Raw genomic sequence first — 144,179 nt, forward strand, 5'->3', positions numbered from 1 at the left:
CTCTGTGGCAGAGAGTTCCAGAGATTCATCACTCTCTGCGTGAAAAAAGTTCTTCTCATCTCAGTTTTAAAGGATTTCCCCTTTATCCTTTATCCCTTACTGGGTTCACAGAACGTAACCCCTACGGAAGTCGGGATGTGTCTGTATTTTCAAAGATCTGTAACTAGTTTCCAACTTTACATGTAAGATTGTAGGCACCCAATAACGAGCCAGATCATTTAAAAACATTTGAAATGTTAACATGTTTATTGGTAAGTACTGGTTCAAGGAATATATATCAAATCTCAAAATCACAATATGAAGTGTTTTTCTACCCCACCCCCTGGCTAGAATTGTTTTAGACACTGATACAGACATAATTGCCACATACAAATAATCTAGTTATAATGTCTGACTAAAATACCAAAAGTGGCATATTCAATAATAACAAATGTATTTTCTTTACATGATGTATTCTGTTTGGCTAGAAGTGCTTGTTTTCTGTGCATTTTGAAATGCTAATACAGATATCACTGAACACTAATGTAGGTAACAATGGTACATAATCATCCTCAAAAACCATTAGTAGTCAAACCATTCAAAATATAAGAATGCACACTTAACCTCACAAAAGCCCATTAACTTGCTCTTTTTCTAATTTTTGTTTTTTTTTTCAAAATAGCGACATTATAAAATCAAGGTAAAGAGAGATATACTCACCACAGAATTACTTTAAAATCAGTTATAATTTTCAGTGCTATTACGTTTTCAAAAACCAAGCAATATGGACCAGGCACAGATAATATTGATTTGTAGAGGCAGTGTGTAGCTGGGCTTCTTTGTGACTGACAAAACTCCCCATCATTTCCCTTCCACTGTCTTGAGGTAGTTTAAAAATAAATGTAATTCTAGCTTCAGACCATCTTACACTTTTGATGCTGAGCTTTTTGGACTACATTATGGAGAAAACTACCTTAGATGTTACCAGACAGCCATTATGAAAACGCTATACTTTAATTATGTACTGTGTAATAACTGAGTGTTAAAGATGATCCACGGTGAAACATTAGTTGATCTAGAATGAGCTCAGGATGTTTACTGTCAGGCCTATTGGTCCTTTACTGTTTTATTTGTTTTTTTTTAATTCCTCCCCCTGTAAAAACCTGTGCAGATGGGAGACAGTTTACACCAATGAATGTCATCGTCCTTTGCTATATCCTGGGAAGAACTGGTCCAGTATCGACTGAAGAATCTTATTGGGAACCATGTTGTAATCCTTTCCAAGTTCATGGCGGCAAGCAGGACAAGTGTAGACCTGGGCGCGGAATGATCGCTGCAGACAACTCTGAGGACGGAGAAAATTAATCAATAAATGCATCCAAGTGCATGCAAAGATTCAAAATATCATGAATGACATTCGTGCCTTCAGGCCAGTCCCAAAGAGACCTCACACTACCCTACAATCAGGGCGGCACAGTGGCACAGTGGTTCAGCTGCTGCCTTTCAACGCCAGAGACCCGAGTTCAATCCTGACTTATCTGTACTGAGTTTGTATGTTCTCCCTGTGACCTCGTGGGTTTTCGCTGGGTGTTCCAGTTTCCTCCCACACTGCAAAGACATGCAGGCTTGTAGGTTAAATGGCTTTTGTAAGTTGTCCCTAGTGTGTAGGATGGAACTATGGGTCATTGTTGATCAGTGCGGACTTGGTGGGCCAAAGGGCCTGTTTCCACTCTATCACTAAAACTGAAAACCTATCCAAGGACACCGACGGGGGCAAATTTTAGAAGTCGGGACATTTGGAAGTATTAGAGAGATCCGTCTCCCCATTCTTTTCCAGATATCTCTATCGCCCTGCCCTATCCCCGCATCATCCTCCCCTCAGCTTCTCCCCTCCCCCAGCCCTACAATTATACTCCCTCTCTCTCCTGCATTACACCTACTGCAACCTAGAGCTCTGGCTCCAGATAAATCCAAGCCCCCAAATTAAAGATTTACAAGGACAAAGAGATGGGAATTAGAGTTGGACGACACATTGAAGAGACGACACATGCACTTCTCCGAATGATCATAGTTTAATGATGCTATTTGCAATCAGTTGTTAGACAGCACGGAAACATTGTGGTATCAGCATCATTTCAGAGAATGACATTTTTAGGAGCATTAATCTGGTCCTCTAAGGCCTGACTAAATTCCAACTGGGCAAGTGATTATTTGGGAATCATTAGCGACAAACATCTACTTAAATTCACACAGCCTAAAAAAAAATAATGAAATAATAAGTGTAAAAAGCTACAGTATGAAGTCCCCACCATTGTTGAAAATATAAACATGGGCTGCCTGTAGCTTGTTTCATTCACAAAAAATAGCTAATGTATTACGTGAGAGAATTTAAAAGCATTATCACACCAAACAAAAACTTCAAGGCCAACTTCCTTCTAAATATCTCCTCCAAGCCAGCAATTTGGACGCCATAACATTTAAAAATGCAGCTTAGCTTACAATGAGTCATCGCAATAGACTTGGAGTGAGATATTTCAATTAAAGTACAATAATATCCAATTCTATTTATTGAAATTGAAACGGTTTTAATGATTGTAATGTGAATAACCGCAAGACATTCAGTACAAAACATTACAGGCAATGCTAATTCTAAACGCATGAAAAGCCTACTTCTAACAGGGAAATCGGAGTTATAAAACTCAGCTAATTCCAGATGTAATAAACTGAACCATGGGGCGTTCTTGAATTGGTTCAACTATTAAACTGAACTCATTGATGGGATAGAGTTTTAAACTACTCGATCACTGGAATTATTTACTCTAAAACTGCTAAGCAATAGATAACCATTCGGCTAACTATACCTTCAATGGACCACTAACAACAAATTCCTAACATTAAGGCAGGTGATGTGATCTAGGCGTACCTTTTCATGAACAGAACCCAACAATTCATTTTGCAGTCAAAACTTGCAAAAATGATGTTGACTACAGACTCTCCTTAATTACTTTTGCAGCATAGCTAGATAACAATGTTTTTGGAGAACTTAAAACAAGTGAAAAATATCCATTCATTGTGACATATATAGTGTGAAAACAGGCCCTTCGGCCCAACTTGCCCACGCCGACCAACGTTCCATCTACACTAATCCCGCTTGCCTGCGTTTGGCACATATCCCTCTAAACCTGTCCTATCCATATACCTGTCTAATATATTCTTAAACGTCACGATAATCTCTGCCTCAACCACCTCCTCCAGCAGTTTGTTCCATACACCCATCATCCTTTGTGAAAACAGTTACCCCTCAGATTCCAAAAAAATCTTTGCCCTTTCACCTTAAACCTATGCCCTCTGGTTCTCAATTCTCCTACTCTGGGCAAGAGACTGTGCATCTATCCAATCTATTCCCCTCATACACCTCTATAAGATCACCCCTCATCCTCCTGCGCTGCAGGGAATACTCAGGCTACCCTATAGCTCTGACCCTCAAGTCCTGACAACATCCTTGTAAATCTTCTCTGCACCCTTTTCAATTCGGCAACATATTTACATGAACACATTTTAAATATCCTTATAACTATAAAACTCTGATCTTGGATGTGTGAGCGTGTGTGTGTGTGTGTTTTATTTGTTTATGTGTTTTCACATCTTCTCGAAAAAATGACGTGCGAACGGGAACATTTTTACATATTCTGGTAGAGATTTACCCCCTGGAGTCAAAAATCGGCTTACCTGTAAATGTTGTGCTTTATTTCTTGGATTATTAATAAAAAACTTCATAAATCCGATCCAACTTTGAATTCAAAACACCTGTTTATTTTCGCTGATGACGTGAAGATGGATCTGCCTGCCATCTGCTCGCACTGCAACTGATGTCACCTCCCACCCCTCCCCACTCCCCCCGTTGTTCAAAGGTCACCCTGTCGACTGATGAAGTTCGCCCGCTCGCGCCTCGGCTCGGCTCCCGAGAGCTCCCAAGATCTCTGGTCGTCGCACGCTCGCGGCAGCAGAAGTCACAGAAAGAACAAACCAGTCAGGCCCTGTAACCGAGAGATCTCAACCTCCCCTCTCTCTCTCTCTCTCTCCCCCCTCCCTCTCTTCCCCGCCCCTCTCTCCCCTCCCTCTCTGACTCTGCCCCCTCTCTCTGTCTCTGCCCCTCTCTCTGTCTCTGCCCGCTCTCCCTCTGCCCTCTCTCTCTACCCCCCCTCCCTCTCTGGACGCGCCTGCGAGTTGGGGGCTATGCGTGAGTGGATAGGGGTAAAAGGGGCGAATGAGTAATATTAATATAATATCAAGGGGGTGGTTAGTGTGTGTGTGGGGGGTGGTTAGTGTGTGTGTGGGGGATGGTTAGTGTGTATGTGACGCCGTAGGCCGCCCCCCCCCAAAACTATGCGTTGAGGGGATGGGACCCAACGGGTCTCACTTGGTCAAGTAATATATAAAGTTCTTTACTTCAGTTTTTTTCCTTCCATTCATTTGGTGCAACAAATAGAATATTGAACACTCACCTTGCAAACATTGTGCTGGCATTCTGTTGTAATTGGCTGAAAGACCAATTCTTGGCAGCAAATGCACATGAAGATCTGTTCAGTTTTTCTTAAGAATTTCTATGAAAATAAGACAAAAAAATGTTGGACTTTTTGCAAAATGTTAGAACAGGCACAATACTTTGGGGAGGAAAAAATCATTCTCAGGTTGGCGTATGCTGAGAGAATGGGGCGGCTGGGCTTGTATACTCTGGCATTTAGAAGGATGAGAGGGCATCTTATTGAAACATATAAGATTATTAAGGGTTTGGACACGCTAGAGGCAGGAAACATGTTCCCGATGTTGGGAGAGTCCAGAACCAGGGGCCACAGTTTAAGAATAAGGGGTAAGCCATTTAGAACAGAGATGAGGATACACTTTTTTCACACAGAAGGTTGTGTCTGTGGAATTCTCTGCCTCAGCGCGGAGGAGGCTGGTTCTCTGGATACTTTCAAGAGAGAGCTAGTTAGGGCTCTTGAAGATAGCGGAGTCAGAGGATATGGGGAGAAGGCAGGAACAGGGTACTGATGATCAGCTATGATCACATTGAATGGCGGTGCTGGCTTGAAGGGCTGAATTGCCTACTCCTGCACCTATTGTCTATCATATGGGCAAACATACCGGTCCTTCCATAATAGAGGCAAGTGCCTCATCCCAAAGTTTCTTGTTTAAACAGTCCTCTCTGATCAGCCACTGTTGGTGTGGAGTCAGCTGGTATGTTTCTCCCTCAGCGTCGTCCTGGGTAAGTTTCAGAGTCTTTGCTTGTGGTGCAGTCACAGTAGCGGAAGCAGAGGCAGCTGTAAGGAATTAAAAATAAAAGGCAGATCCTTTCAAAACACCATTGCAACCTACACTCCAGCATCCTCCCCCACCCTCAGCCACACCACTACATTCATCACTTGCCATTAGCAACATACAGGTTCTCCCCAACTTACGAACCCACAACTTACCTGCAGCCCAGATTTGCCGAGGGGCCACAGGGGCCACAGGATTCCATGGTGAGGAAACAGTCTTTGACGCCGCATTCCGACTTGCAAACATTCCGTGTTAGTGAACAGTTTCGTTTAGATTAGAGATACAGCACGGAAACAGGCCCTTCGGCCCACCGAGTCCATGCCAACCAGCGAACCCTACACACTAACACTATTAACACTGGTTTAAATCGGAGGTAGACACAAAAAGCTGCAGTAACTCAGCGGGACAGGCAGCATCTCTGGAGAGAAGGAATGGGTGATGTTAGAAGGGTCTCAACCCAAAACGTCACCCATTCCTTCTCTCCAGAGATGCTGCCTGTCCCACTGAGTCACTCCAGCATTTTGTGTCTACCTTGAACAATAATACATTTTCAACTGTTAAAAAGATCCCTGTATTTGAAAACAACATGTTGTTTCACTCAGTGACCACTAGGCGGTTGGAGCAAATCCCTAACTTGGTTATGGCGGACAATCGTCAATAATGCCCCCCCCCCCCCCCCCCCCCCCCCCCCCCACCGCCCCTTCTTCTTATGGTCCTTTATAAAGGGGGGTTCACTGTAATTTGTTCTTTGCTCTTGGTGCAACAATATGGTTTTATCTGGTCATCATAGTGAATCGCAAGAGGTACAAATACATTAGTAACTTTTTTAACAGCCACCATCAAGTATTGTGAAACGCACCTGTCTTTTGTTGTCTCTTCAGAGATGTTCTACTACCACAGTTGGTCACCACTGTATTTGCTTCCTGTTTCTGGCCCTTTTTTTCCTTGTTTGCCATGGCTTCCAGGTATCCTTCAGGATACTATCATCAATGACAATACAGAATTAAAATAGTGGCTGTACCGTTTCATTAATGGTGGAAACAAAAGAAAAGTAAGCTCCAACCTGTATTTTCAAGGCCAGTTTCTTTGTCCTGTCCTTTCCTTCTGGGGTCCATGGCGCTGGTTCTACATCATCACGTCTCAGGAGGTAGCGCCAGACCAAGAAACCAGATTTTCCTATTTCAGGCCAGTATTTTACCACCTGCATTATTGCAAAGGGTTAAAATTAGAATTTTCTGCTTCGACTGTGGCTCCCACCCCTGTCTGTATTTCCCATGTTCTTCAAAACCTAGGTGCAAGGATTCATGGCACAGGATACTTAGTTGGCGGATCACCAACGGTGCAAGTGGGTGATCCGCTCAACTCCTTGATCGACTTCAGACACTGTTGGCACAGCTAATGGTGACGGCATTTAATGCCAGCCACTTCCCTTGTTGGAGGTGGCCATGTCTAGCACTTGAGTAGTGTTAATGTTGCAACCTTCTTAATTGCATAGACCTGAATATTCTCCAGGTTATGCTGCAGATGTGCACTTTTCTATATCTTAGGAGCTGTGAATTCAGCACCCTAACTTCCTGACTTGGGATGACGGAAAGGCCGCTGATTATGCAGCTGAAAATTATTGGGTCTGGGACACTGAACTACACCAGTAGTTTGTTTGATAACAACATTTTCTCGTGCATGCTCAGACAAATGTTCTCATTTTATTGTCGATCATTATTATTGAAAACCACCCAGCGTTTAACAGAGGCATGACTTTATTGCTTTTGTTTAAAAACTTTGTTGTTAGAAATAAATAATTTCTATTTAATCAAGGGGTGGGATGATTCCAAAGCAAACTCAGATGCACCAGTAATGACCAACCACTGATAGTTCAGCCGAACATCCAGCAATAAAATGCAATCACAGTGCTCTGCCCCACTGCTATCCGGGCCTACTGGGACGTTTTGACTTCCAGTGAACGAGAACCTTGTAAATCCCGTCATATCTGTTGCCTTCCTCTGGTGCATATTTGCTGACTTTCCGTCCTTTTGAACTACGGACCACTCGGACCGACTTCCCAGCCTTCCAGTCTTTCGCTTCTGCTCCAATCTCATCATTCAGCACCGCGTCACAGTTAAGAGCCAATGCCCTAACATAAAGCACAGAAGATTGTTGCTGGAAACCAATAACTATTTTAGCATTCAAGTTCAGGACACAGTGACAACTGGTTAAGGGTCTGTCCCACTTGCCGATTTTTTCAGCGACTGCCAGCATCATTGACTGACATGTCAGGTCACTGAAAAATTTGCGGTGTGATGCGGCGGTGACGCAGTGTGATGATGTATGGCGCGCGATGTTTTTTCAAGTGTCACAACATTTTTTTTGTGGCCGGCAGTCGCCGAAAAAAATCGGCAAATGGGACACGCCCTTTAAAATTCAAGAGTTATGAACTTAAACACATCCTGTACTTAACTGTCCCGGCGTGAATTTATATTCACAATTCTTCAAAATAAAATGCAACAGAATTGCAATAGAGACATAGTCACAGAGCACAGAAACAGGCCCGTCAGCCCAGCTTGCCCATGCCATCCAAGATGCCCCATCTACACTAGTCCCACTTGCCTGTTTGGCCCCATATCCCTTTAAACCTTTCCTATCTATGTACCTGTCCATATGTCTTAATGGTGTTATAGTGCCTGCCTCAACTATCTCCTCTGGCAGCTCAATCCATTTACCCACCTGTGTGAAAAAGTTGCCCCTCAGGTTCCTATTAAATCTTTCAATGAAGTATAACAGATGGCACTACTAATTGGCTTCTGGATTCTTGTCACACAAAATAATGTGTTGGTATAATTGCAAGTCAGAAAATGATAGGCACTATAGAAGGGTTATAAATATTCAAAGATTTATCATTGGAAGAGGCAGTAAAAGGTTTATATTCCAACATCCAAAATCTCAAAAGGATCGCAAGTATAAGATGGTAGCTCGACAACTGCAGAAAGCTAATTTATTTTAATGCAACTGATACAATCATTGAAAGTCAGAATTCAAGAGCAGCACAAATATATATATAGCAACCCAGTGACTCCTGAACCAGCATTCCAGATGTGACATACTAATCTCAGCAGGACAAATTGTGAAATTGAATTCAATCAATCTGGTAATTATGTACAAGGCATAAAAAATATGTAATATTCTGAAAAGCCATAAAATCCACATGAAGATGCTCGCTTAAATTTGTATTCAAGAGAAGATTTCTCGTGCCCTGGGTAATAAACTAATCCCTAGGATGCAAAGCTTTTCTTATGAGTAAGTAGAATGCCTCTATAATATCTTGTGTTATAAAAAAAGTGAACTGGTTGATATGTATACAAACAATAGTGGGTTTGACGGAATCAATGCCATAAACATGATTTCACATGGCTGAAGAGAGTAGGAACAAGAGTGGAGTTTCTCAAGAAAAGGAACCATTCAGAATTGAGTTATCGAGAAACTATTTCACTCAGAAGGTTACATATTAAAACTAAATTCTCTATCTCAAACATATGTCGAAACACAGTCCACAACTGAGATTGATAAATTCTTGACAGTGAGAAATATAGGGGATGAGTCAGACAATAAGCACAAATTTAATTAATGGTACGGCAAGTTTAATGGACCTTGTGGCCTAAACCTGGTAGGGCTCAACTGTAATTCACACAAATAAAAATTCACACAAATACTTGTTGCATTAACATACATCTGGAAAAGAATGACACCCATAAATGGAAAACATTACCTATTCATGTTGGTGAGAGTCTGATCATATGACAGCTCCCCAATTCTCTTGTTTCCAGAAAGGTCTCGGCCACCACTCCCAGTATAAGTAAATTCATTGCCTCGATCCTATTACAAATAAAGTAAACCTATCAGCAACAGAGCTCTTCTCAGTGTTAGTTTAAATCAGCATGTTAAAGATAATATTATGAACTGACATTATTTTAATTCAAGGTTATGGTCGGGTTCTGAAGTGAAGCTCGGCTACCTGATGGAGCCTGACAGATCTCAACTACCTGCGGCAGGTTCAAGTTGCATCAGGCACACATTCTGATCAAACATTTGTGTTTGATTCAGGCAGAGCTCTGCTAACCCAGACTGCTGAGAACAAAGAGCGACCTGGCATGAGACAGGGCACTGAGAGAACAAAGAGTGACTCAGCAGTGGGGGGAAGGGGGAGGGGGGGGAAAGAAAGAAGAAAGAGCAACCATCGGGTCTATATTGAATACTTTTGTAACTTTCAGCGACTCTTAGTATACGTTTTTAGTTTGCAAAACAAAGAATTTCACAGTACAAAATACATGTGACAATAGAATATCAATCGATCAATCAGCCAACTATTTTATCAGGATGATTTGCTTTGAATCACACGGTTTTGAGATTGTTATTATCTCCAGAGACGGTCAGGTCAGATATGCAGCATGTTCTCAAGCTCAAGTCAAATTTGGATTGGCTGTGGACATAGGGGTCTAAACAGTATAAGGGAGAAGGTTACTCATCAGAAATCTTTACAAACCAGCATTTCAATAACAATTATCAGCCATTCAGTTCGAAGGGCCGAATGGCCTACTCCTGCACCTAATTTCTATGTTTCTATGTTTCTGATTATTTAACTTAAACATTATTGGAAAAGGAAGAACCAACAGAGAGAATAAAGAGGAGATCATAAATATAGTTTTGGTATATTTTTTGAATGGGCCCCAATATTTCAAGCCTTCCCCAATTACAACGTGCATCATTGCTTTCTTTTCTTGGCCACGTTTCTTGTGCTGTAGAAATAATTGTGCGAGAACCATTTTATCATATACTCTAATGCATAACATGCCTTTTTTTATATTTGTTTCAATTCTACCCCTTTCATACAATGACTAATTATGACCTGAAGAGCTGTAATTTTCAAATGTGTACTGTTGATTAATATAATTAATTCTGCTACTGTATAATTTGTAAATGTTACATCCCTACTGATGGCTAGCACTTACCTTGATGAAACACTGCTGCACTGCCTCAAGAACGCAAGGTGCAGGTTCAAAAGGGCAGTGAAAATATTTTCAGAGTTAGAAAAATAGAATTCTGCTATTAGTACTGTGTAGGTTTTAATCCCTGTTCTGCGTGAACTTGCTCGGACAAAGATACACGATGATTTCCTCACAACATCTAACCAAGGAGGGCAGGAGGTGGAATACATTCAGTTAAAGATCACTCTTCATCACGGTTCAACAACCTCTACCAGAGAGGAAAACACCGTCAGCTGGATATGCAAAGTTCACAAATTGGAGCAATGAATTGCTGATGCCGGAAATCCAAAAATATTGGAAAAAACTCCATGAGCCAGGCTGCTTCCATGGTGAGAGAAACTGAATCAATGTTTTGGTTCAGTGACCCTTCTGCCTGACCTGTCGAGTTACCTCCTGCTTTCGTTTATAATGGACTGACATCCAACTGTGGAAGAATATGCACATTCATGGTTGAATGAGACTTTCTAATTAAATATGTCTTAAGGAGATTTTTGGAATCATGCACACATTTGGGTAAATGACGTACACAAATAATAGATTTGAAAAATTCTCTCTTTTAAGGGGCCTCTACTCTCTACCATCTATTTTTCCACTTTTTCCCCTTTCTATTGTTTTCTTTTTCTTGTCCTGCTTACGCTGGAGAAAATGGATTACGGTATAGCACCTAAAATTAGGTGCACTGTACTGCAGCATCTTCTGGAGAGAAAACGCTGGAGAAACTTAGCGAAACAGGCAGCATCTCTGGAGAGAAGGAATGGGTGACGTTTCAGGTCGAGACCCTTCTTCAGACTGAATAGCTAATGTATCTTCAGTAAGGATCAAATCAAATGAGAAAGGAAAAGCAACTTTGGCCAAAATTTGGGGAAAAACTGTGGACACACCAAATAACACAACGTATACCCTCAAACAGATTACCATAGCCTCTGCAGGTCAATAGGTTACTGGACCAAAAGTCAGACTCATGGAAACAAAAGTAAACAAAAATAAAAGCCGATGCGGAAATTTGAAGCAGAAGCATAAAATGCTGGAAACACTGTCAAAGACACTTCATCAAACGTAATAAAAATAGGATCAAAATCTGCATTATTTTTAAAAACAGAAAAAAGGGTCAGGCAGCATCTCTGGAGAACATGGATAAGTGACATTTCGGGTCAAGACCTTTCTTCAGACTGATTATTGGGGGGGGGGGGGTAAGAATGCTGGGAGAGAGGAAAAGCAGGAAGGTAACAGGTGAACATAGGCGAGGGAGGATTTTGATAGGCAGATGGTTGAAATAAAGGCCAGAGATTTCAGCAGAAGGTGTGAGACACGATAATAGTTGCAAATTGTGATGCCAGAGAAAGGAATGAAGGAGGAGGGGAGTAATTGTTGCATTCAAGAGGGACACAGGAGAGAATGGGAGAAGGGGGTGCATTAACTCTGCAGACCAACAAACTCTGCAATTTGTCGACCAAAAAGAGTAAAGTTGAAGTTCAACGGCCAGAAAGAATAACTCTACAGCTCATCAATCAGAAACATCATTATTTCTCTTTGCATAGATGCTGCCTAACCTACAGAGTATTTCCAGCACATGTAGGAATGAACTGCAGATGTTTTAACTGGAGATATGCACAAAAGATATATCCGAGGACATAGCGGGATCTAGAGAGGAAATTGCGGGAGCCCTGGTTGAAATTTACGTTGTCCTTAAATACAGGAGAGATGCCGGAAGACTGGAGGGTGGCAAATGTTGTGCCTCTTTTCAAGAAGTGCTGCAGGGAAAATGCTGGGAACTATAGGCCGGTGAGCTTAACATATGCAGCTGGAAAGTTACTATAGAGCATTCTGAGGGATAGGTTCTATAGGCATTTGGATGGCAAGGGCAGATTAGGGACAGTCAGCATGGTTTTGTACATGGGAGGTCGCGTTTCGCAAATCTGATTGATTGTTTTGAAGACATGACCATAAAAGTCGATGAGGGCAGAGCTGTAGATGTTGTGTGCGTGGATTTCTGTAAGGCATTCGACAAGGTGCCGCATGGTAGGCTGCTCTGGAAGGTTAGATCGCATGGGATCCAAGGAGAGAAAGCTGAATGGATAGCAAATTGGCTCCATGGAAGGAAGCAGAAGGTGGTGGTGGAAGGTTGCTTCTCAGACTGGAGGCCTGTGACTAGTGATGTGCCACAGGGTTCGGTGCTGGGCCCATTACTGTTTGTCATCTACATCAATGTTTGTCATCTACATCAATGGGCAAGATTAGCAATTTTGCTGATGATACAAAAGTGAGTGGTTTTGCTGATAGTGAAGATAGTTGTGAAAGATTGCAGCAGGATCTGGGCACAGGAATGGTTGATGGAATTTAATACAGAGTAGTGTGAGATGTTGCATTTTGGGATGTCGAACAAATGCTGGAGTAACTCAGTGGGACAAGCAGCATCTTTGGAGAGAACGAATGGGTAACGTTTCGGGTCGAGACCTTTCTTCAGACTATTCTTCAGAGTCTGAAGAAGGGTCTCGACCCTAAACGTCACCCCATTCCTTCTCTCAAGAAATGCTGCCTTGGAGAGTATTTTGCGTCTATCTTCAAGTATTGCCAGTGTTTTCTATTTTCATTTCCATATAGGGGTAGCCATTGTAAGTAACATACCACTTCGTCCTCGAAGCCTCCAGCGAGCACCAGGGAGTAAGCTCCATCATTGCTCCTTCCGTGAATCCCTCCAACATGTGGCCTGTGAACACCTGCTTCACTCACCTTGCAGTGACAAAGCATTCAAATTTAAACAGCTCAGAAAGATGGCAATCAAATTAGCCAAAGACACATGATTAGTAATTATGCTGCAATTGTCATTTTTGTATTAACCTAACCAGAAACAGAAACAGAGGGTTTCTAGATCAGTTCAAAAAAAGGTTGTCTGAGATTACAAAGATAATCTGATTAGTTCACTGTTCTTCAAAATTCCCAAATCTGTCTGTATACTCATCCAAATGCTAGAATCAATAATCAGCTTATAGTCACATACTTAAAATCAATGGGAAAAATCTGAAACATTTTGTAGTTTGAATCACTCGAAACAAACAAAAAGGAATAAGCATGTGGGCCATTTGGAGGACAGTTAGAAAACAGATTACCTCTCTGGCAGTGCTATGAAAAGACAGAAACGAGTAGGTTGGGTGGTTGTAATTACCGGGGAAGTACTGAGGTTGGTGCTTGGGCCCCACCTGTTCACACAATATTTCAACTATATAGATGTGGATAATTCAGGTAATATAGCATTACTGAGCATCATATTACTGATGATGCAAAGTTGGGCAGTGGGTTGAAGAAGATGCTGAGCTTCAATACAGGCAAAGTCAACAGGTGAGGAGAATGGAGAAATATGGAGTCACCACTTTGGTGCAAAAATGATGATAGGTAGCATATGACTGTGAACAGAGGTGTTTGAAGCACTTTTAAAGTGGTTTATAGGGAAACGCCTTAAAAGGGTGTTTGAAACATCTCTGAAGTGCTTCATGTAAGTTTTAATTTTCCAAATTCACACAATGAAATGCAGTAGTTTATTTAATACTTGCAACAAAAAATGACATTGCTACTCAACAGCCGCATCTGTGTACTCCCTCATACTTTGACATTTTCAGTATTATACTATCCCCATGATTATTAGGAAATCACCATCCTGCGATTGGACAGAATTCCCTCCAGGAACTGGAACTCTCTCCTTTTACCAATCACAGTAAGTTGACATCCATTCACTTGCGGGAGATGACGGTGTTAGTAAAAAAGAATAGCAGATTATGTTTGAAATGTTGATGTAGCACAGGTAGCTACCAGTAGACTCACTACCTCACATCTCCAACAACTAAGGGGCAATCCTCAACTGGTGCAGTAGTGTGCAGTTTGCACCTTCTCCCTGTCATACGTGGCATGGGTATCCTCTGGGTGCTCCAAGAATTGGTGAGGATTTAGAGGGGATTTGTTGGGAATGTAGGGACAATAAAACAATGTCAGTGTGAGATTAGTGAAAATTGGCATTTGATCACAGTGAGGAAATGTTAATTCAAATTACTCCTACACTGCAAGGAACAAAAATGAATGGGTACTGGTGGTAAAGGAATGCTGAGAACTACTTAATATAAAAATCATTAAGGAATCTTTCATATTCAACAGTTATTGGGGAAACTGCTGCATAACTGCCCCACACCTGGAGTATTGCGTGCAGTTTTGGTCTCCAAATCTGAGGAAGGACATTATTGCCATAGAGGGAGTGCAGAGAAGGTTCACCAGACTGATTCCTGGGATGTCAGGACTGTCTTATGAAGAAAGACTGGATAGACTTGGTTTATACTCTCTAGAATTTAGGAGATTGAGAGGGGATCTTATAGAAACTTACAACATTCTTAAGGGGTTGGACAGGCTAGATGCAGGAAGATTGTTCCCGATGTTGGGGAAGTCCAGGACTAGGGGTCACAGCTTAAGGATAAGGGGGAAGTCCTTTAAAACCGAGATGAGGAGAACTTTTTTCACACAGAGAGTGGTGAATCTCTGGAACTCTCTGCCACAGAGGGTAGTTGAGGCCAGTTAATTGGCTATATTTAAGAGGGAGTTAGATGTGGCCCTTTGTGGCTAAGGGGATCAGAGGGTATGGAGAGAAGGCAGGTACGGGATACTGAGTTGGATGATCAGCCATGATCATATTGAATGGCGGTGCAGGCTCGAAGGGCCGAATGGCCTACTCCTGCACCTAATTTCTATGTTTCTATGTTTCTATGACATTAAAAAGAATGCAACATATTTGTCCCAATATTTGCTATCATTTTTAGTGATTCAACTTTTATATATATATATATATATAGTAACTTCATGTATATTCAAAGCCAAATAAATTTTATGTTGACTCTTAAAAATACCCATATAGCACTTTATTTTAAAATGTGTTTCTTGATTCATGGAATTTAACAGCAAAATAAATATAGAGAATAAAATCACCAAAATACGTTACTTTGAAAAATGGAAGAAATTAAAGAATACATACCTGAACTCTGAACTTCCACATTGTGCCAACAGGAGTCCCAGGTATGGGCCCATAATGGTTAGAAGGAACTATTGTGCATTCCTTAGTGCGACCAACACAGGCCATTCCCTACAGATGTGCAAGAGGTTACAGAAAGTAAACTAATAATAATCCAACTGATACCTTTAAACTAACACTCAAATAAGCATACAAGCATGCAATGAAATGGATGGACAGCTGCACGCACCTTGCCCCAGTCTCTCTGACTTGCAGTGCTGGCAGAAGGCATCTTGGCCTTCTTTTTACTCTCTTTAAGCTTCTCTCCTGCTCGCACAACTTCGCTCGTATCATTTTTACAGGAAGGGCAATACCTGCAGATATACAACATTCAAATAACAAAAAGGACATGACTATATGTGCAGTTGTGCTCAGTTTCAGTCACCCTGCGATAGGAAGGGTGTTGTTACGCTAGAAAGAGTGCAGAGAAGATTTACGTGGTTGTTGTCAGGACTCGAGATCCTAAGCTACATGGAGAGGTTGGGTAGGCTAGAACTTTATTCCTCGAGGTGTATAAGATCACGAGGGGAGTAGATAGGGTGCATGCACTGTCTTTTAACCAGAGATGGGGAATCAAGAACCAGAGGACATAATTAAGGTTCAGCTTAGTTTAGTTTAGTTTTTAGTTTAGTTTAGAGATACAGTGAGGAAACAGGCCCTTCATCCCACTGAGTTAGTGCCAACCAACAATCCCCACACACTAGCACTATCCTACACACTGGGAACAATTTACAAACTTTACCGCAGCCGATTAACCTGCAAAACTTTACCTTCTTTGGAGTATGGGAGGAAACCGGAGCACCTGGGGAAAATCCACGCTGGTCACAGGGAGAATGTACAAACTCCGTACAGACAGCACCCGTGGTCAGGATCAGACATGGTCTCTGGCGCTGCAAGGCAGCAACTCTACCGCCGTGTTACTGTGCCGCCCCGAATAGGAACGCCCCGAATTTAATAGGAACCAGAGGTGCAACTTTTTCCACACAGAGGGTGGGGGTTATATAGAACGAGCTACCAGAGGAAGTACACGACGCAGATACTATAACAACAATTAAAAGACATTTGGACACGTATATGGATATGAAAGATTTAGAAGGATATGGACCAAACACGGCAGGTGGGACTAGTGTAAATGGGGCATTTTGGTCGGCATGGGCAAGTTGGGCCGAAGGGCCAGTTTCCATGCTTTGTATGGAACCTAATGAAAGACCAATGTTTTCCAAAACCTCAATCATGAAGCATGACATAACATAGCGACATTACTGATAAACAAACACAACAATGCTGCTAACTCAGTAACAAAGATGGCCCACAACAAATCCTAAAAACAATGAATTTTAATATATATAAATATTCATTGATAATTAATAATCCACAAAACATATTGGAATAGTGCATCAGTTTAATCAAGTAATTGTTTCATCCAATTAATTTCAATGTTGTCAGCCTACCCAACTCAACGATGAAGCAAATACTGTAATATATTTGCTAATGGTTTATTTGGAACCTGTTGCCAATATCATTATCGATATGATTCTTAATATTCACTTAAAAATTGGAGAGGCAAAGAGACTTTGTAATTTTGTTTGGCTCTACCCAATTGCTTTGCAGATGGGCTAAAAATGCTGTGTCTTCCACAGAAGTTGTAGCAGATGTATGAAATGCAAAACAGAAAATTCTACAAGCACAGGCAAGAAAATAAAATCATCCAGGTGGTCATTTGTGGCAAATATCTGAGGGCACAGAAAACATGGACAGAGTGGAAGAAAGAGAATATCCACTCATAATAAAATGGAGACCACTGTGAAACAAAAATCTGAAATTGTCCAACTGGCAAATAGCATTGCGGATATTTCAGATGTATATATGATTTAGGGTAAAAAAATATGACCATATCATTGTCCACTGGTTCACCATTCACCAATGCAATAAATTCAAAATTCTCCTTCCTTAATTTATAATCTTACTCCCATCAACATCCTCAACAGATACAATCCATGATGTACACCCTTCTCTTTGCTCCATCAGTAGTTGGGGTTATCTCTCATATTTCTGTATTCCAAAAAAATCTTTCTACTTCCATTCCCATCTAGTTGCTCCTTTCTCCACCTTAACTAATGCTGAATATCATCCAAAGTACAATTTAAGGTATAATTCACTTGTGGTCTTTCAATACAGAGGAAGATTAAAGTGACTTTTTGGAAGCGCAGGTTTACCACCGATCTTCTGATGGTTCCAGACCATTTCTGGATTATGTGTTTAGTCGGACCAACAGAGATCATGGTCTCTGAGACTGGATTGGTACTGCCTAGGCCGCCGAGGGACCGAGATACCAGCCCGCAATGTCGGCCTTGGAAGTCAGCTATGGGAACGGATCTGCCAGCTTCAGCTGGGCCAGAGTTCCGGAGTCCTGGCCACAAGGGGCAAATTCGACCCGCTAATCGGCACAGAAGTCCAGATGAGGTTGAGATTGGCCTTCTCACCCATCTAGGTGCCACATTTTTGGAGGCACTTCCAGGGGGGACTTCAAGTGCACTCTCATAATTATGTCCGGATTAAAGGAGGTGCAGGACTACCAGTTGCCTGAAACATCGGTGGTGGACTTGTATTTATATCTATAACATTGCCAACCTTTAATGGAAGGTGACTTTGGCTAAATTAAGAACCCAAGACCCAAAGTATAGAGGAATAGAGATTTCCCACTTCTTTCTCCTGTCCCAGCATTTAACCAAAATAATATTCATCAGGACAATATTTACCAGTCTTCATCTTCTGGTATCTGGCTGAGAGGTGGATTCAAGCAGTATGTGTGATATGCCATATTACACTCATCACACAACAGCTGCCGATCTGGATCCTGCTTCCCACCACATAATCGACAGGCACAGTATCGGCATTCTTTGTCAGGGTCTGCCTTACAGTATTTACACTCAGGACCACTCTTCCCTGGAGAAATAATGAAAGGTGGGGGAAGGGGGTGGGGGCACAAAAGTAAAAAACAGATCAAAACAATTGCTTGACTTAAATTTGTCTGCAGAGTAAACAAACGGTTTAGAAAAGTCATTGCATGTAAACAGCTTCATACTTCTAAACAGGCCATCAGCTAGTGTAATTGGCTCAGCTCCAGATTCTTCAATCTTGTATATTTCATCCAAACATGCTATCTTGCAATCGCCTATCATATCTAATGGGCCACTGTAAAATATAAAAAGGGTAAAGGTTTGCTTGCACAGTTAGCCAATTTCACAAACATTTAAAACAGAAACATCTACAAAAGAAATCCTTCAACATCACCAAAAAGGCAACATCTTACCAATGCACACACTGAACTTCCATTGCAATTTTCACAGCCACAACCATTCTCCCCCCCCCGCAAAGCAAAGATCATTTAGAGATAAATATTCATTTTCAGGACAAGGTTCATGCATACAGATACAAGCCATTTCCATGTGAAATAATTCCTTAAAAAAAAAAGAAAATTCTAATGCACAGTTCAACAGTTTCTGAATGAGTTGGATATTGCTTCAAATTACATTCACCAATGCAGCGTTTAATCAGAACCCAGAAGGTACGTGCATGTAATACCAGCCCACTGCACACAAATAAGGTCACTCATAATCAAACATTATTTGAAACACAGATATTCTCCCTACAATGCAACAAAAAGGATTGTGCACCATCTAGTCCAAGTAATCAAGTGGTAGATTTCCAAGTATGCAAATGGTTAATGAAAGTTCAATTTCTTAATTTGTAAAATAACTTTAAAATGGCAGAATGAAATAGAGCATCATTTTAAATTTACAAGTTACATCAAATTCTCCAATTTCAAGTAATTGACGGCAACAACCTCCCCCGATGGGCACACATTTCTCCCACTATCTCCTACCATCCATCTCCCTGCTTTTTTTTCCCCTCCTCCATTCACTCAGCTCCCATCCCTGAGCCCCATTTTTCCTTTATACCCCCTGACTTTCCCCTCTCACCCAGATCATTCCCTCCGGCATTCCATTTAACTCCTCTCTTTCCTTATCTTCTGTCTCCTTTTAGTCTTTAGCCATTGTCCCTTACTTCACCCATCTGCCATTCAAACACCATCTCCCATCACCTGCACCCACCTGTCACTTGCAGGCTTTGTTGAAACCCCATCTCTCTTTCCCAGGGTCTCCCACACCATCACTGATGAAGGGTTTTGGCCTGAAACATTGCCTATTTCCTTCGCTCCATAGATGCTGCCTCACCCGCTGAGTTTCTCCAGCATTTTTGTCTACCATCAGTTTGAAGACATGTCCATTCTCTCTACAGATGCTGCCTAACCCGTTGAGTTCCTCCAGCACTTGGCTTTTTACTCAAGATTCCAGCAGCTGCAGTTTCTTGCATCTCTCTTGTCTTTCACTCCACCAGGAACATGCCGTTCCAGAACATTCTCAATTTCACCTCGAGAAGCTTTTAATTAAATTAGGCTGTGGGCCGAGGGGCTTAGAATAGAATAGTTTCTTTATTGTCATTGTAACATGAACCATGTACAACGAAATTTTAAAATGTCAGCCAGTCAGTGCACCATTCAAAGTTCGTTTTTCGTTCAAGTTCATGACCCAACTCATGGAACTACCTGAATTTTTAACATATTGAGTAAAAATAATATATAATCAATATATATACAAATCAAAATAGGACGTACATGGTAAATGGTAGGGAATTGAAGAATACAGTTGAACAGAGGGATCTGGGAATAACCGTGCATAGTTCCTTGAAGGTGGAATCTCATATAGATAGGGTGGTAAAGAAAGCTTTTGGTATGATAGCCTTTATAAATCAGAGCATTGAGTATAGAAGCTGGGATGTAATGTTAAAATTGTACAAGGCATTGGTGAGACCAAATCTGGAGTATGGTGTACAATTTTGGTCGCCCAATTATAGGAAGGATGTCAACAAAATAGAGAGAGTACAGAAGAGATTTACTAGAATGTTGCCTGGGTTTCAACAACTAAGTAACAGAGAAAGGTTGAATAAGTTAGGTCTTTATTCTCTGGAGCGCAGAAGGTTAAGGGGGGACTTGATAGAGGTCTTTAAAATAATGAGAGGGATAGACAGAGTTGATGTGGATCAGTTTTTCCCTTTGAGAATAGGGAAGATTCAAACAAGAGGACATGACTTCAGAATTAAGGGACAGAAGTTTAGGGGTAACATGAGGGGGAACTTCTTTACTCAGAGAGTGGTAGCGGTGGGGAATGAGCTTCCAGTGGAAGTGGTGGAGGCAGGTTTGTTGGTATCTTTTAAAAATAAATTGGATAGGCATATGGATGAGAAGGGAATGGAGGGTTATGGTATGAGTGCAGGCAGGTGGGACGAAGGGAAAAAAGTTGTTCGTCACGAACTTGTAGGGCCGAGATGGCCTGTTTCCGTGCTGTAATTGTTATATGGTTATAAATCATACCTGAAACTCGTCAAGGCCAAAACCTGCACATATTTTTGAAATATGAGAAAAACCTCAAATTTTTCCGAGTTGTAATTGTCCAATCAATGCACGTTTGACACTGAGGTCGGACGAAAATTGACCAATCGTCGTTTTATGGTCGCTATGCAGCGAGGACCCTGGGATTATGGCTGCCTCCTAATTAGATCAAAACAATGGCAAGGTTTCGAAGAAAAAAAGGTAATGCTAGCCTTGCTGATAATTTTGTTTTACAATTGATTTATCTTTATAAAGTTATGATGTGAAATGTTAAATAAAAATGATAAATAACAAATGTAGAGCTTGGGTTAGGATTAGGATCGGTCAGTCAGTCGGTCTGTCGGTCGGGCTATCGGTAGGCCGATGGATGCTGTGGAGGATCAGTCGGGCTGTCGGGCCGCTGGTGGGTGCTGTGAGTGGTCGGATGGCCGGTGGGTGCTGCGAGGGGTCGGTCGGGCTGTCGGTGGGCCGGTGTTGCAGCGAGCAAGCGGGCGGTCTGACGGTGCCGGCACTATGGGGGTACTGAAGGCGGGCCGGGCAGCGTGCAGGGCAGTGCTGCTCCGCACCATCATCACCACGATGATCCAGAAAGACATGCTGGCTGAGCTGGACGCGCTGAGGGGCCACACGTACGGAGCCCGCAGCCGGTCTCAAAGCGGCTCCAGCACCAGCTGAGGGCAGCTCTGGAAGGGGGGTGGGTTAGGGTTAGGCATTTTCCTGGCCTTCCCTCAGCCTGGCACTGCCCCAGTCCCACTATGGCCGTGACCCCCACTCTGCACACTGGCAGTCAGTGGGGTTCAGTAAACGGGGAACCCACAGGAACTGCCCTCACCCATTAATTAGGCTGGTTCAGGAGCCAGACCTCTGCGGCAGTCTCATTCAAAATACACACTCACAATTATATTATACATAATCATACATGATTACGGTCATATTCACGTCATATATATGGTATGATAATATATGGTTTAAATAGACTGCAGCACGGAATTAGGATCCCATGGTGTAATGCGGGCATTGGACACTAGATGGCGCTTACTTTCTAATTTTCTAATTATTTATATGAATTAATGTGCAACTTTTGGCACTGACGAGTTATGACTTCCTTCTCAATTATATTTTATATAAATCTGTGCAAAATTTCATGTAGATCCGAGACATGGGTCACAAAAGTTAAATTCTAGGCACATTTTCGATGCTCAGCCCACAGCCAAAATTAAATAGAAAGTATTCTATAGGGATACAAACCAGTTGGTTTGGCAACTGCTATGCTCAAGTTATGGATGCAGCCCAGTTCATTATGCAAACCAGCCTCCCCTACCATCCACTCAATCTACACTTCACGATGCCTCAGGAAAGCAACCAAAAATAATCATGGACTACTCACTAATTCCCTCTGCTCCCTCCTGAAGCGACAAGGGTTTGAAGGCATCTACCACCAGATTCAAGAACAGATTTCCCTCCGCAGTTATCAGACTCCCGAACAAGACCTCATAAACTAAGGATATATTCCTGATCTCTCAATCTACCCACTGTATGGATTGATTGCTGGTTGGCAGACTTGGTGGACCAACGGGCCTGTTTCCGCGCTGTACGTCTAAAGTCTAAATGCAATCATTTAAAAAAGTGAAAATGAATTAACCAATTGCCCATACTAGCATGAAATGATGGGCTGATCATTCTGTACCAAGTTTAACCTGAAACATCCACAAGCAGATTCTACAGCAAACTGATGGGGAATGACATTTGGTTTACACTCTACCACTGAACTCCATGAGGAGTTCAAAGTCAGTGCTGTTAATTCAATGAACCTAACATTTACGTCAACAGTAAGATGTTATCTGTTGGCAATCCACATCAAATTCCAGCTTAAGATAAAAGGACTGCTCCAAACTGCATTTTGTTTGTGTGCTTAAGAGCATCAATGCATATTGACAATGACAAATAGTTATAAATGAATGGACATCTGACTTGTAATGAAGAGCAAAACATCCAGAAGCCTGCCACAAACAAACAGTGCAGTTATAAATAAACTGAGCATAATTGTCTTTTCCACTCTGTTGATTTATCAACCTGGAAAAAACACCACTCACTAAAAAGTCTCCTGATATCTGACTAGGTGTTTTGATTAATCTTAAACTTAAATCATATTTGTGTTTTGGCATTTGATTAAGTCTCTGAGCAATAGCCCTACTCTCCACAGCAATTAATATATGTTCTGTTTTCTAACCTATCAAGTGGAAATACTCTGGTAGCACAGCAACAAAACCATGCACAATAATTATGGTAACTGATCAAAGAACTATTGAAGAAAAAAAAAGCACAAGCATTTGCATCTGTCAATATTACTACTTCTACCAAAAACAAATACGACAGTGTTTAGACTATTTATAAGCAGAGTAATACATTACATGTAAATAATGTCCAATTTATTATAATGTTCTCGTAAATGATTGCAGGTTATTTACCCATAATCTTTTACGGATTACATGGCATGTCATGTAAGGATGTCTGCAGGAAGATTGTTCCCGATGTTAGGGAAGTCCAGGACAAGGGGTCACAGCTTAAGGATAAGGGGGAAATCCTTTAAAACCGAGATGAGAAGAACTTTTTTCACACAGAGTGGTGAATCTCTGGAACTCTCTGCCACAGAGGGTAGTTGAGGCCATAGTTCATTGGCTATATTTAAGAGGGAGTTAGATGTGGCACCTTGTGGCTAAGGGGATCAGGGGGTATGGAGAGAAGGCAGGTACAGGATACTGAGTTGGATGATCAGCCATGATCATATTGAATTGCGGTGCAGGCTCGAAGGGCCGATTGGCCTACTCCTGCACCTAATTTCTATGTTTCTATGTTTCTATCCTATATTAATTAAAGAGTTTATTATCCTGATCTACCCATTTCATTGTGAAATATGTCCGTACATATAAAATGTTCAGCTCTCTCGCTCTTTCCACATATCCCACTATTTAAAATGTGCAGTCAAACTTACCTACAGGGAATATAGACACAAGGAACTGTAGATGTTGGATTACAAAGAAAGACACAAAGTGCTGGAGTAACTCAGTCTGTCAGGCTGCTGACCCGCTGAGTAATTCCTGCACTGAGTGTCTTATTTCATTCATGGGAAAAATGCCATGGACTGTGGTTGTTAACTACAGTCTTGGTGGCAAGCTGGCTCCCAACTTTTCCCATTCCTTTATACTCCAAGGAAGCATTTAACAAGGTGTGCATTCAGAAGGAGAAAAGGGCAGTGGTTCTTTGCAACAAATTTGGATATAGAAACACTATAGGTTGCCAATCTGATTGAATGGTGCCAGGACAACAATTTGCCTCTAAATTGTTGACTTAAGATGGGGAAAGCTGAGGCTCCACGAACCCGTCTTCATCGATTGGTTCATGATGGAGAGTCAACAACTTCAAGTTCCAGGGCATGCATATCTCTGAAGATCTGTTCAGGGCACAGTACATGAATGCAATCATAAGGAAAGGCCATCAATGCCTCTACTTCCTTAAGTATGTGGAGATTCAACACATCATTGAATATTCTATTCAACTTCTACAGGCATATAGTAAAGAGTATATTGACCAGTTTAATCACGTCCTGTTTCTACAAACCGAATGCCCAGGAACGAATGAGATTGGAAAAAGTGGTGGACACTTGTCCATCATGGGTATTGATCTCCCCCACCATCGAAAGGATCTATAGAAGGCGCTGCCTTAAAATGAAAGCCAATATCATCAGAGATCCACACCACCCTGGCCATGATCTCATTTTGCACCTACCATTGGGAAGAATGGATAGCAGTCTGAAAATTGTGAGCACCAGTTTCAAGAATAGCTGCAAAATAATTAATTTGTTCTATTTTCGGTATATCTGACAATTAAATGCTCTTGACTTGACTCTCGACTCTGCTGTTCAAAAAAGATTAATAGATACCCAAACTACAAACTTAAAGAATGGCCACACATATCTAGCCTTAAATACGGAATTAAATTGTGAATTAAATTATTATTGTGATAGAAATACAATCTATTCAGGTCAGCTATCGCGGATCTGCAAGAGTAAATCTATGATCATTAATTATAATTAATGTCTTTAACACATTACTTCAGTGCATTCATTGCCTCCTCCACTAAGATCAGTGGTTCTTAACCTGGGGGTCGGGACCCCCATGCGGGGTCGTTTGGGGCTTTATCGGGGGTCATAAATAACATATCCATTTGTTGAGCCCATGTTTAGGAAAGCTAACAAAGCTACATACCACATCCAGTAATTTGTTCACGTATTGCCAAAAGGTTAAGAACCATTGACTTAGAAATAGAAACGTGTAAAATTCTACGCAGCTTTGAAACATCATCCATGTCATAGATAGAGTTAGCTAGAATCTGTTGCTATGTAGATTTATGCAACAGTGTTCAATGATGTACTGCATAAACTTTCAATGGGTTTTGGGAAAGATGCCATAACAGCACAAAGTGGATTGCAAACCCATGCAAAACCCAACTAAAACTAGAGACCGAGGCAACAAGGAGGCAACACACCATCCTGGAATACAGTTTGCAACCACAGATTCTCCTGTCTGTCCCACACCCCCAACTAACGATTCTCCTACCACAATCGCTCTGCCTGGCTTCAGCCTCCCCTGCTGTGCCTCAGAACCAGTCTCAATGCCACAGACCTGACTGCTGCTGCTTTCTCCTTGTTTTCCCCTGCAGAACATGTGTTTGAAGGGAATGATCAATAGGGAATGACCCTGCACTCTCTGCCTATTCCCTTTATCGGCAGTCAAACATCTACATTCCACCTGCAACATCGATGAGAGACCTTCAACCTGGATAATCTTCAGTGTTCCTTCATATGATCTGTCAGGAGCTAAAATAATTAATCCCAAAGTCTATTCATGAAGAATTAGGTGAGTGGTACTTTAGAACTCCGGGAAATCCAACACATGATCCATGAGTCAAAAGGCCTCTGGGTGAGCTGTACATTGCACAAAATTAGACTTTACTTTAGACTTTAGAGATACAGCGTGGAATCAGGTCCTTCAGCCGACTCCAACCAGCGATCATCCCCGTGCACTAACACTATCCTACACGCTAGGGACAATTTACAGATGCAAATCAACCGACAAATCTGTACATCGTTTGGAGTGTGAGAGGAAGCCGGAGCACCTGGAGAAAACCCATGCGGTCACAGGGAGAACGTACAAACTCAGAGAGTGGGAGGTGCCTGAATACGTACATGGATAGGCACATGAATACACAATGGAGGAATATTCAGATTCAATTTAATTTCAATTTTAATTGTCATTGTCAGTGTACAGTACAGAGACAACGAAATGCATTAAAAAAAATGGAACGCTTCACGAATTTGCGTGTCATCCTTGCGCAGGGGCCATGCTAATCTTCTCTGTATCGTTCCAATTTTAGTATATGTGCTGCCGAAGCGAGGCGATATGGATAATGTGGGGATTGTTCTAAGTACACATCATGTTCAGCAGAGACATCAAGGGCCTGTTCCTGCGCTGCCCTGTTCCATGTAACATTTGTCAACAGCATTTGAATCTTGGACAGCTACAGTATCACCACAAATAAGCCACAGAATATGCAATGTCACACAAACGTCCACAGCATAACAATATAGAAATACAACAGTTGGTGCCTTTAGTTGAAAAACGTCACACTCCCCAGCTGAAAATAATCCGCACAAAACTTAAAAACAAATAAAGATGATTTGGTATTTTCCAGTTATAAGGCTCAACGGTTTCTTGAATATTTCAGGCAAAAAAATGGAAGGATATGCTCTGATTCTGATGTAGTATCAGTGATCTGGAGTAGAATCTCATCACAGAATGCCACCTCAAGTGCAGAGCACTGATAGCACCATTTGCTTTTACACTGGAAGTATTTGGCTCAGAATGAACTCAAAACAGGTCCAGATACAGGTCTAATCTGATTTGAAAGGACAGTTCAACAATTTCCAGTCCTTTCATTCCCATTTTGGAGCCATCCTCCTGCAAAACAGAGAGACGTACAGATATATCTTGGGGTCCAAGTCCATAACTCCCTAAAAGAGCCTACACAGGTAGATAGAGTGGTAAAGAAGTCATATTGTGTGCTTGCTTTCATATGTCGGGGCATTGAATATACGAGTCCGAAAGTCATGATGCACCTTCATCAGACTTTGGTTAGGCCATATTTGGAGTATTGCGTGCAGTTCTGGTCGTTGTATTCCAATGACATTAAAGTTCAATTGAATTGAAAATTGAACATTAAGGATGCAGGCTTTGTGAAGGGTGCAGAGGAGGTTTACCAGATAATATCTGAATTAGGGCTATTAGGTACATGGAGAGGTTGGACAGACTTGTACCAGTGCGAGAGACAGAAGCCTGAAGTCCCAACCCTCTAGGTTCAGGAACAGCTACTTTCCTACGACGACATGGCTCTTCAACCCATCTGCATACCTGTAATCTTAACTCGGCAACTGAACACGTTGGCACAACCATGGATTTCATGACTATTGGCATGATAAATTTTTTATCATTGCAATATATCAGCCAATCTCAAAGATTTTATTAGAGTTGATTAGGGTTCTATGTGGTGTGATCAAATGACAATTGAAATTCCTGATACACTGACTATCCTAGTAATCATAACCTATATTTAATTTGTCAAACAAAACTTTCCTATCTTAAAATCATGTTGATTCTGGCCAAACATGTTAAAATTTTCTAAGTGTCATATTGCTACATTTCTAATAATGGCTTCAAGCATTTTCCTGTCAACCACTCTCAAGCTAATGTTCAAAAAATGTGGTACTCTGTAGCACCATCTCATGGCAGCAAATTTGCAAGCACTGAAGTAATTTGCCCAGATGTAAGCCAATCACCCGATTCCAAAATCACTTTATATCGACACTCATCTAAGAGCCCATAGAAAGTGACAGTGAATATTTTAGAAGAACAAAGTCACGCAGTGGCTTTAACACGTGTTCAGAAAATGATCTGAGGGTGTTAAATCAATTTCAAGTGTGATTTTGCTTGGAACAGTCTTACTATTGAGAAGTTCTGCATGGAAAGAAGGTGAATAGCATGGCTTGAAAGAGGTAGATCTTGGATTTCACCCGCTTGAATGGGCTGTCAGTGACTCTGGATATTTTTCTATTTTCTCTCCTCAGCTTAGTTTCTGAGTAAATACCAGATGTGTTATATTATGCAAACACATGTTCGCTTAAAATCTATTTCACTTTAAAAACCCGTTGGCTTTCATTCCATCAATTAAATTCAGAGCACGTCTTAGATACAAACTGTACCACCTTGTTCGCTTGCCATTTGTTTACCATGCCACTTCCAAGCATCAAGATTCACCTTTGCCCCTGTTTGGTCACTGACATGCAAGATGAAAAGAGGAACACAATTTCTAACACAAAATTCTTCAAACATTAAACTAACGCCTGTGAGGAACGATTAACATTGATGTTTTCACAGATTTTTGCTCCTTACTTTTGAACTGCAAGCTGATTTTTCACCAACGAATTAAGTCATGGAATTGGAATTATGGAGCAAGAATTCCATTTATTTTTGTAAAAGCACGATTTATTGCTTTCATCCAATTTCATTTAGACAACTGAACCAGGGTTGACAAAATATAATTATGCCTATGTTTAATAGCATCCTTCTATTTATTTCATGATATAAGAGTCATACATATGTAATGCATACCACAAAGGAAAAATGATTGTGTTTTAATATAGTAAACTGCACTGAATATTGCTTTAGAGATCAACACCTAAAACAATAGAAACACTTGTTGAGTAAGTCAAATCAAACTGAAGCACAACAAGTGTTAAGATGATAAAAGATTATTGGAGATAAGCAGAATTGAATATTGTCAAGTGTTTGGTAGATGGGTTAAGTGCCAACATTACAAAGTCACTTGAACAATTTCAAAATCTGAGAAACATTTTTAGAACATTGTAAAATAAAGCAAAACAGCTTATAAAGTAGATAGACACAAAGTGCTGGAGTAACTCAGTGGGTCAGGCAGCATCTCTGGAGAAAATGGATGGGTGACGATTCGGGTCGGAATCCTTCTTCAGACTGGAGTCACAGCACTTTGTGTCTCTCTTCGGCATAAACCAGCATTTGCAGTTCCCGCCTACGCAGATTATAAAGTCAATGTGTTCCTATGTAAGTGACAATTCAAAGCAACGCCATCCTAAAATTGTTGGCATTTTGGGATAAAATAAATTATTATGTCACTTACCTCTGCCTTTACTGAGGAAATAAAATAAACAATATTATCTTTTCTCACAAATACTGTGTTGCTGGTGGTGTGGTGCTCACAGTGGATATCGGTTACAATTTTACAACGCGGGGTTGAGCAGAGGTGGTGAAGCTCTCCAGTGTGACACCTGCCTTTTTAACTGGATGCAGAATAGCCAGGGTTTGTGTGTCAGAACTGCAGCTCGTCATTGCACTCTATGATTCCAGAGGCAGGCTGCTTGTACACTCAGAATTTAAAAGTCAGAGTTTAGGATCATAGAACCATACAGTTCACACACATACAGGCCCTTTCAGCCCAGCTCATCCATGCAACCAAAATGCCTATCAACGCTAGTCTAATTTGCTTGTGTTTGTCCCATATCACTCCAAATCTTTCCTATCCGTGTCCCTGTAATTTGTGGGTCATTAAACTTGGAAGGCAAACTGAATAAATACCCCATAGTTCACATCTGAAAATCATCAACTGGTTAAAACTCTCCTGAGCCCAGAAGGAGCAGGCACGGAATATAGACTAGTAGTTTGCTTGGATCTGACACTGCTCCAAGATATCTTCTGCACCAATTAAAGTCTAAAGCCAGGTTTGCCATCTGTGACAGACATGGAAATCCAATGTGTAAACTAGAAAAATCTGCAGAACTCCAAATCACGTCATGAAGTCACATAGCGTGAAAACAGGCCCTTCAGCCCAACTTGTCCATGCAGACCAAGATACCCCATCTCCATTGATCCCATCTGCCTGTGTTCAGCCCATATCCCACCAAACTTTTTCTATCTATGTACTTGTCCAAATGTCTCCTAAATGTTATCGTACCCAAATGTGGATATGGTACGACAGACTGTTGTATGATATGTCGTCAGGGCTCATTAATACAACCAAGGATAGAAACATAGAAAATAGCAGGCCATTCAGTCCTTTGAGCTAGCACCGCCAGTCAATATGATCATGACTGATCATCCAAAATCAGTAGCCTGTTCCTTCTTTTTCCCCCATATCACTTGATTCCTTTAGCCCTAAGAGCTAAATCTAACTCTCTCGCTTTTTGCATTTTGCTTGAGAATCAGCATCAGGCCCACACCCTACATCTGTAAGTGCACATACAACTGGAATCGGGAGACCACAAAGATAAGCTATATTTCTAATACACAAATCCAGGCAATTCTGCGTCCAGTGAGAAGACAGGATTTGCAAGAGCCACGTTTCAACCTGGAGTGCTTCATCTCCTCGGCTCATGCACGAGTTGCCAAGTTGTAAGTAGCATCTGCGGCTACCACCACAATGTATACCACTTACTCGGTGTCGTTTAGGAAAGGTTGCCAGGACAACAGTTCACTTCCCAAACACCAAAAATCCATCTACATTGGGAAAATATGAGCTTACAAGTGTACTACAATCAAGCCGTCTACAGTGTACAAGTATCTAGCTTACAGTGACTTCAAAGGAACAGCACATGCTTGAATCTTGCTGCTGGGCATGCCATTCATCTGTAGTTAATTATTTGCTCCACAAAACAAGTGTTTTTTTCTGAAAAAGGAACAAGTGCATATTCTGATAAGTAAAGGCTTTCTGTAGATGTAACTGCAACTATATGATAACAAGAAGGAAAATTACTATTTCCTATTTATAAATTGCTTGTGAGGTGCAAAAGATTTCAATGAAGAGGTAATGCAAAATTTCTCCAGCAAGCAGGAAAATACAAATATTTGCGTTTATTATTGTTGTCAGGTGTATCTAGGTAGAGTGAAAAGCTTTTATGTTGCGTGCCCTCCAGTCGACAAAAACACTGTACATGATTATAATCACGCCCTCCACAGTGTACAGATACTGGATAAAGGGTATATCATTTACTGCAAGATAAAGTCTAATATAGTCTAATTAAAGATAGTACAAAGGTCTCCAATGAGATAGATGGGAGGCCATGACCACACTCTAGATGGTGAGAATCTGGCCTTTAAAATTCTTCAATGAGTTATACTCATCTTAAAGTTGAAGCTACAATGTTATATTTTTATATCAATGTGTTTTAGCCGTGAGATTTTAAAAAAAAATATGCAGGGGATCGCTATCTCTGCCACCTTTCTCCCCTTTTTTGATCTCCCTGTCTGCATCACAGGGGAGACTATCGACTGATGTCTGCTACAAATCTACCGACTCCCAGTTATCTGGACTACACTTACTCCCACCCACCCTCTTACAATGCCACAGTCCACTATTCTCAATTTCAGTCCTTGCCGCATCTCCTCCAAAAATGAGAATTTCCATTCTAGGACATCCAAGATGCCCTCGTTCCTTAGGGAACATGTATTCCCCCCGCTGTCATAAATGGATCTTGCATCCATGTCTCCTCTGTGTACCACCCCCCTCTCCACCCCAAGATGAAAAAAGGATATTCCCCAGGTCCTCACCTTTCATCCCATGAGCCTCCGCATCCAACACCACTAGTCACATCTTCCCATCACCTCCACTTTCTGCCTTCCGCAGAGACCGCTCCCTTTGCAACTCCTTGATTCACTCATCCCTTCCCACCTAAACCATTCATTCCTCAGGTACTTTCCCCTGCAACCACAGGAGATGTAACACCCATCCCCATACCTCCTCCCTCGCTTCCATTCAGGATCCCCAATAGTCCTCCTCATCTACGTGTTCCCGTTGTGGCTTCCTGTACATTGTCGAGACCAAGCATAGACTTGGTTTTGCCGAACATTTGCTATTATTTTGGCTGCACTTGCAGTGTATTTTTCATAGATGTTCAAATCGCCAACAAATTGCACTGTAATAAGCCCACAACTACATCTGGTTCGTTGTAATTGTTAGCGATGATATACAGATTAATACTCGGCGCTTCATATTGCTGTTTTTCATCGAACACTTCAGATTCAGATTCAGATTCAACTTTAATTGTCATTGTCAGTGTACAGTACAGAGACAACGAAATGCACTAACACTTACGGTTGATCCGCCGAGGCCTTCTGGATTTCCTAGTTGCTACCCATTTTAACTCCTCTTCCCATTTACAAACTGACCTTTCTGTCCTTGGCCTTCTCCATTGCCAGAATGATTCCACTCACAAACTGGAGGAACAGCTTCTCAGATTCCGCTTGGGTAGCTGATCGGCATGATCAATGAATTCTTCAATTTTAGGTAACCAAAACCCTTCTTCTCCCTCTTCTCCCCCCCCCCCCCCACCACTCGTGTCCTTCCTACACTCGCACCCATTTCTTTCCCCTACCTCCACCTACATTTGTCCTCCAGTTTCACATCTCTTTAATCCTTCTGTCTCACACTTTTTGTCTTTTCACCTCTGGCCATTGTCCAACCTCCCGCCTATCAAACCCCTCTGCCCCTCAACTGTATTTCCTATTACCTACCAAACTTTGTCCTGCCCTTCTGTCTTCCAGGTTTCTTCTCTTCCCCCTCCCCCCCACTTCTTTCCTACAATCAGGCTGAAGACCCAAAACATTACCCATCCATGTTCTCAAGAGATGCTGTATCTAAGAAGATCAGTTCTCTACACAAGCCGTATGAAGCACCAGGCGCTAGTCTGTATATCATCACTAACAATTACACACACCATACAATATGTTGTATAAACCAGCTGAGTTGCGAACATCTTATGGTTCGATTTGTTGGCCATTTTAACACCTGTGACAAAAACACTGCAAGTGCAGCCAAAAGAACAGCAAGCTAATCACTCTCTCTGAAACGCTTTTGGATAGGACATGAAAGCAGTAGGAATGATTTATATTATAATAATCCAGGTACAAGATAAACATTCCACACAGTTGATGCGCACAACACTTTTTTTAAATTTTGCAGTTCTCAATCATATGCTGGAGTCTGATTTTATACCTTGCTGGACCAAGTGCAGACCCATTCGGTCTGCTCCACCAACGCAGCTGTCCTCTACCTGGAGCCCCCACGGGAGGTGTGGGGGTAGAGAGGGAGTGGGAGGGGGACAGAGAGGGAGCGGGGGGGGAGGGCAGAGAGGGAGGAGGGTAGAGTTTGAGGGGTGGGGGCGCGTCGTCATAGGGGTGGGCTGGTTCCCGAATGCAATACTCCCTCGCTCCGGCTGATGGCTGCCCCCAACGCACCCATCCCTTACCCGTAGCCCCCACGGGAGGCCGGCTACAGGCTCCAGGCAGGGCCCGTGTTCGAGGGGGGGGGGGGGGGGGGGGTGACGTCACTTGCAGTGCGAGCAAGAAGACAGTGGGTTTTTGTCAAAGTCTTTTCAGATTCTTGAACATTTTCATTAATAATTGGAGAAATAAAGCATTAATTTTTCAGATAAGGCGATTTCGGACTCCAGGTGGGGAAAATCTCTAGCGGAATATGTAAACGTTACCGTTAGCGCATCGATTTTTCGAGCTGATGTGATTATACACGAACAAACACACACGCACAAATACACACACATCCAAGATCAGAGTTTTAATAGATACTAGACCAAGTGCAGACCCGTTGGGTCTGCTCCCCCAATGGTGTGATCCCCCAACACAATATTCCACCATGCACCCGTCTCCTCCAATGGAACTGAAGCCATTCTCAAAAGTAAGATTCCAGCACTGCCCTGCCTCCCTCAGCAGTGGATTTAAAAAAAAATCCAATGGCACCTCCCTGCCTGCTGCAGCAGTGAAAAGTTCAGTGTTCCTGTCTTGCAACTTTGTTTCGAAGTGTGTTGGAAGCTGACATGTAAATGGAGAAGCCAGTTTATTTTTGAAATACTTGGGGGTGGGGGAGGGGGGAAGGATTTGATTAAAAACGTGTACTTCAACACGACGAAATGTAATGAGGAGCGGATACTTAGAAAGAAAAGCGAAATCTCTACCGAAATGGAAAAGATCTCGGAGATTGAGCGTCTGGATTGGGCGTGGCAATGAATCAAAGGAAGAAATGCAGCCGGCAGCCGTACATGCAAATGGATCCATTCCGATTGGACATCTGCGAGCATCGGCCATTCCGATTGGACATCTGCGAGTATCGGGCACGAATCAAAAGGCAGAAAGGGATCCGGACGGCAGCCGGACGGATAGCCCCAGAGTTTTATAGATATATAGATAGATATGATGTCATCACCGGCGAGAAGGAGGATTCCGCACTGGCATTTCATGGACAGCAATGAAGACTAGCAATGGGCCAATCAAGGTCCATAATATCACAACATAAATAGCAAAGTGACACCCAAAGCAGAATTTGGGCTATCATACACTATGTGGAGCAGCACGGGAATCACAAAATAAAGACAAATAGCTCACTAACAACCAACCAATCCTGTTTGATCATTAAACCAATTTAATAAGAGCCCCTCACCTAAAATATGAACTGGTTCTCTTTTTGCAAATGTTACCTAGCTTCCAGGGTACTTCCAGCGTTTTCCATTTTTGTTTTATATCTTATCCAACATGCAGAGGTCTAGACTGTTGGGCAAGTCCCATCATCTTTACATTAGCAGCTCATTGCACAGGCACAGTAGCTTAATACAATGACAATTCCATGCATTGGGTCATTTTGACAACCTATGGTTGGCACTCGCTTTGTTATAACCCCCCACTGAAAACGTACTCGCATTGCCATCTTTCCCTGCTCGGACAAAGGGTCCAAAACTTTAACAAAGCTTTTCACTGTACCTCGTGACAATACTACACTTGACAATAAACTAAACTGCACGGCTTCTCTTTCCACAGGTGCTGCCCGATTTGCTGAGCATTTCCAGCATTTCCAGGTTTTGTTTCAGGTTACCAGCATCTGCAGTCTTTTCCTTTTGATTTGTTGACAAGTGCATCATCCACTCCATGGCTTGTAATCACAATTACAATTAATATTTCATTGGACGGTAAAGGAGTTACAAAATCAAAGTAAATCTAAAGAACAGGTCCAGCAGCAATAGTGAACACCATTAGGTGGAACCCTCATCAACTAGAATATTGTGGCTGGAACATCTATTCTCCACCACTGGTAACTTTAGAGAGGCCCTTAGCTTAGATCACTTTAAAAACAGGCAGTGAATGATCTTCTTTGTGGACTTCCACCTTCTCTGTTCTTATGCACTTCCTTGCATTACTCAAGCACTCCCACCTTCTATCTGATCCTTTTCCTTAATAAAACAGCCAAAGAAACTCAGTAGGTCAGGTAGCATTTGTGGAAAGAAATGTACAGTCGACATTTCGGGTCAAGACTCTTCCGAAACACAGATGCTGCTTGGCCTGCTGAGTTCTTCAGCAGTTTGTTTTATAGCTCCAGATTCTGACATTTGCGTTCTCTTGTGATGGTCTATGTATTCCCTCCACACCGCTGCTCTTCACTGCATCTTGAAACCAGTTTGTCCACATCTACTCCCATCCACAGCCTGAAAGATCAACAGAGTTTCGTGCTGCACAGATTCACTTGCCCGCACCACAACGCATTTTCAGCACTGTCCATTTGCAGCCAATGAGGCGACTGTTTACAAGATCACCAGTTCCAGCAAAAGTGCATCAACTGTAGCTTCTACTCCGCTCCTGTAACATCATGAACTTCGGATTCGGACACAAACTCTTGAACCCAAACACAATCAATTTTAATCGGCCATCTGAAACATATTCCAATACCAGGCGCAGCAGCATTCTGAATAACCATAACAGAAGAGCTAACTTAGTGTTCAAGAGTTATTCATGTGAATATCCACCAAGTTCTCATTTCTGTAATATGAGTGCTATGATGACTCTATCTGTTGTGCTGCTGCTGCAAGTAAGAATTTCATAGCTCTGTTTCATATGAACTGTTCACCTGTACATCTATCTTGACATGATTAAAATTCTGATCTTGTTATCTTCCGGTTTGCACGGTCATTCTATTTGCGCAAAAACAGTACGCGACAGCGCTACGATTTTTCGCCAGCTTACTCACCGTTCACCTCTGCTGCGATTGCACCAAGTTTCGTTCCGATCGGTGGTCTAATGTAAAATTCAGCACGGTTTAAAAATTGCGCCTGCGCAGATCGATCTACTCTCCTACCAGTGGGAGCCGCGAGGATTGGTCTTTTCTCATGTCACTCCACAGGACGGTCCGCCCCTTCCAGCGCCATCGCGTCTTTACTGGAGCTGACGGAGGCTCTGGATGGCCGGCGGAGGTCTCCAACCAGGCACAATTTTCGGAGGGAGATGTTGCCAAACGGAAAACGAAGACTCTGATCCTAGCGGAGAACGTCCAGCGACCGCTGTGAGTCCACATCGTCCACTGTGAGTTCTCCAGACCCTTCCCCTCTGGTCCCCCTCGCTGGCTCCTGCCCCCCTCCCCTGTGATACTCCCCCATAACCCCCGTCTTTTCTCCGAGCTCTCTCCCCACCCCCCCCCCCCCGCCACCACACCCCCCCTCTCTCACTCCACAACGCTTGCTTCCCCCCCCCTCCCTCACAACCCCCCGCCGCCCCCCCCCATCACCCCCCCGCCTCCAGACGCCCCCCCCCCACATCACCCTCTCTCCCCCCCCCCGCCAACACACACCCTCTCCCCTCCTCCCACGCATGAAGAGAGGGAGGGAGTGCTGTCGGATATGGGGAAATGAGCCGCGCCTGCGCAGTTAGGGGCTATGGGTGAGTGGTGGAATATTGCGTTGGGGGAACGGGAACAGGTTGCGTTGTGGCACCAGGCCTCCCATGTGACTGGAACCCAACGTCTAGTATGATGATAAAATACTCCAGTCTCAAGACAAAAACCCTTCAATTTTGACCTGAACCGTTAACTGTTTCTCTTTCCACAGAAGGTGCTTCACCCGAATGTGTGTTTCCAGCCTTTTCTCTTTTTTTCCCTGATTTCCAGCAACTGCAGCTTATTTCTTTCAATTCAATTCAATTCAACTTTAATGTCATTGCACAAATACGAGTATGGGTACAACGAAATGCAGTTTAGCGTCAGTCCGTAGTATAGTGCAATATAGAAATAAAAATAAAAATACAGAATAATCAAACAATATGGACGGAGAGACTGGAGAAGTCTATCGGCGGGACTCCGAGTTCAGCAATGTGATGGTATTATTGTAGAAGCTGTTCCTCATCTTACTGGTACGAGACCTGAGGCTCCTGTACCGCCTCCCTGATGGGAGGAGGGCAAACAGTCCATGGTTGGGGTGGGAGGGGTTTTTAATGATCTTCCCGGACCGTCTCAGACACCGTTTTCGGTGGAGGGCATCCATGGCAGGGAGCGGGGCACCAATGATGTACTGAGCGGTTTTCACCACCCGTTGTAGTGCCTTCCTGTCCGCAGCAGTGCAGCTGCTGTACCATACCATGAAGCAGGTGGTCAGGATGCTTTCGATGGTACAGTGGTAAAAGTTGGTCAGGATCTGGGGGGACAGGTGGGCTTTCTTGAGCCTCCTCAGGAAGTAAAGGCGCTGCTGCGCCTTTTTGATCAGCTTGGAGGTGTTGAGGGACCAGGACAGATCCTCCGAGATGTGTACCCCGAGGAATTTGTAGTTGGAGACGCGCTCCACCTCAGTCCCGTTTATATGGATGGGGGTATGTCTGCCCCCTCTGATCTTCCTGAAGTCAACAATAATTTCCTTTGTCTTCTTGGAGTTGAGGACGAGGTTATTGTTGGCACACCAGGCTGTCAGGTGCTGGACCTCATCCCTGTAGGCTGATTCGTCGTTGTCACTGATCAGTCCTACCACCGTGGTGTCGTAGGCAAACTTAATGATGGCGTTGGAGCCATTCTTAGGGATGCAGTCATGGGTGAAGAGGGAGTAGAGGAGAGGGCTGAGCACACAGCCCTGAGGCACGCCGGTGTTCAGTGTTATAGTGGAGGAGGTGAGGTTGTTGACCCTAACAGACTGCGGTCTGTTGGTGAGGAAATCCAGTGTCCAATTGCAGAGGCAGGTGGAGATGCCAAGTCCGCTGAGTTTGGTGATCAAGCTGGCGGGGATGACAGTGTTAAAGGCGGAGCTGAAATCAATGAACAGCATCCTGATGTAGGTGTTATTGCTGTCCAGGTGATTTCCATTCTCTTAAAATAATCTCTTTCACTGTATTATACCTTCAAGCTTATTTAAAATATATATTTCACATTTATAAAATCAAATAATGTGAAAGATTAGGAAATAATAAAGGGACCTTCCACACTTACCAATGGGAATGGTCTTGTTGGGCTGATTGTGATAAAACAAGCAAAATCATTGCGAGTGACCTCACATGCAAACTGAAGGAATAGCACCTCATATTCCGCTTGGTTTGCTTACAACAAAAAGTAACAATGATTGAATTCTCTAATTTGCAGTAAGACCCCCCCCCCCCCCCCCCCCCCCCCCCGGTGCAGATATATTTCTCCCACTCTCACCACACCCCTCCCCCCAAGCCATCCTGCTCAGTTCGAGTTTCACTGTACCTTAACTGGTACACGTGACAATAAACTGGCCTTTGAACCTTTGAATCTCCTTCATAAGCACATCTCCCATTTCCAAAGTCCCCCATTTCTCTTTTACTCCCTCATATTCCCCTCCCCACTGTCCCCTCCACCATATCCCTCCCTCTGGCTTTACATTTCATTCCTTCTCTTCTTTCCTAATTTGAAACTCTTTTGTCTTCTTTTCACCTCTAGTCTTTGACAATCTTTCCACCCATCTGCCAATCAAACCACCCTCACCTGTATCCACCTATCACTTTCCAGGCATTACCCCACACCCTCATTCCTTTGCAGCCCCCCCCCCCCCACCCCAAATACTCTAATCAATATGAAAATGGGCCCTGATGCTAAACATAGTCTTCTGCTTTCCTCCACAAATGCCACCTGACCCGCTGAGTTCGTCCAGCATTTGTTTGTTTTTTAATTCACCAATCCTTATGTTCAGCACTGACCCAGAAAAGATAAACCCTTTTTAAATTAAAGATCAGTAAAATACCCTCTTTTTAAGTTGCAAATAGCTTAATGGTGTGAAAATGCTTGTTCTGACAGTCCAGAGTAATGAATGGACAATACAAAGCACTTGACTTAATATAACTGATTGAGTAGCCTCACCAAATTAATCTAAAAGCCTTATGTTTTTGGAGAGGACAGGCATGGTGAATTACAAATTATGTTTCAGAAAGAAACATTCTCATCCTACAGCCAGAGATTCTAGCAATTGCTACCTTCCCATCTAAAGGGGGAGCACAAAACCAAACAGAACAATATCTCTCAAAGTGAAGTACATCACTTTAAATCATTAAGGCAAAACTCACTTGGCTCTGAGTACTGAAGGGTGCAGGTTAAAACATATAACACTATTTTTGGAATAGAAGATATACCAGTTGTCCATGTTTTATGTCATTAGTAGGCTTTTAACCCAAAACTGTTGGGAGAAAAGTAAACTACACAAATAACGTACTATATTCAGAGGAGTTACATTGCCACAATTCCTTTGAAAGAAAGCCTGTGTCCTAAATAAATAGTGTCAATGTGCGGTCGTAACTAATTTAAAATTGCCATTTTAATTTAAACCTCTTTGATTACTTTGTCTTTTTCCCAAAACCTTCTTTAACTTCATCAGAACAATGCACGAAAGGCCGAGATCATAAAAAGGAATAAGAACATAGTATCTAAATACTTGCACCATTTTTGGATAGATTTTGAAAAGCAATTCTATTTGTTTTCATGAATTCAACACCGTATACTGCTTGCGTTTCAAGGCCAATTGCCTCTCCCCTCCTATACAGTAATACTGCTTTCCATTCAGCTTGGCAAAACACTCAGATCTTTCTACTTGACAAGGCCGATCAAATTGGCAGTTGCCACGGCTACAGAAGGAAAAAAAAACACCAAATAGCCTTGAGGTCAAAATAAAATTTAAAAAACGTCTCTCCGTGGACTTTACATTTTAGCCCACGCTTCCTGACTGAAAAGGCAACGTTACAGGTATGTGGCAAATGAAAATTTACAATGCAGCTAAAATCCAAATTACCCAATACCTTTTGGCATGGTTTGAATAAAGATTCAGTTATTTGGCCTACTCTCCCTAAGCACACAAGGCCATGTACGTGCCATACTGAATTATGACATTTCTTCCAATTGACCTGGCATGGAACATTTACACAGAATGGAATCTATTCACAAAGGCATCTTAATGCCATTGTGGGGTAAAGTAAGCTTGGCATCCAGTGTGCATTCCTTTATTCAATATTAAGTAATTTGGTTACCTCAACTTAAATATTATGATTTTGAAGGGAACATATCAATTTTAGTTTATAAATGCTAAAATGAATTGAAATCAGTGGCACCGTGAAAAAAGACATGCTGTTTACAAAAATAAAGACCAAGGCCAATTTATGTTGAGGATGAAATTTTTGATTTGAATCACCATCATCAAGCTTCCTCACTATAAATGGTGCATACCCGTTAGCATTAAAATTCCCACCCGCGGCTTTGAAAACCTGCTGCAAAACATACTTCTGATCAGTCTAGCATGACGCTTCCATTTGCATTAGGCTATAGAAAATAAAACTAAAACCACAGTACATTGATATGTCAGATACAACCCCGGGTCCTAAAAATAGACCAACAGGGATTACCTGTAATTGAAAATACAGCTGCTGAAAATCTGAAATAAAAACATAAAATGTTGAAAACTTCACCAGACACTTCAATCCAAAACATTAAAAATATTTCTCCTCTCGCAGATGTGGCCTGATCTGGTGAGTACTTCCAGCATTTTCAGGACTTATTCAGAGTTTGCTTGAAATCAGATTATCTCATCACTAGCCAAAAAATATGTCCTTGCAACATTACCAAGTGTTACTTCTGATTTACATATCACTTCCATGCTGTTTATTGGATTGGTTGCCATATTTTTTTAATATCCTGCATATCAAGACCATACTTTGTTCCCATGTTACACAAAGCAAATAGAAGCAGTGGAGAAATTATTAAAAAGGGTTACAAACTTGATACCAGAACTGCATGTTCATGACAAATAAGAAAGTTGTGATTTGCTTTTCTATAATATGTAGTGAATGAATAAAGACATTTACATTTTGGAGGTGTTTGATTATGCAAGATGGTGAAAATCTGTTTCCAGTTATGCACAAGATTATTAGCAACCAAATCTACAAAGACTCATCAATAAATTAGAATTCTAGAAACGTGTATTTACTTGACGATAGGTGAAAATATGGAACATGCTATCACAGGTACAGAAGTACCTGCATTTGCAATTACTAGCTCATATACTGGTATTTCATGTAAAAATATATATTTTTAAGGCAGTAACTGTATGCATGAGGAGAAATCGGGCCCAAGTACAGTGAATTGAGTGCTTTTCCATATTTGTTGATGGTTTCAATTATTTACAAGGAGTGATTCATCTTGATGCTGAAACGTTTCTTGGCAACTTATTGGCGTGTACAGAACTCATTCCTTCCACACGTGTGAGATCTATTTTGATCTCTTCCTGGCATCAAACAGGACTGGGCAATTGTCCAGTGACAGACCAAAGCAAGGTAAACATCCAAACAAGGGTTCTAAAAGAAAGAGGTGGAAAATGATGAACAGGAAGATGAAAGGCAAGTGGAGGAGGAGTAGATGGGACATTTTGATGGTCCCAGCATAGATGGGACACCTTGGTCGGCATGGGCAAAATAAGGAAAAAGAGGAGGTGACAGCTGCAGAAGATCTGATCAACAATCTCACATTAATTGCCAAGTTACATAATTTGCCTAGTGCTGCAATTCTACTCCAGTCACCAGGTCAAATATCAATCAGTATAAACTGCACTCTGCGGTTCCCATTGCTATAGTTCCTGCACCATTACCATCTCCCAGTATTCCATTACTCTGGTTTCTCCATCATCACTCCTTTGATAATAATGTCTTCCTTTGAGGTGCTCCCCAGAATTCAGTTTGAAAGACTGCAGAACCATGCAAACATGTTTCCAATGTTCTGCTCTCACCTGTGTATTATTCCCAGAATCACTGCTGGACTTTCTTGGTTGTCACCTGGACACTCATCAGCCTTTATGTTCAAAGACATGCAGTGGGCATATGGAATGTGCTGCCAGAGGAGGTAGTTGGGACAGGTACTACAACACCATTTAAAATATTTTTTTAGAGGGATATGCATCAAACGCAGGCAGGTGGGACCAGCGTAGCTAGGACATCTTGGTCGGCATGGTCAAGTTGGGCTGAAGGACCTGATTCCATGCTGGATAGTTCTATGACTATTCGCGGCATCCAGTCGCCTGCTGATGGATCGGCTCCTTGCCATCCATTGCATCTTTCTGTGCACCCCCAGGAATTAAAACAAATGCCCTTTCACCATCTCTCTTCGCAAAGTTTATGGCCCCAAACACACTTTTGTGAGAAACAGCAATTCTAGTTGCCTTTCTTTAAAATTAGCATGCTGCATTTACTGCCAACGATGTGGTCTGGTCCACACCAAGGAGGCCAATCCAAAATGAGTAACTTCTTTAAGAAGCATCTATGCTCAATCAATAACATGAACCCAAGCTCTCCATGGTCCTTTGAGCTTTTTGTTTTGTTGTCACTATTTCCTTAGCCCCCTGTAGTGTACCAAGTGATGGGAAACAATACATCATATTTCAATTATGCATTTTACAGGGTTCTAGGCTCAATATTAAATGCAACTACAAGAGTTCCCCAAGTTACAAATTACCTGACTTAAGGAATCCGACTTTATGCAAATTCTCCCATACATTTTCAAAGCTGTTTTCAAGCTAGTGATATCTATATTACTAAAAGTCTGATCTTGACCGCTTTTGGCTCGCTGTGCTGTGATTTCCGAGAGAACGCCGCCACCCACGGCCTTCATTTTTGGCTACCTCGCTCAGAGCCCCCCTCCACCTGCCTGGACTGCAGGATTTTTTCCCATTGATGAAAAATCAGAGAGGTATTAATGTTTTAAAAAATGTTGCCATTCTCTCTGCTGCCCCTGTTGGTAGGAGGGGGAGGGACTATAAAACCTGGAAGTGGTGTGCCTCACTCAGTCTCTGCAAGATGGAGAAAGCGAGAGGTTCACGTCTCTCTGAGCTCTGAATAACACTGAACAAATGTCTACTCAACTGTGAGTGCCCTTAAAGAGGTTTGAAAATGAAAATATGGTTGGTTTGAAGTAAAAAGGCAGTGCAAATGGTTGCTTGGGGGTTTTTGGGGTTGAAGTAAAAAAACAGTGTAAATGGTTGTTGGGGGGTTTGGGGTTGAAGTAAAAAGGCAGTGAAGATGGTTGTTTGGCTAAACTTGACAACTTCCTGTTTGCACTACATTGATTTTAGATTATCCTGAATTTTGTGGCCTTGCACCCTGCTTGAAGTGGTATTAAACTGCACTTGAATTTTGTGGCCTTGCACCCTGCTTGAAATGGTAGGAAAATGGATTTGAATTTGGTGGCCTTGCACTCTGCTTGAAATTGAATTTCAAGGAATAGACGTGAGTCAACTGCCAGCCCTCCAGCCGTGAGTGAGCTGTCAGCACATCAGGCTTGAGGGACTGAGCTGCCACCCCAAGAATCCATTTGGCCCACAGTGTCCATACTAGCCCTCTGGAGACCAGTAGTCCCTGCAGCCAACAACACCCATACCAGCACTCCAGAAAGACCCCCCCCCCACTGGCCACCAATATTGGAATTGGTGGAGAGGTGGAATATTGCGTTGGGGGACCAGCCCTCCCGTGTGAACATGGGACCCAACGGGTCCCACTTAGTCTAATAATAATTAAATGTTGCAAGACATTAGTTAATGAATGGGTACAGTATGTATATTCCCCTTGTATAATTATGGGCAGTGTTAAGGTTATTATTCAATGAAAAGAAAAAAAATAGCACAAATACGACGTGGGTATCTACAGAAACTGACATTTCTGAGGTGCAGAAATCGTCTTACAGATAGTGAACGAAACACTTACGCAACCCAGGGACTGACTGTTATTTAGATCATGAGTAATACTACCAATTCCCCTCCCACCCCTAAACAGAAATTGCTTGCAAGACATTTTCAGCTCCATTGCACTCAATTCTTTCATCCGAGTTGCCACCTGACCTGCCTATTATTTTTGTATTTAAAATATCTAGCACCCATAGAATTTTTTTTTCCGTCATTGTGATTAAAAAGCAGTACTAGTTTTTGTAAGCAGTCAAATGTCACATAACAACAGTTTTAACAGTGAATAGTAATCATCGCTTTTTAAAACAGAATCTTTAATTATCCTTGTACTTGACATGTACAGCCTGGTTCTATTGGGTTAGTAATAATCTCACCAAGTTAAAGTTGATTATTTTTAGTTTTCACCAGTTTACCCAATTCTTCTCAGAAAATTTCTCTACATCCTTCAAAAAATAAAAAAGTTTTTTTATTTTCAAAAATTGTCATGTTTCAATGTAAATTGGATTCCACCTCACACATGTTCCGTACATGCGGAAGCAGATAGTTGAATTTGCAATAAACAATGGTTTGTTGCCCACATCTACCGAAATCAAATGCACTTTCTAACAGTTAGATTATTTTTAATAATCTTTACACTTGGGCATGTTATACCTGTTCCTGCTTGGTCAACAATGTCACTACATTAGGGTGATTTTTAATTTTCAATACGATGCAAATTTTCTTTCTCAAAGTAAACAAAAGTGTGATCACAAAAACAGAGAAGCAATCTTTTACTCTATTGTCTCACTCTTGTGACGTAAATGCTTTATTGTACTCACATAGACGATATCCTCGATGTCATTTTGCAGATTATAACACCAGCGTATTGCATCCACACTGACTGCACATGTAAACATTCTGCAATGCATGCCGTTGAATGCTTACCCCATAAGAATTTTAACAAAGATTTCTTTATTTGTCCTTGATGTCTCCTTCAGATCAGTAACTTCTGCATCAAACCAGAAACCACGTTCCTCTGGTAACTCTAAGTTGTAATTTACCATCACAGTTTGTCCTATTCGCAGCTCACCCCACTTCAAAATAGTCCTTGCTCTTGGCCGAACATTTTCTGGATACATATCCACTATTCCATTTTCTGGATAACTGGAAAGAGGAAAGAAAAAGTAAAATTAACCAGAATACCAAATTAGCAAAGTAAAACGACTAAGCAATGATTGTTTTCTTCCTCAGAATACAAATGTCGTCGACACAATGTACACTTCGGTTAAATTTACCCGTGGTTTATTGAACCTGGAGCAGTGCCACATTATATCTCGATATTAGAATAGTGTTAACCAATACATCAGAAGACAGAAGACCATGAAATAACAAACAAATGAATCAGAAAACACTAGTTTATTTACAATTCACCTGCAATCTTGAAAGTGAATACATTTCAAAGACACATATTGACTGTTGAATGTTAATCTGTGCATACCTTCCAAATCTGTTATCACACCAACATATCCAGAAGCACAATGCCCTGCATAATGTTTAGGACAGTGACCCGTCAATCCCCAAATACCTGTCCGACAGATCAGAAACTCTCTTCAGGAGTCAGGTGTTTAAGTTCAAGTTCACATTTATTGCCACATGCACCAATTAAGGTACAGTGGAATTTGATTTACCATGCAGCCATACAAACAAAAGAGCACAAAACACAATAGAATATAACACGAACATCCACCACAGTGGAATCAACATTCGTCACTGTGGTGGAAGGCAATAACTTTGTCAGTCCTCCTCCTTTGTTCAACCGTGGTCAGGGCCATGAACCCTCCGCAGTAGCTGCTACGGATGACCCGATGTACAGGCCCACTCATCAGGATGCTCGAAACTTCGATGTTGGGACGGACGGACACTCTGTGGCTTGGAGGGCCCAAATTGGCCGCTTCCTACCGGAGACCGGAGGTTCACGATGATATAGGCCGCAGGCTGGCGGTCGGAGCTCTTAAAGTCCACACGGCTAGAAGTTCCGTAGACCGCGGCTTCAGTATGTTATAGGCCGCAGGCCGGCAGTCGGAGCACTTCTTCTAGCGACCCCCGGCAAAGGATCGCCCGGCTCCGCGATGGAGAGTCTGCGCTGCGCCCGCTGCTAAAGCTCTGGACCCGACTCCGGGAAAGGTGGATTTGTCAATGACCACTGTCCGTAGAAGACTTTATGAACAGAAATACAGAGGCTACACTGCAAGATGCAAACCACTGGTTAGCTGTAAAAATAGGATGGCCAGGTTAGTTTGCCAAGAAGTACTTAAAAGAGCAACCACAGTTCTGGAAAAAAGGTTTTGTGGACAGATGAGACGAAGATTAACATATAAGAATGATGGCAAGAGCAAAGTATGGAGGAGAGAAGGAACTGCCCAAGATCCAAAGCATGTCACCTCATCAGTGAAACACGGTGGTGGGGGTGTTATGGCTGGGCATATATGGCTGCTGAAGGAACTGGCTCACTTATCTTCATTGATGATACAACTGCTGATGGTAGTAGCATAATGAATTCTGAATCCTATCTGCTCAAGTTCAAAGAAATGCCTCAAAACTCATTGGCCGGCAGTTCATTCTACAGCAAGACAATGATCCCAAACACACTGCTAAAGCAACAAAGGAGTTTTTCAAAGTTAAAAAATTGTCAATTCTTGAGTGACCAAGTCAATCACCCGATCTGAACCCAACTGAGCATGCCTTTTATATACTGAAGGGAAAACTGAAGGGGACTAGCCCCCAGAACAAGCATAAGCTAAAGATGGCTGCAATACAGAAATGGGGGGACTATGTATAAACACTACTGTAATTTCTACATAGTGAAACCAAAATATATAAAAATGGCCTATATTAAAATCTGACAATGTGCACTTTAACCACGTGTGATTTTTTTCTATTACAAGTCTTAAATTGTGGAGTACAGAGGCAAATAAATAAATCATGGGTCTTTGTCCCAAACATTATGGAGGGCACTGTATATCTTCAGGCTAACAGGCAAAATATTCCTGTGTGATACAGAATGCCAAGCCACATCAATCTCTTATAGCTACTCCATTTCAGTGTCACATGGAACAAACTCTTAACTACACATGATGGCTTAGATACCCACAGCTCCAAGGGCAAATGAACCATGCGTGACTGCAGATGTAGGAATTCATAGCGAATAGAAAAGAGTTCTGCTCGAACAGCTCAGCGAGTCAGCCAGGATCTGCAGAGGGAAAAGGACAGTCGACGTTTCAGCCTGGGACCATTCACCTGGATGGGTTCCTCCGGCTGCTATCCAAGGATAAATGATCTTTGTGTTAAGAGTTCTCACCTCAATGAAAACAACTTTCCAAATGAGGAAATGTAAGACAACTTTAACCGCAAGAATTTTCATCTGATCAAATATGATGAATTATTAGCATTTTAAGACTATATGTACACCAGAGAACATGAAACAGAGCTCACACCATTTCTTGCAAGAATTAGCCTTGGGGAAGCTATTTTCTCCAAATCTGATTTGATGGCAAACTCCTTGGGACTACGACAAAAGCAAGAATACTAACACACATCAACAAAGAATCCAGAAATAGCTCACTTGGCTTTTTCTTTGCATTCATTTAAAAACATGGTTGAGTAAAACTACCTTCCCCTCAGATTATCTTAGACCCTCGACTTCTTCTGTCTGATAAAATTTAATGTTTAACGAGAATGTTAATACAAACTTAATGGATGCATCTTTTAAAACATAAAATAACAATGGACAAAATAGCATTGCTTAGTTTTCAAATAGTTAAATATTCAAACACTGGGCTGGGGGCGGTACAGTTGCATAGTAGTAGAGCTACTGCCTTACAGCGCCAGAGACCCAGATTCAATCCTGACAATTCCGTGACTACAGGTGCTTTCTATACGGAGTTAGTTGTACGTTTTCCCTGTGACTGCATGGGTTTTCTCTGAGACCTTTGTTTTCCTCTCACACTCCAAAGAGGTACAGATTTGTAGGTATAAATGCAAAAATTGTCCCTACTCTGTGTAGGGTAACGTTAATGTGCGAGGATCGCTGGTCGGTACGGACTCAGTGGGCCGAAGGGCCCGTTTCCATGCTGTATCTCTAAACTAAACCAAACCTAAACATGTTTAGTGACTTTAGACTTTAGAGATGCAGTACGGAAACAGGCCCTTCGGCCCACAGAGTCTGAGATGCCCAGTGATCACCCCGCACACTAACGCTATCCTACGGTCTGGGGGCAAATTTTTTTACAACTTACCAAAGCCAATTAACCTACGAACCTGTACCTCCATGAAGTGTGGGAGGAAACCAGAGCACCCGGAAAAAACCCACGTGGTCAAGGAAGGACATACCAATTCCGTGAGGACAGCATCTGATGTCAGGATCGAATCTGGGTCTCTGGCGCTGTAAGGCAGCAACTCCACCGCTGCGCCACTGTGCCGCCTTGCTGATACAAGTACACAGCATTTGATGCCGCAGAACACAGATGAGGTTGTGCACTCTCAGGCTGGGAAATAAATATTTTGACTGCAAACCTAAAAAAATTGTTAAAAGTTACCAGCTTATCAAATGCATCCAGACACCTTGGTGAAGACTGCTCTGTTCTTTACATTCACCCAGCCAATGAAAGTGCATTACACCACCGATACCTGACCCCAATGACAGGGCAGTGTGTAATGACTCTTTTAGAACGGATCACATTAGCACTCTCATTCCTGGGGGCACATCTTGATTTCTAGCTGTGTTACCAGTGCACAGATTAGCCAATTAAAAGGGAGAAATAAATTGCAAATCATTGATCACATTTTTCCAAAGCTCCCCAAATTCAGGAATTATGCCTTCAAATTAGGAAATTGTTATTGATACTCAGTTATTCAACAAAGATGGGAGAGTGAGGGCACGTCTGCCCATTTAACATTAATTACAGATCTATCAGATGTGAATGCTTGAACAACAATCTCTGATTGCTCAATGCTTGAGCAACAATTAATTTGTCAAAAAGTTATAAGAAATTTAAATAGAAAAATTCTACATGCACAAAAATGGGGCTTCTTAATTAATCCAATTACTTTTGCACTTAATATGCTAAAATCACTGTAATTGCTTTTTATCTGATTTAAAGTCAGCAGGAGATCTTTGTTAAGTTTAGTTCATAACACAGTAAAGTCAGTTTAGATGTGTAGTAACAATATAGAGCCTGCAGCAGGGATCCTTCTTGCCAGTGCTCGCTATCATTACAGCTCACTCAATGTCAAACTCTAACAACACTGTGCCCTGGAGAAGGGAATGGACATGACTTGGGTCAGGAAATGCAAGGATGATGAGACATCGAGATCCAACACCACACCCAGCTCTCCATCCAGGTGTACCGTACAGGCGGGCACAGGCCTGCCGTTTTGTAATATAATGGACGCAGGTGTGTTGTGATGCAAGACCGAGATGCATTGCTGGTGGGCACAGGTCTGGAAAATGGGCTAGGAGTATCAGAGGTGTGGCGCATGTGGAGCAGCGAGAGGAGGGGAGGCAGCACAATCAAATAGAAAAACATCTGCTTCATGACTTAATATACCCTGTTTACATACAATTAGCCACAACAAGCTGTGCACCGCTTGTTCAGGTGTCCTATCATCCCCTTGTAGCAGAATTCACTCCCATGTGCAGGAGTCTCCGCTATAATGCGCACTTCCATGACATGAATTGGAGTTAATGCGAGTGATGAATCAGGAAACAATAGTTGCATTATGCAGAATAAATTGGTTCTGCATAAACACACATAAACAAAACACACGTAAACAAAACACAATTTCGATTGCGAATTAGAGGACCACTTAAAAGTTTAATTTTGTTACTGTAAACTAAAAATAGTAATGGTTGTATGTTACATTGTTTACTGCAGTATCATTGTACGTGTCAATAGAACAATTGCTTGTCAATTTCATGACACCATTTAGCAGGAAAAACACCTTCTTGAATTAGAGCCGGGGACAAAAAAAACGTATTTTTATTCCCGCAGTAAACAGACAGCATGAAGAACACAACTGCTACCTCAACATGGGTGGCCAATGAAATTAACAAGCAATTGCATTAATTGACTATTCTTAAGAAGGGTCTCAACCCAAAATGTCACCCATTCCTTCTCTCCAGACATGCTGCCTGTCCCGCTCAGTTAATGCAGCAATTTGTGTCTACCTGCTTCAATTCAAATGGTATCAGCTAACATAAAAGTCAAGGATGGTCACAAAATGCTGGAGTGACTCAGCGGGCCAGGCAGCATCACTGGAGAAAAGGAATAGGTGACGTTCGGGTCTAAACCCTTCCTTGGTCTGAAGAAAGATTCCGGCCCGGAATCTGAAGACGGTACCGACCCAAAACGTCAACTATTCCTTTTCGCCAGAGCTACTGTCTGACCCGTTGGGTTATTCCAGGATTTTGTGTCTAACTTCAGTATAAAACAGCATCTGCAGTTCCTTCCTATGCATAAAGATCAAGGACGTTGGTGGGTGACTGTCTGATGAGACTAGAATTCTGAAATGACGAAATGAGCTTGAAAAGAGAAAGGTGAGAGATCTGAGAGAAACATAACAAGTACAGAGAGAACCTGGGAATTTTTGCCTGGAGGGCTGGCAGGAGGGAATCACCACAGGCAACTCAATCAATGAGGGCCTTGAGCTCCTTGCACACGTTGAAAGTAAGGGCAGAAAGACATTGACAAAAATTACATTTAATGTGAGGGAATAAAACAGATTACCTTTTTATTTTAACAGACTCCCCTGCAATTTGTAATTGTGCAATAACCGGATCATGTTAATACTTTCTTAAAACAGCGAAGATCGAACAGTATGTACTGATAAAAACTAGAGGTAACACTTCAGGTTCATCCACCCATCAGCTCACCTTTCCCATCTTTTCTGTTTCTATTTAGATCTCTGACACTCGCAGTATTTTGCCTTCAGACATAGAAACATAGAACATACAAAAAGGTGCAGGAGTGGGCCATTCGGCCCTTCGAGCCTGCACCGCCATTCAATATGATCATGGCTGATCATCCAACTCAGTATCCTGTACCTGCCTTCTCTCCATATCCCCTGATCCCTTTAGCCACAAGGGCCACATCTAACTCCCTCTTAAATATAGCCAATGAACTGGCCTCAACTACTTTCTGTGGCAGAGAATTCCAGAGATTCACCACTCTCTGTGTAAAAAATGTTTTTCTCATCTCGGTCCTAAAAGATTTCCCCCTTATCCTTAAACAGTGACCCCTTGTTCTGGACTTCCCCAACATCGGGAACAATCTTCCTGCATCTAGCCTGTCCAACCCCTTAAGAATTTTGTAAGTTTCAATAAGATCCCCCCTCAATCTTCTAAATTCTAGCGAGTACAAGAGTACAAGCCGAGTCTACCCAGTCTTTCTTCATATGAAAGTCCTGACATCCCAGGAATCAGTCTGGTGAACCTTCTCTGTACTCCCTCTACGGCAAGAATGTCTTTCCTCAGATTAAGAGACCAAAACTGTACGCAATACTCCAGGTGTGGTCTCACCAAGACCCTGTACAACTGCAGTAGAACCTCCCTGCTCCTATACTCAAATCCTTTTGCTATGAATGCTAACATACCATGCTAGCTTTCTTCACTGCCTGCTGCACCTGCATACCTACTTTCAATGACTGGTGTACCATGACACCCAGTCTTGTTGCATCTCCCCTTTTCCTAATCGGCCACCATTCAGATAATCGTCCACTTTCCTGTTTTTGCCACCAAAGTGGATAACCTCACGTTTATCCACATAATACTGCATCTGCCATGCATTTGCCCACTCACCCAGCCTATCCAAGTCATCTTGCAGCCTCTTAGCATCTTCCTCACAGCTAACACTGCCCCCCAGCTTCGTGTCATCCGCAAGCTTGGAGATGTTGCATTCAATTCCCTCATCTAAATCTAGTCACTGCCTGCCATTGTGAAAAGGACCCGTTTAGTTGTACTCTTTGCTTCCTGTCTGCCAGCCAGTTCTCTATCCACATCAATACTGAACCCCCAATACCGTGTGCTTTAAGTTTGTATCTCCGACATCTCCCTACCGTTTCTAGATCTTACTGTCTCCATCACAGGAAACAGACTTCTGACCGACATCTGCTACAAACCCACTGACTCCCATAGTTATCTTGACTACACTTCTTCCCACCCTGCTTCCTGTAACGACTTTATCCTGTACTCTCGATTCCTCCGTCTACGCCGCATCTGCGCCCAGGATGAGGATTTCCATACCAGGGCATCAGAGATGTCCTCAGTCTTTAGGAAACAAGGGTTCCCCTCTTCCATTATAGACGAGGCTCTCACTAGGGTCTCCTCGATATCCCGCAGCTTCGCTCTCACCTTCTACCCCATCAGCTGTCGCATACAGCATATAATCCTCCAACATTTTTGCGACCTCCAACGGGATCCCACTACTGGCCACATCTTCCCATCTCCACCCCTTTCTGCTTTCCGCAGAGACCGTTCCCTCCAAAATGCCCTGGTCAACTCGTCCCTTCCCACCCAAACCACCCCCTCCCCAGGTACTTTCCCCTGCAACCGCAGGAGATGCAACACCTGTCCCTTTACCTCCCCCCTCGACTCCATCCAAGGACAAATAGTCTTTTCAAGTGAGGCAGAGGTTCACTTGCACCTTCTCCAACCTCATTTACTGTATCCGCTGTTCCTGGTGTCAACTTCTCTACATCGGCGAGACCAAGCGCAGGCTTGGCAATCGTTTCACTGATCCCCTCCGCTCAGTCCGTCTTAACCTACCTGATCTCATCACTACAACTCCCCCTCCCATTCCCAATCTAACCTTTCTGTCCTGGGCCTCCTCCATTGTCAGAGTGAGGCCCAGTGCAAATTGGAGGAAAAAATTTGCTTGAGTACTTTACACCCCAGCGGTACAAACATTGACTTCTCTAACTTCAGATAGCCCTTGCTTTCTCTCTCCATCCCCTTCCCCTTCCCAGTTCTCCCACTAGTCTTAATGTCTCCGCCTATATTCTACCTATGTCCCGCCCCCTCTCCGGACATCAGTCTGAAGAAGGGTCTCGACCCAAAACGTCACCCATTCCTTCTCTCCAGAGATGCTGCCTCACCCGCTGAGTTACTCCAGCATTTGTGTCTACCCCGGAACTTTCTAAGTTGGGTACATTTTAGGTCGGCTATTGAGTGTGGTGAAGTTGGGTGCATGAGTTTTGTTAACAAGAGTGAACGTTTGAGATTGCCCGCCGACTTTGCCGTGGTGCAATGTATATTGTGTAGTTGTGTAGTTTATTGTGTTGTGTAGTTGTGCAATTGTGTATATTGCGTAGTTTTGTTTATTGTCACGTGTACCGAGGTACAGTGAAAAGCTTTTGTCGCGTGCTAACCAGTCAGCAGAAAGACAATTCACTCATGATTATCCCGTATCCCATCCTTCTGCAAATCCTCCTATTACAATGTTTGTGTGTGAATTCCGCAAAGATTTGCAACCATTGGATGGTTTTTATGGCCACGTCAGTCTCAACTTCCTGATCAGGATTTATTCAGCAGAATTTTCAAAGTACAAGGCAGTGGAGAGCTTTCAAAATTCCAGTCATATCTGTGGATGCTATGGGACATATACAGGAATTTAAATAATTTAGTCCTGAACTAGTTGACAAGTCAGAGAGAGAGACAGTCAACAAGAATTAAAATCTTTCAAATGAAGGTTGCAATGTTTGGCTTTTTAAACCCTGAGGTAAACAAATACACAACAGTGGCAAAGGGTATGGGTTGGAAAATTGAAAAGGAAAAGCTTGGTGTATTGTTGGTCAGAAGATACGCGGAACTACGAGATCCTCTTTGCCAAAGTATAATTTCTGAAATGCCGTCAAAGACCTGGCCTCCTAAATATCAAAGCAATATACTCTTAAATAGACACAAAAAGCTGGAATAACTTAGCGGGCCCAGCAGCATCTCTGGAGAGAAGAAATGGGTGACGTTTCGGGTCGAGACCCTTTTTCTGACTGGTTACGGATAAGGGAAACAAAAGATATAGATTGTGATGTGGAGAGATAAAGAACAATGAATGAAAGATATGCAAAAAAGTAACGATAATAAGGAAACGCCATTGTAAGCTATTTTTAGGGTGAAAATGAGAAGCTAATGCGACTTGGGTGGGGGAGGGATATAGAGAGTGGGAATGTCGGGGCTAACTGAAGTGAGATCAATCGATATTCATACCACTGGGATGTAAGCTGCCCAAACGAAATATGAGATGCTGTTCCTCCAATTGCATCTGACAATGGAGGAGACTGAGGACAGAAAGGTCTGTGTAGGAATGGGAAGGAGAATTAAAGTGTCCAACAACCGGGACATCAGGTTGGTTCAGGAGCGCTGAGCGAAGGTGTACTGCGAAATGATCGCCCAGTCTGCATTTGATCTATATCTCTCGTTTCACTTATCCCTAACCAGTCTGAAGAAGGGTCTCGACCCAAAACGTCACCCATTCCTTCTCTCCAGAGATGCTGCTGACTTACTCCAGCTTTTTGTGTCTTTCTTCGGTTTAAACCAGCATCTGCAGTTCCTTCTAATGCAATATACTCTAACTTTCTTCTGGTATTCAAGCCATTATAGCAGAAAGATAACATTGACAAAGAATACAACTATTAAAGTAGATGGTGATATCCTTGTCCCTGCTGCTTAGGTTCAAACATACTGAGAGACTCACTTTTGCGCCTCTCCCTGACCTGTCAACAAGTTAGAGAAGTTGGAAAGAGGGGTTTCAAATGGTAATGGATTACTGGAGTGCTGTAGTTGGATTACTTTGCAGCAACCCATGAAAGATGACGAAGCACCATCTGTGTGAGCGATTCATAGACAGAGATGCGTAAGTCTCAAAGTCAACTCTTCATCAATTGAATATTTGTCAACTTGTCCAGAAGGAACTGCTGGGACAAGTAGTGATGTCTGACAAGCCGAGCAATCACGGGTCAGCTCTGGGTTTGGACAGGAGCACAGACCAGATGAATTGATCAACCCAACTACCAGACTCGATCACACAATGATTAGAAGCGCTCTTGCCATGTATGTGTTTTATATTGCTCAACCAGCAGCAGGATGAGAATCTGCCAAATTCTTAATCACAACAGAGACCATGGCAACAGTGTCTGAAAGCAAACTCACCAAGCAACCAACATTTCAGAGGTAAGAAATTAGGAACATGTCGACAAAGATTTTGAATGCGGCATTTAATACCAATAGGTTTCAAAATACAATAAATATTTTGATGATAACGTGATATTTTAGGTTACTCAATATGCACAGCAAATAGACTAGTAGGCCCCCCTCGGTCATGACTGACCATGGGTGATGCATCCTAGTTGTTGGCTGCTTGCTCCAAACCTCGGCTGGAGCAGCATCGCTTGTGGCTGAAGAGACCAATGCGGGAATGACAGTCTCTGTCGCAAAGGTCACATTTGTGTGTGGTCTCTGGTTTGTTGAAGTCGCTGCGCTCCTTTCTGCGTGCCCGCTTGTCTGCCGCTGCGTTCAACAGTTTCTCTTCCCCCGTTTTGAGATGTTGTTTCAGGGTACCCCTCCACCTCGTGCGGTCAGCTGCAACGCTCTCCCAGGACTCCACATCGATGACTAGCGCCTTCATGTCTCTCTTGCAGACAGCCTTGTAACGTAGCTGGGGGCGGCCGATGGTTCTCCTCCCAGATGTCAGCTCTCCATAGAGGATGTCTCCTGGAATATGGCCATCCTCCATGCGGTGAACATGGCCCAGCCACCACAGTCTGCGCTGCCTGAGTAGAGTGTAAATACTGGGAAGGCCAGCGCGAGACAGGATCTCGGCGTTGGACACTCTGTCTTGCCAGGATATGCCCAGGATACGGCAGATGCTTCTCAGTTGGAAGGTGTTGAGTCTTCTCTCCTGCCTGGCATCTGTAGTCCTTGTCTCACTGCCGTACACCAGCGTGCTGTTGACACAGGCGTTGTAGACTGCTATCTTTGTCTTCACTGTCGGCTTTGGGTTGGTCCACACTCGAGTTGTGAGGCGAGCGAGAGTTGTAGCTGCCTTCCCCGATCCTCTTATCAATCTCTGTGTCCAAGGAGAGGTTGTCGGTGATGGTGGAGCCGAGGTACGTGAACTGATGGACGGCATCAAGTTCATAGTCGTCGATGGTGATGACAGGCGGCGCCTCTGTATCCTGCCCCAGGATGTTCATCTTCTTCAGGCTGATGGTCAGCACGAAGTCCTTGCATGCCCGATAGAAGCGGTCCATCAGTGACTGTAGTTCCTGCTGGGTGTGGGACACAACTGCAGCATCATCGGCAAACAACATGTCTCTGATGAGACCTTCACGTACTTTTGTCTTTGCTCTGAGGCGGGTGAGGTTGAGGAGCCTGCCATCTGATCTATTACGCAGGTAGATCCCCTCTGTTGCAGTGCCCAAGGCATGTTTCAGGAGCAGAGCAAAGAAAATCCCAAAGAGTGTGGGAGCGGGGACGCAGCCTTGTTTGACGCCACTGCAGGTCGAAGGGCTCAGAGAAGCTGCCATTGAATTGCACTGTCCCCTTTGTGTTGATGACGAAGGATTCTATCATGCTCTGCAGTTATGATGGGTTTCAAAATACACTATATTTTGATGATAACCTGTGAGGTGTGTGATATTTTAGGTCACTCAATATGCAGAGCAAATGGACTAGAAGCTATGAAGTAATAGAAATGACAGTGACATTATCACCAAAAAAACTGGAAATGAACAGACATGGGGGTATAGCTTTAAGGTGGGTGGGAGGGCAAGGGTTAAAGGAGATGTGCACAGCTAGCGCGCACACACACACACACACACACACACACACACACAGTGCTGAGTGCAGGGAACACAATGCCAGGACTGGTGGTGGAGGAAGATATGATAGTAGCACTTAAGATGTTTTTACATAGGCACATGTATATGCAGGGAATGGATCACATGCAGGCAGTGATTAGTTTAAATTGGTGTCAGGATCGGCAAAGTCATCAATGGGTTTTAGAGCAAGTTCCAATGCTGTAGTTCTATGTTCTTTCAAAGGAAACCCATTAACAATATTATATAACTGCTATAACGCTCTGTATGGCTGCCATGAATAAAAAGGTTGTAAACCTTGGCAGTGCAGTGTTTAGATTTTTGTCAGCAATAAGCCAGCATTTTCAAAATCTATGTACACGAGGCTTTCAACTTCTCTTTGCCGCAATCAAAAGGTGGGGTTTAGACAGTTCCTCACTCTTTTCCATTATTCTCTACTGATGAAATGGAGATGAAATTGTAATGAATTGAGCAGCAGAGATTATTCAAGGTACTTCTGAAAGGGCATTCCTTTCCACAGATGATATCATAATATTCACATCTCTTCTCTGTTTTCCGCAAGCTGCTGCTCCCGATTCCCATGCTCTCCAGAATGTATTCATATCTCACCACAAGCATATATTTTGCTGAGAGGCATAAAACATCATTTCCCACTTTGTTTCAACATACTTCAAAAGGAAAAAAGCAATAAATGGGGTTGATGCCTAAAGTAAACATTTGAGTCATTATTATTGTTTAAAGTATGACCATATTCCAAATTCCCTGATCCATGGCAATTATAAATGTCATTTTTAATTGCAAGATTTCTTCTGCCAGACTCTTTTGCCCTGTCCTGGCCTGGCCCACAAGAGCAAGGTTGAGTCATGATCATAGTTGACAACTTCCCCTATATTTTCCTTGGAGCTCCAACTGAGATGCATAGCATCACCATCTCCTTGTATGACCCCCCCCCCTCCTCTCCAAGATGTGGACAGATGCACGGGTACAAAGGATTTAGAAGGATATGGGCCAAATTCAGGAAAAGATTACAAACCCAGTTCGCCAGCTTAGTCGGCATGCACAAGATGAGCCAATGGGCCTGTTTCCATGCTGTACAGCTCTATGACTCTATGCACACAACCCTGACTTTCAAATATTGTCTTTCCCTCATTACCGCCAGTCCAAATCTTGGAACTGCCTCTGCAACAAAACTGTGGGAATACGTTCAGCAAACGTTCAACGAAGGGTGTCGCTGTCACCATCTGGGGTAATCAGAAATGACCCAAAATGCTGACCTTGCCAACAATGTTCAGATCCTGAAAAAAATTATCAATTGAAATGGGGAAAAAAAAACAATCTCCAAGGTTTTTTTCAATGCAAATAAAAGATATATTGGCATTCCTGATCAGTAAACTAAAATCTACCTGACTGAATTAGAGGTAATATTTACTGTTAAATAAAGTGCAATGTTTTATTTGATAAAACTAGTTAATTTTGATGATATATTTCTTAAGCTTTGTATTTTTCATTTCTGTATTCAAGTTTCTGTACACGGCATTGCTGTTTTCAAGAATAAAACCCAGTTGGCTTCAAGCAGTGGGGACTAGACTTACTCATCATATTTGATATGGTACAAAATATCACTGTCTGCAGAATCCACATTAGACGTAGATGGTGCACTGTCCAGATTATTTGACGTGATCCCACTACAGTGCTGTGACTGCTCTTGGTCCGAGGGATCTTTAGCATACTGAGCACATGCTCCTGTCCTTTCATTTCCATTGGCATCTCCCGAGTCATTCTTTTGTCCCTTTGTGCTCCGTGAAATATTTACAATGTGAGCTTCAAACCAGGCTCCAATGACCACATCACGGGCATCCACCAATTCGTTTATCTGTAAAATACAAATTAAAAAGAAAATCAAGACTCTTTCTTCAATTACCCAATGGTAAGCCACAACATTATAAACATTCTTTTCTGTCGCATTGTGTTGAAATTCATAGAGAGAGAAGCATGTCAAACCAATTTAGTTTTGCACTTGCACACCTTTGCTTGAAACAAAGATCAAAGGTGAATGAAACACAGGATGAGAACGAGTGATAGATAACGTAGAACTAGTGTGGCTCGGTGGGCTGAAGGGCCTGTTTCTGCAGGTGCTCAGCCAAGCACCTGCAGAATTCTCTTTAATCAAGCATTTGCCACACAGAGGTTCACCTGCATCTCCTCCAACCCCATCTATTGCATCCGCTGCTCTAGGTGTCAACTGCTCTACATTGGTGAGACCAAGCGCAGGCTTGGCAATCGATTCGCCCAACAACTCCACACAGTTCACATTAACATACCTGGTGGCTCAGCACTTCAACTCCCCATCCCATTCCGAATCCGACCTTGCTGTCCTGGGCCTCCTCCATGGCCAGAGTGAGTCCCACCACAAATTAGAGGAGCAGCACCTCATATTTCGCTTCGGTAGTTTACACCCCAGCGATATGAACATTGACCTCCAATTTCAGGTAGTCCTTGCTTTCTTCCTCCTTTCCATCCCCTTCCCAGCTCTCCCACAGCCCACTGTCTCCGCCCCTTCCTTTCTTCTCCCCCCCCCCCCCCCCCCCCACATCAGTCTGAAGAAGGGTCTCGACCCGAAACATCACCTATTCCTTCTCTCCATACATGCTGCCTCACCCGCTGAGTTTCTCCAGCATTTTTTATCTACCTTCGGTATTTCCAGCATCTGCAGTTCTTTCTTAAACCATTCAGATAATAATCTGCCTTCCTGTTTTTGCCACCAAATTGCATAACCTCACATTTATCCATATTATACTGCATCTGCCATGCACCCTGCAGCCTCATAGCATCCTCATTGCAGCCCACATTGCCACCCAGCTTCGTGTCATCTGCAAACTTGGAGATGTTTCATTTAATTCCCTCATCGAAACCGTTAATATATATTGCAAATAACTGGAGTCCCAGCACCGAGCCTTGCGGCACCCCACCTGTCACTGCCTGCCATTCTGAAAAGGACCTGTTAATTCTTACTCTTTCCTTCCTGTCTGCCAACCAGTTCTCTATCCATGTCAATACCCTACCCTCAATACCATGTGCTCCAATTTTATACACTAATCTCTGATGTGGGACTTTGTCAAAGGGGTTTTGAAAGTCCAGATACACCACATCTACTGGCTCTCCTTATCCATTCTACTTGTTACATCCTCAAAAAATTCCAGAAGATTAGTCATGCATGATTTCACCTTCATAAATCCATGTTGACTTTGACTGATCCTGTCACTGCTATCCAAATGCACTGCTATTACATCTTTAACAATCCACTCAAGCATCTTCCCCACTATCGATGCAAGGCTAGCTGGTCTATAATTCCCTGATTTCTCTCTCCCTCCTTTCTTAAAAAGTGGAGTTACATTGACTAACCTGCGGTCCATAGGAACTGATCCAGAGTCGAGAGAACATTGGAAAATGGTCACCAACGCATCCACGATTTCTTGAGTATTCTGGGATGCATTTATCTGCCCTCAGTCCCAACAGTTTGCCTAACACCATTTCCTGACTAATGTGGATTCCTTTCAGTTCCTCCCTCCCACTAAATCCTCGGTCCCCTAGTATTTCTGGGAGATTGTTTGTGTCTTCATTAGTGAAGACAGAACCAAAGTACTCGTTTAACTGTTCTGACATTTCTTTGATTCTATCTATAAATTCACCTGCCTCTGAAAATAAGGGACCTTCATTTGTCTTCACTAATCTTTTCCTTTTTATATATCTAAAGAAGCTTTTTATATTCCTTGCAAGCTTTCTTCCATGCTCTTTATTCCCCCCTCTTAATTAACCCCTTTGTCCTCCTCTATTGAGTTCTAAATTTCTCCTAGTCCCCCGGTTTGCTGCTTCCTCTGTCCAATTTTATGCCTTTTCCTTGGATTTAACACTATCCTCGATTTCCCTCATTAGACACGGTTGAGCCACCTTCCCCCTTTTATTTTTTCACCAAACAGGGATGAACAATTTTTTGGAGTTTATCCACGCGCTTTGCATCTCCACCGCAACTCTTTAAGTATAATTTGCCAATTCCCGTCACATACCTTCAAAGTCTCCTTTCTTTAAGTTCAGAACCCGAGTCTCTGAATTAACCGTGTCACTTCCCATCCTAATGCAGAATTCCACCATATTATGGTCACTGTTGCCCAAGGAGCTTTGCACAACAAGATCGCTAACTAATCCTTCCTCATTACACAATACCCAGTCTAGGATGGCCTGTCCTCTAATCGTTTCTTCTACAAATTGGTTTAAAGAACCATCCCGTATACATTCCATTCTTCCTCCTCAGCACTGCTACCAATGTGTTCAAGAAGGAACAGCAGATGCTGGAAAATCGAAGGTAGACAAAAGTACTGGAGAAACTCAGCAGGTGCAGCAGCATCTATGGAGCGAAGGAAATAGGCAACGTTTCGGGCCGAAACCCTTCTTCAGACTGAATTTGGTTTGCCCAATCTATATGTAGATTATAATCACCCATGATAACTGCTGTACCTTTGCTACACGCATCCCTAATTACCTGCTTGATCCTATCCCCAACCTCCTTACTGCTGTTTGGTGGTCTGTATACAACTCCAACAAGCGTTTTCTGCAGTTGGCTATTTCACAGTTCTACCCACACTGATTCTACAGCATCCAAGCTAATGTCTTTCCTTGCTATTACATTAAACTCCTCTTTAACCAGCAATGTCACCCCACCTCCTCTTCCTTTCTGTCTATCCTTCCTGAATATCGAATACCCCTGCATGTTTGGCTCCCAGCTTTGGTCACCCTGGAGCCATGTCTCCGTAATTCCAACTATATCATATTCCTTAACTACTAACTGCACATTCAATTCATCCACCTTATTACGAATGCTCCTCGCATTAAGGCACAAAGCTTTCAGGTTTGTTTTTCTTATCTCCATTCTACATTTTGCTTCTGTCATCCTTTTATGTCCCACTGTCTCCTTGCATTGGTTCCCATCCCCCTGCCTTGTTAGTTTAAACGTGACCTTTCCTACACTCTCTTTCCCATTAACGGCACGCATACACTTCCATGTTGTTGACTCCCCCCCCCCCCCCCCCCCCCCCCCCCCCCCCCCCCACTGTTTAGTTTAAAACATTTTCATTTCCATTAGTAACATGGGATGTGAAAATACCACTTTATTTAGTAGTTTAGAATTAATATGGTCTGGAAAGCAACCTGCACTTCACTTTACACAGTATTTTAAATTGTTATATTGTTATTTATTTTACTGTAATGGCTAAAGTCAAGCATAAAGTAATAAATGTATAGGAAAGAACTGCAGATGCTGGTTTACATCAAGGATAGACACAAAATACTGGCAGCATCTCTGGAGAAAAGGAATAGGTGATATTTTGGGTCGAGACCCTTCTTCATACCAAGTCAGGGGAGAGGGTTTTGTCCTGAACCTTTTCATACCTGTGGTTTCCCTCTCCCCTGACTCTCAATCTGAACAGTCTTGACTCAAAACGTCAACTATTCCTTTTCTCCAGAGATGCTGCCTGACCCACTGAGTTACTCCAGCATGTTGTGTATATCATCGAGTAATAAATTACCAGTTAGTGAGCTTGTAATGGAAACGTATAGTCAAGAATATACAAGTCAAGAATGGGATAGAATACACTTCGGCTGTTGCAAAATTAACACCATCTGATACAAAGCAATCTCCTGGTCATCACCCACCCCACATCCTAAACATTTGCTCCCTCTGCTACCAGTCTGCACCAGCCATAAAATGCACTCAGTTGCATACTTTTATGACTTGACAGCAAATCTCTGCCCTCTACCATCAAAAAGAACAATAACTATCCACTATAAAAATGTAGTAATTGAATCAACTATGAATATTACTAAGTGTTATTTTAGAGATCAGAGCAAAAAAAAAACCGGGCCCTTTGGCATACCGAGCTTGAGCTGACCAGCGATTACCCCGTACACTAACACAATCCCACACATTAGGGACAATCGTACAACTTACCAAAGCCAATTAACTTATAACACCTGTGTGTCTTTGGAGTGTGGGAGGAAGCCAGAGCATCCAGAGAAAACCTGTTCTCTGTTGAGACTTGAGCACAAAAAAGGCTTAAGTATCACGGCAGCACAGTAGCGGGCAGACTGCATGTCAGCGTTTTCTTTCTGATCAGACTTCACATATCTATGATCTTTGAACTACTTCTTAAACATCCTGCTTTATTTTTTGAGTTGAGCAAAGAAGTTAGCTTCAATTCCCTACCCAATATTTATCCCTCTATTGTGGTAATTAAAATTCTGGCTATTTCACCATTATACAATACAATAATACCTTATTAGCCACATTGCTATTTGTAAAAAAATGGTCACTGAATTCCCTGCTTTCAAGGGTAGCAACACTCAAATGTACTTACTTGGCTGGGACATCTATATAAGTATCTTAACACATATACAATTATTTTACAGCATTGTTCTTATAATTACGTACACAAAATATACTTAACTCCTATCTTTATAAGTGCTACTGTTAGCAATGTCAAAAGCTATCCAGGAAGTTTCACTGGCGTTTGCCAATGTAAATATATATCATATTCAAGTATAATATGATATCAAGCCATAACAGATGAGTACAAAAGTATATGGATAGCAATGTGCAAATCTACATTCTGCAGTTCACTACAGCTGACATCTGTCACATGCCAGTTAGCCCCACTATGGAACTGCAATTACTGGGGAAAGGCAAATAGTCTGGAGAGGTTTCCAAAATGCCATTTGCTAGATAGTGCCAGGTTGTAAAATGCCAGAAAACTAAGCTCTCATGGTCCAATCTTAAATTTCTTCTTTGGATCCCTTTGTGGACTTGTCTCCCCCTATTCGTGGCAACTCTTGTAGCCCAGAAGTACCTTCACCGCATCATTATATTTCCAACTCCGACTGCTTGAAGCTGGCTGTCTTCCAGTGTCACATCTGCAAACAACAGGGCCCCACGGGTTCAATCCTGGCTACTGGTGCAGTCATTATGGAGGTTGTACATTCTTCCCGTGACCATGTGGGTTTTCGCCGGGTACTCCGGTTTCCTCCCACACTCCAAAGGCGTTCAGGTTTGTAGGTTAATTGGCTTCGGTAAAATCTGTAAATTGTGCCTACTGTGTTGGATAGTGTTAGTGTGCGGGGATCGCTGGTCAGTACAGACTCAGTGGGCCGGTGCCTATTTCCATGCTGTATCTCTAAACTAAATTTGCTCTATAAATCCTAATCTTTTCCTGTGATCCGTTCCTAAAATTCCAACTACTTGCATATGTCTCTTAAACTTAGTGATCCACTGATGCCCAATTCTATATTTTCAATTTTCTCGGATTCATCTTTTACAGCTGGCTATTTCAAAAACTCCTTAATCATTAGCACTGACTTTGCAGAGAAAAACAATCATGGCGATAGCTAGCTTTTTCACAGGGGGAAATATTTCACTCCGGCCAAAGTGGAAGTCCCAACCTAACTCCAGAAGAAAAACCTGGCACTGGGTTTTTGCCTGCATCTGTTGAAAAGCAAAAACGTTTCAATACTTGCAGGTTGGTTTCATAATTTGCACTAAAGTTCAATTTCTGTCACACATTCGTAACACTTTTGTGCAAAATAATTCAGAGAGGGAAAATCTATACCGGAATATTAATCTGGCTTATTGCTCGTTTCAAAGACCTAGGAGACAAAGTACTATAACCAAGCAATTTATAACACAGAGAGACACAAAAAGCAGGCCGGCGGTCGGAGCTCTTAAAGTCCACACGGCTAGAAGCTCCACAGACCGCAGCTTCAGTAGGTTATAGGCCGCAGGCCGGGGGTCGGAGCACTTCTTCTAGCAACCCCCAGCAAGGGCTCACCCGCTCCGCGATGGAAAGTCCACGGCGCGCCCGCGACTAGAGGCTCCGCAGACCGCGGCTTCAGGATGCCATACTCTGCGGGCTGGAGTTTAAAAACTGCGAAAGAGAACCAGCTTTTTTACTGATTCTTGTACGTGAGATTAATAATTAACCAACACAATATCAGGTACTGAATGTTTTGCAGAGGCACAGCATCATTTTTCAATTATTCTCCTGTAAGCATCTCTAGGGATACAGGTCCATAGTTCTATAGCTCCATGGAAGACTATAGATTGACATTAAAATCTGTCAGTAGAGAAAGTTTTTTTTAATTTTAAGGTAGAGAATTTGAATGTTGAAACTGAAATAGGTATTTGAAGCAAACAGTAATGTGAGGTAGAGAGCAACAGAACAAATGACAAACAAATCCAAAGCCCTTTATAAACACAATACATTAACAACTCAATTAAAGGAAATTTGGGGCTTGTAAATATGACTGTAATCATATATAATTAAGTATAATTATTTTATAAAAACAATGTGATGAATATAATTGTGAATTATTTTTTTAATTACACTGTTGCAGTGTACACTGCTCCTGAACCAGCCTAATTAATGGGTGAGGGCAGTTCTTGCTCCCTTTACTGAACCCCACTGACTGCCAGTGTGCAGAGTGGGGGTCACGGCCATAGTGGGATTGGGGCAGTTCCAGGCGAGGGGACAGTCCCGCAAGGCATCTTCCAGTCGCTTTAATAGGAAATTTAATGAGACTGCAGCAGAGGTCCCAGGTTTTAAGGGCTCATGACCCTGCCTAATTAAAGGGTCAGGACAGATCCTCTGGGTTCCCCCGTTTACTGATCCGCACTGACTGTCATAGTGGGGAGAATGGGGGTAACGGCCATAGTGGGACTGGGACAGTGCCAGGCTGGGTGACAAACCTGTAAGAGACCTGTATTTCTGATGTAAATGTCACATCCTGACCAAGAATCGAATGCTCTGATGTTTACTTGATGAGTATTCATTTTAAGCTACAATGAGCCTGTATTTATGTTAGAGACACCCCGATGGGGCCTCTAAAATGAAGGCTATTACCTTTGTAGGCTGTGGGCCGAGGAGCTTTTTTTGTGCAATTTTGTGACCCAACACGGAACTACATGAAAATTTCACATATTGTGTAAAATTATTATATAAATCATCCCTGAAACTCGTCAAGAACAAAACATTTTTTATTAAATTAGAGAAAAAACTGAAAATGTTCGGGTATTTTTAGTCCAATCAAAGCACGTTTGACATTGAGTCGGACGCCAGGTGGCCAATCACGCTCTTTGTTGAAAGCAAGGAAGAGGCGGCGCTGTTGAACGGCTGCTGCTCACCTGCAGTCCGTCTGTTTTTACTTTTTTTGTTGTTTCTTTTGTCTTGTTTAGTTACATTTTGGTTATTAGGTGGTGTCATGTGTGGGGGGGGGGGAGGGAGGGGGGCCGAAACAGGGCTCTCTCTCTCTCCCTTCGGGGGAATGCGACTTTTTCTTGTCGTATCCCCCCTTCTCTGCCTCCGTCTGCGCTGAGGCCTAATGGCGGAGCTGGCGGCCTCCAACCTGCGACCGACCTCGAGGTTCCGGAGGTAGAGCCAGCCAGGACTCACCAACGCGAGGCTGGCCGTCTTCGAGCTGTGGCGGCGTTCGGGTGCTCCAGTGGCAGCGGCACGACTCGGCGCACCAGTGAGGGCGGCCCGGCGTGGGGCTGGGACGGTGCTGGCTGAGACACTCCGGTGGCAGCGGCACGACTCGGCGCTCCGGTGAGGGCGGCCCGGCGCGGGGCTGAGACGCTCCGGTGGCTGAGGCGGCCCGGCGCGGGGCTGAGACGTTCCGGTGGCAGCGGCACGACTCGAGGCTGGGACGGCGCTCCCATGAGGGCGGCCCGGCTCGGGGCTGGGACGGCGCTCCGGTGGCTGAGGCGGCCCGGCGCGGGGCTGAGACAGTGCTCCGGTAGCTGAGGCGGCGCTCTGGCGGCGGCGACCTGAATCCGGGGCTCGGCCGCGGGCCAGTGGACAACATCGTCGGGAGCTCGCAGGTCACAGGCTGGTGCCTGTTTTACAGAGCTCCCGCGGGAACAGCTGCGTCCGCTGAACTGGAGGGCAGCAGCTTCGACTACCCCGGGCCGCGGAGCTTGAACAGGCCCGTTCGCGGAGCTCGGTGAGCCGCGGGACTGACTTACCATCGCCCGGTGGGGTAACAACATATCGCCTCAGCGCAGAGGGAGAAGAGGAGGGAAGAGACAGTAACCCTAAGATTTTTGCCTCCATCACAGTGAGGAGGTGCCTGGTGAACTCACTGTGGTGGATGTTAATTTGTGTTTATTGTGTGTTTTATTGTTTATTATTACATGTATGGCTGCAGGCAACGACATTTCGTTCAGATCTGAATGACAAATAAAGGATCTACGTCTAAGTCTAAGTCCCTGCTGAGGTGCTGCAGTCAAATTTTGTGAATCAACTGGAACTGAAAGGTAAGATCTAAAGTCTGAATGAATGAAAATTCATCTGTATGGACTTTAATTAATTTAATAGCACCCTTTTATAATGTGAAAAAATTCGATTTGGAGGCTGTACATTCATTCATTCATCCATTCACTCATTCATTCATTCATCACTCACTCACTCATTCATGAAGTTGAGGGCCTAAACTATGTGTATCCATAACAAAGTAAATAAAACATTTTCACTAATGCCAGCTTGTTGAGCTCTAATAAGTTTTCTTTAACATCTATTTTCGGAGCTGCCTGCAATAACTTACCGAGAAAAAGTGCTCCGATCACGGGGCCCATGTACTTAACATAGTGAAGCCGCAGTCTCAATTAAAATGCGTCCGATTCGCGAACACGGAGCCACGGAGTGTTTTGGATGTGGGGGGGGGGGGGGGGGTGGGAGGGAGCGGCTGTACATAGTGCCGTTTCCAGGCCCCGACCACGGGAGATTAACGGAGGAATATTTATTGCACTTTATAGGCTTCCATTGGAGCTAGAAATGGTCAGAAATGGCTGGTGTTTATGTGGAAATATACCAGCACGCCATTATCATAAGTAATTCACTCATTGTTTAAATAATTTGACCAAATAAACAGTGAAACGATCGACATTAAAATAAAACTTTATATGATCATTTATTTCCCCAATTTATTTGTTTACATTACATCTGATCTTCATCTGAATATCTTCACTTGAGAACAAAGCAAGAGGCAGCAGGGAGTCTTTCTAGGTATGGCAGAGGTTCACCTGCACCTCCTCCAACCTCATCTATTGCATCCGCTGCTCTAGATGTCAGCTGCTCTACATCGGTGAGACCAAGTGTAGGCTTGGCGATCACTTTGCCGAACAGCTCCTCTCGGTCCGCAATAACCAACCTGATTTCCCGGTGGCTCAGCACTTCAACTCCCCCTCCCATTCTGAATCCGACCTTTCTGTCCTGGGCCTCCCCCATGGCCAGAATGAGGACCACCGTAAATTGGAGGAGCAGCACCTCATATTTCGCTTGGGCAGTTTGCACCCCAGCGGCATGAACATTGACTTCTCTAATTTCAGGTAGTCCTTACTTTCTCCTCCCCTTCTCAGCTCTCCCTCAACCCACTGGCTCCACCTGTTCTTTTCTTCATCCCGCCCCCCTCACCCTCACATCAGTCTGAAGAAGGTTTCGACCCAAAACGTTGCCTATTTTCTTCGCTCCGTAGATGCTGCCTCACCCGCTGAGTTTCTCCAGCATTTTTGTCTACCCAGGAGATTGCATTAGGCTGGTTAGAAATAAAAATAAAGCACTCAAAAATCTGGCAGATTGAGCAGGAATAGGATTGATCCTGGGTTACCACAGGAATTAACAGTGGAAACAACAGATGGTCTAGCCACAATCTAACAATCCTCTTTGGTTATGGAGGGGTTGCCAAACACTGGTGAATGGGAAATGCTCCACCCTTCTCTTAAAAGGGGATAAGAATAAATCCAGCACTGGAGATTTTCAGCACGGATACAAAACTGGCTTAAGCAGAGACAGCAGGGAATAATTGTGAACAGTTGCTGTTCAAACTGGTGACAAATGTGCAATGTTGCCCCTGCAGGGTCGTAGTTTGGGCCAGAGCCCTTTCAGATATACATTAATGATAGTGTACAGAGTACAGTTTCAGAGACAAAATAAAAAACAAGTTTGTGTGACATATGTTATGAAATTGGATGTTTGTGACAGATCTCAACTAAAATATAGGTGAATGAAAGTGGTAGACACATAACAGATGTCACATAACACAGAGATGCCATATTATGCATGTTGGTGAGATGAATGAAGAGGAATTATGCAATTTAAAGAAGGCGGAGGAAGATGGTACATTTAGGGCAGCACGGTGGCACGACGGTAGAGTTGCTGCCTTACAGCACCAGAGACCCGGGTTTGATCCTGACTACGGGTGCTGTCTGTACGTAGTTTGTGCATTCTCCCCGTGACCGCATGGGCTTTCTCTGGGAGCTCCTGCACACTCATGTGTAAGACAGTGCTAGTGCACGGGGATCGCTGGTCAGTGCGGACTCGGTGGGCCGAAGGGCCTATTTCCGCGTTGTATTGCTAAACTAAATTAAACAAATCTCTGAATCCGATAAAGCAAATTGAGAACATTCGTAAAACCAAGAGCTTACAAAATCCATGGTGATATTAAGAATAATGTATAAATTAGTTATTATACAATCTCAAAAAATATAGTTGGTGGTGTGTTCAATGCTGGTCACCAAACCTTAACTGGGATAACTAGCTCTAAGGACTGTGCAGAGGACACTTACTAGTCACTAGACATGATACAGGTGAAGGATATGATGTGGAAAACAAAGGAATGCTTATAAATTCCCCGTAGGGCAAAGAAATATTCTAAATTATCAAGGCTTCTGACAGAATATATAAGGAGAAGCCACTTCTGGTTGCAGAAATATCAGGCTCCCGAGATGACAGGCTTAAAATGATTGATCAAACGACCAATGGTTGAGTGCTTCTGAAATAATGTTGGATGCAAAATTAAACGTAAATCCATAAATGTTCTTGTCTTAGTCAGAATTATTTCAGACCTTCTCATTTGGATCACCTCTCATTTTTCTCATCTAAAGAAAGATGCTTTTCACAAATATCCTACAGAGGATATCCCCCTTATCTGTTGGTGAATCTATACCACACGGGCTCTAAAAGATCTATCCTTTTTTGGGCAAAGATACCAACATTTTGCACAGTGTCACCTCAGAGTTCTCAGTAACATCCCGCACAACCCAACCAAGACCTCCTTACATTTGAACTTCAATACTTCAATGTCGTCTCCTACACCCATGGTTCACCCCCCCCCCCCCCACCACTTGCAACCAAGATCAACGAGCAATCCAATTGCAACCTGAGCTGTTGAGTATTTTAAGCACTTTTGTTTTTCATACTATTCACATTCAGAAACAGTTAGGAAGGTATTTCATATCGACAAATGAAAAACACATTTCACCACTATCTGAATAGTTACTTCACTTCTTTGACCTAACCTTTGTCTTAACTAACAACATTACCAGATTAGGACAAGGAAACAAATTCTAAAATTTAAAGGCTGGTCGTTGTTCCTTCCAACAGATGTAGTTCGTGAATCAGTCCAAACACATTCTGCTCTTTTTGGACAAATGGAGAGAATTTACACATTATTTTTAGGTTTTAGGTTTAAATGTTTAATCTAGGTTTTGAAATTCTGAACCACACGATCATTAAAATGACAAACGAGATAACAAACCATATTCTTTACTTGTCTAATAAGTTGCAAGACATTGATCTTGTAGAATGGTGGAACAGTTTCAAGATAGTGAATGGCCTACTCTATTACGTCGCTCTTCTGTTCTGCTATTGTACACTTATGATTTATCGTGAAATAGTTGCGCATGTCTGAAGACCGGTAAACAGGTTGCTGGATTACTTCACGTTACCAGTGTTTCAAAATATAAGAATGTGAATACATCTTCTCGCCCTCCATCACATGCATTAATGCACTTATTTTTAAACTTGCTTCATTTATTTACAAGTTGGGTTGAGTCCTTGAAGACATAATTGAAAATCTAACCATTGATATTTTACATTCAAGTTTAAAATAAAAAGCAAAAATAAATGCAGGGTGCAACAGGTGAAATAGCACACAAATTTAAATATTCAGAATTATCTTTAGTAAGAATTGTCCGGTCTACAGAAATTATTACATTTGCGATTGTAAAAGTGGTCATAAAATTGGAAGCATACAAAAGGTGCATTGGGAAGAAAAGGACAGCACAATGTCAAGCGTTTAATTCAAATACATAAGCCCAGCACAACAATGCAACAAACCATGCTGTCATATTTCTTTCAGTCTGCCAAACCTACAAAGCCAAATTTCATACACAACTGAAATTTGGAAAATATTTGGGAGAACAGTCACTGGCATGACTGATGTACAATATGTCCCTGCCAAATCCCTCAGACAGACTAACCATTTAGTTGGCAGCTTTTCTCCAGTACGAAAATGCTTCATTGCAGAACACTAATTCAAGTTCAACAGGCTTTTGGAAAAATCTAACTGCATCTAAGCATAAACCAGGGAAAAAACAGTGTTGGTAGCACCCAGCAGATCAAGCAGTATTCATGGAGAGAGAAACACATTCTCTACATTCTCAGGTAGGCGGCGCGGCTCTGGCCAGCAGCGGCCTCTGCAGTCTGTCCGCGTTTTTATTATTTTCTGTCTGTGTTTTAATGTAGTTTTTGTTATTTTTTTGTTGGGGTGTGTGTGTGGGGGGGGAGTGGGGGGTGGGGTGGGAAAACTTTTTAAATCTCTCCCTGCACTGGAGACCCGACCTTTCTCTCGTCGGGTTTCCGTTGTCGTTGGGGCCGCAACGAGGAGCGGCCTCCAACAGGAAGAAGCCGGGGACTCTGGTGCTACTCACCGTCGCCGTCGCGGGGCTGGCCGAGACCGGAGCGGGTGGAGCGGTGGAGGAGCGCTGCTGCTGCCGCTGCTGCTGCTGCTGCCGCTGCTGCTGCTGCTGCTGCCGCTGCTGCTGCCGATGCCGCTGCTGAGTCGGAGGCTGCTGCTGCGGGTCTGCGGACGGCGGCGCCGGGAGCCCGCGGATCCCTGGAGGGAGACCGCTTTTCGGGGCTCCTGCAACGGCGAATTCTCCCGCCCGAGTTGCGGGGTTGAAGAGCTCCTGGAGCGGGGCCTCACTACACCGCCCCGCGCGGCTGGAATGGCCGCGGGACTTTGCGAGCGCACACCGGGGGCTCCAACACCAAGACCCGGTGTGCGACCTCGCACCACCCGGCGTGGCTTCAATGGCCGCGGGACAATCGCCATCGCCAGCCGGGGGCTTTGACTTTGACTCTGACATCGGGGGGGGGGGGGGAGAGTGCAGTGGAGAGATAAGTTTTTTTTTGGCCTTCCATCACAGCTATGTGATGGATGTTTATGTAAAATGTAATTATGTTGTGTCTGGGGTCTATTTGTGTGTAATGTATGGCTGCAGAAACGGCATTTCGTTTGGACCTCTAGGGGTCCAAATGACAATTAAATTGACTCTTGACTCTTGACTCTCTTGACTCTTGACATTCAATTTAGGGTCAATGAATTTGATTTGAACCAGGAAAAAAATTAGAAGAGTATTTTAAGTTGACAGAGATAGGTTGAGGTTTGGGAATGGGGTCACAGTGGAAAGAACACAGTACGTGTCTATCAATCCCATTCCAAAGTATCTGCACCTAAATTGGCGATGAGAACGGTCACCTTTTCTTCAAGAGTATGAAGAAGGGTCTGGACCCGAAATGTCACCTCCAGCACTTTATGTTTCGCTCAAGACTCCAGCATCTGAAGTTTCTTGTTTCTCCACCTTTTTTTAATCCTAGATTTAGAAGCTTGATCACAGTTAGTGGAGGGCAATGTGGAGATGGTCAAGTGCAGTCTTAAAGAATAATGTGTTTGTGTGTTCAGACAAAAGAATATTGCCGTATCGCTGGGCTCCTAGAGCCCTCTGTTCTATAACACTCCCCAGGGTCCTGCCTCTCACTATGGTCTTGTCCTTATTAGACTCCCCAAAATGCAACACTTTTTCTCTGTATTAAATGCCATCAACCATTCCTCAGTCCACCTGCCCAACCGAACAAGATTCTGCTGCTATTTTTGACAACCATCTTCACTATCTACAATAAATCCCAGTTTAGTGTCAACTGCAAACTTGCGAACCATGCCATGCACCTTCTCAATCATTGTTATAGATGCCAAACAGCAATGGATGAGCACGGAACACTTAGGCACACCACTAGTCATGAACCTCCAGTCTGAAAAACAATCCTCTACCATCAATCAAAACAAATGCAAGCAAGAAACCTGCAAGATATGCCATGATCAGCCATGATCATATTGAATGGCGGTGCAGGCCCGAAGGACCGAATGGCCTACTCCTGCACATATTTTCTATGTTTCTATGTTTCTATATTGAGCTTTTTGTCGTTATTTGTCACAGAACAGCGCTGGATTAAGGATCACAAACCTCTTAGAACCAACAGTGAACAACTCGGATGAATCAAATCAGCATTGTTCAGGGCCTGTCCCAACTTGGCATCATTTGCGCGTCACGCAGGTGGCGGGCGAAGAGTTTCAAAATCCTGGGGTGCCGACCGCGCGTCACTGCCTATGCCACCACACGCCATGCGCGTAATGCATCATGACGCGCAAATGAAGCCCAAGGAGGACCGGCCCTTAAGGGTGAAGAATGGTGGAAGTAGCTCACTTTTCCTACCCAAGTGGAATTTTTAAATGTATACAAACACATCGAAAGCAATGTACAATAATCATTGAAGCAAGAGAAACTTCATGTTTTTAATCCCATTTCACTCACTTCCTAACTTTGTCTCCTTTAACAGGCCCATGTAGCTACAATATATCTATAACAGGCCAGAGTTTAAGCTCTACTTGAGTACCACATTCCCAATGTCTATATGGTGATTTCACGAAAGGTCACTGGATCATAGATCCTCACCCACATGACCGCAAAATCCAACTAGGGTACAGGCGTCACTTCCGGTACATGTTATTGATGCTGAAAACGTGACCTTTCACACCCGTTAAAAACCGCGAAAACGGCCCGTTTTTGAGCTGTAAATAACTGTGCCGTGAGGCACAGTTCTCTTACTTTACAGTCCAGAAGATAGATAAAAACGAAGGTAAATACAAGACGGAGCTGAAGGTGCAAAAACAGCGGAAGTGGTTAGCGGACATTCGCCGTGGAGATATAAAGATAAAAAATATCGGGAATTATCGCGTTTGCTCGCTGCATTTCATCAAAAGTAAGGCATTATTGACATTTTATCTTTATTCATTTGTTATATGAAAAGTTGTAAAAGTGAAAAATCCGTCAGTAAAATAAATAAGTAGTTTGGGTGATTGTGCAGGCTTTAAACAAGAAACATTGAGAAATATATTTTGGCAAATAATTAAATGTCCTGATTTTGTCCAATTAACAGCTGACAATTATCCCATTCCTTAGCTTGCATCTGAGTAAAATTTATTTCAAAACGCATTGATAGTTTACGATTATTTAAATGGTAAATGTAGCTTCAGAAGCGTTTTCATTTTGCATGTTAAAACCCGCCTGAGAACCATGGGCGATTTTGCAATTTTACTGACGGATTTTTCACTTTTACAACTTTACAGGTAGTGGATTGCCACCAATTTAAATTACTTAACTTTACATATAAATTTTCAGCTTTGGTAATGACAGTTTAAAGCAGAACTTAACCATACAAGAACTTTACAGGGGTCGTAAGAGACAGAGGATGATGGAATCTTAGGCAAAAAAAACTGCTGTATGAACTCTGAAACGTTTTGTGTCAGACGTTGCTTCTTCAGACGTTGCAAAATTGTTCTGGTTCACAGCAAATTGTATTTGATGATACACAAGTGAATTTCAAGAGAGGTTGTGGAGAGGGTGGGTAATGTTATTGTTTTGCATTGCCAACATAGTACTCATAAACTTACTGTTTCATGTTATATTTAACCAGTCTTTGCTAAAGTACTGAGCTAATTTTACAGCATGAAAGAGAACACAAAAGAAAAAGTTGTAATCTAACTGATCTTTCAAAAGCAAGTGAAAAACGTTTCCATTATATTTTCTGCTGTCAACTTAAACTCCAATTATAACTAAACTTCTTATCACCGAAATAGCTCCACAAGCAAAATTTATTTTGAAAGTTCTAGGATACTCATTATAACATCGATAACCCTCGTTATAATGGACCATAGGGTGAGGGATTGTAGTTGAAACAACGAACTGCAGGAGATGATTAATACACAGGACACAAAATGCTGGAGTAACTCAGCGGGTTAGGTAGCATTTCTGGAGAAAATATATGGGTGACATCCGGACCGTTCTTCAGACTGATTCTTCACAACGCGGCCGTCACTATGTCCACTCCCCGCTCCACCGCCACCTCCTCCTCTTTCCCCATCACTCCGTCCACTCGGCCTCCCCCCCACCACTCCACTGTCCCCTCCTCCTCCTCGTCCCCGCAGTCGCCATCATCCTACCAGGTGGAATATGCCAGCGACTCTGGGAGAAAGGAGGAGGAGGGGCAGTGGAGGGGCGGGGAGGAGGGTTGGGAAACAAAACAACAGCTGACCGGAAGAAGAGGCAGCAGGTGAGAGGGAAGGGAGCCATGGTGACCAAGTGCGTCCTGTCAGCCTGAAGAAAAGCGCTGTCCCCAGGGGCTACGACATGAGCCGCAACGACAGCCATGTCAACCAAACCGTGTAGTAGGTGAAGATAGGATTTCTGATGCACCTGGCAAGCTGGGGATGGAGTAGAAAGCCGGGGCAGTTATCGGTCAGGGAGATGGTGCGAGCCTGGGTTGGTGTGGGCTGGTCCGTCTGCTCTCACTAAAATCCGTTATAAAGTGGTCTGTTAAAACAATGGTTTACTGTATTGTAAAGACACAAATAAATCATTCAGGTGACAACCAAGAGGAATAGGTGCGAAATGCCATGTAAATTGCAATCCTCTATCCAATCAGGATACAGTCCTTCTTTATTCATTTTTAACCAAAATGTTGTTACATTTGTTAGTAATGTTTCATGTCCTTCAAATACAATAATGTCCATACAAAGAAACATCAAAAGTTGTGCCCATTAGTACAAGGAAATAATCTACGTCCAGGAATATTTTGATATAAATGAAAACATTTAAAGCTGGTGGATGATGGGAAATGAGCCGCTCCTGTGCTCCCTCGCTCTCTCTCCCTGCCCCTTGCCCTCCCTCTCTTCCTCCTTTTTTCTCCCTCCCTCTCCTATTCCCTCCCTCTCACCTTCTCCCTCCCCGAACAGGAAAGATGTGTAAAGTCAATAGCGCTCCACCTGGTAGCGCTATAATTAGAACCCATAGAGCTAAACTGACAGCGCTGTTTAAGCTTGTAGCGGGACAGGCAGATCAAAGTTTACGAAAATAATCATCCAGATCTTGAAATTTAAAATACTAATAGATTTAATCTGCTATAATTTTTAGAGTTACAGTATGACTTTTTATATCCTTGCATTTTTTTAAGCAGCAAGGTTAAACAGGAAGTCGGACCGATTTTTAAAAAATCAGTAGTTTACAAAGCAAATCCATCGCATTATCGCATTTCCATACAAAATACGGAAAATCCGTACTACTTGGCAGCTCTGTAAAGAGGTTAGTCAATTCATTCCCAAGGACCAGCGCTTTCAGGCACAAAATGAAAAGATTGAGCAATACATAAATTAAAAGTTTACATTTAATGTTTGATGTTTAACATACTAACAGATATGCATTGAAATTATATAAAACATTTTGGAGATTTGTTATCATTACTACAATGTACAATTTGATTTTTGTAGATTGCAATGTTTTTCTGAATAATAAAAAAACCTACTTTGAATGCCTCAAGATGTAGCAGAGGCTAACTGAGAATTTTTGTGCCTGAAATTTATATTAGGGAAAGAGTTCAAAAGAGCTCTGGACACAGTGCCTGCAAAATCTCCATTATAAAAAAAACGACGTTACAAGTTTTTGCAATTCACTCAAGTTTCAAAACTGCCAGCAAGAAATATTATTCCAATGGTAAAATGCTGTAAGTAATGCACCTAAAATGAAATGTCATGAAGCAGAATGACAGACTCCCTTCTCCCTCTATACAAGATACCTATTTCAGAGAACAACACTGGAAAAAGATCTAAGCCATTCAATAAGTGACCTTAGGAATCCTGTCCATAAAGTGCTGGGAGTTTAGCAAGATAGCAATAATCTACTTGACCACTATCTGTCACAAGGTTTTTTTTATGTACATTGGTGACCCCGCTTGTAAACTCCGGCATGCCTCATGTGAAAACAAACAACTATACAACCTCACGAAGGCCAGATTCAAAGCAAAAGTATTGAACTGTTGTAAAGATCAAAGGAAGGGGGGAAAAATAAACATGAAACGGTTCTCTTCTTCTTCAGCAGACCTCTGGATTGAAGACAATTTGCTTCCACGCCGCATCAACGAGTTATATGCTGGCTAATGAAAATCGTAGACTTCTCCAGAATCGTAAGCTTCTGCGTGCTCATAATGCATGATCTTGGTGTCCTCAATACCATCTCAAATGTTCCTTCACCACTTTGAGTGGTCGTGGGCCACAGATTCCCAGGTATCAGCAGAGAAATTGGGCAAATACTTGAATCTTTGTGCCTTTCCCTCCTTAATCTCCTTGCATAACAGAGCTCAGCTCTGTTCCAGTGTCGGACAGCCCAAAAATAGCCAACTGGGGATGTTGGCCTGGGAGATAATGTTGTTTTGCTTATGCTATCCATCTTTATATTCCCCATCTGGGCAATTGGGTACATGTCAAGGTAATGATGACACCATCAAGGGAGGAGACAAATTAGAAAGACACTGCATGGTCTTCTGTAACCATTGCTTCCCAGTAGCTTAAGAACTGCACACCAAATTGTTATGCGTCTTCTCTGTCCGATCGGAGGTACAATGGAAGTCAACCACTATGCATGGCTTTTACAAACCTCACCATTGCATTTAATCAGTCATGGGACTTTGGAACTTCCTTCTCAAATTCGGCTCCCCATAAGAATTTGTCTCGAAACTGTTACAATACATGAGACAATGTGACCCATCAGGTTCATGTCAGTTCAGAATCACACTTTATTCGCCAAATATGTTTTTGCAACATACGAGGAATTTCAATGGCCAGGTCAGTCATACAATTAAAAGTAACAGATCACTCAAAAACACATTTTAACATGAACATCCACCACAGTGGCCCCTACACATTCCTCACTGTGATGGAAGGCAAAATAAAGTTCAAGTCCTTCCCTTAGTTCTTCCTCGGTCGTGGGCCTCGATTCCCCATTGACGGGACGATCTTGACTCCCATAGCCAGCGGCGTCCGGGCCCTCCGCGTCGAGGCGATCTGCTCCCGCATCGGGGGGATGTCAGCTCCCCCGCGCCGGGCGATCGAACCTCGCGTCGGGGATCGTCGAACCTTCCACGACGTTGGAGCTTCCCGACTAGCCTCTCCCGAAGACTGCGAGCCCTTGATGGTAAGTCCGCAGCGGTCGCGGTGGGAGCGATCCCAGGCAAGGGATCAGCTCTGATGTTGAGTCCACGCCCCGCTGTGGGGTTCACGACAGTCCGAGGAGGCTTCCAGCTCCATCGATGGAAGGCCACAGAGCCTGGAGAATGTGATCTGAAAATTGATCACATCTCCGGGAAGGTAAGAACCTGAAAAAAGGTTTCCCCCGATCCCCTCCCCCTCATAAAACAAACCGAAGAACATTAAAACAAAAATTTTTAACAAACTAAAAAATAACAAAAAGTGTGAAAAGACGAACAGACTTCCGGCAGGGCAGCCATTGCCCCGGCACCCCTGGTGGTATGGTATTCCCAAGAGGATAATCCCAACCCATGTTTTAGTTGTATACGGGAGGGCTGAGATCATTGCTACCCACTCCTGCTGCATGTTTCTATGACATAGTCTATCTACAGCAGGCACTGGATGTCATCATCACCACCTCCACAAAATCCTCCAAATCCATTGGCAGGATAAGGGAACCAGCATCCTCTCCTAGACCACCATCTCCAGCACTGAAGCATCAATTACCCTCAGTTGCCCATTATACATTACATGCATACATGACACCAGAATGCCCATAGAGTCTCTCTATTCCAATCTCACAACAAGGACAAAGGACAATGTTCGCAAAGTATCCTTTCAAAAGTGGCATATCCCATCAGATGAGGGAAATCCCTGGCCCACAACTACTCATAATGGAAATGCAGTATTTGGGATGGCACTGTGAATCTCAGGACCTTTGTCCAGCCTAAGCATCAGAAGTGCACCACCTCCCAAACTAACCCCAGGCCCATCCTATCGGAAGAGTAAGTACGTAAGTCCCACATTGGCCTCATCAGCCATCACGGTACACACAAAACCAGAGTTAAAACAACTCACCCTAAACCCCAAGGGAACATCGATGAAGAAAGTGCACTGCAATAAAATACCACAACGTTTTTCAATCTTGCTCCATTCAAAAGACATACTCTAGTCGCTGAACGCAACCTACAGCAGCAGAGAGGTGGAGGATGCCTACAACTTTGCCTGGCCTGGCCGACACTGCGACACCACCTAGACACCAGTCCTTTATGGCCAACTGCAATTAAAGCAACTTGGACTTTGAAAATATCGCCGAAACCCTGCGACTCTTATTGTCTCAGTGAACTATTTCTATACACTTTGTACTTAATCTAGGATTGTACTTATGTACAGTCATACTTTGCTGAACTGTATACAAAGAAACTAGTTTCACTGTACCTCAGCACATGTGACAATAAAGAGCATTTGAAGAAGAGTCCCGATCCAAAACATCGTCTGCCCATTGCCTCCACAGATGCTGCCTGACCTGCTGAGTTCCTCCAGTATCTCCAAGGTCTGTAGAAAGGTCTCAACACGAAACTTCACCTATTCATGTTCTCCAGAGCTGCTGCCTGACCTGAGTTAATCCTGCACTTTGTGTCCTTCTGCCCATTAGCCAGCATCTGCAGTTATTTGTCCCTCCAGTACTTTATTTTTTGCAATAGTTTCCATCATCGGTAGCAACGATTAATAATCTATTTGCAAACATTTTTGGTAGTAGATCAAACAATTAAAAAAACTGCAGAATCAAAATTCATCCCTCGCTAACAGTGCTAAATACTATTTATAGTCAATCAGCACTGTGTATACTCCTCCAAAATGTAAGTCCATAGACTTCACAGATCACATTTGGTTGGAAGAATATAATGACTTTACTTTAGAGATACAACGTGGAAACAGACAATTCAGCCCACCGAGTCCACGCCGACAAGCGATTACCCCGTACACAATACTATCCTATACCTACACCAGTTGACAATTTACAAAAACCAATTAACCTACAAATCTGCACATCTTTAGAATGTGGGAGGAAACCTCATGGTCACAGTGAGAATGTACAAACACCGTACAGACAGCATATATACTCAGGATCAAACCCAGGTGCTGTAAGGCAACACCTCTACCACTGCACCACTGTGATGCCCTGGCTGGCACTGCTAAATACAACTGACCAGGTAATGAATTAAGGGAAGTATTTCATCAGATATATAACCACAAAGAAGATTCTGTTGGAACTACCATTAGCCTCAAAGGATAACCCAACCAGCATGTGAAATTAAGTATCATTTAATTTAAACATCTTTAACACAGTTAATCTGCTAGTTGAAATCAAAACTAACAATGTGGTTCCCCCCTACGTCTAGATTTTGAAATCAAGTAATCCCAAAGGTTTGAATGACAGATAAATTTACTGCTGGGTAATTAAATTCATATCCCTCAGGGAAACAGTAATGGTCCATCTGGTCAATAATTTCCAAATGGCTGGAATAAAACAGGACAGCAAGAATCTTCCACAGATCAACTATACAGCTCATATGCTGGCAAAACAGCTACAATGCTAGATGTAAAGGAACTTAAAAACAGTCCTGACATTGTTTAGATATTGCTCCACCAGATGATTTAATCAAAGTAGAACTGGACAGGAGCTGCTTTACTATTATGGAATCTAATCCACTGCACGTGCCAACATGAGGAACTTTAAGTGATAACTGCAAACAACTGTATACATATCATGTTCAAGAAGGAACTGCAGACGCTGGAAAATCGAAGGTAGACAAGAATGCTGGTGAAACTCAGCGGGTACGGCAGCATCTATGGAGCGAAGGAAATTAGGCAACGCTTCGGGCCGAAACTCTTTTTCACCCAAATGTATGCAATTATTTGAAGTCAAGCAGAGTGAAGAATGTTGACACAAGTCTGGTGAAGTATACTGAGGGAGGAAAAAATTGATCATTTGTGTAGAGATAGAGAAAGAAGGGTCAAGACCCCAAACGTAGTGTATCCATGTCCTCCATAGATGTTGCCTGATCTGCCAAGCTATTCCAACACTATATGTGTTCTACACTATTTGGAGAAAGAGAGATAAGATTTTAGTTTTAGAGGTACAGCATTGAGTTGAGTCAATAGACAATAGGTGCAGTAGGCCATTTGGCCCTTCGAGCCAGCACTGTGATCATGGCTGATCATCCTAAATCAGTACCCTGTTCCTGCCTTCTCCCCTTATCCCTTCACTCCTCTACCTTTAACAGATCTATCTAACTCTCTCTTGAAAGCCTCTAGAGAATTTGCCTCCCCGACCTTCTGAGGCAGAGAATTCCACAGATTCACAACTCTCTGTGTGAAAAAGTTTTTCCTCATCTCCATTCTAAATGGCTTACTCCTTATTCTTAAACTGTGGCCCTTGGTTCTGGACTCTCCCAACATCGGGAACATGTTTCCTTCCTCTAGTGTATCCAAATCCGTAACAATCTTATATGTTTCAATAAGATCCCCTCTCATCCTTCTAAATTCCAAAGTATACAAGCCCAGCCACTCCATTCTATCAACATACGACAGTCCTACCATCCAGGAAATAAAGCTCGTGAACCTACGCTGCACTCCCGAGTACTGTTTACCTGTTCACACTAATTAATTTTTGTCTATCCTTTCACACTGATTTCATGTTATCCAACTTTATAATCCACTCCCAACACATTAGATGCAAATTTACAGAGGCCAATTAACCTACAAACTCGCATGTCTTTGAGGTATGGGAGGAAACTAGAGCACTCAGAGGAAACCCACGCGATCACAGGGAGAACGTGCCAACATTACACAAAATAAAGGAAAAATTTGAAAGTGGAAAGACTAGATTGGGTAAGGGAATAAGTCAGGGACAAAATCGAAGACAGAGGAATCTGAAGATTGAGGAAAAAGATCTGTAGATTTTCTTGTCCAGGCTTAAGCCATAAACAAAATCAAAGGGAAGAAGAATTGTGCCAAACGTTCCCTCCCTTTTGGGAGGGTCAGCTGAAAAGCCAGACTTTTGCAGTCTGAAAGCCCCCAAACCCTCATCACAATAGCCAGCACTAGTGGAAGAGAAACAGTCATTCATGGGGCAAAATTATTTAAAAATCTTTCCCATCACATGGTCCTTCCAGCCAACTGCACTTTCTCCTCATTATTCCAACCAAAATTAGATGGTACAGAGGGAGAAAATATGGCCCAAGTGTATTATCAATTAAAATAAAGTGCAGCTTCGATCTATTCTGTCCAAAGAAAAAAATCCAACGTAAGCAATTCTGTTAAAAAAACTTCCTAAACTCAAGCATGGAAGAAGACAGCCACAGCCCACCTTAGCTTAAGCACCCATTCCTTATAAATTTCTGATTAAAGTACCCAACAGTTCTTAAAATAATTACAGGCATTTAACTCTCCTACTCAATCCCAAAGTCCCCTCTAGTTATCAATCAGCAGACTGTAACAAACCCTCCCAAATTTCATTTCCCAGTAACAATTCAGCTGTGCCCTTTTGTCTTAACATGCATATTAGATTCAAACATTAAGACTTATTATTCATAAATGGTTTATGATTATAGATAATTTCAAGATTATCTGGTATCATTGCAGATTGATGGCTAATTTGTTCCAGTCTTTCCTCACAGTTGTACCTGAAAGCAAACCTCACCAGAGTTATTGTAATCAGCACAATATTGTTTTGCGAGCACCACAATTATTGTAAGCACCAAAATATTAGGTTGGCAGACGTTATTAAATTCTGCACACACTACTCTGAAAGCAAAACAATTAATGTATTGATCTGAGTTGCCCACAACTTCAAGGTCTACCTGGGGTTTGTTAGAAATGCTTTTTGTGATCTTGAAATGGCATTATAGATCTGCGTGTTGGAGAACATTTTGGTACAAACGTTATTCCTCGGAAAATAAATATCTATCAGGTTAAAAGAGATGCATTCAGAAACACTTTCCAAAAAAACCCAGCAGAGATTAGTAAAGCTGAAAAAATTGCAGAGGGTTAGATTCAAAAACCAAGAACGTATTAATCTTTTAAGGAACATTGTTCATACCACAAAGTACTATCAATGCTCCATATTATTCCAAAAATGTCAAAGCTCCAAAAGATGATTTACTTGAATGAGGCAGTGGCACAGCAGTAGAGCTCCCTCACAGCGCCAGAGATATGGGTTAGATCGTGACATCAGATGCAGTATGCGTGGAGTTTGCCTGTTCCCTCTGGGACCACGTGGGTTTCCACCGGATGCTCCGATTTCAGGTGCTCAGATCGCAAAGATGTGCTGGTTTGTCGGTTAATTAGCCTCTGTAAATTGTCCCTAGTGTGTAGTGAGGTAACTAGTGTGAAAGGGTGATTAATGGTCTGCATGGACTTAGTTGGCCAAAGCTGTATCTCTAAACTAAATATTGTTCACACCACAAAGTACTGTCAACAGCTCCATATTATTCCCAAAATGCCAAAGGCTCAAATAATTTACTTGAATGATACCAAAACACTAAAAAAAGACTGAGTCAAGAGAAGAATTTTACAAAATTATCAAAATAATCAAATATTAATTAGATAAAAGGATGGAACCCAAACTAGAGACCATTAATGCAAGATCAATAATACCTCAAATTGGAACTCAGGAGAAATATCTTTACCCACAGAATGGCTTGAATGTGGAATTCCAACAAAGGTAGCTGAAGTGGCAACATACGCGTATCTCAAATGGAAGCATAAGGGTCAACGGTACACAAAGATACTTTAGTAAGGCTAATTGAAGATGCAATATCACCTCATACAGAGCATTAAAATAATAATGGCTATTGACCAAATGTTCAGCTACTGTGCTACAAATACACTGAATCACATGCTAGAAGTTAAACATTATAAACTATCACTAAAATATGAGATTATTCATATGTCACCTTAAAAGATCATAAATATTCACAGTACATAGTATAGAAACATGTCAGAGCATCATGCTCTATACAACACCATTCTTCTGAGTTGCAAATGAAACTTCATCTGATAAATTTGCACATAAAAGCACGGGGGATAAACGAGCATTGGGAAAAACCTCCAATGTTAATAATTTTATACTCAAAAATAATGTTAGGGAGTGATTGTGCAATTCTGAAATTGTAATTGCTGAAACAAATTTAAAAACTCAAAATTCAATCCATTTATTAACACAGCTCCAAACGACGAAACCCTTTAACGTACCAATTCTTGAAAAATCCTTATTAAATTATTCTACCAAATTATTGAGAATCTTAGTGAGGGATCTCCTCTTGCTCACTCCCCTTCTTGGATCCCTAACTGCTCAGCGAACCTCAACTCAAAATAGACACAAAAAGATGGAGTAACTCAGCGGGTCAGACAGCTTCTCTGGAGAAAAGGAATAGGTGCCGTTTCGGGTCGAGACCCATCTTCAGACTCGGCCAGAAATGTCACCTATTCCTTTTCTCCAGAGATGCTATCTGTCCCGATGAGTTACTCCAGCATTTTGTGTCTATCTTCGGTTTAAACCAGCGTTTGCAGTTCCTTCCTACTCAATTATTTACTTCTGTTTGAACTTGTTTGTCTCATCTCCTTGCTTGTTCCCTTTCAATTGTATAGATCTGGGGTTGAGGAAAAGGCTGCCCTGTTGCTTCATTATCGATTAAATACTGCGTCAAAACATCGTGGTCTGTCAGTGCCAGCAATCTGAGACATCACTTTATAAAAGGCACCAAATTAAACTTTACACAGAGCTCCACAGTATGCACAGTCCGTGAACAAAAATAGCTCAGTGATTTTCCCCATGTTCCACCCTATCCCATGACTAAAGTATAATGACCAGATATGGGTAATCCTCAACGTATCCTGAACACATTGGACTGATTGCTGGAAATGCCAAAACTATTGCAACAACAATAACCATTAATCCACTTTCACCTATTTCGACACAGCATCGAGTCCCTCAATCACTTAACGGCAACTACAAACAACACAGATTCGCACTTACCTTATATGTGCCAAAACCTGGATCTATGAGAAACGATCGAGTTGATGTGCCTGGACGACTTTTCTTGCTGTTTTCTGCAGTGGAAGAGGTTTTGTCACATTCACTCTGTGACGAGCTACATCCCGAGTCACTGTCTGAGAGCTCAACCTCTTTTTCCTTTTTCTTCACTGTGGAGGAAGCAGGCTGACGAATCAGGAGTTGAATGATATCATTCAGTCCCACGTTGTAATCGAAAAGACTATGGCCATCTTCCAACTGAAAAGTGAACAATAAAAGTCAATACATTGCTCTAATCACACCATAATATTGCAAAAATCAGAACAGAAGTTCAACCTTGCAGAAAATACATACATTACACTGCAACAGGTTTTGTATTCTCTCAGCTAAAGAATTGTTCAAATAAATTATGACATTTATAACATTTTATAAAATTATAAAGTTATGGGAAGGAATAAATGTCAAAACAAATGGATTTCTAATATTCTAATTCACCAAGTGAAGGATATTTATTTTATTTTAACAACTATATGCTCTCATTTATCACACAACACAAGCACGCTCACTTTGATCAATGCATTCTGGCAATACTTTTTTTGTTTCATTAGGCAATGATAGATGGCTTTGAATGAGATACAAAAAACTGTACCAAGACAAGACTGTAAATACTGTAACTGAAGCTGAACATAGTCTTTTCGAAAATGGCTTTTTAACTAACAAAATTAATTTAGCCTAATATACCACCAGATTACAGACAGTGCTATTATTTACTCTCATCCATTGGACTCTTTGTGCTCTTTCTCCCCAAAAACCTCACCCGTAGTTCATTTTCTGCAGGTTATTAACCTGACAAAACTGAAGAGGTTGAACACACTGCAAGCCCATGAAGACCCACCAGTCAAAGTATTAATATTTAAGCATTTTGAGGCATTAATCATTCATCTTTACTCAGCTCTACAAGTTCATTCCACAAGAACACACCCATGGTATCACCATGTATCTCTTTGATTTTTATAGTCACCAACTCCAGAGCATTTCACCATTCAACTACAAAATAAACAATAAACTCCAAAGTTAGCATAACATTTGTCAGGGCTAAAAATAGCCACAATTGTAAAAGAAAAGGATTGTTTTGCTCAGCAGTGAAGAAAGAGAACAGTCTGCCCCCGAGTTTACACAAACAGTGATTCAATTCTGAGCCATATCAGAACTCACGTCTCTGCTTAATCACTGAATCTGACTGAAACTTTCAGAGCCAACAGCCCAACAGTCTTGGTCATATGCTCCATTTCTCCTGCCTTCCCTTTCAAAATGTTAATGCATAATTGTGATAAAAGTGTACCTTTAAGAAGTAGAAACAAAGAACTGTAGATGCTGGTTTACATCAAAGATAGACACGAAGTGCTGGAGTAAATCAACAGGTCAGGCAGCATTTCTGGAGAAAAGGAATAGGTGACGTTTCAGGTCACAACCCATCTTCAGACTGGGACTGGAGAAGGGTTCCAACCCAAAACTATTCCTTTTCTCCAGAGATGCTGCCTGACCTGCTGAATTAGTCCAGCATTTTATTTCTATCTAATTTGAATGTTCATCTAATCTTTGTATCTCCCATAAATGATATAAATCCCTTGCTACGATTACGCCCTGTGGGCTGCCTCCAATATTTGGCCAAATTCAAAGGCAATCCGAGGCAGTGACTATTCAATTGGCCTGGATACAAAAAAGCCTGATTTCATCCTCATGCAGTATTGATATATTCACTTCCAACAGTAATTGTTTTGTAGCTGAAGATCCAAGTTTATTGCCTTTATCTGCAGCCATGGTTGTTGCACTCCCTCTGCCAACTGCAGGCATGGACATTAACGAATTCAACATTATCTGGAAATTAAACTTCTGCCTGTGTGGTCACTCAATAAACGCATACAACCATCAGGCAACCAACATTTTATCCATTATGTTATCCAACTAAATGTGCAAGTATGTCAGTGCTGCATGAGATCACTTGGTACTGATTATTCAATTGCCTTTGGCTCACAGAGTAATATGGTAACTTAGGGCAAGGACTGCAGACTGTTGACTGCTCATCATCACTATAACTTATCAATGGAAATAACTATAACCATACGGACGGACCCAAGCTCCACGCGACTCGACGTGAAGCCCCAAAGGGGTGTGAAAAACATTTTTTTTTTACCCAGCTTTTGAATATGTGTCCACATCCACTGCCTTTCAAATAGTTTCAGACCCCAGAGGGCTTGTTACTCTACTATGTATCACTCCCTTATAGTGGCAGCATCAACAAAGAATGTGGTGTGGATTAATTTAACCCTTCAATTGCTGGGACTCCCTCCAGATTTCCATTTGCTGTATTTGTTGTTTAAAGCAATCTCGATCTTGGAGTGTCCATTTTTAGACATAGGAGTCCAGCATGTGCACTGGGTCGAGACAAGGGGCTGGTTACAAGGGAATATTCTTAACACAGAGGTGGCTGAGAAGATCGGCTTGGAAACACCCAGCGCATTCAATGCAGTGAACAAGCCACTCAAATCAGTAGTTCAACAACAGCTTGCTTTCATTGAAGATGCCACTGCAGTGCCATTTCAATAATATTAAACTGCATTACACAAATGCAGTTTGATGTCTTCCAAACTCATTTGAGGAAATTGGGTGAGGCGTCCCATTCTCCCTCATCCAATAACGGCCACGGTAAACTCATTTCTACAGTCCCCAACCACATCCAGGTTGTTTCTTGATGCCTCATCAGCTAATCTGGGTAGTGTGTTATTTCTAGATACAGATCCCTAGACAACATGATTTGTGTAAGATAATGCACTATCAGGGCAAAGGGATACTAAAGATTAAGATAACTTTCACTCCAAGACTTGATCAAGCCAAAATAACCCTCAGAACATGTTTTAGTGCAAGGAACAGCTCTGGACATAGTTTATGTAGTCAACACTTACTGAAGTACAAATGTATTCCACACATGCCTAATGCAACAACAAATTTCCAGAATGATGTATTTTCATCCTTACAAAAGGTCCCAGGACAAAAGACTCATTCAGCAAAAATGCAAGCTGCTCTTATTTCTAAAATCTATTTCTAAATTTGCTGTATTATTCACATGCAGTTGCTGCTGATATTACCAATTATTTTAGCAATTAGTTGGCACATACTGAATTTACAGCCTGTTGCTGCCAGACGACCGACTGTGGAACAGCATCCCCCTTCCCATCAGAACTGCCCCCTCCATCGACTCCTTTAAGTCAAGACTAAAATCTTATCTATACTCCCAAGCCTTTCCTGACGTCCACTGAGCGATGGTTATATGTATATATGTATGTAGTTTGGTTGGTTATACTATTCTTATAACAAATGTAAAGCACTTTGGCCAACAAGAGTTTTTTAAATGTGCTATATAAATAAATGTGACTTGACTTCTATTGCACTTTGGCCAAGGCAGATTTATGACATGATTAAAATTCATGTATCTATGCAAAGCCAGCTATTGAAATACATTGAAATAATAAGCACCATCACCCAATCCCACAACACATTCTTGTCGCGTGTTAAAGTTTGTGCCAGCTTTTTCTTGACCTCAACTTTGTAGCACTAGGGTATCTCGGTACGAAGCTCACCGGTTCTCAACCACTAGATGGAGTTCGGCCAGCAAGCTATGGCTTTTCCAATTTCTCACAACCTACCTAGCAACGCAAATGGACACAAAGTACTTCCTGCCTGCTTTAATTTTTCACAGCCACGTTCCGGAAGCAGTTAGTTCTATCTGTCAAGACTGCATGCGCTTTGCAACCAGGATATATCCCAGCTTGCATAATACATTTTACACAGACTTCCAGCACTGGCCATTGAGTAGCAATCAATAGGGGACACAATGCTAATTTTACTCTCTAAACTCGTATATCAAAGTTAGCTGCGATATTTAAAGGACACGTGTTGGAGTAACTCAGCAAGTCAGGCAGCATCTCTGGAAAACATGGATAAGTGATGTTTCTGGTCGAGACACTGCTTCAGACTCATTACAATTACCTTTAAAAAATTGCTGTTTCCATTCCTCTAAGTTAAAAACAGAGGGTTTGTTTAGTTTGTTTTTAAGATACAACATGGAAACATATCCTTCGGCCCACCGTGTCCACGCCGACAAACAAGAACCCATACACTAGTTCAATCTCTGGAGAGAGGGAATAGGTGACGTTTTTGGTCATAACCCTTCTTTAGACTGGGACTGGAGAAGGGTTCCGACCCGAAACTATTCCTTTTCACCAGAGATGCTGCCTGACCTGCTGAACTACTCCAGCATTTTATTTCTATCAAATTTGAATGTTCATCTAATCTTTGCATCTCCCATAAATGATATAGATCCCTTGTATGATTACGCCCCAGTAGGCTGTGGGCAGCCTCCAGTATTTGGCCAATTTCAAAGGCAATCCGAGACACTGTCTAATCAATTGGCCTTGATGCAAAAAAGCCTACACATTAGGGACAATTTACATATGACAATTAACTTGCAAACCTGCACATCTTTGGAATGTGAGAGGAGACCGGAGCACCTGGAGGAATTTCACCCGGTCAGAGAGCACGTACAAACTCCGTATAGACAGCACCAGTAGTCAGGATCAAACTCAGGTCTCTGGCTGTGTAAGGCAGCAACTTTACTGCTGTACCGCCCCAGGTTGAAAGCATAAACTGTGTTTTCCACAGCCACTGAATTATATTTGAAGCAATTACTTCTTACAATCAGCAAATGAAGAAATAATCATTGATGGTGCCACTTCAGCACATAATACATTAGAAGGATTCTGTCCTGCTTCCATGATGCTTTAGAACCCATTATATTCACCTCAATAGGTAAAAGCCGATTTAACATCAGAAATGAAATATGGCACTTCTGATCAGGCAGCTCTCCTTCAGTAATGCAGTGTGACAATATGGATGCACGAGAAGATTTTACTGGTCCCATAGTATATGCAATGTTGTGTGCAGAGAGTCCAAGCAGATGGCTTTGTTGTCTTTGACAACTTCCAGAAGAGAAACAGATGCAATTACTACATTCATCTCTCTGGTTTAACCTGGAATTTGCTAATGGAGGTGAATGAGTGAAGAATTAGAGCACGTCACCACTTTATAATGATCTATCACACGGACATGAGCTCTCCCACACCACACTTCAGATCAATTTATCAAAGGTAAATTAAATTGAGGTTCTGGCTAGTCTTATTAGACAAGTAATTTTTAGAAGAATTGGTCTTTGCACAAAATATTTGCAACTATAATGGGTCAAACTTAGGAAAATAACAAAATTCTATTGGTCTTTTATTGTCTGTGCAAGTTGATTCCTATTACGGAATTGTATTTTAACATAATTGTAGTAAAACATTTTTTCTTCATGAAAAAGTAACCCCCGTCAACGAAAATGAAAGGGTTGAATTTCAACGTGCATTGCCTGGTGGAAAGTTCCTGTCATTATTTCAAATGTGTTTTCTTTTGGGGAAGGATGCACTGTCGTCATCTGCCTCGTGGGCCAAGGGGCCCATTTCCACACTGTATCTCTAAACTAAAGTAGATAGACACAAAAAGGTCACGCGTCGCAGAAAGTGCCCCAGGCGCAGCTGAGACAGTTATTAACTCTCAGTGAGTTATCTTAGGCAGGGGGTGGGGATGGTGATTACAACTTACTTAAAATCAGACTTGCGTATGGGTTAATGGAACACAACCCTTACCCAAACCTGGGAATACCTGTACACACCTGTACACACAGATTCTACAATTCTAAATTTTAACAAAATGCAGCTTAACATAAAGAGAGATAATACTGAAAATATTCAACAGGTCAGGTCACGTGTGTCGGAAGAGAACCAAGAGTTAACATTTCAATTAAAGACGCTCCTTCAGAACTGTGAAGATTAAAAAAAACTAGTTTGTTTAGCTATAAGGAGAGTGGGGGAGGTGTAATGTGTCTGATGGGCTAAAACAGCAGTGGGGATAAGCTGTAGAGCAGGGGTCGGTAACCATTTCTGCCAAGGGGCCAGGACATATGCCTGTGAGCGGATGGTGGGCCACATCTATCACGTGTACACATGGATCCCGCCCCGGATGGCAGGCATCAAATCACGTGTTCACATAGATCCCGCCCCTACGAGGTCGCCACCCGGAGCACTGAGCTCAAATATCATACTCAATCGTCCCCGGCCTACTGACAACACCGATCCCGACAGTGAAGCTCAGACACAGAAGGTGCGTGGCCGTGCCGGTGGCTTTGCGCAGTATGCGGTACAGCCCAATCACCTTCCAGGTACTGGAAGTAGAAAAAAATGCTGGACAAACTCACTCCAGCATTTTTACCTACCTTCTATTTTTCCAGCATCTGCAGTTCTTTCTTAAACATTCCAGGTACTGGAGATGATGGAAGTCTGCGGGCCGGATGATTAAGGAAAAAAAAATACGCCTGCGGGCCGGATGATTTCGAGTTAAGGACCGGATTTGGCCTGGAGGCCGTAGGTTGCCGACCCCTGCCGTAGAGAGATGTATCTGGTCAGTGAGTGTAGGGGAGCAGTACAAGCGTGAGAATATAGGCAAAAGAAAATGTCAAGAGTTGAAAGTCAATATTGTTTGTTTATTATATGCATTGGATAGGAACTGGAACAATGATATTCTTACTTGCTACAGCTTTACAGCTGCTGCTTGCAATTTTTATTTTTAAAACTGCAGCTGCTGCAAATCTAAAAAGCAGAAAAGGCTGGACATAAGAACATAAACAAAAGAATGTAGGAGTTGCAAAATGCAGAGAAGGAAGATATGATAGGTCAGGATGAGCATGTCCTGCCTTTCCAGAGGGAAAAAAAACACCCCAGTTTTACCCTATTCCCCCTCCTCTTCATTCCCTGCAGCATGAAAGAAACGTCTTTTGTCTTCTTACCAACTCCGGAGGGTCTGCAACTTGAAATGTGTTAACTCTTGTTTCTCTTCCAGAAAATGCAGCTGTGGGTTTTTCCAGCATTTTCTGCTTTTTCAGATTTCCAACGTCCGCAGTTTTTTTAAATCTTCACCGTGTGTCTTCAAAATAAAAACTAACTGCCAGCGACAAGACATTTTCATTTGTGCAAATCCCATTCCACTGTTGTTAAATTCAACTGGACTAATTCAAAAACATATCCCAAACAACACTATTCTACACTTTTTCCAGACAACATTCTGAAAAATAATCACATCTAACTTACATTGTATCCCATCACTTCTGTGTTACTGCTGGAAGCTCCCATCAAAAATATAGAAGCATATTTATTTTACGAACAAACTGAACAATAAAAATGTATAGTTAAATTTCCATTTCCTAATTGCACTTTATTATTGTGATCACAAGTCTGGAATTATTTATGCCACAAAGTAATCACCAAAGATTCAACAGGCAATAGTCATGAGGCCATATAACAAGATCCAGGACGTTGTTATAATTCCTTTCATTGACAACGAGTTTCTCGACAGCAGCTTCTAATCTATCCATTATTGCCAGAATGTAAAAACTGTTGCAATCAGAGTCAATGAAGTTGGAGGATTAGGGAGCAAATGAACCAAATGAACATGGACATGATTAAACTGACCTCGATCACTGAACCACTAATTTATTTGGATGAATGTTATTTGCAGATATTAAACTAGCACTCCAAGATAAAGTTCTTTGATGATCTAGAATGCAAAATTATAGCAGTGACTCTACAGCAATCTACAGATGGATTTGCTCAGTTAATTATGTTCTTATTCACAAAATCAACAGGATCCTTCAATGGAATAATGTATAATGTTGAAAACACCTAAAAAATACCTATTTGTCTACCATGCTGTTAATCCTCACATTAATTCCTGCCAGTGTAATGAAATATCTCTCGGCAAGAGAGACAATGTCTGAAGAGAAGTCTGAATGTCACCTATCCATGTTTTCCAGCGATGTTGCCTGACATGCTGAGTTACTCCAGCACTTTGTGTCTTTTTTTGTAAACCATCTTCTGTAGTGCCTTGTTTCTATATCTCTTAGCAATGTCAATAAAAATGTCGTGTTTGATTATAACAAAACGTATTTTCTAAATATACATATATACTTTCTTCATAACATTTACATAAATACAATGAGGAACTGTCTTTCTCTACATTTATTTTAAAGCCACTTCCTGTGACAGCTTATTCTATATATAGAGGCCATCCCCAGGTTATGAATGGGTTCCACCTTTAGACACCCCAAAATCAATTTTGGCCACAAGTCAGAAAATATGGAAAATCACTCAATATGGTAACCATAGCTCCCCAGTACTGTAATGAATAGTGTTGATGAGAGTCAATTCACATGAACATTCAATTACTGTTGAGCTACAAGGGTACAGAATCAGAAGGTCTCCTGCCAATGGCTGGTTATGGATTATGGCAGATCAGCAACATAATCCACAAGTAAAGTACTATTTCTACATGCTTATGGATGGCCTCCAGCTGTCCATCACTATCTATTCTCGTCCCTTCCACTATTGCCAAATTGGCAAACTGAATGTCCAATTGCCAAAGTTGAAAAAGTAGAGATTCCCACCAAAGTACTGGAAACACGAGAGCTTGATTTCAGTCTCTGAGGTTTATTGAGATTCAATCTCTTCTAATTAAAGTTAATTACAGTGGCACAGCAGTAGGGTTCCAGCCTTAAGTGCCAGAGACCCGGGTTCAGTCCTGACTACAGGTGCTGTCAGAATGGACTTTGTATGTTCTCCCATGGGACCCGCATGGGTTTTCTCCAGGTGCTCCGGTTTCCTCCCACACTCCAAAGACGTACAGGTTTGTAGCTAAATTGGCTTCGATGAAATTGTAAATTGTCCCTTGTGTGTAGGATAGTGATCGTTAGTTGGCGTGGACTCGGTGGGCTGATGACCCTGTCTCCGCACTGTATCTCTAAAGACTAAAATCTAAGGCTTGATATGAGCAACATCTGTGCAAGCTGTCGGTTTGCTGGTGAAACTTTGGTGCAGGTTTCCTGTCAATGCCTTGCTTTTAAAAATGTTAGAACCAAAAAACAATTCCATCCTCCTGGCCGTTACCCAAAGCTGAACGAGATTCTAACAACTTCTCGTGCATGTTCACTTCAGAGCCAAACTTCCGACCACATAACTCATAACCACGTGATCATGTAAACCGCCAACCTCCACCTGTATAACATTGCTAAACTCTTTCTGCTTCAGCGCAGAAAATCATAAAATCAGAAAAGCACACCTGCAACTGGTCTGGTCTCCCCAAGGAAGGATATAGTGAGTGCAAACAAAAATAAATGCTCCAATTTTACTCTCATGACTGAGCAAACCACAAAAGGTCAGTTTAAATAAATTAGGCTTTTAATCACAAATTCAGAAGAACAAGAGGTGACGTCCCAGAAACATTCAAATTTCTCAGGGGCTTAAAAGAGTAGACCTGGGAATGTTTCCCCTCGCTTGGTGTTAAGAACCAGGCATCGCAGTCACAAAATAAGGGGTTAACTATTCAAGATTGAGACGACAAGATAGGGGTTCAATTTTCAACAACTCTGAACTTGAACGGTACAAGATGGCTTGGAAATTCTAGTGCACTAACTCAATGTAATTTACTATTCTTGCACTCTATGATTGTGCCAATGTATAGTAACATTTTTACTAAACGGTACGCAAGGAATTTCACTGTATCTAGGTACATGTGACAATGAAGTACAATGGAATATATTTTTGGTTATTAAGGAAATTATATAGAATGGAGTAAGTAAAATGGCACTGACCTCAAAGAGCTACCAGAAACTGGTTGAACGGAACAAGGGGCTACAGGCCCATGTGATTATTTTTTATCATTGTTACCCCTAGACCTGTTACTCCAGTTTTTTGCCCTCTGAATCGAAACCATCTACAGCTCTGAAGAAGGGTCGCGACCCACAACGTCACCCATTCCTTCTCTCCAGAGATGCTGCCTCGAGTTACAGCAGCATTTTGTCTATCGAAAGCTCTCCTAATTTGCACTATGTTCCATTCACAAGTTTTTGATGATTTCCTATTGCACAATAAATAACGTTTGAAATTCTCTCTCATTTTCTAATCCATCTGCAGACTTATTCCTCTGCATCAACAGAATTTCCTCCAGCACCTACAGCACTCAATAATGTTTTCAAGAAGGAACTGCAGATGCTGGAAAATCGAAGGTACACAAAGCCTCGGGCTCCTCCTCCCCTTTTTCATTCCTTCTCCCCCCCCCCCCCCCCTATCAGTCTGAAGAAGGGTTTCGGCCCGAAACGTTACCTATTTCCTTCGCTCAATAGATGCTGCTGCACCCGCTAAGCTTCTCCAGCATTTTTGTGTACCTGCACTCAATTAATGTACTTTTATCCCCCACCTTACCGGCACAATGGCACAGCGGTCGAGTTGCTGCCTTACAACATCATAAACCGGGTTTGATCCTGACTAGAGGTGCTATCTGTACAGAGTTTGTACATTCTCCCTGTGGCCGTGTGTGGTTTCTCTGTGTGCTCCGGTTTCCTCCCACACTCCAAAGACGTGCGAGTTTGTAGGTTAATTGGACTCTGTAAAGTGCCCCTAGTATGTAGGATAGTGCTAGTGCACGTGGTGATTGCTGATTGGCTCAGACTGAGTGGGCCGAGGGACCTGTTTCCACGTTGTATCTCTAAAGTTTAATGTCTGAAGTCTAAAGTCTACTAAATCAATTGTTCCCCTGTTGATGGCTGCGTCTTCAGCTTCCAAAGTCTTAAACAACCTCTGGAAATTCTCTCTCAAACCTCTTCCTTCGTTCATCCTGATCTTAAAAGTTTATTAGGATTCTGAGTTACCTGCATTTATATGTCCCTTCGTGACTCAAAACTAATGCTATAGATGTATGGTGTTTGGGGATATTATTATGTTATCTCAAAAGCAAGATGCAAATAAATTTAGCCATATATTTTTATCAATGTAGCCCTATAACTTCTGGTAACTAAATTCAACATTATTCCCAGCTTCAAAGAGCAGGATGATAGAGGAAAATGGAAGAGAGGCAAAGATCTTGCAAAAAAATAGTTCTACTAAATTAAAAATTTCCAAATCGATAATAACCTGTTAGGAGAATAAGAACGTGATCAGATCAAGCATTACATCTTTGTAATACAAAGAATAGAAAAATGAGACACTTTTGAACGGTTTTGTCTCGGTGCATATTGAAAATTTGAGTTTTCTTTAGGCAGTAGGAATGTACTATTGCAGTGTTCATTCAGCAAATTATGTTTAAGAACCATGTCTACAGTTCCAAGCACAGAAATGAATCTTAGAACATGAAACAATACCACACAGATACAGGCCTATACGCCCACGGTGTCTGTGATGAGCCTTCTTGAAGTAATATCTTCTGTCTGCACATGCCCATATCCCTCCATTCCTTCCATTTTCTTGTGTCCATCTAAAAGCTACCCCATGCCACTATCGTATCTGCTTCCACCACCACCCCTGGCAGCACATTCCAGCCACCTACCATTCCGTGTCAAAAGCTTGCCTCCACACGTCCCTTTAAACTTTCTTCTTCTGACATTACACCTCTATTATTCAACATTTCCATCCTGGGGAAAAAAAGTTTTATATCTATGCCTCATCATTTTATGACATTTTTTCAAATTTCCCCGCAGCCTCCCAATGTTCCAGAGAAAACAATCCAAGTTTGTCCAATCTCTCTTTATAGCTAGAACACTCTAATCCAGACAGCATCCTGGTAAACCTGCACCCTCTCACAAATCGTCCTCGTTCTCTCCCTATAACGAATCCACAGCAGACTAATCCTGCAGCTGCAGGCTACAACCTCACCGTCACTGATATAAAACTGAACTGAGATACGTCACTTTTCCACAACATAGACACCATATTAAAAATGACAATTTCACAAGTGTCTTAAGGGCCTGTCCCACTTACGTGTCCTTGGCACGTAAATTACACGCCCTCGTGGTCACGTTGAGCCGCGACGGGCATCGTATGGCCGCGCGGGGCCAGACCCACTTAGAATCACGGAGGGGTATGTAGTTGTGCGCGACATCGCGCGGGGCTTCGAAATTTTTGTAGTGAACAAAATCTTTGCACGCCAACGGCCTGTCGCGGAACTGACGGCCAAAGTGGGACAGGCCCAAGACCCTGGCGCGACGCAACGTCTCACCTTCAACAGCAGCAGAAGCAGGCAAACGATCGCCGAACTCGGCCTGGGGCTCATGGCCGTTGCGGTCCGGATCCGCCCCCACTTCTACTCCCAGAGCGGGGCCAAGAAAATTGAAGATAGACACAAAATGTAGGAGTAACTCAGCGGGACCGGCAGCATCTCTGGATAGAAGCAATGAATGATGTTTCGGGTCAAGACCCTTCTTTTCAGACTGAAGAAGAGTCTCGACACGAAACGTCACCCATTGCTTCTCTCCAGAGATGCTGCCGGTCCCGCTGAGTTCCTCCAGCTTTGTGTCCATCTTCAAATGACGTCACGCGCTCCAGACAGCTGTGCGTATGCATGTAATCGCGCCCGACCTTCGCGGCTCAACGCGACCATGAGGTCGCGTAATTTGCGTGCCAAGGACACGCAAGTGGGACAGGCCCTTTACTTTCTAGATAAGGCCAATTCTGATGACACTTTGGGATGAGGGGCGAGTAGCTATAAAACTTTTGCAATGCAACTAATTGCAGCACAACTGTATCTTGGGGAGGGTTTGTGGGTGTGGATGTGGTTGCAATGGAGAGTGTCGCCAAATTACAACTAGCCACAAACCTTTCCACCACTGCAGTACTGGTATTTCACCACAGAAAACATTAAAGGGATAAAGGGAATTAGACAGCTGAAAAGAAACAAATTGGTGACAACGATATGAATGTGGAAAATAACTTTGGTCTATGTGCAATGCAAGAGGGGAATAATCTTGAAAATGATGTTTTGGTGTTGTAACACAAGTAGGTAAAAGTTTACAAAATCATTTCCTACAGGAAGGTTGCCCTAATATTGTTGTCCATAGATTAAAATTAAAAATTTACTGTTATCATGTTGTCACATCACAAGGACACACCCACACACTGTACAGACATGATATATTTTTCAGTATACTCACATTATGGTGCCAATGTGTAGAAACATAGAAAATAGGTGCAGGAGTAGGCCATTCGGCCCTTCGAGCCAGCACCAGCATTCAACATGATAATGGCTGATCATCCACTATCAGTAGCCCGTTCCTGTTTTCTCCCCATATCCCTTGATTCCTTTAGCCCCAAGAGCTATATCTAACTCTCTCTTGAAAACATCCGGTGAATTGGCCTCCATTGCCTTCTGTGGCTGAGAATTCCACATTCTACAACTCTCTGGGTGAAATAGTCTTTCTCTTCTCAGTCCCAAATAGCCTACCCCTTATTCTTAAACGTAACAGCTATATAAAGTAAGATCCCATTGGTTAATTAATCAATAAACCCATCTTGATGCCTTTTGTTGGGAGGGAATGTTGACCAGTAATCTTTCACATCCGTGGCAGTAATTCAAATTAATACTTAATTTGAAAGATGCCACTTGAATTGCCAGATGTATCAGCTTTGATTATGTTCAACTCCTGTAGTGTGAATTGGACCTTGATCTTCTGACTCGTGATTAGTTTAGTTTATTATTGTCATGTGTACTGAGAACAGCTTTTCGTTGTGTGCTGTTCAGTCAGCAAAAATACTGCACTTGGTTACTATCAAGCCGTCCATGGTGTACAGATACACGGTAACGGGAATAATGTTTAGTACAAGATAAAGTCCTGTAAAGTCTAATAAAAGACAGTTCAAAGGTGTCCAATTAGGTAGATGGCAGGTCAGGACCGCTCTCTAGTTGGTGGTAGGATGGTTCAGTTGCCCGATAACAGCTTGGGAAGAATATGTGAAGCCATAGAAATGAGCTGACACCACTAAGAATTATATGTTTAAATTGTTGATTTTATAAGTTTCTAATTAACGATTCTAAAATTCACATTAATATTCTTATTGAAACAGCTGTAGTGCAGACTCCTAGTCTTTTCCCAGCAGTAGTGCAGGGAGCTGTTATATTTCTTTAAGTCATTACATTTAGTTTTAAATTAAAAAGTGAAAGATACAAACGAAGAATAGAAAGAACATGCATCCAACACAAGTCCAAATCATGCAAAATTCATTCATTGTCAACAAAATACTTTGGGCACCTGGAAAGTTCACAATTCCTTGAATGTTTATATCATTTTGGAATATATCCTCTCGTAATGCTCCGCTGCTCATTTACAAACTTTATTGCAATGTTTTTTTGGAATCACATGCACCTCCCCTACCACAAGCAGCCAACAAAGCCTTTTCTGCATTCACAGGACTAATACGTTGGCAGGGATATACTCAACCAAAAACAAAAAGCAACACTGCCTGTCCCCTGACATTTGTAAATTCATGAGCTCATAAAACATAAGCCTACAGCAATATGTTTAACTATAGTATTGTCCCACTGATTTAATCCCTCTTTCTATCCTATCCAGATTCAGCAAGAGCAAGTGGGTGGACTGACTTCCCAGCTGTAGACCGTAGTGAGCCCCAGTGGCAGAAGAATGCAGCCCCCTTGCCTCTTCTACCAACTGTGCAACGCTAAAGCTTCTTTACACAGCAGATTCGTAGAACCCTCGTTGCGTGGAGAACAGCACAAATTTCAAAATAACTTCTTCATAAGTGTGATCCAAGAAATCTGAAATTTGGAAAATAAAGTGCTCCTTCAGCCTGTTGAAATGTTAAGCACTCTTGGAGGAGAAAAAACATTGCAAAACAGTTTAAAATTCCCCAGTGTATCTGCATCTGTAATCCCATGGTTCAGAATAAAAACTAACAAACTATAAAATTAAGGATCACACAAATAACAATTAACACTTGTACAAGTTGTTTAATATCGCAATTTTGTTTTTGTTTTGCTTAAAATTTAATCGCTACAATCATGAGGAGAACGATAATATGTCTCAAGGTACATTGTGCCTTCAAAATAGAATTAAAATGCAGCTGCTTTACATACTTCCGTCTCGTGTGTCAAAATATCTCATTCATGTTTCGTCACTATGCAATGAATTTATGTAAGAAAGCATATCAATACAAGTAACACGCATAATGTCATAAATGGTGACAAAATGAATCATTATTGAATCATTTTATTGATTCTCACTTAAGGGTTGAATCTTGATCAAACCATAATTCACGGCTCAACATTTCACAGGCAGTGATGGTGATTAAACTATGCAGAACAATTCTGCCTTGTGCGTGATCAAGAAATACTCAACACAGCATGAAGATCTAAAACTCTCAGGAATCTTACATTCAATTCCACCAGGGGGAAAACTTGAAAACCTGGGGGGGGGGGGGGGGCATTTTGAGAGGTGGGGACATCCCCCCCAAGTTTTTGTGATCCGTATTTTACAATCTCTGCTGTCGGCGAGACGGTGGGGGTGGGACTGCTGATCGAGGGCGCCGATTGGACGAGAGAGACGTCGGTCAGCAGGCAATGGGGGCGGGACATGACGATTCAGCGCGGAGATTGGAGGACGGAGACGTGGCACAGACCTGTGCTTCATCCACAGCCAGGATCCATCCCGAGTGCCCCCCCCCCCCCCCCCCCCCCACGGGTGGCCAGAGAGGTCGGCAGTCAGACAGGCATGACGCCCCCAGGCCCACAGCCAGCGCTAAACCCAGCTCACTCTGCCTGTCCTGCCAGGTGAACCTGCCTGGGTTTGCGGGAAATATGGCCAGCGTGGAGAAGCAGTGCTGGTGTCCCGTCAGTCCAGACAGGGCTGTAGTTAACCCAGTGAGACAGGCAGAGTTCAGCTTCTTTTATCGCTGGATTGAGCCTCCGAAGCCTCGCGCGCGCAAGTGTGTGTCTGCGCATGCGCTCGCGGCCACCAAAAAATTGTGTCCCCCGTCCCCTCCATGTTTTGATAGCGAGTTCCGCTCTTGAATTCCACGTTACGTGGAAAAAAACCCAACACAATTCTACCTCACAGAGTTATGCTGATGAAGGCCTATTAATGTGGATCCTTTTCTCATGATCCAGGATAGATCATCGTCTATCCTAAATCACGAGCGGCACAGCAGTAGAGCTGCTGCCTCACAGTGCCAGGGACTCGAGTTTGATCCTGAAATTGTGTGCTGTCAGTGCAGAGTTTGTATGTTCACACTGTGACCGCATGGGTTTTCTCTGGGTGCTCCGGTTTCTCCCCACATACCAAAGACATGCAAGTTTGTAGGTTAATTTGCTTCTGTAAATTGTCTCTAGTGTGTAGGACATTGAATTGGATGATCGATCGTTGGTTGGCATGGACTCAGTGGTTTCCACGCTGCATCTCTTTAAAAAATAGATAGACAGCACAAACACTGAACAAAACGACATATCTATTTCAGTACTTCAATAAATTCTTTAGCTGCAATCTTGCAGAGCCATGTATTACTTCGATCACAAGATCAAAATATACCACCACCTCAAATATTGGGTACAATTCAACACTGCTCACCTCAGTTTTGACCACTTGGTACAGAGAATCTCAAAGACCTGAACAAAATAGGTGCTCAGAGATCCAAAATGTATAAGTGTGGAGGGGGAAAAGTGGCTGCTTCTCTCTCTAACACAGCGCACCCCATGTCCAAGACCCATGGACAGCAAATAAGTGGATAGATTATCTACAACTGCTTGGGAACATTCTGCTTTAGTTAGCAAGGCTCCTTTCTGTTCTGCTCATTTGCTGAGTATCTTCAGTTAAATGTTTACTGAAGGAGGCACTGCAGTGTTGATTACCATCAAGAGACTGAATCAAATGCTCCCAAGTGACCTACTGAAATAAACCCAAAGGTAAGTTCCCAGTAATACTTGTGATTGAAGCATTTTAGTAAATTTATTCTCATAATATTCGTAACATCCCCTGTTGCGAGAGACGGGAGGGAAACAGAATGTGGAAGGAGTTTGAAATTATGAAATAGTTAAAACAAAATAAAAATAAATACATTTCCCTCTTGTGTTTAAGAATGGAATGAAAAGATATGCTGTAAGGAATGAAATGAGAAGGCACATGTGGAGTAACATTTATACAGACTAAAGAATGTAAATTTGCATTAATTTATGCTGCAAATTCTATGATGCCCCGTTTCCTTGGATTATACAAAAACAAATACCTGTATTTAAATATATAAGCACTTAAGTGAATTGTCGTCAACTTCCGTTTTTTTAAAAAACACACATCATCCGCTTAAAACGTTAACCAGACAATTCTGTCTTACTTAGCAGCCTTCCTAGTACAATGTACACTTGTTATGCGGTGCTTGGTCAAACTGGAAAAATCCATTGTATAGGGAAAAAAAGCTCTAAGGCTCCACAGCAACAAAATGGAAACTTGCAATTGGATTTGGTTGGATATGTGATTTAATGAGAAGCATGAACTAGCATGAAATAGGCCCTCTCCCAGTAACCCAAACAGTAATGAAAAGTTCAGTCATTTGATGGTAGCCAGCACTACAGTGCCCCCTTTAAGAACACCACTAAAACGGTAAACAGTTCAACTAAAACCAAATGAACAGAACTGAAAGAAACCTTACATCACAAAATCTCAAGTCTGTGTTATTGTAAATGTGCCGACGCTTCAGTCTAGTTCCATAAATCCGCAACAATACAATCACTTGGCACCTGCTTTTTGTGTACATGCAACATGGTTAATAACTTACACTGCACGCCCAAAACCCTGAGACATTTCTTTTTATCAGAATATAAAAAATACAAAGCGTGATTTTCAAATAATCAAGCATCTTCCACCAGCATTCTCATCTCTGCCACAACATATTTAAATTATATCACATTTTGTTAAAACTAACTCCTCCAATAGAAGGTAAGTTATTCGCATTTACAAACAGAAAATGCTGGAGACATTCAGCAAGTTAGGCAGCATCAGTGGAAAGAAAACAATTAAAGGCCTGTCCCACTTAGGCGACTCTTTAGGCGACTCGTTTTAATGGAATTCACCTAAGACACCTGGCGACAACCTACGCAAATTGCCGCCCCAGTCGCCGAAAAATTTTCAACATGTGATTTTCCAACATTTTATTTTTGTTGCAGATTTCCAACATCTGCGGGTTTTTTTTCATATTTACTAAGTGCTTCACATTTTAAATCTATTTTTGTAACCTTAAGCAAACTACCATCTGGAACTGAGGGGAATCAGACCTCACGGTTAGCTTGAGTAAAACAAAGTAAGACACAAAGTGCTGGAGTAACTCAGTAGGTCCGTCCGGCAGCATCTCTGGAGAACATAAATAAGTGATGTTTAGGGTCGGTCTTCAATCTGAAGGGTCTCAATCTAAAACATCCACTATTCATGTTCTCCAAAGATGCTGCCAGACCTGCTGTGTTACTCCAGCAATTTGTGGGGTTTTTGTAAACCAGCACCTACCTGCAGCTCCTAAAACACAAAGTATTGGAGTAATTCAGCAGGTCAGGCAGCATCGGTGGAAGACATTTATTTTTTGGGTTGGGACCCTTCCTCAGACTGCTGCCTGTCCTACTGAATTCCTCCAGCACTTTGTGTTTTGCTCAAGATTCCAGCACCTGCAGTTCCTTGTAACCCCAACCTGTTGTACAGGGCTCTAGAGAGATTGGCGTATTGTGTGCAGTTTTAGTCTCCAAATTTGAGGAAGGACATTCTTGCTAATTAGGGAGTGCAGCGTAGGTTTACAAAGTTAATTCCTGGGATGGCGGGACTGTCATATGCTGAGATTGGAGCGGCTGGGCTTGTATACTCTGGAATTTAGAAGGATGAGAGGGAATCTTATTGAAACATATAGGATTACTAAGGGTTTAGACACGCTAGAGGCAGGAAACGTTCCTAATGTTGGGGGAGTCCAGAACCAGGGGCCACAGTTTAAGAATAAGGGGTATGTCGTTTAGAACAAAGATGAGGAAACACTTTTTCACACAGAGGGTTGTGAATCTGTGGAATTCTCAGCCTCAGAGGGCGGTGGTGGCCGGTTCTCTGGATACTTTCAAGAGAGAGCTCGATAGGGCTATTAAAGATAGCGGAGTCAGGGAGAAGGCAGGAACGGGGTACTGATGGTGGATGATCAGTCATGATCATATTGAATGGCGGACGGAGCTGGCTCGAAGGGCCGAATGGCCTACTCCTGCACCTATTGTCTATATAACTTATTTATGTGAATCGAAAAACTGCGGTAAAAATAGAAAATGCTGATAACATTCTGTAGGTCAGGCAGTTCTGACGAAATATCATCAACTTGAAGCCTTAACTGTTTTTTTTTCCACAGATGCTTCCTCACCTGCTGCATGTTCCCATCATTGTCTGCATTCACTAACACTAACTATGAATGAACACAAAATACAAGCCACGCACGCTGGTAATTTCTGATGTAAACTCGAGGCTTAAATGTAAAGGTATCACGTGCTGCAGGAAACCGACAGTAAAAACGATTTATATGACTCCCCTGGTCTTAAAAATCACGGTTGCACAAAAAATAAGTGTATAAAAAAAGAAGCTATCAAAGGGGGAGGTGTATTTGTCTCATTCTGCGATGGAATCCAGGCCAGTGCGTTGAATACATTTTGCAAACTGATTTAGTTTCCAGCCCAGGCTCGCTCTGGCCAGGGAAGGGGAAGCGAGCTGTGAGTCGGCAGCTTGGGATTGGGGGGCACACAAAGCTTTCGCTGCTAGAGGGCGATGTGAGCCCCCAGCCCCATATGAAACATATACTCGGTGCTATGTACGACTCGGGTGCAGCATGTTTCAGGCCCTTCAGCACATTAGCTCACCGGCCGTGTCGCGCGTGTGTGTGTGTGTTTTTGTCTTTAAGTAACCCGCCAAACTGGTTTCATTAACATTGAATCAATAATTCAAGCATCCGATTCCCCTGCAATGAAACGGCGGCTGCTGTTTCATTTCACTTTGACATGCGATCACCAAAAAATATCAGCGACCACCACCCCCCCACACACACCATTTCCGAACAGCTCTCCTTCTCCACCCAGGCCTGTGCTGTGACATGTTGAGCCAAGTCCCTCTTGCCCTGACAGACTCGCCGTGCTTTAAACAGAGCCCGAGGGATCAGCGGTGGTGTCAAGGGAACTAGTTCGGGCCACCCTTCATTCACAAACACCACCAGCCTGCACCACCTCGACTGCAAACAAGAATCCCACAAAGCCAGTCACTCGGAACTGGACGCAGATTAATAAATAAACCGGGTGTATGGGGGTGGTGGGGGGGTAAAGAAAAAATAACCGAGACGAAAACCCTGGATTTGCATTTTGCACGAGGTTGTCCTGATGGAGACGGCAACATTGTAGCAACGAGCCGCCTATACATATCCTGCTGCAAATCTGTCTTCAATCGGGGAAAACATCCGTGTTTCGAGGGGTTACATTGTCGCTAAACAGGAAGCAAAAGTGGTTACAGTGGATCACGCCGGCTCGTTCAGTTTTTTTTAAATTGCAATTACCTGTTTGCCTCTGTAAAACAAACGCTGACACTCCGGGTTCACGCTGAAGCTTTCTTGGATCTTTAACCTCAACGATTCAATTTTGGTCAGCCTGGACAAATCGTCAATGCAGCGGGTTTGCTTGCCGTCGATAGTCCGCACTTGAATCCACATTCTGCCTCCTCTCTTTTTAACCAAAAGCAAAACAATAAAATGAAAGGAATACCATCAGCCCTGGAACCGGTTCCGGGCGAGAAGGTGGCGGGGGAATTAAATTAGAAAGAGGATTTTGAAAAAAAATCAAAAACAAATAAAATGATCTCCCCCTCTTCCTCCCGCAGCTAGTAGTCTGTGTTGTTTACTGAACTAGGAATAGGCAAGGCACACATGGGTTCACGGCGCCAAGCAAATCTCGCGAACATATGATAATTAATTATAGTCGAGGGGGGGTGGAATCGTTAAAAAAATATTTTAAAAATCATAATCAGCCGGCTCAACTTTCAAATATCCTCTTTTTCTAGGTACAAATGAATGCAAATAATTGCTGGATCTCCCTGCGAGGTTAAGACCGCGGGACTCCCTCGTTCTAGAGCTAAACTCCTCGTCCCTCTGGTTTTCCGCTCTCTGCTGTGTTCTCGTTTCGGGTTACCGGGCTTTTGCTTTTGGCGGGCTGCGGGAACAAAAAAAAACTCAATCTCGCCTATAATTGCCAATCATTTTTTTTAAAGTATTTGTTGGTTATGTGTAAATCTTGCCCAAAAAATAGACTTGGTTGATTCTATTCCTCTTGCCCACCACCCTGGTCAGTGTTGTGTTGCATTATTCACCCTGAAATAATGTTTGAGACATACTATTGGCAGAAGAGAAATGTTACTGTAAGCATGAGGTTTTATTTCCAAATGCCCTGTAGAATTCAGTGTCAGATCAATTAGCCATTAAGGAATGTATGGATTATCTTCCTAATTTACCAGGTGAATTCTCACATACTTAGATTGCATGGCAGTGTTGAAATTAAAATGTCCACAAAACAACTTATGATATCTTTTCATACACTGTCCACGATGCTTTACAAGGACCAGGCTGAAAACAGGCAGGGGTTTGGGAAGAATGCAGGGGCATTTGTGATATGTCAAAGTAGTACCATCCCCCACGTACACACTAGCTCATTATCGAGTTGAGAAGAGGCAGCTAGCAGCTTGGGCTCAATGCGTCTTGTTTCTAAGCAACCCTCTCTCTTAGATATTTCATTGCTGGATTCTATCTGTATTTTTCAAATTTCAAATTTCCTACATTATCGCTTGACTTAAATTTCCACAGCCACATTTCGCATACATCGTCATTCCACATTGGTCTTAAAAGTCAAAGACATGCTTGATGCTAGGCCATGGATGTCGATGGTGGTTCATCAGTTTCCATTATTTCCCTTGCAGTGTGACATAGTGCAGGTGGTATAGTTTTGCTCCTATTGTAGTGGCACCTAGTGGTGAGGTAGAGAGGGCAGAACTCTCTTCAATGGTCAGTGCGGTCATGTGACCGCAGGGTGTTGGTTTTCGCGGGCTTTTGGGGTGTGTCGTTAATCAGCGCTCCTCCCAGCAACAGGAGCTATTATTGTTTGTGCAGTCAGACACGCGGACTTCACGAGTTGTTGTTCGTTTTTTTATTAAAAATGAAAACCATTTCGCTCAACCTGTCTGGTCTCACTACATTTGGTGACCCCGACGATCCGAACGATTTACGGATTTCTTCTCGCCATGTACGCCGACGAAAACATCGACGATTTGCCCACCCAACAGAATGTGGTCGCACTTAAAGTGCCCGTGTTCTGGGCGACGTAGCCTCATGTGTGGTTCGCACACATCGAGGCCCGGTTTGAGCTCCGCCAGATCGTTGAGGATGCGACCCGCTACTTCTACGTCGTGGGCGCTCTCACCCAGGAGACGGCATCGTGGTTGCTGCCGTTCCTGCAGAATCCGCCGGCCGGTGGCAAGGACGAGGCCCTGAAGTATCTGCTTACGCGATCGCGTGGCTCGGCTGCTACATATGGACGGTCTGGCTGATCGGCAGCCGTCGGTTCTCATGAGTGAGATGTTAGCGCTCATGGGTGAACATCAGCCTTGCCTGTTGTTCGAACAGGCGTTTCTGGAGCAGATGCCCGATGACATCCGCCTGCTTTTCGCTGGGTCTGATTTCACCGACTCCCTGCAGCTCGCTGAATGGGCGGATGAGCTGTGGCTTTTCAAACAGCAGGATGGTGGTTCCATCAGCCGGGTGTCCACGCCGTCGTCACAGCGGCCTTGCCGGGCTCGCTGGCTCGCTGTCCACCACCACCGTGGTTCGCAGTAAGCGCCAGTGGTGTTATTACCACCCGCGCTGGGGTGCGGAGGCCCGCCAATGCCCTGCCCCCTACTCGTCTTCAGGAAATGCCCTGGCCGATCGCCTGTAGAGGGTATCGCGGTCGGCCAGAAACATCGCCTCTAAGTCAGGGATCGCCATTCCGAGCTTCGTTTCCTCGTGGACTCTGGGGCTGAGATCAGCATCATACCATCATACCTACCGCTGTTGCTCGGGGCTGATTTTTGTGGACTTTTTCGCTCATGGTGGACGTCCGTGGCCAGCGCCTCGTTCCTCCGCCCCCCCTCCCCCCCCAGTCTGTGGCCTCACAGCCCGTGGTTTCTCCCGGTCTGCAGCTCGGGTCTGTGTCGGATGTGGGCGGGGCCTATGCCCCGATCCTGACGGAGTTCCCGGAGATGCTGACCCCACGATTCCATTCGGCTGCTCCTAAGCATGGGGTGGTGCATCACATCCTCACTACTGGCCCTCCACTGCATGCGCGGGCGTGCCGCCTCCCGCCCGACAAGTTACGTTTAGCACGAGAGGAATTCCAACGGATGGAGGACATGGGGATTGTGCGGCGCTCCGACAGCCCTTGGGCTTCCCCACTTCACATGGTTCCTAAGTCGTCTGAGGGGTGGCAGCCGTGTGGGGATTATCGCCGACCTGAATACCGCCACGACCGCCGATCGCTACCAGGTCCCGCATATCCAGGATTTCACGGCTCATTTGGATGGTGCTACCAATTTGCGAAGGTCGATCTGGTGCGTGGCTACCATCAGATTCCCGTCCACCCTGATGATGTGCCCAAGACTGCCCAATATCATTTGTGTTTATAATCCGTTTGGTTGTGTTTGAGTGGCTGCGGATGCCTTTTGGACTTAAAACGGCGCGCAGGCGCAGGCTTTTCAACGCCTGATGGACATGGTTGCTCGCGGTTTGAACTTTGTTTTCATTTATCTCAATGACATTCTGGTCACCAGCCGTTCTCATCGCGAACACTGTGAGCTCCTCCGCATGCTGTTCCAGCGGCTCTGGGATCACGGTTTGGTCATTAATGCCGCAAAGTGCCAGTTCGGTCTCAGCTCCATCTCCTTCCTTGTGCATCACGTTACCCCACAGGGCGCTACGCCCCTTCCCGGCAAGGCGAGGCGATTCGGCAGTTTCCTCGGCCGCTTACCATCAAGGGTCTGCAGGAGTTTGTGGGAATGGTGAACTTTTACCATCGTTTTGTACCGGCGGCGGCTCGGATCATGCGGCCTTTGTTCCTGTGCCTGGCCGGTAAGCCACAGGATCTCGTGTGGACCGCCGAGTCTGTCGCCACTTTCGAGGGTGTCAAGGTGGCGCTAGCTACAGTCACGTTGCTGGTGGACCCGCGGGCCGTGGCCCCCACCGCCCTTACCATGGATGCTTCTGATGCTGCTGTGTGAGGGGTCCTCGAACAGTTCATCGATGGTCGTTGGCAACCGCTTGCTTTCTTCAGCCTATACCTACGCCCTCCAGAGCGGAATTACAGTGCGTTCGACCGCGAGCTTTTGGGCTCTTCATTTGGTGGTCCGATATTTCCGGTATTTCCTGGAGGGCAGGACATTTACCGCGTTTACGGACCACAAACCTCGCACGTTTGCCTTTCTGATCCCTGGTCTGCACGTCAGCAGCAGCACCTGGCTTTCGTTTCCGAATTTACAACCGATGTTCGGCACCTGGCCGGCAAGCTGAATCAAGTGACCAATGCTTTCTCTGACCCTGCACTCCATGCCGTGCTGTCCATTGCCCCGGGGTTCAACTATGCGACCCTCATTGCTGCCCAGCGCGATGGTGACGAGATGCAAGGATATCATACTGCTGCATCTGGTTTGGTGTTGGCCGATGTGCCATTCAGCCCTGCAGGGGTGACAGACCTGTGCGATACTTCCACCGGCCAGCCGCGACCTGTCGTTCCGGTTGGATGGCAGCGGAGAGTTTTCGACTCTAATCATGGACTGGCTCATCCTCCCATCCGGGCGACTTCTGCATTGGTGGCGGCCAAGTTCGTGTGGCACGAGCTTCGTAAGCAGGTTGCAGAATGGGCCAGGGCCTGCATTCCATGCCAGACGTCTAAGGTCCAACGGCATGTCCGTACGCCACTTCAAGATTTTGTGATTCCTTCTCACCGGATTGCACACATTCATGTGGATCTGGTGGGTAATTTGTCGTCGTCTCGTGGTGTCACTCACCTGCTCACGGTTGTGGATCGTTTCACACTGTGGCCTGAAGCTGTTCCTCTGTCCGACACCTCTGCTGCGAATTGTGCCCAGGCTCTCGCAGCTAACTGGGTGGCGCGTTTCAGCGTGCCTGCTGACATTTCTATCCCCGGTTGCACCTGTTGTGCCTGTTTCCCCTTTTCCGCCTGTTTGCCCTGTTCTGACTGTGGCACCAGTTGTGCCAGTCCCTCCTGTATCCACTCGGTCTGGTCGGGTCATTTGGATACCCGCTCGTTTCCTTTCCTCGGGTCTGGGGGGGGGGGGGGGGGGGGGGGGGGGGGGAGGGTCCTGTAGCAGTGAATGGTAGGCCTCTGGGGAGTGTTGAAGAGCAGAGGGATCTAGGAGTACAGGTGTATCGTTCCTTGAAGGTCGAGTCGCAGGTAGGTAAGGTGGTCAACAAGGCTTTTGGCACATTGGCCTTCATCAGTCAGAGTATTGAATATAAAAGTTGGGAGGTCATGTTGCAGTTGTATAAGATGTTGGTGAGACCACATTTAGAATATTGTGTTCACTTCTGGGCACCATGTTATAGGAAAGATATTGTCAATCGTGAAAAGGTTCAGAGAAGATTTACGAGGATGTTGCCAGGACTAGAGGGTGTGAGCTATAGGGATAGGTTGAGTAGGCTGGGTCTCTATTCCTTGGAGTGCAGGAGGATAAGGGATGATCTTATAGAGGTGTACAAAATCATGAGAGGAATAGATTGGGTAGATGCACAGAGTCTCTTGCCCAAAGTTGGGGAATCTAGGACCAAAGGACATAGGTTAAAGGTGAAGGGGAAAAGATTTAATGGGAATTTGAGAGGTAACTTTTTCACACAAAGGGTGGTGAGTGTTTGGAACAAGCTGCTAGCTGAGGTAGTTGAGGCTGGGACTATCCCAACTTTTAAGAAACAGGTACATGGATAGGACAGGTTTGGAGGGTTTTGGACCATGTGCAGGCAGGTGGCACTGGTGTAACTGGGACATGTCGGCCGGTGTGGGCAAGTTGCAATGCCAGAGATGTTATCTCTTCTTTCAGGTAAACATGAAACTTGGCACTATTTAAGAAATGCGCAGCGGAGTTATACTCACGTGTCCTCAACTAGTGCCACCAAATAGGCAATTTAGTAACTATCACATTCTGTATGTGGGAGTACACTGTGTACCAGTTAAAGTCTAGGTTGCTCACATTAGAACTGTATCTGTAGGTTAAAGTACTACATCAGTTGTTGTTGGCTGGGGTGACCTGAAGAGTGAAAAGTGATTAATAATGGCAGATCTTTTTGTTTCAATTATTGCTTCAAGAAGGTAGCTAACATCACCAGAGACCCACACCACCCTGGCCACGCGCTCACCTCAATTCCACCACCGGGAATAAGGTACAGGAGCATGAGAACTGTTACCTTCAGGTTAAGCATTAGCATCTTCCCATCAGGCCCTTGCACAATCCATGACACCAGAGTGTGGTCCCAAAGGAGGATCGGCTATCATTCATTACTATCCTTCCACTGTTATTAAATCTTTATTTCAACAGATATTTTGCACTAAATGTTTTCCTTTTATCTATGCACCGTGGACGGCTTGATTGTCTTCCTGCACACAAACAAAAACAAAAACCTTTCACTGTACTTCGGTACACGTTACCATAATAAACTGAACTAAACTAAGTAAGCAAAGTAAGTAAGTAAGTTTATTGGCCAAGTATTCACATACAAGGAATTTGTCTTGGTGCTCCGCCCACAAGTAACAACATGACATACAGTGACAGTTACGAATGACTCAGAAAACATTAAATATTAATAATAATAAAACATTAATGATAAAATACCATTGATCAAGCATGTGAACCAACAAAATACCAGATCAAAGAGAGGCTACAGATTTTTGGTTGTTGAGTAGAGCAACTACTCGTGGATAAAAACTGTTTTTATGTCTGGATGTGGCAGCTTTGACAGACCTTCCAGAGGGAAGTGATTCAAAGAGTTTGTGGCCAGGGTGAGAGGAGTCAGAGATGATCTTGCCCGCTCGCTTCCTGGCCCTTGCAGTGTACAGTTCATCAATGGAGGGAAGGTTACAGCCAGTAACCTTCTCTGCTGATCGGACGATTCGCTGCAGCCTCCAGGTGTCATGCTTGGTGGCTGAGCCAAACCAGACCATGATGGAGAAGGTGAGAACAGACTCTACGATGGCTGTGTAGAATTGGACCATCATTGCCTGTGGCAGATTGTGCTTCCTCAGCTGCCGTAGGAAGCACATCCTCTGTTGTGCTTTTTTGACTAAAAATGCTAACCAGAACCCTATCTCAGCAGCAAACTGTAATGGGCTTTTTATAGATTGCACTGTATACTTTGGCTTGTGTTGCTATGGTCTGGTGACCTACTATAACTAATAATTTATTGTTTACTGTACATTTAGTTGTGTTAATGTATTCATGCATTCAAAATCTGAAGAAGAATTTTGACCCGAAACGTCACCTATTCCTTTTCTTCAGGGATGCTGCCTGACCCGCTGAGTTGCTCCAGCATTTTATGTCTATCTTCGGTATAAACCAGCACCTGCAGTTCCTTCTTACACATATTTCCCAATAGAACAGATCAATAAAGTTTAGGGTTTCCCACTTGATCTACACTGGTGGGAAAACTCAGCCAAGATGACGTTTGATTACAACAGTCATTCTCAGTGAAGATAGACACAAAAAGCTTGTGTAACTCAGCGGGACAGGCAGCATCTTTGGAGAGGAGGAATGGGTGACGTTGATGTTTTGGGTCGAGACCCTTCTTCTCAGTGTATGGAAAATATTCAAAGGTGAATAAAAATACAATTTATTCATCACAACGTGAATTTGCAGCCCTCATAGTGTCATAGCAATATTGCGTGGTAACAGGCCCTTCAGCCCAACTTGCCCATACATTAGTCCCACTTGGTTGCATTTGGCCCTTATCCCTCCGAAACCTTTCCTATCCATGTACTCATCAAAATGTTTCTGAAACATTGTGATAGTACCAGCCTCCACTACCTCATCTGGCAGCCCATTCCATATACCTATCTTTGTGTAAAAAAGTTGCCCCTCAGATTCCTATTAAATCTTAAGCCCCTGTCACCTTAAACCTATGTCCTCTGTTTCTTGATTCCCCAGTTCAGGGTAAAAGATTCTGTGCATTAACCCTACCTATTCCTCTCATGAACATATACACCCCCGTATGATCACCTCTCATCCTCCTGTGTTTCAAGGAATTAAGTCCTAGTGTAATCATCCAAGATGAGAAGTCTGCCATGTTGTGTCAAAAATCCCTGGGGCAGCCATTGCCTGTAGATAGGAATGTTATGTGGATAAACCAACCCTCCTCTTGTTTCTTATTGTCATGCAAAATTAAAGGGATGCTTTTTATGTATTGCTTTCTTCCTTCTGAAACCTCTGCAAATGTCCTTTCGTCCACTGGGTTTCTTTTAAAGTGTGGTCTCTGTTGGAATGTAGGAAATCAAACCAAATTGTGCATAGCAACATAGCAACAAGCAACAATGGAATAATGGCCGAATAATATTTTTTTGGTGATGTTGATTGAGTGATAAATACTGGCCAGGATTGTCAATAACTTCCCTACAATTTAAAAATATATATAAAAGAGAGAGCAGATCTGCTATCCTGAGCATGAGATCCAAAATCTAGGAATGACTTACTTGACCTCATCCTCGCCCATCTATCTGTTGCAGATTCAAGTATATTTAAAATAATTGGCAAGAATGACAAGCTCACAGTACTTACAGTGAACAAGTCCTTTCCTCAGTAAGGACCTCTTCCAACAAAAATTCTATCTAGTACAAAGTTTAGAATAGCGATGGGATAGCTATAGTCCGCTCTATCATAAATAAACGGGGCAGGGTCAATCTCATTGGGATGAGGACAGATTTGGTCTTGATAAATTGGAAGCAAAGCTTGGGGGGCAAAAATATAATTGAACAATGGGATGCCTTTAAAGTCGAGATCTCAGCTGAGGGGTAAAAGTAAAGAACATTTTCAGAATTCCAGAAATGAGCAAAAAAGATAAATGTAAATGCGAACAGGAGAAAAGAGCATGTGTCAGATGGTAAGTTGTTAATACAAGTGAGAACCAGGCTAGTTACACAAGGTTCAGAAGGAAATAAGGGAGACAAAAAAAAGACATGAAAAAAATATGTTGTAAACATAAAAGTGAATTCACAAACATAAGTGGAGAACAAGTGCAAATGGAGCCAACCATTGCCCAAACATCAGAGACTGGAAATGAAATTCAGTCGTGAAGGTAGATGACGTGGGAAGATGCTAAATGAGAACTTTGCAGCAGTCTTCACAAAGAGGAATATCAGCAATGGAAGAGATAATTAAGATTCTGGATGAACTAAACAAAAAAGGCAGCAGGAGCCGAGCGGCATGTGGAGTGGATAAATCATTGTGCTCAGACGGAATACATCCTAAATTACAATGGGAATTACTGAGGAAATTGCAAATACCAATAGATTCCTGGGTGGAGGACGAGAACATTATAAATGTTACACCCCGGTTCAAAAGATATTCAACCTCAATGGTGGAGAAGTTTGGTTTAGTTTAATTTTGAGATACAGCACAGAAACAGGCCCTTCGGCCCACCCAATCCATGCCGACTAGCGATCCCCGCACACTAACAATATCCTTCACACACTAGGGACAATTTACAATTACCAAACCAATCAGCCCTACAAACCTCTACATCTTTGGAGTGTGGGAGGAAACCTCTTTGGAGTGTGGGAGGTAACCAGAGCATCTGGAGGAAACCCACGCAGGTTAAGGGGATCACATACAAACTCCATACAGCCTCGAACCCGGGTCTCTGGCACTGTAAGGCACCAACTCTACCATTGCGCCACCATGCCGCCCATTGTAGAAACAATAAATAGCGATAGAATTAGCAGTTAATTTGGGCAAGTGTAGAATGATTAGAGAAAGCCAGCTTCGATTTGTTGAAGACAAGTCGTGTCTAACATACTGGAAATCAATTAATGTGGTACACAGGAGTTTCCAGATTGCATTTGATAAAGTGCCACATAATAGTCTTATGATTAAGATTGAAGGCCATAAGAATAAAAGGAGCAGGCACAACATGGATGGAAATTTGGCTAAATAGCGGGAAACAGAGAAATATTGTTTTATACATTGTAATATACATTATTAATATGTAATGAGATGATGTAGCATAGAGGGCACAATTCTGAAAAAAGGATGCATGGACAGAGAGACCAGGTTTTTTTTTGTGTATAATTTTGTATAATTTATTGAAAGAGGCACGGCAAGTTGGAAAAGTGGTTAACAAAATCATGGATTCTGACCTTTATTTATAAATGAGGCATGTGAGGCATAGAGTACAAGAACAAGGAAGTCATAGTGAACCTTTATGATCAACTGGTTTAGCCACAAGTGGATTATTGTGTTCATTTCTTGGTCCCATACTTTAAGAAAGATCTTTGGGCTTTGAATGGTTCAATGGTACTTTATTGTCTCATGTACCGAGGTACAGTGAAATTCTTTTTTGCACAAATTTTAGTAAAGGTATTACTATACATATTTGATTAAGTACAAGCATGTAGGAAAAGTACACTAAGATAATACACAAGAGTCACCAGGTTTTGGCACCATTTACAAGTTTAAGTTGTTACAAGTGCAGAGTTCTTAACCTGGCCAAAAAGACCCATTGTCCTGCGACATTGCAGGGTTGGTCTGGCCAAGCGAAGTTGTTGTTGTCTCCCACTGTTGCTCCACCGCTCCTTACCACTGTAGACCACGTCCACTCCGCACGCACACGCTTGGTAACAGCGCCAGATCCAGCCTGCTTCGAGGCCTTCAGCGGCACACTCAGCCATTGCCTCGATCTGCATCTGCACATCAGCCAGAGAACCGTCGCCCCTTACCTCACCTGGCCATAGTTCAGTCTTTGTGCCCTGGAGGCGCCTCCCGCAGTCGACCTTATAACATCCGGAACTCCTTGAGGGCACTCTTAGATAGGACCCTAGTTCCACTTACAGCCCTATGTTTCCTTGTGTCCGCTGCCGCCACCATCCTGAATCTCTTCACCCTCCTCTTTTGCCCCCGGGGTCAAGCAGAGCAGGGCTCGGCAGCCTGCCTCCTGAGGACGGGTGTCCCAGTTCCGCTGTGGCAGAGCCAGGCCTGCTGCCAGGGGAAAGGAGTGGCACCGGTCGGCCGCTCGGCACCAAGGAAGATATTCAGGGGAAGGAGATTCCAGGGGAATGAGGAATTTCAGTTATGCGGACAGAGGAGAGAAGCAGCGCTTGGTGTCTGTTAAACAGACAAAAGCTGGGAGGACACCTGATAGTGCAATTTAAGATTATGAAGGATAGAGTGATAGGTCTGGACAGCCCTGCCAGGAATAATGATGGAGGCAGATTCAATTATGCGGTCAAAGTGAACCAGATGAGCTGGACTGATCTTACATGGAGTCAGCATGGACTCAGTTGGTTAAATAGTGTTCTTCCATTATGCAAACATTCTGTAATCATGCAGTAATCAGAAGCTGGGTTTCATTAGAGTATGGCTCAGCTCCTGGCTGCCAATGGTTCTCTACCATCTGCAAGACACAAGGAAGTGTAATGCACATACCATGGATGTATATTCTAGTCCATTGCCTCCCTCCCAACAGCAACCAAGGGTGGACTATAAATGCTGGCCTGATTATTGAAGGGTGTAACTCGGGAATGAGCAAATGAAGTTAATTCAATTAGCACTGCAAATACAATGAGCCTTGGTATTTATTTCCGATAGAATGGTTAACTTGAATCAGTGATTATAAAGGATGGTAATACATTTTGTCTCCTTTCAATACACTTGGTCCTTAAGTTAATAATGTAAATACTTTTGTAATATAGACCCAGGATTACATTTTTGCAGCATGGTGGCACAGCTGGTAGAGATGCTGCTTTACAGTGCTAGAGACCCAAGTTCAATCATGAACTCGCGTGCTATCAGTGTGGAGTTTGCACATTCTTCCTGTGACCACTTGGATTTCCTCCGGGTGCTCCTTTTTTCATCCCACATCCCAAAGTCGTGCAGGTTTGTAGGTTAATTGGCTTCTGTAAATTGGCCCTAGTGTGTAGGGAGTGGATGTGAAACGCTATGTTACCATTGAATAGTGTGATTGGCATTCAATTGTCGGCATGGACTGGGTGGGCCAAAGGACCTACATCCATGCTGTATCTCTAAACTTTTATTCCCTTTCCCCCCCCTCAGAAAGCCAGATGTAAATTCAAGATAAGTAACAAGCAAAATTAAGCAATTTTCTACATGTAGAATTAATGCAGGTAAGATAAAGCAGTCTTTTATACAAATAATTTACTAATAATTTTATATTTAGAGGAAAATCCTCTTTATTTAATTTAGTACAATTCTGTTTATTACTCAGTGCCAGTAGATAGTTCATGTGGTTTGAATTGAGTACAAAATCGATATCCATGCTTTGCAGATTGGTATGTGCCAAATATTTGTCCTGCACCTTTGCCAAAACTCCTACCACTTTCTAGTTAAATGGTACCAGTTCTCCAGCTCATTTTATTGAATTGGAAAACACATTAAGATTCGGAGTTACAATTCAGAGATTGTGAAAAATTACGAATTCATTTATAAACAAAACCAAAACAAAATCTGCGATGGAAACCAGTGAACTGTTAATGTGAGCAGAAACTCTAATTGGAACATTGGCAAAAGTCATGAGCCAGCAGACCCACAGTTGGACACTTTGGAAAACAAATTCTGAAATAGAACCTTCGATCCAAAATGCTTATAAATCTGTATTGTTCAACTGAGCACAGAGTAATTTTTAATTCCTTTCTTTAATAAACAGCAACTTACCATGTATTTCACAGCCACTGAATTATATTTAAAGCAATTACTCCACAGTCACCAAATTATATTTTAAATTCTTAACGTTTTTTGTAAATCCAGCTAGTTTGCTGCCTTCAGGAGCTTTGCTTTGCAGGTATCCAAGACAGATTTAGCTGGGACTATTGAAATGTTACCATTTTTTTAATGGATCAATAACTTCATTATGCTTTCCTGGTGATAATCTTTGCATGTGTTTTTATTTTTTTCTCTTGCCTGAAATAATGTGCAGTAAAGCTGGCTTTTACTATTTTATTTCTTGCCTCAACACATCAGCCATTGCTAACCAGTGCGGTCTTGCTTGGTTATGCTAGCTTTTGAGTTTAGCAAAGGCAAACCCAGAAGGCCAATGCTTTATTCCTTTCCTTTTCTGTTCTGTCTCATCCCCCAACCCACCAACACTCCCCCCCCCCCCCCCCCCCCCCCCACCCTCAATTTCCTTTTGAACAGGCACTCGTTTTCTCTCTCCATCTCCCCCAGAGGCAATTCGCTGTCTGTGGAAGAAACAGGAAGCAAAGGTACGGCCAGGAGAGCAGTGAAGGAAAGCTGGCGGAGTTGGGAGCGGGGGGGGGAACAGAATTCGGAGATTCTCTTGGCAGTGGACAGGATGATGCAAGGATTTGCAAAATCTTATACAGACTGTAGCCTCATGTGACTAGGAAATAGAAAACAAGCGAGTACAATGGTGAGGCCATGTATACATTACTATGGACAGGACCCTCCCAGCGGCTGGCAAATTGCCAGAGGGTCTGCTGAAGCATTAAAAAGTGAAATATCCTGCATGGCCAGAACAATACATGTAAACCCAATAACACACATATGTAGGCGATGGACAAAGGAAACCGAATCTTGACATCAAATATTCACATGTTACCTGATGTGAAATTCACATTTCACGAGTGGAATTTAAAGTGACCGGACACTGATCTCAGCGGCGAAACAGAAAATAAAGGCATTATTTCTACCCAGTACACCAAAAGCAGATTTACATGTAACGCGCGTCTGCACAAAATAAATAAAATTGTGGCTTATCTGTGAACACCAAGCTGAGGTTCTGGATGTGGTACATATGATAATGTATTACAAAAAGATAAATTAAGATGTGTCTATGCAAGAAAACAAGTGTCTCTACAGCAGGTGAGAAAAGATCAATTAAAAAAAATAGAATGGTCTCCCTTTCCAAAGACAGAACTTAGTGTTTCTTTTTAAACTGCGCTCATTTATAAAACTGCTATACTAAATATGCAAATTTACGATATTAATGTTCCTATCTTATACTGAATGACTGCAACAAAATTGTAAAATCAAAATGGGTGAGAAAAGAAAAACCTACTAAAGTACTGAACTGAAAATTAAAATTACAGAGAAAATATGTATTAAAATTAAATAACTAAATATAAAATAACAGCTGCTTAAAATTTCACTTAGATGTTATGGAGATCCATTTAGGAAGAATGATACAATTATTTTAAAAAGTATAAAATTTCCCAGCTGTTTGGGGAGGCTGATGTCTGTGATGGAACCTAACATTTTGGCCCTTTTTTCAGTCAATGTTGTATTCTTCTAGGTTAGGTACAAAGGGTGATCAAGGTTCCCTTTACTCATAAGCAATACGGCACCAAAAATAATATGTTTTGAAATAAGAGCATGAATCAAATGCTGTATTTTTTCTAGACACTGTTTCAAATACTGTTTTTTAATACTTTTTTAAAATACTACTTTACATTTCATCATTGTTTTCTTATTTGTCAAATGGTCTGTCGTAAAGTCACTTGCGAATACTATAGAGCTAGCAATATTTAGCTGTGCAAATGTGACATCAAATCTCTTGATCACACACAAAATACAAACTGCAGATCATCATAGAAAGGTCCTGGAGAAAGGAGAGAGGTGATCTTCTGAAGCAGAAACCTTGATATCCTCTTACAGGAAATGCAGAAGAGAGGCCCTTTGTAACATAGTGGCCAGACGGCAGTCAATGGCAATAGTTGGAGTCGCTGGCAGAAGGTGATGGTATAACTGACCTCCAAAAGCAGGAAACCTTAAAAAATGCAGTGGGTAAAAATGGTCATCGTGGTCTCACACGGTACAGTGAAGGTGAATGTCCTACCCTCTCCACTTTAGCTGCACCACTGTGACCAATTGTGCACCAAATATTCTTATATTCTTCAATACATAGGCAGGACCCCAACTTGATCCACATACTCAGAGCTGGACAAAAAGGGTCAACTCTCCTCCCCTCACCCACAGCCAAATACTGTAGATATACACATAATCACCAAGTTAGTCACCCATGTCATGAGTCAGCCTCAACAATACGCTTTTGTCTGGCAGTCCAAGATGAAGGATGGTCAAGTCCTTTCACGCCAGAGAGGAGCGAGTCCTCTCTTCATAGACTGACTGGCCTGAAAGGGAGGATCCTAATTCTGTTGTGATGCCCCATGTCCAGGATAAGACGATGAGTTATACAATCTCTAAGATAGGCTGGTATCTCACACTTCTTCCATCGAGTTGATCCCTTATTGAATGACCTCTCCATTTAAATAATTCCTTATGTACACTGGTCACTTTTCTAAAAAGGGACAATGCGTGCCTTATTTGTGGTCTTATCGTTGCAAGCTCACCAGGAAGAAGCTGCTATTGCAGAAAGAGCTTCAGAGGAGAAGGAGTCCACTGGTGAAGATGATGTCAGTCGCTGATACGATAGAAAAGAGAACCCACTATGCTTTTGAATCCAATCCCACAGGCACAACCGTGAATACTGGCACCAAGATGCTCAGGTTAACACAGCCCCCGATTGTTGCAGTTCAGGGAGAGAAGGCACAGAGAAATGCTCCGTTCCTACCTGGTAGAATAATAATAATAATAATAATAATCTTATTTATATAGCACATTTTTAGTCAACTTGCTTTGACCCCAAAGTGCTTCACATAATTACATTACATTTACACACAGGCAAAGGTGGGTGAAGTGTCTTGCCCCAAGGACACAACGACAGTATGCACTCCAAGCGGGATTCGAACCGGCTACCTTCCGGTCGCCAGCCGAACACTTAGCCCATTGTGCCATCTGTCGTCCCGTGCCTGTGACCCGCAGCAGCCGATAAATACATCTCCATTCACGCAACCAGTCAGCCAAATGCTCAATCGTATGTACAAAACATCCATAGGTTGATAAACTGGGGAGGACACGTACTGCTCAAAGTCTTTGTGCACCCACTGGGGACAATTGTGTTGATCCCATCACAACTCTGCAGACCTCGCCCATTAGCAGGTCAATCTCCGGTGTGAGCTGTGCTGTGGTATCAAGTTTCGTTTCGTTTAGATACACACAGAAAGATGGAGTAACTCAGCGGGTCAGACAGCATCTCTGGAGAAAAGGAATAGGTGGCGTTTCGGGTCAAGACTGAGTCAGGGGAAATGGAAACAAGAGATATAGATGGTGATATATAGAGATATAGAACAAATGAATGAAATATATGCAAATAGTAACAATGATAAAGGAAAAAGGCCATTGTTAGCTGTTGGCTAGGTGAAAATGAGTTACAGACAATGAGACACAACAAGACAACTTTATCATCTTTACTTTATTTCCTTAGGAGAATGAGGAAATTCGGCATGTCTCCAATGATTCTTACAAACTTCTAAGGATGCTCCAAGAAACACATACTGTCAGGGTGCATCACAGCTTGGTTTGGGAACAGCTTTGCCCAAGACAGCAAGAACTTGCAGAGCGTTGGAGTTGTGGTCTGTTCCAGAATCCTCACCATTGACTCCAAATACATTTCACACTGTCGCGGAAAAACAGTCAACGTCATCAAAGTCTTGTTCCACCCCATTCTTCTACTCCCTGCACCCATCGGGCAGAAGATATAGAAGGGCAGCACGGGCACTTCCAGAGACCCGGGTTCGATCCAGACTACGGATGCTGTCTGTACAGAGTTTGTACATTCTCCCCATGACCACGTGGGTTTTCCATGGGTTCTCTGATTCCCTCCCATACTCTAAAGACTCACAAGTTTGGAAGGTAATTGGCTTTGGTAAAAATTGTAAGTTGTCCCTAGTGTGTGCTAGTGTAATGGGGATCACTGCTCGGCGTGGCCTGGAGGGGCTGTTTCCGCATTATATATTTAAACTAGAAGCATGAAAGTGCACCACCAGATTCAGGAACAGCTTCTTCCCCTCTGTTTCAGGTGTTTGAATTCTCCTTTCACAAGAATATGTCCAATTCACCTCTATCCCATTGCAAACATTGGACTTTGTCTATGGAACTGATGCGCTCCAATGCGGAGAACTATATTCTACATTCTCTATCTTCTCCTTTGCTCTACCTATTGTACTTAAGTTTGACCAGATTGTACTTCTGTATATTATTATATGATCTGATCAGACAGCAGGCAATGCAAAGCTTTGCAATGTACCTCAGGTGCACGTGACAATAATAAACCTAAACCACTTGCACAGTAGATTATCAATTATCCAATCATTTTCATTTTGTTAATCTGGTCCAATAGGAGAGTGTTTTTACTTTGTGACTTCTGAAGTTTTATTACACGTTTTATGTTAAACAAAAGACTCTGAAGGTTGTAGTCCTTTGTGGCCACTTAAAGAATCGACTTCCTATTCAAATTTAAAACTTGCCTGTTTGCACCTGAGAGTTAATTAAGGCGAGAGAAAGGAAGCAGTGCACTGTGCCAGTCGAGGCTGAGTTTCAAGGTGATCCATCAATAAGTCTGTCAGTGTGGATACACAACAACTGTTGGCATCTCTGCATAAACAGCCTTAAAGGTGCAGTAGTGGAAGATAAGCCATGCTGATTGGATTAACGTTAGAGTCATAGAGTGTCACAGGCTCCTCAGCCCAACTTGCCTGCCCTGATCAACATGTCCCATCTACACTAGTCCCACTTGTCTGCGTTTGACTCATATCCCTCTAAACCTGTCCTTATAACCATGTACCTTTCTAATTGTTTCTTAAATGTTTCAATTGTACTTGCCTAAACTACCTCCTCCAGCAGCTCGTTCCATACACCCTCCATCCACCCTTTGTGTGAAAAAGTTACCTCTTACTTTCTTATTCAATCTTTGGCCCTTCACCTTAAACCTATGCCCTCAGGTTTTCAATTTCCCTACTTCGGGCAGGAGACTCTGTGCATCTACTCGATCTGTTCCTCTCTTCATGCTGTACAACTGTTCCTCATTGCAGTTCAAAGCATCGGATTCAGCCTCTGCAAACTGGAGAGAGAGAGTACAACATATTGAGGTGTTATCCCTTTTGCCTACATCATAACAAAGGATAAAGCAGTTTCTCAGGTTTGAAAGAAACTCCGTGGTAGAAATCTCCACCGTTTCCACTGACGGAGTGAACCAATATGGTCTTCCGTTGCCTGGGAACTCATGTGACTCCTACCTACTGCCTTCTGCACTAGTTACCATATGCACACGAAATATTGTTTTATAAGCACTAAATCTAACTGTTTGATCTGTCTCCAGTGAATAATGAGCCTTCCATCATGAATGGTCATGCTTTGGCAGTTGAATGTTATCATTTCAAAGCAGCCTTAGCCCACATTACTATAGACGCAAGCTAAATTCCCACAAGCACCACATCACCCATTTGTTAAAGTCTGAGAGAAGACCAAGCCCGCAGCCCAAACAATTCACACCATTCTTTCTTTCCCCTACAGCAAACCACATGAGCACGAACTACTGAAGTATACTTAAAACACGCTCAATGGTCTTGTGGCCAGAAGCAGCTTTAATGGTATAGTGGCAAGCAATGGCAAGTGTGATAACCTTGCTGTTTATGCTCTGCTAAAATTAACGCCACACTGAAGCACATTGGACGAATTGTTTACAACACTACTGTGTCTGTGCGAAATTAGCCCAGATGCCTGTGAGTGGACAGGAAGTCAATGTATTGTGTATCTGGGGATCTGCAGGAATAAGAATCTTTTAGACAGTTCCTGACTGTGAACAAAGATAGAACCTTCCTCCTGCGCAACTTGCCGTTCCAGTTCAGTTTATTTTAGTTTTTTGACACGTGCACTGAGGAACAGTGAAAAGCTTTTGCTGCATGCTAACCAGTCAGCGGAAAGTCTATACATGATTATAATCAACCCACACACAGTGTACAGATACAGGAGAAATGGAATAACGTTTAGTGTTATATAAAGTCCAGTAAAGTCCGATTAAAGATAGTCCAAGGGTCTCCAGTGAGGTAGACAGTAGCTCAGGACCATTCTCTAGTTGATGACAGGATAGCCTGGGAATGAAACGGTCCCTACATCTGGAGGTATGTGTTTTCACACTTCTGTACCTCTTCCCTGATGGTAGTGGAGAAAAGAGGAAGTGACCAGGGTGAGACTGGTCCTTGATTGTGCTGCTGGCCCTGCCGAGGCAGCGTGGTGTAAATGAGTCAATAATCTCCCAGTGTCGATGCTGTGGGTCTCCCTCTTCTCTCTCCTTTTCCTCTTATTCCTGTGGCTCCTGCTTTCATTCTCTTGTTGCAAGTAAGGCTTAGTAATGCAATTAGGAGTAGATAACCACAAAAGCAGAAGGAACTGCAGATGCTGGTTTACCAAGGAAAGGCTTAAAATGCTGTAGTAACTCAATGGGTCAAGCAGCATCCCTGGAGAATATGGATAGGAAACGTTTCGGGTCAGACTGGCAGAAGATCTGTCTGGTATCATCAGGAGGACAACACAGAAATGGCAGGCATTGAACTCTCAGCCTGGGGTGGGCAACAATTGCACTTAATAAGCTACTTGTGTTGCTGCACTTTCTTTTGTATTGGTCCTTACTTGCTGTCTTTGGCCTGAAATATTAACTGCTTCTTTTACCACTGACGCTGCCTGACCAGCAGAGTGTTTTCAGCATTTTATGATGATATAATTATTGCCTTTTATTAATAAAAAAGTCAATGAATGAGCTGCCAGTTTATTGACAATACATCTGGGGAATGTATTTTTGTATGCATGTATTTGTAAGAGATAGGTACATCTGTAGACACAAAATGCTGGAGTAACTCAGCGGGTCAAGCAGTGTCTCTGGAGAACGTGGATAGGTGATGTTTTGGATCAGGACCACTACTTCAGACTTATTGTGGGGGTGGGAGAGGAAAGATAGCTGGAGGACACGTGGGGCAGGCCAAAGCCTGGCAAATAATAGGTGGAGGAATGAACTGCAGATTCTGGTTTAAATCAAAGACAGACACAAAATGCTGGAGTAACTCAGGACAGGCAGCATCTCTGGAGAGAAGGAATGGGTGACGTTTCGGGTCAAGGCCCTTCTTCAGACTGATATGTGGACACAGGTGAGGGGGTTTGATAGGCAGATGGTTGGGCAAAGGCTAGAGATGAAAAGACAAGGTGTGAGACAGAAGCTTTGAGGAGTTGTGAATTGTGAAGCTTGCGAAAGGAAGGTAGGTGTAAGAGGAGGGCGAACAATAGATGCAAGTAGTGGGGCAGGGGAGGGGGGGGGGGGGGGCTTGGGGGAAGACAAGGGAGGGGCTGAGGGTTGTGTAGTTACCTAAAGTTGGATAATTCAATGTTCATATTGTTGGGTTTAGGCCACCCAAACGGAATATGAAGTTCAGATTCTTCAGTCTTAAGAATGGTCTCGACCCGAAACGTCACCCATTGATCAGTCTGAAGAAGGGTCTCAACCCAAAACGTCACCCATTCCTTCTCTCCAGAGATGCTGCCTGTCCCGCTGAGTTACTCCAGCATTTTGTGTCTATTTTTGGTTTAAACCAGCATCTGCAGTTCCTTCCTACACATGAAGTGTTGTTCCCCCAGTTTATGTGAGGCATCATTCTGGGAATGGAGGAGACCCAGCACAGTATTTCATTGTCATTCCCAAGCTTTTTTTTTATACAATGCCACACTTTCTCTCCTTTGGTCTCAGAAGAAAGTAGATACAACACATTGATGGCTTATTATTCTATAAAATACAAATCCCTGAGAAGTGTCCTGATTTTGGCAAATCTGTTATGAAGTTTGTTCATTTCAAATACACAAGCAAAGTTCATTGACTGTGGAATACTTGGCTTAATTGTGCCAGCAGAATTCTGTCATATAGTTCAGTGATACTGGAGGTCGTTCAGTGTTTGTAGTTATGTGTGTTTATAAAGAACATGGTCTTTGTGTGGCTACAAACGCAGTATTGCAGGAAAGTTTGGGAAAATTTAAGGAGTCAAGAGTGAAGGTCCAGGGAGAAAGAGGAATATATGACCTGGGGGAATCTGACTGATAACAATTGAATAAAAGGATCCAGACTAATGAAAAGTTGAAATCAAATCAAATACAGGTCTGTCAAAATAAACTTAGAAATGTGTTTCCAAGAAGTTTATACAACCATGAAATACATGGTTCGCTAGAAAGTGGATTGTGTGGCACCCTTCCTCTGAGGGGATTTCTTGTAGAGATACAGTATATGAAGTGATGTGCATAGTGTGTAATATATCTCTTCAGCAGGACTATCCAAAACTGGATGGAATGAGCTTAAGGTGGGGAAGGGTGGGGTGGGGAGGAATCCAAGTTCTTTACCCTGACGTTGGTTGCAATCTGGAATGCAGTGCCTGAGAAAGTGATGCAAGCAGGTTCTTTCACAAAGTATCTGCATGAGCACTTGAATTGTCAAGGTAAAGAAGACTGTACAGCAAGGACAGGTTAATGGAATTTTGACACAGGGGCACTTGATGGTCGGCATTGGCATGATGGACTGAAGGGCCTGTTGCTCCCCTGATATATTATTTTATTCTTCATAATGCCAGCATTTTCAATCCATGTTTTAGGGGAACTGGTCTCTTTAATTCTGTCCATTTCACTGAACATTGGTACTAAGCAGGGATGCCTACAAAATTAGGAGGTTTAAGCTATCATATAGGAAAGCATTAAAAAATGAACATTTCAGTGATTTCTTTGTTGTGGGCATATTTTTTATACCAGCAGATGTGGATTCAGCAACATCGGGGATGTATGCTGGCGAATTCCTTCAAACTAACGAAAGAAAAATACAATATTTGGCCCACAGCTACAGCACATAGTATTTGCATCACGGTTTCCTTGGGGATAACATGAACACAGATGGGGGATGGGGGAAATGAATGCTTCCTGTTCCATGAGAGTGAGGATTACAGAGTCTCCAGTGTGAACATGGTTGTACAAAAAATGCATAGGGTTTATCTGCACCATCACTTTTGAGAGAAAAGGCACTGAAATTTTCTGCTGGAGTAACTGATCTATTATAAAAACAGTCCAGAAATCTATTCACCCTTCCACTAAATATTTCAAATTAAGCAAGGTAAGGTTACTCAGGGACAAAATGGTGAAAATTCACACTCATTTGGCCATTTTAAGAGCACATGCTCTTTATTTCTTCCCACTTAGCAGTTAAATATGAGCCCAGACTGGTGGCACGAGAACAAAGTACGTGACTCACTCCATTTGGTCCTTCTCATTGTCTTGCTGCTGGTTTAAATTAATTTTGTTGTTTTGGATGTCTGCCATGTTGTTGTTGTTGTAATTTTCAATAATAATCTCCCTACTAGTTTTTTGACAGTTATAAAATCAGGAATATTAAATCACCGTTAACATGAATGCGGGATGTATTTCTCCTGTGCTGCCCTTTGTTGGGGAGCAGCCGCTATTTTAACTTTGACTAACAAAACTAGCCACATACTGATTTCATTAGTCATCATGTCCATTCTGTTAAACAAATCCTACTTAAAACTTATGCAAGTTGCTTGGGAATGGGACGATTTTCTTACACTTGGAACGGTGTACGAGAGAACAGTTTCATCTGCTATGCTTTTGCCAGTTTGAAGATTATCTATATTGAATAAGTGATGTTAAACAAGCAATTAGAATGAAGAATGGTGTGGCTGCACCATTCACAATTGGTATAAAGAGATGCTTCCTGCAGCTGAAGCTTTTGGAGATATATCACTAACACTGGCACTTAATTAGGCAGTTGTTCTTTGTTTCCAATCTCTTGGTATATTAAATCTGGAGCAAATTCCTCACACATGTACAAAATCAGTGAATTCGGCCTGGGTGTGGATGTTTGACTTTCAACGCAAGTTTTTGGATAAAGGAACTGTGGTGAAATTTACCACGTCAAATCAAAATCATCTGTAACATTTTTATTGTTGGGTCCAAATGTATGATGTCTCAGTGCAATACTTTATCACTCACATGAGCACAGCCAAATTATTATTCAGGCGTCTCTTTTCTAAAACTTCATGATTCAGTTTGAATTAGGTTTTATGGATTAAATAATTAGCCTGTTGTGCAAATTATCAGCTGTTAATAAATAGGAGCCCTGGGAATGTGTTAAAATAAACATTATGTGCCAGGACATTAAGTAATTTTCTAACACAATTCTTTGATAATGTTCTGACAGCCGTTACTGATCAAAAAGCAGAAAACTACTGCTTTTTAATCAGTAACGGCTGATCAAAGTTACTTAATTTAGGATATATAAAACAGACAAATAAATCATAATAGTGCAAAGTAAAAAAATAACGCCTCCAAGCCTATGTAGTTCAGAGCCTATATGGAGGTTGTAGTGTTTAATAGCCTGATGGTGTTGGGAAGGAACTGCTGTATTTATAATTACACTGAGATTGATGGCTATGGTTGGGGCTTGGAATTCTGAGCTTGGAATATTGAATATAGCTGCAGGTGGAAACAGATGATGTGCATACACCTCAGGTGAACTCGCACTTTGTGCAATAAGCTTTCAGAGGAAGTGTACCACACAATCCACTTTCTAGTGAACATTGTAGTTCATGTATTTCATGGTTGTATAAACCTCTTGGAACCACATTTCTAAGTTTATTTTGACAGACCTGTATTTGATTTGATTTCAACTTTTCATTAGTCTGGATCCTTTTATTCAATTGTTATCAGTCGGATTCTCCCAGGTTATATATTCCTCTTTCTCCCTGGACCTTCACTCTTGACTCCTTAAATTTTCCCAAACACTCCTGTAATGCCGCGTTTGTAACCACACAAAGACCATGTTCTTTACAAACGCACATAACTACAAACACTGAACGACCTCCAGTATCACTGAACTATATGACAGAATTCTGCTGGCACAATTAAGACAAGTATTCCAAAGTCAATGAACTTTGCTTGTGTATTTGAAATGCACAAACTTCTCAACAGATTCGCCAAAATCAGGACACTTCTCAGGCATTTGTATTTTATGGAATAATAAGCCACCAATGCGTTGTATCTACTTTCTTCTTCAGACCAAAGGAGAGAAAGTGTGGCATTGTGAAAAAAAAAACCTTGGGAATGACAATGAAATACTGTGCTGGGGTCTCCTCCATTGCCAGAATTAGGCCACATGCAATATATGATGCACATATTCTTAATGCAGTTTCTTTAGGAACATGCTTGACCATTATCCTACAACTTGCATGAGTTTGCTGTGCAATTTATCATGAGTGCGCATATATCGTTTTCATCCAAACATTGAAAACCTATCTCAGTAGAATTGGATTAAGCTTCTTTTGAGATCCAGCAGAGCATGGGTACTGGAAAGGACCTACCCCATATGTTTAGTTGCCTTTTCAAAGAATCCCTGGAAATGTGAAAAATAATCTATTGGTTCTCAATCATATTCTGACTTCTCTGCCCTCTTTCAATAAACATAGATTGCAAAGTATTACAGCAGTCTATGTTTACTAAATCATTCTGAAGAAGGGTCCCATCCTGAAATGTCACCGACCTATGTTCTCCAGAGATGCTGCCTGACCCACTGAGTTACTCCAGCACTTTGTGTCTTTTTTTTGTTGAAAACCAGCATCTGCAGTTCCTTTTTTAAGCGTCCTAAATGTTTATTTAATTGTCCCAGGTTTAGTTTCGTTTTGTTTAGTATAGAATTGTCTTGTGTTCTGAGATACACTCAAAAGCTTTTGTTTCCGTACTGTCCGGTCAAAAAAAAGATCAATAATGTTAATGTTACATTTCTTCTTTCATTACTGGACTACCCTTACACACCCAACCTTTGATTACAGTTATTAAAATGAAGCTCCTTGACATATTACCAAGCTTATTTCAGTCCATTTTGCTGCATATCTTTTGATGCACACTTTCGAAAAAATTAAGTTTTCCCATTTTACATGATTGATATAGGATTTTAGAGTGTGGCATTCTATCTTGCAATAACAAAGGCATTTGGGAATTAAATTCCCAATCTATTGCTCTGCAGATGAAATGTAAATGTATATAATTTAATAAGAAACGATACATTTTAATCATAAAGAGCAATCGATGCAAATGCAAATGGCCTGAATTCAAGAAAATGTAATAGCTGACTGATTGGGAACTTTATAATTTGATATGTGTGTGATAATTTGACATTTTAAATTGTTCTGAATTGGTGATCAAGCTTCTTTTGAGATACCCAAAGTTCATGTTCACTGGAAAGGACCTGGTGTACTCGCTGTTTAGTCGCCTTTTCAAAGAATAGATGACTAATTAGGTGTAATGGTAATTTGTGAAAAATAATCTATTGGTTCTCGATCCATATTCTTACTTCTCTGCCCTCTTTCGATAAAGTGAAATCGTATAAAGTCATATGAAGTCATCTACACCAATATTGCCAGCAGAATTCCAAAGGTGATATTCATGACATTTGGAATAAATGCAAAGGCAGAACTGAATCTATTTATTTTGCACGCAAAGTTCAACTGTTACGTAGAGTTTCAAACTATTGGCGTTCAATAGTTCGTCCAACAAACTCAGTATCATCACATAGAAGAAAGTTGGGTCATGGTGAATTTATTTATTATTATTATTATTATTCATTCAAAGGACGTGGGCTTCACAGGCTGAGCCAGCACTTAATTGTGCATCCCTAATTGTGTTTGAGAAGGTGATGATGAGCTGCCCTCCTGAATCACTGCAGTACTTGAGGTTTGGACATACTCATATGTTTATGTTTTGTTCAAGGTTTCAGTATCTGCAGTTCCTTGTATCATCATAACTCTCGTGTGTTCCACACAAGCCAAGGTGACATAAAATATATATTACTCATAATATTTCAATGGTTCAATGCTTATTTCTTATCACATGTTCTGAGGTATGGTGATTTTTTTTTAATTGCATACAGTTCAGTAAATTATTACTATACATCTGAGATTAAGTACAAAGTGTATAAAAACAGCCCGCTGAGACCGTATACAAGAGTCGCCAGGTTTGGCGCCATTTTCAAAGTTTATGGATTTATGGGTTTTCTACAATGGAAATAAAAGGACCTGTTCAAAATGGGAAATGTATTGTACAATATAATTCATAGAATATTATGTTTCTGATACTGAATTGTAATGAACAGCTTCTTATTGATGCACAATATAATTGCTCCGAAATCACAAAATAAATCCTTAGCTCAATTACATGTTATCCTGGCTATGTCTCGTCTTGGGTTGTTTTAAGAGAATTGTTGAAGAAATATAAGCTTGATGCTGACACACATTTAGGCTCATGTGACAAATGGTCCATCTGTTTGTTTATCAAAGTCTTTAAACTGTGGTACAGAAATTTGATTATGACATTTCAAATGTGCATGAAAGGAGAGGGGAAAGTCTGAAGGAATTATCTGTGCTAAATGCAACACCTTTATAATAGCCAGGCATTGCAGGGGAATGTTGGCTTATCTGCTAATACTGCACACTTAAATGCCAGGAACTTTGTGCTATCAGCATAATCTTCCAAACTGCTAGAGTCACAGAATGATAGATTCATACGGCATGGCATCAGGCTGGTCGGCCCAACTCCTCCGTGCTGACCAAGGTGCCCCAGTGCTGGTCCTATTTGCCTGCATTTGGCTCTTATCCCTCTAAACCTTTCCTATCCATGTCAAATATCTTTTAAATTGTCATTACTGGACCTGCGTCAACTAACTTCTGTGGCAGCTCGTTCCATATTATTGGGAAATTATGAATGCTTTTTTTGTTCAAAGGTCAACAAAGTAGGATTTGGAATCACAAGATCCTCTTCCTAAAGCGACAAACTAATTGGTTTGCATGCATAGCTCAGGATTCGGAACTGTGTTCAGTAATCTTGCAGGGAAATGCATCTTTTAGCATGGCAAGTTTTGTTTTACCAGGATGAGGCCTTTGTCCATTATGTGAGCTACTCGTCGCCAGTTAAAAGAAGAACAGATTGCGATGGACTACTTTTGTAATGAGGAATGGATTACAAACTTGTTTTAGAAACAAGGAACTGGTTTACCAAGGAAAGACGCAAAATGCTGGAACAACTCAGTGGCTCAGACAGCATCCCTGGAGAATATGGATAAGTGACGCTTCATGTCAAGGCCCTTCTTCAGACTAAAGAAGGGTCCCAACCTGAAACATCACCTTCAAACATGTTTTACCTGACACGATTTTTCCTGCAAAACAAAACAATACTCTGCATTCACTTTTTGCCACATTCTATCAGTATTGCCTGCATCAAGTTCAGCCAATGTTTTTGGGGGGATTTTGCCACTCTAGGACAACATCATCTTCATGGAATGTAAAAAAAGCTGCTGGATGTGTTTAGCTTATTATTATCTTTGAATCATTTCCTTGTATTTAATATGTGAATAATTGTGGCTGATGATAATGCCAATTCTGTCTTAAAGATATACATTTCCCATTTTTGATCTTTCAAAAAGGAGTGAATAATGCATAACTTTCCCAATAAGTAACAGAAGTGTCTCCATGTCATATGTTCTTGACTTATTTTAAACCATATGTTGGCATAGTTTGCAGGAATATAAACATTTCCAACTGTTAGTTCCAACTTTGCTTCACTGTTGGGCGTGAATCCCTGTCCCAGTTATATTGTTGTACAAGACGCACTTGGAGTATTGTATTCAGTTTTGATCACCCTGCTATAGGAAGGATGCCAAGATTGTTGCCAGGATTCAAGGGCCTGAGCTTTAGGCAGTCTAGGCCTTTATTCCTATCAGCAGAAAAATAACCAAAAAATGACTCAAAGCATTCACAAATCTCCTAGGGCATTGTTCATAATGTGTCAGTAGACTATTAGACTGTTACAAGTATCCAAACATAATTGATTATTAGAGGTGTATCTGGGGTGGAAGATTGCAACCTTCAGGTGGTCCACCCTGTTTCAACAAATGCAATCAACCTGACGTGCACAATCAAATAGAACAAGTTGTCCTACAACTTTAGGCTGTGCACGCCATACGCAAGAAGAAGAGGTGTATCTCTCCTTCAAAACAATGTTTTCAAATAATCTACATCACACTGCTGTCTGAAGAAGTGTCTCGACCCAAAATGCCAACCATTCCTTTTCTCCAGAGATGCTGCCTGTCCCGCTGAGTTACTCCAGCATTTTGTGTCTACATCATACTGCTTCTATGTATACTCTCTGTCCTGTTGCAGGGTCTCGACTTGAAACATCGACCATTGCTTTGCTTCTGCAGATGCTGCCTGACTCACTGAATTCCTGCAGCAGCTTGTTATTTGCTCCAGATTCCAGCATCTGCAATCTCATGTGTCTCCACCATACTGTTTCTTTATTGGTATACTAGACTAAGTGGGACCCATTGGGTCCCTGTCACACGGGAGGCCTGGTCCCCCAACGCAACCCGTTCCCCAATGCAATATTCCACCACTCACGCATAGCCCCCAACTGCGCAGGCACGGCTCATTTCCCCTCATCCTCCCAGCACTCCCTCCCTCTCCTTTCCCCTACCCTCAGTCACTCCTTCCCTCCCTCTATCTCACCCTACCTTCTACAAAGATTACATAAGTCAATCTTAACAAAGTATAAGACTTGTTTCTGATGTGGAAGAGCCAATCCTGACCTCCTGTCTCTTAAGAACATGGAACTGTAGAGCACAGGAACAAGACAAAAGGTTTTAACAATAAATATGAGTAAATATTGAGAAAAGATTTATGTAATTTAAAGTATTTCATTTGCAACAATGCTAAAAACATTGCTGGAATAAACTAGTTTAAAAAGGAGTGTACAATAGCATAATGTTTAATTTACTGGACCAGTGGTCTGGAACATGAGTGTGAATCCCACCATCGAATTTAAATTCAAACAGTTAAATAAATTAAAAATAAATTTAAAAGAACATTAGTCTCGGTAACAATACCTTGGAACTACTGGTTTGTTGTAAATATCCTTTTTGTTAATGAAAGCCGTACAAAAATGCAATGTGTCTCCCTTGTTCTAGTTTAATGGGGCGGCAACTCTGCTGCAACCGGTAGAGCTGCTGCCTCACAATGCCAGAGACCCACGTTAGATCCTGACCCTAGGCGCTGTCTGTGTGGCGTCTGCATGTTCTCCCTGTGACTGCATGAGTTTCCTCCAGGTGCGCCAGTTTTCTCCCACATCACAAAGACTTTCGGGTATGTAGCTTAATTGGCCTCTGTAAATTGTCCTTAGTGGGTAGGGAGTGAATGAGAAAGTGGGGTAACATAAAACTAGTGTGAATGGGTGATCAATGGTCGGCACGGACTCAGTGGCCAAAGTGCCAGTTCCCGTGCTGTATCTTTCAATCAATCGATCAATATACGTGACTTAATCATTTTGATGAAGTGTTTCCTCAGTTGAAGGCAAGTATGGAAAATACATAATGCCATTGCAAGTGACATGAATAACCTGTGATTGAACAAAGAAATATTAGTTGCCTAGAAATTCAGCCCATTCATTAGCACTAAATGTAATACCTGTGTAGTGTGTACTGTACAGTAAACCCTCGCAATAACGGACCTCTGTATAGCGGATGTCGGTTATAGCAGAATGAGGCTCCTGTTAAACCGCCCCCCCTACCCACCCCACCTCCACTTCCACCAGTTACCCAAAGGGTTGGTGCTACATAGTGAGCCGGTTGCAGGAGTGGCGAGAGGGAGCACCATGAAGGCAGCGCAAGTATCCCTGGCACACCGCGTGTGGGGCCGGAGGCCCTGCGGCTCCCCAGCCTGTGAATTTCTACTTTTTGAACGCACCCAATGCTGTGGTTCTTCCCTTGGGTTAAACTTTACCCCCTCAATCGGATATAGCGGGCAATCTGCAATAACGGACACAACCCCCCCCCCCCCCCCCCCCCCCCCAGGGTCTGTTATAGCGAGGGTTTACTGAACTCTGATGCAGGAGCCTTTGGGAAACAAAATAAAGGGCCTGTCCCACTTAGGCGACTTTTTAGGCGAGTGCAGGAGACTCTGCGCTCGCCACATGATCACCACATGGTCGCCACATGTTCGCTGGTGGTCACTGGTGAGTCTCCTTCATGGTCGCGAGGAGTTCCCGCATTTTGGGAAATAGTTGATAACTGAATCAACAACAATCAACGATCCTGCTCTCACCGATAAAATTGAATAGTATAATATATAAGAAGAACCCAATTATTCACAATATAATAAGAATTTGGAAACAAATAAAAGTATCCTTGAAATTAAATAATTTATCAGTACTAACACCGCTATTGAACATCCCCGCATTCAAACCTTCTCTCATCGACAACACATATAAACAATGGGATAGACTGGGGATTAGGAAAGTAGGGGATATATATGAAGTGGGCAAACTGTTATCATTTCAACAATTAAAATTAAAATTTAAATTGAAGGATAATCAATATTTTAAACACATACAGGTATGTGACTTTATGAAGAAATATACACATAGATTTCAAACTATATTTTTAGACCTTTTAGAAGAAGCAATGAATATTAAGGCTGATTCACAAAAATTAATATCGTACTTTTATAATAATATATTAAATCACCCTCAACAGAAGTACTAAGGGAAGATTGGGAACATGAGCTAATGATAAAGATCTCAAAGGATAGATGGGAAAAGTATTTGATGAATACACATAACTGTTCTATTAATGCAAGACATAATTTAATTCAATTCAAATTATTACATAGACTATATTATTCAAAAACGAGGTTGAATAAATTTTATCCAAACGTCTCTCCCAGATGCGATAAATGTTTGTTTCAAAACGCTAATATAACATATTCATTTGTAGGATGTACAAAGTTGAATAAATTTTGGAGTGATATATTTGATATATTTACAAAGCTTTTCAAGTCAAGAATAGAACCCAAAATGGAATGGATTATATTTGGAATAATAGGAGAAGATACCAATTTATATAAAGACCAAAATGTTTTTTTTAATTATGGGTTAATAATTGGAAAGAAATTGATACTTAAATTTTGGAAAAATACAACTATACCAACTGTTAAAATGTGGATTAGGAATATGATGGACATAGCACGCCTTGAAGAAATGAGACTCCGACTAATAGATAAATATGACCAATTCTTAAGGAGTTGGTCTCCTTTCATCAACTTTTTGGAATCATGTGATGCAGCGGTACCGTAAAGATTGCTGATTTCAGTTCATGACGTGGATAGATATACATCTCCGAATACAGTTTTGAAAAATTCTCTTTTAAGGGGCCTTCTCTTCTATTTCTACTTTCCACTTTTTCTTTTTTTTTTTTTTCTTTTTTATATACACACTTCACGTTTTTCTACTCTCTACCAACTATTTTTCCACTTCTTCCTCTTTCTATTTTCTTTCTCTTGTCTTACTTATTTCCTTCTCATAACATAAAACTAGAGGTTGTACATAGAATGGATTACGGTATGACATAGTTGGCACCTAAAATTAGGTTCCACTGTACTGTTTTGTGCTGTATTAACTTCTAATAAAATAAACAAAAAAAAAAACAAAAAACCCCCCCAAAAAAAACAACAATCAACAATCAGATTTATTTGTCACATTGCACATAAAGTGCAAGTTAAATGAATTTGCCAGCAGCGGTACAATGAGAAAGAACACACAAAAACACACTAAAAATTGAACACAAACATCCACCACAGCATTCATCACTGTAGTGGAAGGCACAAAAATTGGCCAGTCCTCCTCCATTTTCCCCCGTGGTCGGGACATCAACCCTCCGCAGCCGACGCTGCGGGCGTCCAGATGTGCAGACAAGGTAAAAAGTCCAGGTAAATCCTGAAACGGTGCCTCTCCCACCGGAGACCGGGGCTTCAAGTTGGTGTAGGCCGCAGGAGATCGGAGATTTAAAGTTCACGCTGCAGCCAGAAGCACCACAGACCGCAGGGCCGGCAGTCGAAGCTCCCCTCCAGGGATCCCCGGCGAGGGACCCCGCTCCTGATGGTAAGTCCATGCCGCGCCCGCGGTAGAAGTTGGCCACGGGCTGGCAGTCGGAGCTTCTTCTTCTCCCCGGGTCCCCCAGGAGGGATCCCAGGTTGCGGACGCCATGCCAGCTGGAGCTCTGCAGACCGCGGCTTCAGGTTGCCGCGGGCTAGCAAACGGAGCGCACCCCTCTGGCGAGCCCCAGCGAGGCTCGCCCGCTCCACACCGAGAGTCCGCGCTGCGCCCGCGGCTGAAGCCCCAGGCGCGTCTCCGGGAAAGGCCGCATCAATCCGCGATGTTAGGCCACGGGGGAGGCGACATGGGAAAAGTCGTCTCTTCATGGAGGAGGTGACCAAAACGGTTGCCCCCTTACCTATACATTAAAACATACTAAAAAAACAAAAAAAGTAGGAAAAAAACGGACACGCTGCTGACAGGACTGCCGGCTTGCAGCGCCCCCACCGACCTCCAATATGGTCGCCACAAATGTTTCCACAAGTTTAAAAATTTTCTGCGACCACAAATTGGTCACCATGGAGAAAATCGATACTTTTGTAGTCGTAAGTGCAGTTGTAGTGGGGTCACCATGTAATTATAGGTAAGTCGAGCTAGTCGTAGGTAGTTTTAGTTAATCACCTTTGCTGACCGGGCATTTTCATTGGCTCATTGGTGGAAAAAAAACGTAAGCACGAGTTTTCAGAACCAAGGAGAACCAAACGGTTATGTTAAATGCCCGCCAAACTTCACAGCTGTGTATCTCTGGCTTATTAAAAGTTGTCTGGCTTCTTAAAAGTGTCTCCACTCCTTCTCACCCCCTTTTCCCCCCTTCTCTCCCTCCCCTTCCCCTCCTCTTTTAAAGGACTTACCGTACACTGTGTTAGCCGTCTTAACCTTCCTGTTCATCGCGGTGTGTGTCTGTATCACCTTGGTTTTGCACCGTGTGAATTTCAGACAGCGCTCCCCCATTTCCCAGGCCCCGCCATTGCGATGTGTTTGTGTGTGTGTGTGTGTGTGTGTGTGTGTGTGTGTGTGTGTGTGTGTGTGTGTGTGTGTGTGTGTGTGTCCCGTGTTTGTGTGTGCAAGTGTGTGTGTGTGTGTGTGTGTGTGTGTGTGTGTGTGTGTGTTCAACTCTGACACTCGCTGTTCCACTTCCATGTTTTTCAGCAAGTGTCGCGAACTTGACAGTCGCCGGCAGTCCACTGAAAAATCGCCCAAGTGGGACAGGCCCTTTAAGGTGTTGCTGCCACTGGAACTGCTGGAGACGAATATGGAGGCATATGACTTTTATTTTGAATGATGCTTGCTTTTTATTTCATGACTGCTTTTCAATGAAAATCTGCTGAAGTATAGTCAATGTTCTAACGGCTGAAGCGCAGTGTGATAATGATAACCTGATTTTTATGATGTTGCTTGAGGGTTAATGCTGGCGAAGACACCAAAGATAATTCTACTGCTCCTGTTGACAATGGTTTAGAGACACAAAAAGCTGGAGTAAAGGATTTGAGTATAGGAGCAGAGGTTCTACTGCAGCAGGGTTTGGTGAGACCACACCTGGAAACAGTTTTGGTCTCCAAATGAGGAAGGACATTATTGCCATAGAGGGAGTGCAGAGACGGCTCACCAGACGGATTCTATGTCAGGACTGTCTTATGAAGAAAGACTGGATAGACTTGGTTTATACTCTCTAGAATTTAGGAGATTGAGAGGGGATCTTATAGAAACTTATAAAATTCTGGAAGATTGTTCCCGATGTTAGGGAAGTCCAGGACAACCTGATCTTTTTATGATGTTGCTTAAGAGGGGAAATCTTTATGAGAAGAACTTTTTTCACGCAGAGAGTGGTGAATCTCTGGAACTCTCTGCCACACCCAGTTCATTGGCTATATTTAAGAGGGAGTTAGATGTGGCCCTTGTGGCTAACGGGATCAGGGGGTATGGAGAGAAGGCAGGTACGGGATACTGAGTTGGATGATCAGCCATGATCATATTGAATGGCGGTGCAGGCTCGAAGGGCCGAATGGCCTACTCCTGCACCTAATTTCTATGTTTCTATGTAACTCAGCGGGTCAGGCAGCATTTCTGGTGAAAATGGATAGATGATGTTTTGGGTCGTGAATCTACTTCAGACTGATTACACGGGGCAACGGAGAAAAATCTGTGTGAGAAGAGGGGGCCAGACAAATCACAGCCAGCAACAGATGTCCTCAGGTTATCTAAGGCTACTGCAGGAAATGGATCAGATGAAAAATTGTGGATGGAATTCAATGCCAAGTGCAAGGTGACGTATTTTGGGAGATTATATACGTTGGGGCATACACAGTAAATGATAGGGCACTAAAGGCTGGTGGGCTTAAGGAACAGAGGAGGAGGTACAGTAGTTGAGGCTGGGACTATCCCATCGTTTAAGAAACAGTTAGACAGGTACATGGATAGGACAGGTTTGGAGAGATATGGACCAAGCACAGGCAAGTGGGGCTAGTATAGCTGGGACTTAGTTGGCTGTTGTGGGCGAATTGGGCCGAAGGTCCTGATTCCAAACTGTATCACTCTATGACTCCAAAGAATGTTAATGAAAAACGACTTTGGGATCTATGTCTATGGTTCTCTGAAAGTAGAAACACAGATACATATGGTGTTAGGAAGGCACAGGGCATGCTTGCTACCATAGATCAGGGCATTGAATATAAAAGTTGGGCTACTCCAATTTTCACATTCACAAGTCGTAGGAGTAGAATGAGGCCATTTGGCCCATCAAGCCCACTTCACCATTCAATCATGGCTGATCTCTGCCTCCTAATCTCATTTTCCTGCCTTCTCCCCATATCCCGTTCTAATCAAGAATTTGTCTATCGCTGCCTTAAAAATATCCACTGACTTGGCCTCCACAGCCCTCTGTGGCAATGAGTTCCACAGATTAACTACGCTCTGACCAAAGAAGTTGCTCCTCACCTCCTTTCTAAAAGAGGGCCATTAATTTCTCTGGTCCTAGACTTTCCCACCAGTGGAAACATCCTTTCCACATCCACTCTATCAATGCCTTTCATTATTCTGTAAGTTTCAATGAGGTTCCCTCTCAACCTTCTAAACTCCAATGAGTAGAGGCCCAATGCTGTCAAACGCTCATCATATGCTAACCCACTGATTCCTACAATCATTCTTGTAAACATTGATTACAAAACATTGGTTTAGCTACACTTGGAGTATTGTATGCAGTTGTGATTGCCACACTAGAGGAAGGTTGTGGTTGCACTAGAGAGACCTGTGGGCAGGAGAGATTTGACAGGATGTTGCTAGGATTGAAGGATTTTAGTTATGGGAAGAGATTGGTTAAGTGGGTTTGTTTTCCCTGGAGCGAAGCAGGATCCCCATTATCTTGGGATCAGGGATAGAAGTATATAACATAGATAGTCAGAATCCTTTCTCCCATGATAAGGCTATCAAAAACAAGAAGGCACAGTTTTGACTGTGAGGAATGAGATTTAAAGGGTTTACACAAATATGGTTGATATTTGGATGGTGTTGTTTAAAGAGGTGATGCAATTAAGTGCAATTTTAAGTTTAAGAGGTCATTAGGTAGACACTGAATAGTCAAGCCAACAAAGGATACTAGTGTTAGTGCGTGAAAATTGAGTTAGTGTAGATGGTTAAAAAAAAACATTGACGTGAGCATAGTGGGCTGGAGAGCCCATTTCTGTGCTGTACAACTCTGTGGGATTTGCAACCCATGAACTGGACTGGTTGAGCAATAGCAAATGATGCAATTTCCCACTATTATACATGTTTTGGCCTCCCTAAATCAATGCTGCCCAAACTCACAAGGCGAGCTAGGTCAGTCTAACCAAGAAGGCAGTGAATCACTGCGTTTGATAAGTGGGCCTCCTGAATCCAGCAAGCTGCCAATTATAGTCATCGTACGATTCCCCTGAATGAGCCACTGCTGCTTACCTCACCGGGTGATGCAGTCACAGAGTGAAGCACTAGAGAAGGTAAAGGTGGATTTCGCGCAGGCTCAACAAAAACATTTGCACTTATATTGCCTTTTTCACAGCATCTGAACTTCTGAAGTGGTTTATAGCCCATGACGAATATTGAAATGGACACAAGAATATGGGCAGCACAGTGCTGTGGCGGTAGAGCTGTTGCCTTACACTGCCAGAAACCCTGGTTTGATCCTGACAACAGGTGCTGGCTGTGTGCAGTTTGCATGTTCTCCCTGTGACCGCACGGGTTTTCTCTAGTTGCTCCGGTTTCCTCCCACATTCCAAAGACGAGTACGTTTGTAGGTTAATTGGTTTCTGTAAATTGCCCCTAGTGTGTAGGATGCAGAAGTGGGATGACAAAGAACTAGTGAATGGGTGATTTGATGTTCGGCGTGGTCTCGATGGGCTGAAGGGCTTATTTCCACGCTATAGTCATAAACTCCAAACAAAAAATAGGAACAGGAGTAAGCCACTCAAGCCTGCCCCACCATTCAATACGATCGTTGCTGATCTACCCCAGATCACAACTCGTCTGTGCCATGGAGCTTAATTCCCTGCTCTTTTACAAATATATCCGCCTCTACAGGAAATAACTTCAGAGCTTCCCTATGATCTGTGCAAATAAATATCTACATGCCTCGGTCCTAAACAATCAGCTTCTTAGGTTGAAGTTGCGTCTCTTTGTTCGAAACGTTCCCTCTCGTGAAGCCATTATTATAATAGTGAAAAAATGCATTGACAAATTAATGCACAGCAAGCCCCCACAAGCAGCTATGTGTTAGTGACGATTAGTCTCTGATTTCAGTGATATTACTTCATATATAAATATTAGTTCAGTACACCAGTGGTGCTCCTGGTAGAGCTGCTGACCCACAGCCACAGAGACCCAGGTTCGATCCTGACCTCGGGTGCTGTCTGTGTGGGGTCTCCAACTGTCCGCGTGAGTGACACATGGGTTTCCTCCAGGTACTCCAGTTTCTTCCCATATCCCAAAGACGTGCAGCTTTGTAGGTTAGTTGGCCTCCGTAAAATGCCCCTCCAGTGTAGGGAGTGGATGAGAAAGTGGGATAACACAGAACCAGTGCGAGTAGGTGATCGAAGCTGGGCGTGGACTCTGTGGGCCAAGAGGCCTGTTTCCGCTGCATCTCCATACTGGGAACAACACTGGAGTTTATTTTACAAACCAGTGCCATTTTTGGCAATAACCAATGAAGATTTGGTTTCACATATGAAATGTGAGCACAATTAAACAACAAATAACGTGAGGCTTTCTGAGAGGCTTCAAAGCTACAGTGTGATTTGAAAACATTGTATGTGAATGGCTTGAGCAATAACTTCATTATTTGGATGGTTGCTCTTGATTATTGGGTGGAAGGACATGAACTATTTTGATTGTACCTTTATCTCTAAACCTATAAATTTACTTCTGACAATGGGGGAAATTTTCAATTAGATTTTGTGCTTGGCTTTTGTAAGATCAGATAAGTTTGCCAGCTGTTCTCTGATTATGGTAGTGAACTAGCAATCCAAATCTCATGAGTTTAAGTCTCTACAGCAAGTTATGAAAATAAATTCAGTAAAAGTGCTGCAATCAGAAAATTAATCGTAACATTTTTATCATAACAATTTTCACAAAGTGCAAAAGGTACACAGCTGCTCCTATCCAACCTGACCCAGGTGTGACCAACAGATATAAGGAACTGCTGATGCTGGTTTACAATAAAAGGCACCAAGCACTGGAGTAACTCAAAGGTACACAAAAATGCTGGAGAAACTCAGCGGGTGCAGCAGCATCTATGGAGCGAAGGAAATAGGCAACGTTTCGTGCCGAAACCCTTCTTCAGACTGATCGGGGGCGGGGGTGGGCGGGGACAAGAAAGGACAAAGGAGGAGGAGCCCGAAGGCTGGGGGATGGGAGGAGACAGCAGGGGGACTGAGGAAGGGGAGGAGACAGCAAGGACTAACAAAATTGGGAGAATTCGATGTTCATGCCCCCAGGATGCAGACTCCCCAAACGGAATATGAGGTGCTGTTCCTCCAATTTCCGGTGCTGCTCGCTGTGGAGTTGGAGTAACTCAGTTGGTCAGGCAGGATCTCTGGAGAATGTGGCAGGTGACATTTCAGGTCGGGACCCAAGAAGATACCTGATGGGAAACGTCACCTAACCATGTGCTTCATAGATGCTGCCTGACCTGCTGAGTTACTCCAGCACTTTGTATCTTTTTCTAGGTGTGACTTGTTACCCAATAAATGATTGTACAATTACTATACATCTTAATAATATCTTAATATGAGAGCCAGGTGAAAAAAATTGAAAGATAAGGGAGGTCAGACAGAACAATAGACAAAGAACAGATGTCACATAAGGATATGACCATCTCAATTTGTGTTAAGTTGTGAAAAAAAACATAATGTGCCTGCAAAAGGATTGAGACATATGAAGTGAATTGGCAAAGAGATGGCAGATAGAATACAATGAAACAGTTATCCACTTTGGTGGAAAGACTTGACAAGCAATGCTATTTAAATTGTTTGAGAGACCCAAGTGACATTACACAGGAAACACAAGCATTTAGTGTGCAGGTAGAGCATATAATTAAGAAGGCAGATGGAATGTTGAGCTTTATTGTATAGGGGGTGGGAAAGAGGATAAAGAAATATTGTTGAAACCGGACAGGGCTTTGGTGCACCACAGCGTGACAGGATGGATGAGTTGGCATTGTCTCTATATTTAAAATTTTAACAGCAACTACAAACTAAGTTTAAAAGAAAATTGAGTGGGAATCGGCTAAATATATTACCGCCTGTCTCCAGAATATCATAGCAATGTGTGTCCTAACCAAACAGCGAACCAAGGTCAGCAATTTGCACCAAATTGGATCTGGCTAACATGTGTCACAGATTCATGCAGCACAGAAACCGGATCCTTGGGCCATTATGTCTCTTGTGACCATCAAGTG

The 144,179-nt window shown here is 42.6% G+C and overlaps 1 protein-coding gene and 1 non-coding gene across 2 annotated transcripts; both read right to left on the reverse strand.

Annotated features, from left to right (window-relative positions):
• Positions 1–223: 223 nt before the first annotated feature.
• LOC129695559 (E3 ubiquitin-protein ligase UHRF1-like) lies at positions 224–106,227 on the reverse strand. The gene is made up of 16 exons (XM_055632630.1): positions 105,645–106,227; positions 85,129–85,383; positions 58,388–58,668; positions 44,874–45,092; positions 18,464–18,573; positions 18,138–18,324; positions 15,569–15,692; positions 15,343–15,450; positions 12,960–13,064; positions 9,059–9,165; positions 7,267–7,429; positions 6,362–6,499; positions 6,158–6,278; positions 5,125–5,300; positions 4,485–4,583; positions 224–1,324 (listed from the first exon to the last, which is right to left on the reverse strand). Exons 1-16 carry the CDS (start codon positions 105,795–105,797, stop codon positions 1,178–1,180), a joined length of 2,493 nt encoding a protein of 830 aa, XP_055488605.1. The 5' UTR covers positions 105,798–106,227; the 3' UTR covers positions 224–1,177.
• LOC129695975 (U6 spliceosomal RNA) lies at positions 26,181–26,283 on the reverse strand. Its single transcript, XR_008723261.1, has one exon. It is a non-coding gene; the product is annotated as a U6 spliceosomal RNA (small nuclear RNA).
• Positions 106,228–144,179: the final 37,952 nt, after the last annotated feature.

The sequence above is a fragment of the Leucoraja erinacea genome, chromosome 3 (genome assembly GCF_028641065.1).
Source record: "Leucoraja erinacea ecotype New England chromosome 3, Leri_hhj_1, whole genome shotgun sequence".
Taxonomy (NCBI): Eukaryota; Metazoa; Chordata; class Chondrichthyes; order Rajiformes; family Rajidae; genus Leucoraja; species Leucoraja erinaceus.

Excerpts from the sequence above, each read along its gene's own strand:
- LOC129695559 (XM_055632630.1), bottom strand. The coding sequence starts at position 105,797 with ATGTGGATTCAAGTGCGGACTATCGACGGCAAGCAAACCCGCTGCATT. Across the intron at positions 85,384-105,644 it reads TGTTTTACAGAGGCAAACAG|TTGGAAGATGGCCATAGTCT; the intron begins GTAATTGCAATT and ends TTCACTTTTCAG. Across the intron at positions 58,669-85,128 it reads CAGGTTTTGGCACATATAAG|ATAAACGAATTGGTGGATGC; the intron begins GTAAGTGCGAAT and ends TGTATTTTACAG.